This window comes from Pleuronectes platessa, chromosome 1, assembly GCF_947347685.1.
Source record: "Pleuronectes platessa chromosome 1, fPlePla1.1, whole genome shotgun sequence".
In the NCBI taxonomy this organism is placed as follows: domain Eukaryota; kingdom Metazoa; phylum Chordata; class Actinopteri; order Pleuronectiformes; family Pleuronectidae; genus Pleuronectes; species Pleuronectes platessa.
This window is the reverse complement of record NC_070626.1, coordinates 4,336,555-4,447,952: the sequence shown is the minus strand read 5'-3', so window position 1 is coordinate 4,447,952 and position 111,398 is coordinate 4,336,555. Positions and strand designations below refer to the sequence as shown.

Below are 111,398 nucleotides of genomic sequence, written 5' to 3'. Positions count from 1 at the left end.
AGTCTATATGATGTAAATCCATTAAATATCTATACCGTGTTACCTTTAACTATCTAGATTCTCCAATCAACCCAATTCCATTCAGAAAGTCTTCAGGATGTGTAATGTAGTTGGTGTAACCGGAGAAAACCCACACCAACACAAGGACAGAACTTAAACTCCACACAGAAAGACCCAAACCGGGAGTGGACCGCCACGGATACAGGTTAAATAGAAAACACAGATTAGCACAAGGCTATATTGCAAACAACTGACTTTACACTGTTCAAGTAAATGCTACAAACTGAGTGTTTGAGCCAAATGACCATTTCAGTCCGTGTCTTCTATGTCCTACAGCAGCGGCCTGCAACTGGGTCAAAGTGCCATTAAAGTCACTGACCATTTTGATCATTTGATCATTTGATTTCAACATCATGGCAACGACATTCAAAGAATCACTTCCTATTTGGCAATTTGTCTTCACAGGAAAAGTATGACATTTGCTCAATGTTGCTTCTAGTGTTATCATACGTTATAGTTTATATCGTACATTTTTTTTCTTGTTAACATTCTTACTGGACCTATGTTGTAATGACTATTTGTTTTCAAAAATCAATCAATCACACAAGTTATATTTGTATAGATCATGTGACGAAATCACATTTGTCTAATAGGGCTTAACAAGTTACGACATCCTCTGCCCCTTGATCCTCAGCAGAATATATCGAGCTGAATTACAGACCTTTATTTTGAAAAGTTGTGAACTTGTGTCGATTGTTTAAGAGACCTCTGACTAGCCAAAATGTAATGCATATAAAAATAACAGCAGTTCAGTAAATTATTCATACGTATATATATTATTTTACTGAAACACTTTGTCTGTCTTTATTGCTGATAAACCAGGTAGGATGAACACAAAGTTTCCAGCTTCCCTCGTCACAAGCTCTGCACACACAGTATATTGACCTGTGTCATTGGTGGTTCCAGCCTCAGAGTGTTATCTGTTAAATGAGCAGTGACGTGAAGTGATCAGACTGACAGACAGCTGCTGGCCTCTGGCTGCTCCTCAGTCCTGCAGGTCCCGCCTCCTGCCTCCTGTCTCCTGCCCCCTGCCTCAAGACTGCGGGGCTGCTGCCATTTCACAGCGGACACACACGAACACACACACACACACACATCAGAGCCTGTTGCTGGACGAACGTCTCCTGCTGCATGACCTTCTTTTCCCTTCTCTCCTGGGTACAGAAGTTGACTTGTGAGGATGAGTGTCGCGGTGGCGGAGGGCTGCTTTATGTCCGCCCTGCAGCCCAACTCCTCCTGCACCGCTTACATGATTCCCTCGGACGGTCCGTGTCCGGACCCGGTGGCTAAAGCTCGGAGGGTCCAGGAGCAGGTCCGGATGAGACTGGCCGAGAAGAGGTCCTCCTCCATGACCAGACTGGACGACTCCCTGGCCGCATCAACCGGTGAGAGTCACAGCACGGTTCTTATCTGACCCAGGAGCATTTGCATGGTTTAGTCCAAACTACAGCCAGGTGACTGACCTGTTGCTGTGTCACTGTTTATCTGTAAAATATTAATAACCTCTCTGCTCACATCTGAGTTTAACTGTGGTCATATATGTTTATGAACATATCAGGTACAAGAAAGCAGATAAGAGAGAAAGCAAAAGAGAGAATCAAAGACAAATGTGGTAGTCTATTGTCTAATCATATAAAATAATAAAAAATATATCTATATGAGTTATTGAGTTTAGATTGATGAGCAAAAACCTAAAAAAATAAGAATAAAATGCTGTGTGAAACTACTGTATATACAGTATATACTCAGTTACTTCATTAGATACATTGTTCTAAAACGAATGCCACTCTCATTCAATGAATCCCATAATAAGGTTTTAACGAGATTGTAATGTGCAGGTTTTATTGAGGTGCAGATGTTTAGAGGATGTAGGTCGTGGTTGTGTTTTCCAGTCTACACATACTGATTTGAATGGGGTGGGTGTTTGGGACGGGCCATGTGATGAATGTCTAAAGTTAGAAATTCCGTCTCCTGTAGCTCGTACCAACTGCTGAGGAGAGTCTCTTACCTCTCAGCTGATAGCGCTCCGCTCTGTTCACCAGCTTCTTGTAAACTTGACTGTTTTGTGCTGAACGGGCAGTTGTTGTGAAAACATTGAAATGTTGAATAGTTTTGTCGAATCATTATGGAGATATTTTTTTACATTTCACACAGTCGCTTGACTTGTTAAAAAATTGATTACTACAGCTTTAGAGGGACATTCATTTTTTCTAAGAGAAACAAAATACTTACCCAATGACCAAGGCACCAAGGACTCCTCATTAAATCTATGACATATCTTACAACTGCACAGAACTCCCATCAGATCTGTACATTCAAACACAAAATATGTCACTTTCAGCCAGTGGAGCTCAGGCAAAACCACCACGGACAGTTTAGTGACATGGTGAAGGAGTGTAGGATCATGGGAGTCGCTGTCTCCAACATCCCCCCATCTTTGCATTCAGCTTCTCCCAGTTAGGATTCCTAATTGCGAGTGGTTCAGGAGGTTTTCAATGGAAGCTGATTCATCCACATAAGTCTTCTCCTCCAAAACAAACAGGCCCACTGATTAAAACCCTGAAAAAGGCTGTTTCCTGTAAAAAATCTGTGTTTCTCTGACGCTGTGCAGATCTAATATTGCGTCCCTGAGGAGCTGCCAACCTTTGCTCAGTTTCTCTGATAACTCAAGACCCAGACATCAGACAACTGAAATCATCATCTGGTTAATATGTATTGTTAAAAACCACAAAGATCTTACAAGTGTATTGAATATTTAAAAGCTGGATTCAGGTAGTTGACCACAATAGGATATGACATTGACTGGCCAACAAATGAAACAGCTTGAATAATATTACAGATTTCTGTTGGTTCATTTTTAACAATTTACTGCAGAAAAGTTACATATTGTGGTGAGAGTGAAACTATCATCAGACTTCATACATTTTCTGTCAATCAAATAATAATTCAGTGCCCATGGTCCGTCTCTTTGTTAATGCTGGTGGCAGCTTTCTTTCTACAACTGTAGAAGTGAACTGCGGAAATATAATAATTGAATTATGTTTCTTTCCACAGATTTTATAGTAAATAAATTAAACTTAATTTTCTTTATTATTATTCGTGTCTGTGATTTATATATAAGTTTGAATGATTTATTGAGCTGGTGTAATGTTTTCCTACATCGTGTGTTGGCTATTTCTGAAGTTAGATAAGCAAGAGACACATTTCAGAAAGACGTTTGTGCAATTAGTGATAGATGTAGTTCTTCAGTGTCTTTGTGATCAATAATGGATTTACAGTGTTGTACATTCTAGTGTTATGATACTTTATAGCAGTGATTTTCAACCTTTTGTGAGCCGCGGCACATTTTTTACATTTACTAATGTAAAAAAGCACCTGATTAATCATTAAACTCAGATTAAGTCGTCCTGTTAATGCAACTCTAGTCCAAATATAATATGCAACAGGCAGATATCCTGTTCAGCTGTGTAGGCGTTTTTCTTAATCTGAAAACAATTATCTGAAGCAGATTCCTGTTTGATGCAGTCTTACTCCACTTTCCTCATGTGACTGAACGGCAGTTTGAACACAGGGAGGCAGAGGCAGAGCGCCTGAAAGCACATCTGAAACCCCTCAAGTTATTCCTGTCAACAAAATGTTGAGAAACTCCTAATGGTATTTATTGATGTTATCATGGGACACAAAGTCTGCATAAACATTTTTTTCTCATTTACTTGGATTTTTTTTTTTTTTTTCAGTTAAGGCTTCCGTGAAATGTTGTTGTTGGTCATTAAAGAGCGGGTTGAACAAACAAAAAATGATGTAACCAGGGGTTATCTCAGCCACACCTGGACAATTTTTAACAGACATCCTGTGTCCTAGACCAAAACAAAGTTTGACAGTGGTGGGCATTTAGGAGCCATGGAGGGTCTATTTTACACCAAAATTAGCAGGTATACACCGTCTTTTAAGGGTAAACCTGCTAAAGAGTTGATTGGATTCTTTCGCCTTGCCAGTAGAGGAGTTTCAGTTTTTTCCACTGGTGAATCATGTTCAACATCACATAGGTGCTGGAAACTGTGAAGCTGTCTCACCTCACTGTCTTGCCAGTGCGGCTGCATGTTGTCCCAAGACGTACAAAAACGAGCACACTAACGTGAATGGCTATTTACGCTTCAATGCCTGCAAGTTCAGTCCCCATCATATTGTGCGAAGAGAAGGTGCAGTGTCAGCGCCTAGACTGCCAAAATACATCTCCATACAATTCTAGCTCATTGCTACTTTTTTAAGAAAATCATGCTCAGTCATCAACCAACTTTATGGCTCTGATAAGAGCCATAAAGTTGGTTGATTGTGCTCCGTGATCAGAGGACTGATATAACAGGACTCCAGTGGCCACACCATTAAGTAATTTCTCATAAATGTTTGAAAGTCACTTCATTCCTACTTACATCAGCTGTCTTAGTTAAACCATTTATTATGACCATTTTACAGTTTTTGATGTCGGAGATGACAAATTTAGACGTGTGTGCTATGGGAACCTGCAAGTGTGGTATTTCCTGGTCACTTCCTGGGTTTTTCCCTCACTATGGAAAATGACATCACAGGTTCCAGTCGGGATGGTTTTGGGGAATAAATGTTCATATCTTGAACACAAACAGTTTTTCGATTCATTCAGTAGAAAGTGACAATCAAGGACACATAGAAAGCCTCATGGTCCATGTGTTGACACGTGCAGGCTTATGATTGTAGCTGGTCAACCTACAAAGTTCAGATAATACACATCTGTCTTTTTAAATGGATGGTTCACCCAAACAAATTTATTCCCTAATTGTCTACTCAGCACTATGCCGATGGAGAGGTGGGTGAACACTTCTGGAGTCTCAGGGGTAAAAAACATAGTCACAAAATATAATACAATGCCTCCAGACTGCTCCTGTGGTTTCAAGTGTTTGTAAGCACCGCTACGATCCACGCATGTATGTTAACAGTGGACATTTAGTCGAATTTGAATGTCGGGCTTATGGACACTAGAATGACACCACATTCTCAGTGGCGGTGAGAAGATAATGAGTGGATTTTCATTTTGGGGGAACTATCCCTTTAAGAGGAAAGTATGGGAGAGGAAGGATCAGTCCCTCCCCCTTACCACCGCTGCCCTCGCCTCTGCCTGATAAGACAATAGATCAGTGTGACCCAGAAGAGGTCGTCTGGATATTGAATAAACTCTGCACATAGGCTTGTGTGAAATCCTCTTACATTAGTTCGATCATTAACTGCACATATCCAAGTCGAAACAAATCACTTTTCATTAGACTTAATCTCCTATTTTTATTCACTGATCAAACAATTTCCATTACACCAAGGGAGGGAAGTCTTTTCCAGTCATTGTCTGTTTCATCCTTTAACTGCACATTCACATATCACACTTTCTAATGCGATGAGTGGAACTGCCTCACTTTGGTGTGAGGCATCTGCTGTCAGATGGTAGTGATGATGATGACAACACTACTCACCGCTGGTTTTTGCCAAAACAGCTTGCTCAAATAAATCCCCATCTTTAGTGGAGCCATGCATGGCTTGCAAAAACAGTAATTACTCCCTCATATCAAACTCAGCATCGGTTTTGAAGACTGCGACAAGACCATGGTCAGAAGCCCTCTAATACTGCCAAAAGCTTTGTCTAAATGTGTGTGTATGATGTACCTGTAGCAACCTGCCCAAACCCCATGAAGAGTATTAGATTTATCAAAGCGCACAAACTCTGCACAGTGATTTGTCTTTCACTTCCCTCTGGATGTGCCAGATTCTGCTTGTACTTTTCTTTTCTTGACAGTCAGCATGATGCGTCTCAGCAATGACACATAACACCATGTGCCTTCACCCTGGAGCAGCTGTGGTTCAGGAGGTAGAGTGGTTCGGATCACCTATGCAATATTTTTTTTTATTAATGTTATGGGACGAAGAGGGCCTTTAATAATATTTAAATGCTAGATAGTGTGTGTTCTCCAGTTAGTACCCCTCATGGAAGTTAACAGCACATATTACAGTGCAGCCAGCCCTCGGCCTTGAGTCAACAGCTACCAGTGAAAATCTGCAGACTGAGGTTCAAGGTTGTGATGCTGTTTCCTCAAATGTGTCTAAAAACTGCTAAGAAAAAGATGAAAAATATGCTACCTAACCTTTTCCTTATACTTCAATGTGATTTCAAATGCAACATAAACAGACATTAACTGTAAATCAGCCAATACATGGAAACTACTGATTTCACAAAGTTAGTTTAGGATTTCAGTTAAGCTTATGGTGGCGTGGCTTTTAACTCTTTTTAAGTAAGTAAGTAGTAGTAAGTAAGTAAGTAATTCAAATTTCGATTCTGACATCAAAGTCAGTTCATATTTAATTTTCATGAATCACAGTACTGGTCTAAATAATTCAATGATTGACGGCTGAATTCCATTTAGCTGCTTCGGTTCAAGGGTGTCTGTATTGTTGGCACACTGCCACATGCTTATGTGTTACTGGAACACTTGAACTAAACAGAGCCATCACGATTGTTGCCAGTATGACACTAGTGTGAGATGTCAAAGTGTCTGCTGTGAAAAGGGCGTATAACATTTAGTGAAATAATGCATAATTAATTTTGTGTGACATTTGACGTTGGGTGGAAAGGAATGATTGAATGAAGTTCACACATTGTTGTCTAAATCCAAACTAATCATGGTTCAGTGCAGCCACAATTTTAATGAGGCAAAGGAAACAGATGGAGAGGGTGAGTAAAGCGAAACAGTGCAAACTTTAACGGAAATGAGAACAGTCACAGGAGATGCGTGCGTGGATGGGCGTGAATGAACAGGGGTGTCCGCAGCAGTCTTTGAATAGTAATGTAAAAAACATGTGGGAAGAGGAATGAGAGTTAGCTGACGTGTGCTTAAAGACCCCTCCCCTGGGCGCAGTGGGCACCTTGTGTGTAGAACATTCCTTTCCAATCTCCTCTTCACAACATGCTGTCAGAGACTATTTTAGCCTACTGTGCTCTTCAGACAGTAGGGTAAGGCTGGCTCTGTCTGATGGTTTTCAATTGGTTTTAAGATTTGTGATAAATTGATCTGAATACATTACACAAACGATACAACCTTCAGCTACAGAATGTCTGACCCTCCACATTTGTACATGTTATTGTCCCATGACGTAAAATTTAGCTCAAAATTCCAAACCCTTGATTTTTTTTTGGAACCAAGTGACTATGGAAAAACATAAAAACACGTTTTATTCCACCACCTGAGGCAATACATCTGAAATGTTCAGATCCATTTGATCCATAACTGCTGTAGAAAAAAACAATGTTCAGTTTTCAGTTACCTGAGAGAAGAAGCAAAGGGCATAAGGACACAAGCAAGGAATGCAACCATCCCTACCAGGAATAACAAACTTCAATCCTACATAAAGGCAAGATTCTGTGCTTTGTTTCATGATCTCAACCAAGAAGATTACATTTCCACCCCTGTCCGTTTGTTTGTTGGCTGGTTTGTTTGTCGGCAAGTTTATGCAAGAACCACTGAACAGATTACCACAAATTTATGTGGTTATTGGAAAATACCATATAATTCAGGGAAGGACCCCATAGACCCAGATCACACGTTTGGTTGATTGTCAGGAGATGTACTGCACATTCAGGCTTCCCAGAGGATGGACTCTTTCAGTTCTGGACACTACATAATATTTCTTCAACAACGCAGGTCAGAAGACTAAAAGCAACAGTTTGACATTTTGGGATAAGTGGCTCCACTTGAAAGTAAAATAATCGGCCGACTGTCTGTGTACTGGAGTCTCCACTGATTTCATAGTATTGTCCCAGTAACGTAACAAGACACCAGCAGAAAGAAAAATGAGTCAGGTACATAATACCACGGATCTTCTGTTTGGATTTAACAAACATGAGATGTAGAGAAGCTGATTTTTGGGTTTTGCTCTTTTAAATTGTCATGTGACCCTTTTATGGAAATATTTAGACATTTAAACCTCAAGTGTTGAAATTATATTGTTTTTTCTATCCAACATGTTTGTATAGTGTGGTGTAATTAACATGCAGAGTCCCTTTAGACTTCTGGATATTGGGTATGAAATGGTAGTGTTGGAGCAGAGGTTGCTTTGTTGGACATAATGTGAGAAGGACTGCAGCTTCAGGAGAAGATTGGTTTATGACAACAATGCAAAGTCTTGAGAAAACATAGTGTTGAGAAGAGCTTGGCTGGATACCACAACCCAATAATGGAGCATGGTGAAAGAGAGGAGCTGCACGTATATCATGGTGAGGCTTCTTTTTCAGCCGAAGCCAAAGAGAAAAAAGTTGGAAGATGGGCTTAATGACATTCATAAAACTGTGACAGAGCGGTAACATACTTATTCTTCGCATAGCAACACTCCCATATTCTGGAATTCTGTGGTTTTTGTTGTGTAAGTCTACTACTTGGGTCCAAATGTCTCTTCAAGGTCAAACTGTTTTGGATAAGATTTAAATATTCTATCAGTGATCAGATCAGCTGTATTTCTTAAATCCTTATTCAACCAGGATAAAGATGATTCTGTTTCTCAGTTGTGTTTCTGTCATACACTGGATATGTGAGTCACAGACCCTCAGACAGCGAGGAGACATACACAATTTGTAAGGAGGGTACAATAGAGACTACATCCTGATAGAGAGGTCTGAATATTTGCAAAGACATAAGGAATACTAACAGATCCACCAGCAACCAGTTCAGAACATATACAGTAAAGAACATGTGATGCTTGATTGTGAAATGCTGTTCCTCTGATATCCTGTCAGAAATCAGAAGTCTTTATTATTTTTCCAAATGGCCACATTTGAAAGCAGGACTGAAAAACACAGACGATCATAGATAATGAAAGATTCAATATGTAAATGCTGACTGGTGCACAGTCTCTAATTACAGGCATATAATTTGGTTATATGCCTGTAATACATTAGTTGTGTGGAAAAAAGAACTAGAGAGAGAAGTTCAAACACCAGCTCTTCACTTAGCTCCACACAAAAATGATTGAATGTCAAACACCTGACCCAGAATCAGGGATCCCTACAAATTATAATCTCAAAATGTAGCTTTCCATTGCACAGTCATCAAAATGTTAAACTCCCTGATGGATGATTATTATCCCTTTGTTTCTTGTGAGATGTAGTGGTCTTCCACAGCTGATACCAGTTAACTATTTGTATCAACTGATTACTCAGCAATGTTTCATGTACATCCAGACTTCAGGTGCTCTAACAGAAAATCCTGTAACATTACCAACCTGCAGAATTTCGCATGACGGTAGCAGGCTAAATGGTTGTTGAATTCTGACAGAACAGAAGAGGCTTAGTATAGAAGTAGATATACACATTTATATAAATAGATGAACACGGACAGTAAATCCTAGTTTCTACCCCAAATGTCTGCATACGTGACCAAATTGTTTCATTAGTGTTCATAGTAATGTGTGATGGTTTTCAGTCCGTCCTCACACAGCCTGTAGCTGAGCCTGTTCCTGCTCTGACTTGAATGGGGTGTTAGATAAGAAGTGCTGCATCTTTATGTTCTGGGTTTGACCCCCAGCTCAGGTGGCAGTGGAATAAGAAGAGATGAGGTTTAAGATCAGTAGAGACCTCCTTTAAATACTAAAACTTTACCTGTGATTAAATACAAACCTCTCATGTAATGATCTCTTTGGTTCTGTTGTTGTGTGGTAAGAGACAGCTACGGTGGCCCTGAGAGCTCAACAAACAGCAACTTAAGAAAAGACATGCAAGTTGACAAAACACAAGCAAAGTAAGAAAACATCTTCATCAATTTCACAACACATTACAGAAACGCGCAGCAAATAGACAAACGCCCATTTTTTAAATCACAAACGTATTAGGGCCATCATGAAATACCAAGAGCGGGCGAGTGTGTGTGTGTGTGTGTGTGTGTGTGTGTGTGTGTGTGTGTGTGTGTGTGTGTGTATGCGCGTGTGTATGCGCGTGTGTGTCCGGGCGCTCCGACCCCGCCCACTCACTCGGAGAGACCCATCTGATCACGGAAGATGATCCGATCTTCTCCTGTTAAACTGAATAAACAGCGCTAACAAGCAAGCCCCTGTTTGTGAGGCAATATATTGTCCATAGTGTGCAGGGGTACGAAACCTTTACTATCAAAAGAGCGAGTAGGCGGGGTCGGAGCCCCGGGACCCGGGACCTATATACAGTGTATGCCCGGGACCGGAGCGCTCGCTACACACACACACACACACACACACACACACACACACACACACACACACACACACACACACACACACACACACACACACACACACACACACACACACACACACACACACACACACACACACACACACACACACACACACACACACACACACACACACACACACACACACACACACACACACACTCGCCCGCTCCTGGTATTTCATGATGGCCTGATACGATGATGATTACAAATTTTTACGTGACGTTCACTCACGTTCATCGCAACGTTCACGTTAATAATATGAAAACTGATTCGTTAAGTTCAGCGTTTGCGAAACATATGAACACCAACTTGTACGGTGTATTGGATGTTTTTGTGGCAGCAGTGTCCATCACTTTTAGCTGTCCTCTGGAAACACTTCCGTTGTGTTTTCTCCTCTACTTGCTGCGCGTTTGTCTGTTTGCCGCACGTTTGTCTATTTGCAGCGCGTTTGTCTATTTGCAGGGCGTTTGTCTATTTGCAGGGCGTTTGTCTATTTGCTGCGCGTTTCTGTAATGTGTTGTGCTGTGTTGTGAAATTGATGAAGATGTTTTCTTACTTTGCTTGTGTTTTGTCAACTTGCATGTGTTTTCTTAAGTTGCTGTTCGTTGAGCTCTCACTGCAGACAGCAGTTACCTTTAATATATTGTTGCTAATATACAGTTATATACGATGTGTTTTCCTTTTTGTGGTGGTGGTGTGGGAGCATACCTTCCCTGACCTCTGCTCTGACCTGGTGATTGTTCTGTTGAGGCATGCAGCGCAGCACAGCTCCCCTCCCTGCAGCATCTCCTCCCTCCTTCCTTCCGTGCGGCTGGACTGAGTGGGCTCCCCCTCACCCCCACTCCCACCCCATTCCTCTTTCTGTTCAACTGATAGCAGCTCACTTCCATTCATCATGTCAATCTGCAGGGTGAAGTGAATATGCACAACTGTTCTACCTGATGACTGTTTATACGTCCTCTTTCACATATATGACTCTAACATCACTCTTGCTGTTGTACTGTCGCTCAGGTCTGTGGCCCCTTCCTGCACGCCTGTTGCAGCAACACAGTAAACACACCCATTCTAGAGCCCTTCTCTCACTTGGGTGTCACCACTTGGCCTCAGTTACAAACCACTGCTGATTCGAATGCTTACAGCTGTGGACACTTCAGGCTTATATTGTTGGTATTATATTCTGAAGTCCATGCTGAGGACGCCTTCCATACATGTGCAGTAGATAGCACATGGATGTGGGCCACTTCACAATATGATGCAGCACTTCTGCCGTTCTTGTGGCCCGGACAAAATGGACGTGAGCCTAGAGTGGCCCACTTGTAAAATAGACAGACAAAGCAAACACAATTTTGGAGGAGGTTAATTAGAAATTAAGAATGAACCATCACTTGGTTTCACACAAAGGAGAAACTGCCTTAATGATAAGATAAAACAAACATCGGAGGAAGTAAAGTAAGTTCCAATACATCCGTTTATTATATATATATATATTTATTTCTAAAACATGAAGTTCTGATATGACAAGTGATACTGTTTCTAGAAGAGAGTCATACCTTTTCACAGCAGGGAGATCTCTATTAAATCTTAATGTTTCACCATAAAAAATGACATGCTGCCAATAAAATAGTTAATTTTCCTGTGAAGGGAGAACAGGGGCATGAGTCAGTGTCTGTCCTCCTTCCTCTGCTGCTGCTGTGATTCACTGTCTGCAGGTACCACTGATAAAGAGGTTTGTTGAACAGGTGCTTTGATAAACCACTTTATTGGCTTCTTAAACATCACTCCACCTAAATTAATGCTCACTCTCTCCGTTTGTATCAAACAATACTATCACAAGATGCATTTATGACATCTATGTCAAGCTATATACAGTCTCACGATAAGATAAGATGACATCATGGATCATGATGAGGGTAGCCGCTAATCATGGATTACAGTTAGATGGCTCTCTGAGGTTTTCTACATTATTTTCTCCTCTGTTTTTTGTTGTTTTTCCTTCCTTAATTGATTGATTGATTGATCAGTCGATTGATTAACTGGTTGATTGATGGATTGGTTGACTAGTTTATTTATTGATTGATTGGTTGGTTGACTAGTTGATTGATTGATTGATTTTGCATGAATTGAAAGAGGCTGATTTGTAAAGGATGGACTGTGTGGGGCTCAGACAATGGCTGAGAAATGACGAGGTGAGCGATGTAACTGTTTTTTCCACGGTGTGAAGAAATGGGATGCAATCACAGATCTGTTTGTTCCACAGTGAGTCCTGATGGCGGCCACGTGTGAAGGTTAGATCCAGGGTGTTTGATGGGTGAGGGTGAGATCAGAGTCCTACTGGGGGAAGAGGGTAATGAACATGCCCACAGTAATAACTTCCTCATGAAACTTTCACACCTTGTTTCAGAAACTCAATGACCTAAAACTGTAGATACAAGGCACCAGTACACACACTGCCCACAGCTGATGAATAAATCACAAAATTCATAAGAAAAGTGTAGATGTGTGAGAGAGCGAGTGATAGAGAATAAAGACTCATTGTAGTAACTCATTTATCGGGGTCAACAAGCTGATCCACCAGAACAGTTCCCAGTGCAGGACTCTGATATATGAATCTTTCTTAGACTGTGTCAGCTTAACACCAGCTGCTGACAGTTTTTTTCCCGTTGAAGTCAATGATGCTGCCACTGTCTTCTTTAAACCCTGTAATGATCAAAACACTAATATTTTACCTTTCTTCTCTTTTTGTCTAGATTACAGCTTTCCTGAGACAAAGAGCTTAGCGCAGACCCTTGGTTTCAGTTCCAGATCCATGATACACACACCCAGACGCATCATGGCCGTGAGTACCACCGCTAGGAGCCGTACAGGACACATATAATGTCACTCTCACATGTACATATACTTTACACCTTTAAGGTAGAAACATATGCGAGTGACAATTTATGTATGTGAAAGGAGATGTATGTTTGTGAGAAGCCCAAAACATAATATGTCCAATATGGACCCATATAGCCATTTTCAGACATGACCTACGGAGGAACTTTCGGTGGAGGTCGCCTGTCACATTAACAACACAATGGGAAATCCTCGCTCAGCCGCGTTCTCATCACAGCTGAAATTCCTAGAGTGTGATGTAAGGGGTGGAGCAGCATCTGAGACAGCGAATGTATGAATTCTGCTTAGAGGTTCTTGGGTTGCAGCACATCAACACGGGCGATGGTCCTAATCACCATCTTGAAATATTTGTGGGTGTCCTCTTTGTGTATGGCACAGCTTTTTCATTCTGGGATATTTACTTTGCTTTTGTTTTTTGCATTTTTTTGCATCTGTCGCGTGTTACAAACGCCATCAACATCCCATCACTTGCGGTGAATCCTGTGGAGGATCTCCTGCTATTTTCTCACATCGACTCCTCCTCTGCTGACTTTATACTAGCAAACTGGCCAGAGAAAGTCTGTAGTATGTCGGGAGGCCCTCAGTCAGACGTTTAAGTTCACACATACAGCCCCTCCAGAGAAAGTCTGGAGGATCTCCAGAGGTCAGTTCATGTCTGAAAGCAGCTTATGTTACACCATAATACAGACTGGAAAACCTTTTAAAGAGCAATGTGGTTCAGATCAGTGCAAATATTTTGTCGGTTTCGGACAAGTTTATTGAAGCTTAAGTCAAAGAGATGGAGGAGGGGGAGCACAACAACTTAAACATTATCCAAAGCAAAAGTTCTTTTTTTTTTTTTTTTTTTATATACTGAGTGTATTTAGCAGGGCTCTGTGTGGAGGAAAAGTACAAGTTTAATGTGATTATTTTAAGTTGAGTTTAATCTTGCATTCCAAAGATACAGTACCATAGATTATATAGAAACATGGACGACGTGACTACTCGCAAAAGTGAAGCCCAAATATTCTGATAATCCCCTGGTGGATGGCTATCTTGTTGTTCATAAGCCCTGCTTGCTCCATGTTAGTGGGAGGGACCAAATTAAGAAAGTCAAAGTGCACATCAAATAAAGACATTTTTTGTCATTTAAGGAAATTTTTATTGAACTGATGTTTTCGTATTTCTGATCAGTTTGGTTTTTAATAGTCATTTCATGCAATGAAAACAAGGTGAATACTGATTAGCGATTGGTCAAGCATGTGTATTGGTTCCGACCTCAATACCGTGGCTCCATCCCATAATCAGTACTGCTCAGACAAATTATGTCATCGATACAAGCTGACATTGCCCATATCCAGGATATTTTGGCTTTATTTTCGTTCAGTGACAGGACATGAAAACATTTCATCAATCTTAATATACAGTCTATAGTACACCGGCAATCCGGATTGGAGATGGTACCTATCCAAACAGTCGATGTTCGGCTGTGATGGACTGTGGCAGAAATATTGCATTATAAAGTAATCAATTTCATCATTGTACAATACTGAGATTAGGTTCCTCACCAGGATCTCGAGTTTGAGCTTAATTTATTGGATAATTAACTGAATTTCTTCTTTTTATTTAATTTAACTGTTAAGTAATAGTTTGTTTAAATTTATTATAAACTACACACACACACAAAGGAAGGAAAACAGAAGCTGACCAAATTCAGAACAATGTAGAGACAGAAGACAAATGTAAACAGGACATTTCCCTGCTCCTGCTGCGTTTAACTCTCCAGTCTAACAATACAAAGGCATCAGTGAGCTTCCTGCAGTTTACAGTAAAGAGGCTTGAATTAATGAGAGCAGGAAGAGCCGCTGATTTCGGAAAATCTTACGCCTACATATGCTGCCCCTCACCTCAAGCACTGTATCTTACAAAAAAACAAGACACTAGTGAATTTGTATCCTTGTCTGTACTGTTAGAGCTTCTGTATAACGATACAATTTTACTAAACTGAGAAATTTTAAAATGATCTTTTTAATTTCAGAAATTTTGACAAAATTATAGTTATCTTTTTCTGCTGCAGTGTGTCTGCTGACCTTTGAATATATCCCCACACCCCCACCCTGCAGGTTCCCACAGGTCCCCTTCCCTCCTCTGGTTTCTCTTCTCGCTCTGCTATGGAGACAAGTTCCAGGTTGAGCCACAGAGGAAGCAGCATGGTACAGAGCAACTTCCAGACTGTGCAGGCACACAACAGAAGCAGGCGGTCCAAGTCAATGTGTCAGGCTGACCAGGAGAGGTTACCTCTTACTGTGGTGGTTCCTCCAGAGACCGCCTATTTTCCAGTCTCCGTGGATCCCCCACACAGCCGAAGCCTCAGTGGGATATTAGCCCAAGAAAGACGCAACTGGCCTGAGGAGCCGCCGCATCAGTCCTCCTACAAAGGCCCCTCCCATCGCACCATCAGCCGCATCACTAACCGGCAGCAGCACAACCAGCAACAGGGCTATGCCTTTGAGAGAGAGGGCTGGTTGGGGACTGGCAGGGGAGTCCCCATGGCAGGGGACGGCTGGGGAACACAGTGGCAGCAGCATGTGTCCCGGACCAACCATGTGACGGGTGCAGGGCAGTACCAAGCCCCCCTGAAACGGACTGCCTCGGTCCGCAGTGTGAGGAGCGTTGGGAAAGGAGTGGATGTCTTGGATGGAGTATCAATACACAGCAACGACCCCCTGGCAGAGTGAGACATGTTGACCATTCATTAACACAGCTAAGACAAATGGCCTGGTTTAATTTGTAGCTCAGTCAGATGATTTACAAATGAATTAATGTGTGTCATTGTGTTGATAGAATGTGACGCCATTATTGTGTGTGTGTGTGTGTGTGTGTGTGTGTGTGTGTGTGTGTGTGTGTGTGTGTGTGTAGGATACAGAGTCTGGACATGGCAACAGCTGTCAGATATCTGTCTGAATCAGACACGGCCCTGCAAATTCTGGGAGCTGCATACATACAGCACCAGTGCTACCATAGCAGCGATGCAAAGGACCAGGTAACGTTCTTGTACATGGTTGTTGGTTGCTAATTGCTGATTGTCCATATGTCTGCATTGTTTTGGTGAAATATTTATACAAGGCAAACTGACACAGACGGTAACTGAAACAGACAATCAGACACTGTTAATTAAAGAATATTAAAATGTCACAGGTTGTTACCTTGTCCTCAGTCATGTCCTCTTGTGTGATGTAGGACACCAGAGAGTCCACCAGACCTCGCATGTCTCTCATCTTCTGTCTCGTCCTCTCATTCACTGAGCTCAAGTTCCCACGCACACACACACACACACACACACACACACACACACACACACACACACACACACACACACACACACACACACACACACACACACACACACACACAGGGTACATCACACTGCAGTATGTATAGCACAGTCCCCAGAGGAACATCAAGAATGGTTTGTTTTATAAAGAAGATTGAGAAGCTCAAAATAAGAAACATGCAAGATCGTACTAGCTGTGTTTCAGTAGTTAGTGTGAGTATAAATGACAAATAGCAGGTTTTTTACAGTTGCGCTGGAGAGCCCACCTTATCAGACAACACTTCCCCCACCTTGGCCTCCAGCAACACAGGAAACTCAGAGGGAAACAGGCAGGGTGGGTCAGCAACATCCACCTCCCTCTTTTTTGCTTGTAGCTTTCTCTGCAAGTTTTTTTTGGTCAGCACTGCTTTTGGATGCACACAATCCAAGAGGAGAGCAGGTATTGTGCTTTTTCCCAGACAGTGAGGAAGTGAGGTGTGTATGCACAGATTGCAGAGGAAAAATGACATTGAAATTATCAAAACTTATATGACTATAGGAGGAAGAATTAACCGGAGAGAGGTTGTAAGTGTTTTTCTATGATATCCCCCCCACTTTTCCTCTTTATTTCTACCTCTCTCTGTACTGCAGCGGGTACATTGTAACCAAGAGTCAGTGTTAAATATACATACTCTATGTTTTGAATATAGTTTTATATTTAATGGGTCATTACTAATGTGTTTTTTATCTGAATGAGAGTATTACCTTGGAGGGTGTATCCAGACGATTACAGTAAGCATTGGAGCTTATGATCAAGTGGGAGGTCATTATATTGATCAGAAAATCATATGATGTTTTATAATAAGTGACATCAATCAATAACACATCTATCTTTGCATCCTATGACCTAAACCTTATATATATTGAAAAATTATTCAGGATCATACAGGATATAATGTATAATACTGTCTCTTTGGGCTGCAAGATTAAACTCAATTAAGAAAAGAATTACACCAATTACATCAAACTTGTAGTTTTCCTCCACACAGAGCCCTGTTGAAAAGCTCTTAGTACTCAGTATAAAACATAAAAACAAACCGACAACTTCTGCATTGGACAATGTTTAAGTTGTTCTGCTCTCCCTGCTTTTAACTAATGAACTTACAAAACCAAACCTACAAAATATTTGCACTGATCTGAACCACACTGTTCTTTAAAATGTTTTCCAGTCTGTATTATGGTGTAACATAAGCTGTTTAAGACATGCACTGAACTCTGGAGATCCTCCAGAAATGACATCATCATGACATCAGAACATTACATCATATAGTGTTGTAATGCATTGACTTTTGCAACCAATAAGATTAAAGACACAATCTCCCGATTATTTATGTTAACCAATCACACGGTGTAAATTACAGCACTATGGCGTTATTATGAAATAGAATTATTACAATATTAAATAGTTTGCTGATTGTGCTGTACACAGTGTATGTGCAGGGCAATAGTCACCCCACCACTGCTCCATGTATTATTAAAGAAGGTTTGCTGATTCCAATCTGCTTTGATTTTGTTTTTTCTGTATAGGCAGAGTTTTCATTTGATGATTTGTTCCATTAGTGAGAGAGGGGGATTCAAGGAGGGTGTAACTGAGGTGAAGTGAGTCTAACACTGCTCGGGGGAAATGTCAGTTTCTCAGTGCCTGATGTTGCCAGTGCAGAGTTGGAGGTAGGAATTCATCATGTGTAGGAGTTCCACACATGGTCAGAGAGAAGAGTGAAAGTAGATATATTCCAGTTTATTATGTCATGTGTATTTGTTAGTAAAAGTTTATTTTGTGAGTTGATGGTCTGAATTCCTATAATACTGTTGTCTGGCTGTAGTGATCGGCTGAGCAGAGAGTTGGTATCCCTGTGTGTTTTCTCAGTGAAGTGTAAAACTCTGCTGTGATACCAGCGCTGCTGCTTCATTTCTTCTTTTATCCAGAGGATGAACGACTTTCCCAGAAGCACGTTTGTGTTTTGTGTTAAGTGTGTGGAACGTGTCTAATGATGTAGTTGTTCTAGTTCAAGGTGAATTTGCTTCTTATATCTCATGTCAGAGAAAGGATAATACAGTTAGGATGATAATACATGTACCAGAACTAACCTATTTTTTAGACAGTTTGGGTAAATCCAGGAAAATGATCCAAAGGCGTGATTTATTTCATGTTGGACAGTTTCTTCTCTGTTGCTGGAATTGTTATTTCTTTTTTACCTCTGACTTCAAATATGTGTCATAAGGGGACAGTTTACTTAGTGACACTCTAGTTTGTACATTCTGTTGTAGAAGAGAATTGTGTTTATTTGTATATGTTTTTGTCTTGTTTTTGTCTTGTGTTGGTTTAAACTTTAGATTGATTGCATTTGTAAAGTTCCTTTTTTCTGCTATTGATTTTTTACTATTTGGGAAGTATATAATTATGCAATGACTGTCTACCATTTGCTAATTTATGTTAATTTCAATGAAGTATGCTGTCCGTGTGAAAAGCAACAAAGCGGGTTGTTCTGATGTGTTGAAACGAGGAGGGGCTGTAAAGGGCTCAGTATTTACAGTCAGTGATACAGGTGGATGGTCACAGATTATGATTGGGTGTGTTGTGGTTTCCCATGTATCTGTCAAAGTGTTACTAGTTCAGAAGAAATTTATCTGAGACGAGGTTTGGTGAAGGGGAGGCAAATATGAAAACAGGTTTCGCCAAATACAACACAATATTTCTATATACTGGTTTTATGTGCCAGTTAAATTCTTCTTCTATCACCTGATATACGACTGCAGACAAGTGTTTTAGTAATTGAATTTTAGGTGAAGATGCTTAAAAAAATTATTCCACTTTTTACAAAGTGTCGTAAAAAGCTGGTGTGACAAGCTATTGCCATTACAACAGCACCAATTCTCCTATGTAAATATTGTACACAGCTTTGTACACTATACACAGTTTTTCAAGCTAGGTTGATCCAAGCCTCTTAGAGGTGTTGAGCTTTGATCTTGGGTCAGTCAGAGGCAGATTGGGTGCAGTCATTCTGCTGCAGGACTCCTCGTTCCTCTCATCACTGTCGACTGCTCTTCATGGCTCGTCGTGCTGCAGAATGAATATGGGATCAGTCAGCTCCATGAAGGTTTTATGTGATGGAAGAAAATCCAAACATCTAAACTACCTTTGCATAGTAGTGCACTGAGTTTCCCCCAGTAAGAAAGACTTGGAGTAATTTAAATAGACAGAGTACATCATGCTCTGCACGCAATCCTTTATGTTTCGGTGAAAAAGAAGTCAACGATGGACGTGGGTTTGTGTGATAAGATCGTTTCAAGTAGCACAACCACTTCATCACACATGCACTCAAAGTATTCAATGTACTCTTTGGTTATTTACAGTATGTGGTGTGTGTTCCTGATCTGCTCTCTTAAAGGTGCGTGCGCTTTATGGCATTCCAGCTCTGGTTCAGCTTTTCACCAGCGACAACCAGGAAGTGCAGCGTTACACCACGGGCGCCACGCGGAACCTCATCTACGAGAACTCTGACAACAAGGTGGCCCTGATAGATGCCGGGGGTTTGACCCATCTCGTCAGCATCCTTCGCCAACCTGACAAGGAGCTTCAAAAGATCATCACAGGTAATAATGGTCTCCTGGTTTCAAACTGGTTCGAATGATATGATATTTGTTAATCAGTAATGCATCATATAATCCAGGTATTTGGTGGTGATTTACCTTTATCTAAAGTTTACCGTATATTTGAGTTTGTGTATAAAATGTGTCGTTGCTGCAGGCGTCCTGTGGAATCTGTCCTCCAGAGACAACCTGAAGCAAAAGCTGTCCAAAGAAGCTTTATCAGAGCTGATAGATACAGTGCTGATTCCTCTGTGCAGCAGTCTTCCACTGAGTCCATCTGAGAGAGACATCTTCTACAACACCACCGGCTTCCTCAGGTGACTCCATACGAGCTCAAACTTGGACGTGACAATGGCACTAGAGGAATACTCAGAGAAATATGTTGTTTTGATGCTCTGCAGTCTTGCATCTGTAAATGCAGGGAACGGTTTTTCTCTGGATTTGTTGCCTGGTCATTTTCCCTATATACACTAGGAAACAGGACAGAGGTGCAGGCTTTCCTCTCCATAGATTTGCATTTGAAGATACTTATACACACTGTGGTGTTCTGGATCATTTGAGGAGACTCTGACGTTACGATAGATACAGTAAAGTAGCCATGACTCTTTTCTGCTATTGCTGTGGAGCCAAAGTATTGAACGAGAGTTAATATAAGGGACAGGACCTGGTTCTTGCTTTTGGAAACCATCACCTGCCTGTTTCATTGAACCAAGTAACCATTATAAGTCGAAACACATGACTCAGCAGACTTTAAATCGTGCATGTCAATGTAAAATTTGGTCATGATCATATCAGAAACCTAATTCTTTGTTTCTTATGGAACTGAATTGACCTTGTAAGGTATGTTTGAGTCCTGAGGAGTTTCTTACCACAGATAAAATTACAACAAAGTGCAGAAATCTCATAAAGGTCCAACTTAAGTGATTCAAGAGAGATCAGAGATGCATTTTTGTCAGACAGCTTTACTGCATTCTGATTCTAGTCTGGATTTAAATTCCTCCATGTGTGTGTGTGTGTGTGTGTGTGTGTGTGTGTGTGTGTGTGTGTGTGTGTGTGTGTGTAGGAACTTGAGCTCAGTGAATGAGAGGACAAGACAGAAGATGAGAGACATGCGAGGTCTGGTGGACTCTCTGGTGTCCTACATCACACAAGAGGACATGACTGAGGATAAGGTAACCTGTTCTGTGACATTTTTATAATCTTTAATTAACGGTGACTGATTTAAATTTGATTAAGTTTGACTACTACAATATATTTGATATTTCTTGTAAATTACAAACATTTGTAATATCAACAGCCTTTGTCTTTAATACAGTGCTGTTACAACAGTTTGCACACATTATTGTGTTGAACATTTCATTTTAAATAGATAAAATTGCCATTTTTGTCCATCGATGTACACTCACTAACCAATAATGACAGAGTCAAATTGAGTTTAAAAAAATCTGTGCTGAAATCTCATATTAACAAACTTACTCAGACCTGGTGCTGTGGGACGGCTTTAGAATGGGTCGAGCCTCATTCAGGAAAATGCAAGCCGTGCATTTAGCAGCTCAGAGGTTGTCTTTCGGTGGGTGAGACTAAGGGCTCTTAAGTTAATGATCTAAACTCAGTGAGCAAGTGCATTTCTCACTGCACCAGAAAGTTCAAAGAGTTTTTTTTATCATTAAATAGTCAATGGTAATATTACCTGCTAGACTGGAATTTCACCGGATGTTTAACTTGGATAAGCCTTTAACGAACTGGCACATGACTGATTAACATGCAGCTTCTGTTAAACATCAACATGAACACCTCCTGCACCTGATTGAGCAAACATGTTGGAGGAGGTTCTCAGTGCTAAGACTGAAAGTTAATGGTGGCTGTTCTCATATTGTATCTAAACTCAAGATACAATAAATTTGAGTGAAGCAAATCATAGTCATGCTGTTGTCAGCATTTAGCCCTTCCCCTCCGTGTTTTGCTGACAGGACCACTTTCAAATCCTTTTACTTCAATTCCCATCGATTCTTAGTTTACGTGAGCTAAATCTGTGTGAACTGTTAACTAGCAGAGGGATCGCTCTCATTTGCTTTATGTCAGACACAGTTGCATAGTTTATGATGATTAGAGTACAAGCTTCTACCCAGATTTGGAGTTAACATGGTTCATTATTAAGTCAGTATAGTTAGTTAGTTAACGTACACTACCGTTCAAAAGTTTGGGGTCACCCAGAAAATTTCGTGTTTTCCATGAAAAGTCACACTTTTATTTATCGAATGAGTTGGAAAATGAATAGAAAATATAGTCAAAACATTGACAAGGTTAGAAATAATGATTTTTATTTGAAATATTAATTCTGTTCTTCAAACTTCTCTTTCGTCAAAGAATGCTCCATTTGCAGCAAGTACAGCATTGCAGACCTTTGGCATTCTAGCTGTTAATTTGTTGAGGTAATCTGTAGAAATTCACCCCACGCTTCCTGAAGCACCTCCCACAAGTTGGTTCGGCTTGATGGGCACTTCTTGCGTACCATATGGTCAAGCTGCTCCCACAACAGCTCAATGGGTTGAGATCTGGTTACTGCGCTGGCCACTCCATTACAGACAGCATACCAGCTGCCTGCTTCTTCCCTAAATAGTTCTTGCATCATTTGGAGGTGTGCTTTGGGTCATTGTCCTGTTGTTGGAGGAAATTGGCTCCAATCAAGCGCTGTCCACAGGGTATGGCATGGTGTTCCAAATGGAGTGATAGCATTCCTTATTTAAAATCCCTTTTACCTTGTACAAATCTCCCACTTTACCAGCACCAAAGCAGCCACAGACCATCACATGACCTCCACCATGCTTGACAGATGGCGTCAGGCACTCTTCCAGAATCTTTTCACCTGTTCTGCGTCTCACAAATGTTCTTTTGTGTGATCCAAACACCTCAAACTTTGATTCTTCTGTCCATAACACTTTTTTCCAATCTTCCTCTGTCCAATGTCTGTGTTCTTTTGCCCATATCAATCTTTTTATTTTTATTGGCCAGTCTCAGATATGGCTTTTTCTTTGCCACTCTGCCTAGAAGGCCAGCATCCCAGAGTCGCCTCTTCACTGTAGACGTTGACACTGGCGTTTTGCGGGTACCATTTAAAGAAGCTGCCAGTTGAAGACCTTTGAGGAGTCTATTTCTCAAACTAGAGACTCTAATATACTTGTCTTCTTGCTGAGTTCTGCACCGGGGCCTCCCACTTCTCTTTCTACTCTGGTTAGAGACCGTTTGTGCTGTTCTCTGAAGGGAGTAGTACACACCGTTGCAGGAAATTATCAGTTTCTTCGCAATTTCTCGCATGGAATAGCCTTCATTTCTAAGAACAAGAATAGACTGGCGAGTTTCACATGAAAGTTCTCTTTTTCTTGCCATTTTGAGAGTATAATGGAACCCACAAATGTGATGTTCCAGATACTCAACTAGCTCAAAGGAACGCCAGTTTCATAGGTTCTCTCACCAGCTAAATAGTTTTCAGCTGTGCTTACATAATTGCACCAGGGTTTTCAAAGGTTTTCTAATCATCCAATAGTCTTCTAAGGTGATTAGCAAACACAATGTACCATTATAACACTGGAGTGGTAGTTGCTGGAAATGGGCTTCTATACACCTATGTAGACATTTCATTAAAAATCAGATGTTTCCACCTAGAATAGTCATTTACCACATTAACAATGTATAGAGTGCATTTCTGATTAATTTAATGTTATCTTCATTGAAAAAAACAGTGCTTTTCTTTGAAAAATAAGGAAATTTCTAAGTGACCCCAAACTTTTGAACGGTAGTGTACATTTGCCTCCACTCTTTTCTGTCCAGGGTTTGGAGAATTCCCTGTGTGTGATGAGGAATCTGTCCTACCAGCTCTACACGGAGCTTCCTTCATCAGTGCGACTCCGCCTGGAGGGCCAATCGAGAGCTTCTGCCTCCCGGGACATTGACACCATTGGTTGCTTTACTATGTACAACAAAAAAAACTCACAGGTAAAATTCATCACACTAATAAAATCACACTCCTGTCTCCAATTATCAAAACATCTGCCCCTTTACTGCAAAACAACAAATCTGTTTAGTTCTTCTTGGCTTTGGCCAGAGGATAAACAATAATAATGAGTGAGCTTGTCCAGTTCGTCTGCAATGGCTCCACCTGTCACATCCCTCTAGCTGATGCTGCTGTGCTCTTATTCACTCACTTTGCTGTGTGTTAGCCAGATAACCACTCTTGCATAGTCTCAATTTTTTTTCTATCCACTTATACATCTCAATGGAGGCCCTAGATACTGAAAACACAGTAAATTCAGCTATTTCTTCACCATAGTAATTTTTTCTGCTTATTCCACAACCACTATTGTGTTTGGGGATTTTTAAAGACAACATCAACACTATCCATCCAGTTTGTGTCCTGCTCTGGGTTGCATTCTCAGTTATACAATACAATCATTGTTTACATGTCAGGGGGCAAGTCAGTTTGCCACTGTGACCTGAATGTATCAGGTATACAACCACCGGTCTTAAATTATATAAGCCATGTACCTTAGCTGCACTGTCACAATAAAATATATTTATTCTTTTTCAACAGCAAGTGTACTGTGCTGGAGTCATTTCTGTGATATTAATAAAGTGATATTTCAAAATATGTCACCAAACGAGCCTGTAAAAGTTAAGCTTGAAGTCATGCTACTGACAGAGCAGCTCAGTCCCCTCTTAGGTATCTCAACATTAGTCAGATAATAAATGGCCCAGTAGATAGAAACCTTAGAAGTGGCCTCAGGTCCACGTGGAGTTTGCAATACAATTTACAGAAGCTGCAGATCAGATTACACATCTCAATAGCAAGCAATGGAGGCTAATGGAGAGTCAACATCAGGCTCCATGTTACACGTATGTTCTCATTATCACCCCTAGAGTGAAGAAAAGTACACACGTGTTTTTTATATGTGATAGACCATTGCTGAGAGGAGATTATTAGCCAGGTTACATGAAGGAGGGACAGGGAGGACAATCCTGCTTCACTGAGGCCTCAATGTGGTGCTGCTCTGTTCCTCTGTTTGTGCATCTGTTCAACACTAAAGTCTAGAGGGAAATTTATGTTTCTGATGAGTCCTGACTGGACTACATGAGAAACTCCTGTGGAAGGGTCTCCAAAGGATACCTAATGTTTCTGGTTGGAATTTGGTCCTTGACAAAAGGTCTTGAAAACAAATGGCCACATTGACTGTGCATTTAAACCCCTCCCCCTGAACAGTGATTGTCCTAACAGGGTTTTACGAGGGTAACTAGGCACCACAGGTCCCATACTTACAGCAATGTGAGCTTATGAGCAAAACGTGGTTGAATCCAATAGTCTCAACAGATTTATATTACCAGGACTATCTTTACACAGCGATATAATAACAACCCTGTTTGTTTATTCCCATTCCTACCATGGGATGCTGCCTTTTTGCCTCGTATGCGTAGCTTTAGCAATTAGTACAATCTGTTTAAAGTTTAAAGTTTCAAGAGTTAATTGTCATATGCACAACAATTACATTTAGCAGTCGCTGGCAATAAAGTGCTTGGGTCACAGGCTCACTTCAAGCACTGCAGGGAATATTAAAAGCAAAAAATATATAGAATAAAATAAAAATATAATAGAATATCAAAATAAATGTTCAATTAAAATAAATGAAATAGGGGGCGCCCTTAGCTCGGTTGGTAGGGCGTCCCCCCCATGGGCCTCGGCCAGCAGCGGACCCGGGTTCGATTCCAGCCCGCGGTCGTTCTCTGCATGTCACTCCCCTCTCTGCCCCATTTCAACTCTGTCTCTAAAACTATCAATAAAGCATAAAAATGCCAAAAAATAATCTTAAAAAAAAAAAAAAAAAAAAAAAATAAATGAAATATATATATATACAGTGCCTTGCATAAGTATTCACCCCCCTTGGACTTTTTCCCATTATGTACTGTTACTAACTGGAATTCAAATAGACTTAAATAAACTTTTTCCCGTTTGATCAACAAAACATGCATAGTACTTTGGAGGTGCAAAATAAATTTTATTGTGACACAAACAATAATGAGAACAAAAAAGTTGACATCTGTTGGGTGCATAAGTATTCACCCCCCTGTGTCAATACTTGGTAGAACCCCCTTTCGCTGCAATTACAGCTGCAAGTCTTTTGGGGTATGTCTCTACCAGCTTTGCACATCTAGAGATGGAAAGGTTTGTCCATTCTTCTTGGCAAAAAAGATGAAGCTCAGTCAGATTGGATGGAGACCGTCTGTGAACCGCAATCTTCAAGTCTTGCCATAGATTCTCTATTGGATTGAGGTCTGGGCTTTGACTGGGCCATTTTAAGACATTAACATTCTTTAATCCAAACCATTCCTTTGTAGCTCTGGCTGTATGTTTAGGGTCATTGTCCTGCTGGAAGATGAACCTCCGCCCCAGTCTCAAGTCTTTTGCAGACTGCATCAGATTTTCTTCAAGGATTTCCCTGTATTTGGCTCCATCCATCTTTCCCTCTATTCTGACCAGTTTCCCTGTACCTGCTGAAGAGAAGCATCCCCACAGCATGATGCTACCACCACCATGTTTCACTGTTGGGATGGTGTGCTCAGGGTGATGGGCAGTGTTGGGTTTTCGCCACACATAGCGTTTTTTGCATTGAGGCCAAAAAGTTCAATTTTGGTCTCATCTGACCAGAGCACCTTCTTCCACATGTTTGCTGTGTCTCCCACATGGCTTCTGGCAAACTCCAAACGGGATTTTTTATGGATCCCTTTCAACAATGGCTTTCTTCTTGCCACTCTTCCATAAAGGCCAGATTTGTGGAGTAGACGACTAATAGTTGTCCTGTGGACAGATTCTCCCACCTCAGCTGTGGATCTCTGCAACTCCTCCAGAGTAACCATGGGCCTCCTGGTTGCTTCTCTGATTAATTTTCTCCTTGTCCGACTCTTCAGTTTGGGTGGACGGCCTCCTCTTGGTAGGTTTGCGGTTGTGCCATATTCTTTCCATTTTCTTATGATGGATTTTATGGTGCTCAGAGAGATGTTCAAAGCTCTGGATATTTTTTTATAACCTAACCCTGCTTCATATTTCTCCACAACTTTATCCCTGACCTGTTTGGTGAGCTCCTTGGTCTTCATGATGCTGTTTGTTCAGTAATGATCTCCAACAAACTCTGAGTCCGTCACAGAACAGGTGTATTTATACTGAGATTAAATTGCAGACAGGTGGACCCTATTTACTAATTATGTGACTTGCAAATGTGACTTGTGAATGCAATTGGTCGCACCAGATCTTTGTTAGGGGTTTCACAGTAAAGGGGGTGAATACATATGCACTCAACACTTTTCAGATTTTTATTTGTAAATAATTGTGAAATCCATGTAATATTTCCCCCCACTTCCAAATGATGCACTATTTTGTGTTGGTCCATTACATAAACTCACGATGAAATAAATTTTAATCTGTGGTTATACCATGACAAAATGTAGAAAAGTCCAAAGGGGGTGAATACTTATGCAAGGCACTGTACACCTAAAGAAAAAAACAATAATGCAAATATGCCAAGGTGCAGAGTTAGTGGAATTATGGCAAATTGGTGGAGTTTAAAAGTCTTCTCGCCCGGATGCTCTGGTACCGTCGGCCAGACGGCAGCAGGCAAAACAGTTTATGGCTGGGCTGATAGGGGTCTTTAATTATCCGGTCGGTCCTCTTCCTACACCTCTGGGTGTAGAGGTCCTCCATGGATGGTAGCGCCGTCCTGGTGATGTGTTGAGCAGACTTCACCACCCTCTGTAGAGCCTTACGGCTCAGGGCGGTGCAGCGGCCATACCAGGCGGTGATGTAGCCTGTCAGGATGCTCTCTATGGTGCACCTTTAGAAATTGCAGAGAATCCTGTCATCCATGTGGGTCCAGGTCAGGTCATCACTGATGTGGACTCTTAGGACCCTGAAGCTGCTGACTCGCTCCACCGTAGTCCCGTTGATGAAGAGGGGTTCTACTCCTTTTCTCTTCCTGTAGTCCACGATCAGCTCCTTAGTTTCGCTGACGTTGAGATGGAGGTTGAGGTCAGGGCTCTGACCTCCTCTCTGTAGGCCTTCTCATCGTCGCCGGTGATCAGGCCTATGACAGTCGTGTCATCAGCAAACTTGACGATGGTGTTGGAGCTGTGGGTGGCTACGCAGCCATGCGTGAACAGGGAGTACAGGAGAGGACTGATCATGCAGCCCTGGGGGGCACCGGTGTTGATAGTCAGGGTGGAGGATGTGGTGCTGCTTATCCGCACCGCCTGTGGTCTGCCCGTCAGAAAGTTCAGTATCCTCTCACGGAGGGCGATGTTGAGCCCAAGGTCTCTGAGCTTGGTGACGAGCTTCAGGAGCACGATGGTGTTGAATGCTGAACTGTAGTCGATGAACAGCATTCTCACATGTACAGTGCCTTGCATAAGTATTCACCCCCCTTGGACTTTTTCCCATTATGTACTGTTACTAACTGGAATTCAAATAGACTTAAATAAACTTTTTCCCGTTTGATCAACAAAACATGCATAGTACTTTGGAGGTGCAAAATAAATTTTATTGTGACACAAACAATAATGAGAACAAAAAAGTTGACATCTGTTGGGTGCATAAGTATTCACCCCCCTGTGTCAATACTTGGTAGAACCCCCTTTCGCTGCAATTACAGCTGCAAGTCTTTTGGGGTATGTCTCTACCAGCTTTGCACATCTAGAGATGGAAAGGTTTGTCCATTCTTCTTGGCAAAAAAGATGAAGCTCAGTCAGATTGGATGGAGACCGTCTGTGAACCGCAATCTTCAAGTCTTGCCATAGATTCTCTATTGGATTGAGGTCTGGGCTTTGACTGGGCCATTTTAAGACATTAACATTCTTTAATCCAAACCATTTCTTTGTAGCTCTGGCTGTATGTTTAGGGTCATTGTCCTGCTGGAAGATGAACCTCCGCCCCAGTCTCAAGTCTTTTGCAGACTGCATCAGATTTTCTTCAAGGATTTCCCTGTATTTGGCTCCATCCATCTTTCCCTCTATTCTGACCAGTTTCCCTGTACCTGCTGAAGAGAAGCATCCCCACAGCATGATGCTACCACCACCATGTTTCACTGTTGGGATGGTGTGCTCAGGGTGATGGGCAGCGTTGGGTTTTCGCCACACATAGCGTTTTGCATTGAGGCCAAAAAGTTCAATTTTGGTCTCATCTGACCAGAGCACCTTCTTCCACATGTTTGCTGTGTCTCCCACATGGCTTCTGGCAAACTCCAAACGGGATTTTTTATGGATCCCTTTCAACAATGGCTTTCTTCTTGCCACTCTTCCATAAAGGCCAGATTGGTGGAGTAGACGACTAATAGTTGTCCTGTGGACAGATTCTCCCACCTCAGCTGTGGATCTCTGCAACTCCTCCAGAGTAACCATGGGCCTCCTGGTTGCTTCTCTGATTAATTTTCTCCTTGTCCGACTCTTCAGTTTGGGTGGACGGCCTCCTCTTGGTAGGTTTGCGGTTGTGCCATATTCTTTCCATTTTCTTATGATGGATTTTATGGTGCTCAGAGAGATATTCAAAGCTCTGGATATTTTTTTATAACCTAACCCTGCTTCATATTTCTCCACAACTTTATCCCTGACCTGTTTGGTGAGCTCCTTGGTCTTCATGATGCTGTTTATTCAGTAATGATCTCCAACAAACTCTGAGTCCGTCACAGAGCAGGTGTATTTATACTGAGATTAAATTGCAGACAGGTGGACCCTATTTACTAATTATGTGACTTGCAAATGTGACTTGTGAATGCAATTGGTCGCACCAGATCTTTGTTAGGGGTTTCACAGTAAAGGGGGTGAATACATATGCACTCAACACTTTTCAGATTTTTATTTGTAAATAATTGTGAAATCCATGTAATATTTCCCCCCACTTCCAAATGATGCACTATTTTGTGTTGGTCCATTACATAAACTCACGATGAAATAAATTTTAATCTGTGGTTATACCATGACAAAATGTAGAAAAGTCCAAAGGGGGTGAATACTTATGCAAGGCACTGTATGTCCCTCTGGTCCAGGTGGGAGAGAGCAGTGTGAAGGGTGAGGGAGATGGCTTCTGCAGTCAACATATCTGGCCTGTAGGCAAACTGAAGAGGGTCCAGAGAGTCAGGGAGGGAGGAGGTGATGAAGGGTTTGACTAACCGCTCAAAACATTTGATGGTAGAGGTGAGTGCTACTGGGTGGTAGTCTTTCAGGCAGAGGTTTTTTGTTTTCTTGGGAACAGGGACAATGATGGTCTCCTTGAAACATGCAGGGACTACAGACTGGCGCAGTGACAGGTTGAAGATGTCTGCCAACACATCTGCCAGCTGATCTGCATTCACCTTGAGAGCTCGGCCAGGGATGCCATCAGGTCCTGGTGGCTTGCGTGGGTTAATCCGGTTAAGAGATCTCCACACGTCTGCCCTAGATATGACGGGGGGGGGGGGTCCTCCTGGGCCTCTTCGATCTCCACAGCCGAGGAGCTACTCTCAAAGCGTGCATAAAAGGTGTTCAGATCTTCTGGGAGAGATGCAGACACTACATCAGCACTGCTGGTCTTTGCTTTGTAGTCTGAGATGGTTTTGAATCCAGCCCACATGTTCCTTGTGTTGGAGCCCTTGTAGTAGGACTCCACTTTGTCCCTGTGGAATATCTTGGCACTGCTAGTAGCACTCCTGAGCGCGTACTTGGACTTCCTGTACTCCTCGAGATCACCTTAGATGAAGGCATCAGTCCGTGCTTTGAGTGTGGCATGGACTTATGTACAGGTGGGACTTTAATAACATGCTCCATCCCCCAATTGTTCTGACCTCATCAGCGCAAGATACAGGGGTCATTTAAGGCTAGTGAGACAAGGAGACACATTATCTATCTTTAACGGTTGAACAAGCATTTATTGCCATTCAGAAGAGAAGGTGATGGTAAATATTTTAAGTCGTTTGGCGTTTCAGACCCCTCTGTGATGTAATCAGGACTAGAAAGGGGTGAAGCACGATGTTGAATAGGATCCCCCCCAGGTTCTAGAATCTAGACTCTGGTGATGGTTGAGGATCCTGATAGGGTGAGGATGACTCTGCTGAAGACTGGAGGAGATTTGGGTAGAGGCATGTTACAGCGGATCGATTAAATGACGGCTGACTGCCAAAGAGAGGAGAAGAGAGTCTATTGGTGTTGTTGTGCAATAGTAGTAGTAGATTTGACGTTGGCTAATTATTAATAATCATGAGAAATGATTATTAAAGTAGAAATTATTTGTTAAAAATAATTAAAAATTATAAAGCTAGTAATTAAGAATAGTAAAATAATTAATTAGAAATGATACGGTTATCAATTAATAATGGTTAAATAATTAATGAAAACAATAAAATTATCAATTAAGAATGAAACAATCTGTAATTAATGCTTATCGTAGCGGGGCACCACCCTGGTTACAGGGACCAACTAGTCAAACTATAGTTATCAGTCTCAAGTGATAAATGTTATATTAATAATCTCAATATTTAATATTAATGATTATATAATAAACAATGAAGGGTTTTAAGTTCGAGCACAGGCTATAGTAATCCAGCTGTATTCACATACACATGTACAAATAATCACAGAAATACAAATACTTTAATTACAAAAGTATTTATTCAAAAGGGGAAATAAAGTTAATGTTATTTCAATGATTCTTCATTTAACAAACCCCAATATTTCAAAGAAGGCAACAGCAGCAGCAGCACTTATCACAATGGTCACACATGTAATACTGAGTATCTACTGGTGTGTGTGTGTGGTCGTGTGTGTCTGCCTGTCTGTGTCTCTATGTGTGTGTGTGTGGGTGTGTGTGTCTAAAGAAAAAAGGGAGTGGCTATGGCGTAATGACGAGATCACGTAGTGACGTAGTCTGGCCAGGATCAAGATGTTACGTTCACGTACTTTCAAGATGGAGGTTTATGACCCCGGTGATGACATGAGGTCGAAGACAAGATGGCGGTCGGTCGCCTGTTACACAAAGGAACTTTAGACAAAGAGATTTCTTATCTCCTGGTTCTGGCGCCGAATGGCGTCGAGATGTATTAAGGCTCTTTAAATCTAGAATTTTCTATGCCACATGAAATATGTAAGTGTAGGTCGGGACGTGTGTAAAAAGGGATTTAGGAGAAAAGAGAGAGAGAGAAAGAGAGAGAGAGACATCAAAAACATCGTCTGAGACCAGCTACAGTGACGTCACCACTCAGTACACAAATTAGAGTTGTGCACCGATCTTTTAACAGGTTAAGTCTCTGCAAACTTAGTCGGACGATAACAGTGCTGCCGGAGGCTCTCTGTCACGGCGCGAGGCACTTTAAAACATTCGACAATGTAAACAAGGAACCGGAAGTGACGCATCGTTCCCTCATGTTACATGGCTTAAAAACAGATCAGCGATCTACAAACAAACATACAATCCAATAAATGACACGCTAAGTATTTAAACTAGTCTCTGCCCAGACAATAAAGCCTCTTACTGTGACCTCCGTGGCGCGGATTTTCCGGAAGTCCAGTGAATCTCGTGTTGTGTTCCTCGGGGTACATGCGGTCAGCGAATCCCCGGAATTAGGTGAAGAAGTCATGCCTTGAGCTGGATAGCTCTGGTTCATCTGTTGCAGGGGCTTCGTGCTGGGACCGGATATGGAGCGAATTCGTCTTGCTCGTGGAACGGAATTCGGCCTTGTCTCTTCTGCGACAGAATGATGCTTTGTCCTGCAGGGATTAACAGCTGTGTCGCAGCTGTGGGGATCGTGAAAAGAAAAGTCTGTGATGCTCGGCCGGCGAGCGAGTTCCTGTGCGCGGCCTCTTCAAGTTAAAATAACAAAAAGTCCTATCAAAATAAAACGTCGACTGAATAAAGAAATAAAAGAAAATGGAAATAAAACAAACGTCTGTAATTGCTCCCTAAAATTACCTCCGGATCAATTAACTGGAAAGGTCAGCTCTATCTTCAGGGAATCGGGAATGGGCAGCGATTATTGATGAGCAGCCCCTCTTATTAACCTGTGGAGGCCCAGCCTCCTTGAGGTGTGGTCATGGGATGATGCTGGCTTTAAGCCAATTGAGTTTCAGAGGTCAGATCAGAGTGGGAACGGCCAGGAGCAGAGCAGGGGTTTCTGGGAAAACCCCAGGGATGAAGTTACCACCAGAGGAGATGCTATCTCCATGCTTGATCTTAGCTGGAAACTTTAGAGCTGGTTTCATCTTGGCTCACAGGCCTTACTTTTACGACTCATTGTGTGGATCCCACCACATGGCCAGTTCAGCAGGGACTCTTGCCCAACAGTGTTTTGGTGGCTGTTGCTGGCTTATACTGAAACCCGAATTGCCCCTCATAGAAAAAAGTGCTGCCCATAGATGCACTGTATGAATGTGTGTTTGACTGGGTGGATGGCAAAAAACTGTGTCGTAAAGATAAAAAAAACTCTCTATAAATACAGACCATTTACCTTTCACAACTGGCTCTGCTAGTCAAAGTTTTTATTTTAGCTGACAGCCTCTATTTTCCCTTAGGCAGTAATGTCTGATAACTCCATGGTGTTGTTTGTTTCTGAGCTGCTATGCTTGTCCAGGCTGTGTGTGTCCATTCTGATGTGGGTGCCTTATAAATATTCTACCCTTCCTTTGCCTTTTCTTAAAAGCAGAGGTTGTACACATGCACAAGGCCCATAATATTACGCAAGAGAAAAACTTTCATCATAAAACCTGCTTGAGACTGTATTCTACTGTACATTAAATTAACAATATTATTTTCCTTTTTCTTCTCTCCACTGCAGCGTAACCAGAACCTGACCATACTGTCGGAGGTATCCCGACAACCTAAAGGGTCTGAGTGGCTGTGGCACCCAAAGGTGGTGGAGATGTACAAGGGTGTTCTACAAAACAGGGACATCAGCTCCACCAGCCGTGAGGCTGCCATAGGAGCCCTGCAAAATATCACCACAGGAGAGGCCTGGGTAGGCCCTTAACTATCACAGAAACTAAGCTTGTACTGTATATTCATGTAAAATGAAGTCATTTATTGTTGCTTTGAAATTGGATCCTTCAAGAGCAGATAGAGCACAAAATGATGAGAAGAGAATCTCACTCAGGCTGATGTTATGTGTGTCCCTCTCTGCCAGTGGTCATCAGTGCTGAGTGGTGTGGTGATGGAGCAGGAGAGGATGTTGCCCATCCTGCTGGATCTGTTAGACACCAACAGTGAGATGGAGCTGAGACCTTTGACTGGCCTGCTGAAAAATCTGGCCGGACACTCAGCGAACAAAGACCACATGGGTAAGACACTATCAAAATCATTCAAGGTCTTCCTCTTCCTGTCATGCATAAAATCTAAAACGTTAATCTTACAACAAAAAAGTCAGATCCCTAACCCAGTCATTTTTAGAAACTCCTTTGGCAGCAGTTACAGCTTTGTAAAGTAAACGTTTTCAGGGTTTTCAATTGTGAAAAAATGCTCGGACAACCACCATTTCCTCTTTGTCCTTGCAGCTAAGAACATGGTGAATGCTCTTGTGTCCAAGCTGCCATGTGATGGTCTACAGAAAACCCCGTCCAGCGAGGTGGTGTCCAATTTGTGTGCAGCACTCAATCACCTGGTCACCTGCAGTTCTATAGCAGCACGAGACATCTCCTACTTCAACGGCCTTCCCAAACTGGTGGGCATTAAGAGCTTCCATGATAACAGGTAGGACTCACTTCCACTACAATGTGAAAACTATCAGTATCGTACAGTGAGAAAAAAGTACTGGTGCTTCAGAAAAGTACCAAATATAAGCTCCCAAATAATATCATAAAACTGTTTAATTTAATAAACTTTTCCAGGCTCCGTATAATTGGTCAAGATTTTTTAGGTTCAACAATCCTTCTGATACACCAGAGCTTCGACCTCCCAGTTTCCTGTTTACTTTACATATTCTGGAGTTGTTATTCCCCATTGGCCAGTGGCCAGACCACAATATAACCTACAGCCAATTATCTGCTCCTTTTTAGTGTTTATCAGTGAGTCGTCGTCGCCCCCCCCCCCCCCCCCCCCCCCCCCGCCCCCGCCCCCGCTTATGCTCTGGAATTTCCTCCTTGTTAATCCTCCATGTTTTCCCTGTTTCTCACTGTGTCTTGGTTTAGCCCTGGGAGTATTAAAACTGCCAAAGCGGCCTCAACTGTGCTCTACAATATGTTCCAGTACAACAAGCTGCACAAAGACTACAAACAGGTGAGAACCACAGCTGCTGATAACAAAAAACATTCAAATGTTGAACACAAACTGTAGCTGCAACCATGGTTCCTTTTTTAAAGAGCTGGCTAAGCAGCAAAACCGAACAAATCTTGGTTCAGGACAAAAGAGTGCAGGTTCAACAAAGTGCTGCTCGCTCACCAAGACATCGGACAATAGAATTACATTATATGTAAACTTTTTTTCCCATTTGAATAAAGCATTAGATATATAAACATCAGCTAGGATGTGGAAGTAGGAGTCCGTGTCATAGCTCAGACGTTTGTAACATGAAGAGTTTTAAATCTTGAGAATCTGCCCGAGAATTTAAGCATATTCACTTGTTAACTTGGAAGCGTTGTACAACAGAGTAAGTTAAGTAAAAAGTACTCTGAGTGAAGGCTGTTTTCTCCCTCAGTGAGTCTGGTTCCTCACACCATTATGAAGAGTCACTATGAGGCCTTCAGATTTCAGAGTCAGCCAAAACCTCATGAAGTGTTTGCAGAGAACTGAACAACACTGGTACTGTCATGTGACCTGACAGTCAACTTACTGAGTGGTTCAGGGTTACTTAAGTTGAAACCAGTTGGAAGTCACATCACTAAAGTCTCCATTCAAATTGTTGCGCCCTTGGTTTTGTAAGACAGGCTTCCAAGACATTAACTTCCCCCATTATGTCCAGACAAGGGTCCTGTTTTCTTGCACAGCTGGTATTGTTTCTGACTCACTTTCAAGTCTCAGTTATTTATGTTCTCCTTCTGGTCCATGGCACTTTGGCAGCGACTCACTCACTGACAGAGACAATTCAGTGAATGTGTTAGATAACGTTTCTACATCGTGCTCATACAAAATAAAGTTAGATAAAAACATTTGAATTTTTTGAGACAAGCAAATGTTTTACTTCTGAGAGCATTTCCAAGTTTCGTATTCCATTACTTTTCCTGATGTTTTAGGTTTTGTGATCATATCGTTAAGCAGTGGCGGCTGGTGATAACATTTATTGGGTGGGGACACAGAGCATTGTGTGTGTGTGTGTGTGTGAACTGAAGCCAGACTCATTAAAAACAACCCAACTCACAATATGACAGTCCTGTAGCCTGCATCGAAAATGTAGCCTCATTGTGACTGTGGGAACTTTCATGGCATTTGCATTTCTCGGAGAGATGTTTTAGGTCACGCAAAACATCAAACCGCTGAAGCAGTAAAAGTCATTACTTACACCATCCAGTTAATCATCTGTGTTTCTCATAACAGGAGTGGCAGAAGGTGTAAGCTCGTCCTCATCACTTGCTGCTGAATCTGTAAATCAGGTCGGCCCAGACCAAGCTCCTTTATCCTCTTTGTTTCTTGTTGGGGTGTTTTTGTAAACAAATCACTGTATTTATTGCATTTCCATTTGAAGTAGCAACATGTTTGCCGGTCAGCACTGTTGTGGAATTCAAGTTATTTTGTGATATTGATTTAACGGAATATCAAATATTGAATTCTGTTAAGTTGTTAATTTTTATTTATTTAATTCTTACTCATTGACGCCCCTACTCATCCCCCAAAGATGTATTATTTTCTGTTTGTGCTCTGAGACAATAAAATCTCAGCCAAGTGTCATGAACAGATTTAAGAGGCAGAACTAAAAATAACATGTCCCTGTTAATATGGTGTTTTATGTTGCTACGTTTGAATGAAGGCATGAGCAGGACTTGAAAATTGCAAGCAGAATGTGTGGGTGTTGGCTGACATTGTGCTCTGAGCCTTTATCTCCACCAGATGTTTTTCTGGTTTATGTTTGCACACATCTGTTTTTTATCCCACTAGACCTCCATTTCTCTCTTGCAATTGGTACCATCCCTCCCTCCTTCACTTTACTCTTCTATCCATGCCTTATCCAGGGATACTTGGCTCTGCAAACACAAAATACCTTCTCTGTAGCAGACTGTCAATACATATAGAGTTACCAAAGTTCTGATGTGCTTTGGGGTTGCTCTCACTCTGCAAAGACACACATTAGATAATCAGTGGTGAAGAAGTTTTACTTTTGCTTCTTACTTTTTTCTTATTTACTCAACAGTACTATATCTATATAGTGAGTATAGTGACATTTTAATGCTGTAAGAGACAGGAGACAGAATACTTGAAGAAATTGAGATGTTGCTTCATGATGCATAAGTCAAAGTCAAAGGCATTACTGAATTTTTTTCCCCATATCACAAGGGGAGTATTTTTGGAATGAAGTAAAATATCTGCTGAAGAGTAAAACTTAGAACGGGTTTTCTCCAGGTTATGAAGTTGATAAAAATCCAAAGTGAATGGCTAACAGGATTACAGCCGCCTGGACAGGAACCAGCCAAGCAGCTCCTTTTATAGACAGCTATCTAATTTTAGTGGGAGAACTGGTCTATAGAAAGCAAACATTTTATGATTTGAGAGCTTTGTTTATTTTTGTCTTACAAAGTGACAATACTGCTCTATGTTCTGAATGCTGCTATCTCCTGAATATTCTCCTTCTGTCAGTCACTGCCTGTGTCTGGCTCTGGGTTTGTTAAGTTTGAGTTTTTGATTGACCGCTCTCAGCAGGAATGAGAATCTGGCTGAGACATTGTGGGTTTGTCTCGCTTGAGCCTTCTGGGATGAATAAAAGAGGACTTTGGTTAGGTGGACTTGAAAGCCCGCTGTTATGCTCCTTCTGTATACAGACAAAACAAAACACAACTGTCTCCACAGTCTGGGCTGTCTTCACAAGTCACAGAACAAACAACTGCCCCAAAGCATCTAGATAACCAGTGGACACACAGCCAAGAGCTTTGCGGTGGGGTCAGCTGTGGCCTAGAGGTAAGAGAAGCCACTTGTGACTAAAGGGTTTGAATACCTGAAATGACTGGGACTGTGGGCGGGGGACGGTGAATGGGCAAAGCCCCCAAAACCCACAACTGATCCCTGGGCACTGCAGGTGAAATTTACCCACTACTCCTTGTGTATGTGTGTGTGTGTGTGTGTGTGTGTGTGTGTGTGTGTGTGTGTGTGTGTGTGTGTGTGTGTGTGTGTGTGTGTCCACTGCTCTGGGAAAGGTTATATGAAGAGGTCACATTCCTTTGTCTGTAGAAAAAAAGGAAAGGCAAAATACAGGAATCTTCTGTTCATGGCTCCCAAAGGGCAACTCCTTCTCATTTGCTCTATGAGCCTTTTTTGTTTGAGCTTTCTTGACAAAATCAATTTGTCCTCATCTTAAAAGATAGACTGACAAGAAATGTCCTGAGTTCCCTGAGAGGAGCACTACAGTGATTTTGTGGGGGGTGTCTGCTCCTGACATTAGTCACCACTAGATGGCAGCACAAAGGGGATTCTTCAGGGGGATGTTTAAGTGTAGTTGCTCTCTAAACTGTCATTATCAAATTATCAATGGATCATATGACAATGTCTAACATGAAAGGTCATGCTCCGAGTGATAAACCCTCAGCTAACTATAAAGCATTTGGTCTCACTTTGTTTAAGAAGTCTTCAAACTCATTGTCTAGGTTTTGTGGGTTGCTACTTCAGTTTGGGTTTAGTCTGCTTTTTATCAAGCTGCTCTTGTCATTGAAAAGGCTTTGATAAACCCTCTATGACCTGCATCCAACATCCAACATCAAAACTGAAAGGTGGAGCATTTAGAAGATATGTTTTTCAAGAGCTGGTGGAGAAAAAACAGAGCAAACAACTTAGGTCACATGTTAAAATATACATTTAGCTATTAAGTAGGTGGGTGCGTTGAGTCAAACTGCTGCTTTCATATAAGTTGTTCTTTACTCTAACCCATTTTAGCCCTACCTGAATCATAGATCTCAGTGATGCCTAACTAAAACTAAAGACTTATCCCAAACCTAAAAATGCTGCACTTTGTGAAATGATCTGGGAAACACTATTCAAAGAGGCATGAGGCTTCGACACATGGGGGCAGTAAAGATTAGGTGTGGATGCTGATATAAGCCATAAAAAAAGAATTATATTCTGTATATGATAAGCTTCTGCAATGCCTCAACCGCAAAAGTCTGCTCCCTTTGGTGTGAAATAGCCAGCATGGAAATATGAACTATTTGTCTTAATGAAAAGTGCTCATGACAAGAACAACTGAAGATGAATTGCACGAAACCACTAGTGTGTAGAAGTTCCGAATAAAATTTTAAATGGATTATAATAACTGGAAGCCAGTGTAATGATTTAAAAATTAGAGTAATATAGCATCAGGGGTTTAAAGGTTCAGTGTTTGGAATTTAGTGATATCTAGTGGTGAGATTGCATGTTGCAGATGAATGCCCCTCACCTCATCCTCCCCTTCCAAACATGAAGGAGAACGAACAAATTCGTACATTTAGATGTTGTATTGGAAAATTTATATATATATATTCCATTTTTGCCATCAGATCACCTTCGCCCAAATTGTACCCACTGGAACTTTAAATAAGCTGCACATGATTAAAGAACCAAATACAGGGGTGAAAAGTGGAAAGGTCTCTCTTACTTGATATGCTGTGCTGCACAGTAACATGCAGTAAATGGTAGAAGGCAGCACAAATGTCTAACCTAATCACTGCATCAGTCTTTGGAAAGACCCTTATTGTTTGTCCACCATACCCAGTATTTGTATTGTTGCTTTGTGTTTTTCAGAAAGGATTTACCAGACAGGACTTCACAGAGGCCACCATCTAGCTTGCCACATGTAACATGCTTCTTTCTGAGCTTTTGACCTCTGGATCACAGCTGCTGAGAGGAAAAGAAGAGAAACAGCTTCAATGAGCTGTTCATAGAACTGTGACTGACTTACAGGAAAAAAAAAAAAAGAACAGCAGCCAACGGAAGAATGGACTTTAGGTTTGCCCTCATTTACGTGGTTCCCCCCCCCAAATATATCTGTGTGTGTGTTAGGGTTTGACTGGGTTTATACACTGACTCCATTGACTTTTGGATTAGTGGGGCTGATTGCTGACATGACAGTTTTAAAAACATTCATAATAAAATGTATTTTCACTCAGAGAAAATGCCAGGTGCAAAACAAACACCCCAAACCAGAAATTAAATATAAATAAGTTAGCATGCTAACCAGATAGCCTTGGCTCATCCGGTCACTGTCTCCCTAATACCACTTCATACCTCTAGAGGTGACAGTGATTCAGTCTTCCCTCAGTCCAACACGAGAAGAGGAAGAGGTTATAGCTGTGAGAAGGCTCTGTAGCAGTGTATCAGCCATTTACTCTCAGCACCCATTAAATAAAAAAACCATTCAGGATAGTAACAAGTTAGCAAGTGCCCTAAACTGAGGTTAGATTTCTTAATGCAGACATTAGATCTTATTGGCTTGTGAGCCAAAACAACAGCCCAGCAGGATTTGTCCCAATGTGTCTGATGGCGTGTCTGACCATCACAAAGAAGAATGCACCTAAGGGCTTTTTATTTTACTTTTACAGCATAATATACTGCCCCCTGCTTGTTTGGAGTAATCATTTTACTCAAGGACAAGACTGAGAGAAGGGATTTTCTTTTTAAATCAATTTATTTGTATGTGATTAATTAAGCACTGCATCACTAGCATAAACAGAAAACAGAAAATATATTTAGAGAACAGTAACAGTGTTGTCAACATGTGGATGTTAGATTCAAATAATTATCCTGGTCCTGCCCTGGTTATCATTTTACTTTGTCCAGAGGTTAATGACCAAACATCAGACTATAGCTACATTTCTATCAGACTAGAGCTATTTAGGATCAACTATATCAGTACATTTTCAAAGAGGGCTCAGCATGTCACTGAGTGAATCAGGAGCTTTTTACAGTGGAGCTCTCCTCATCGGTGTCCAAGAACATTTATCAGCTGGGCTGTGATTTAAATATACTTTCTTGTTAAAAATAACCTTAGAGATTAACAGAAACTATCATTATTCACAATGTGCAAATGTCCACAAAATGCAGATTGACAAGTGTCAGCCTTCAGTCACGAGACACGAAAATGAAAGAATTGTTAGATGCAATTTCGGAGACGGCGGCCTAAGAGGGTAGTATGTACAGAATGCTGCTCTGAGATGGAAGGCCTGCACTTCAGTGTCACTCTAATCGGTGTCTACCTTTAGCTTCAACCGCTTAAGCACTTGCCTTACTATTACCTTTAGCACATCAGATATCATGGCTGTTGGTCGTTATTATTATAACTATCTATTCTAGCCAGTAGGACAGACAGTGATGTGTGAACAAACTCACAGCAGGGAGGAGAGAGGGGCTGGTGGAGAATTCAAAGAGCAAACAAGGGTATTTCTGTGGAAGGAGTGTGGGAGGGTGTGGACGATACTGCAGACCTGAAAAAGCCTTACAACTAGCAGGGAGGAAGGGCGGGCCCAGGTTGACTGAGGGAGTGAAAAACCTGGATCTCCAGTGGGATAAAGGGAAGAGATGGACTTCAACACAAAGATCACCAAACACGAGTGAATGTTAGAGTGTCATTATACTGCTGATAGTTGTTCTCGTGAATTTCTTACATCCATTCTCTTCCCCGCCGACTTCGGGTGTAAAGAATGTCAGGCTAGTAGATGTGGATAGTAAAGTAGAATAGAGAGAACAGGGTTGTTTGGTGTGAATATGCAACATGTTTTGATTTCCTCTACTGTCGCTTTTTTAATTGTATCTATTGTCTGTCTGTAATTTTGTTATCTACATATGCCGCCTTGTTTACTGGTCATATGCTGTTATTAGTCTCTATGCTAATTTACCAGCTGTCTTATTGGAGAAAGTAACCTTTTAGAGTTTGAATATTCACTTCAGTTTTTCCAAACAATGACTTTTATGGAAATTTGCTCCAGTTTATTTGTAGATGTGAGGATCATCCCTTGCTTGTTGAGAGCAGAGGTTATCTCAACAAGCCCTTTGGGGTTTTACGGCTGGCTTTATTGTCTGTAGCGTTTCCTTTTGGATCATAAAATTTAGGCTCAGAGCTGAAATATTTTTGTTGCTGCCAATTTGTCTGAAGGAAAAGCTGAATGCATAATAAATAAATGTTTGATTAGACAGATTAAAAACAGTGTTGACACTCTGTATTGAGACCTTGGAGTTTTTATATTCACAGATATTAGCGCTGACCAGAGCTGATGCTAAGGATAAACATCAGACCACTAAAATAACAGATCAAAATCCTATCCTTTCATTACAATACACTCTGAAGGAAAGTTACAACTTCTCCGCAACTACAATATGCGAGCAAGCTAGCAGGCGGGTAACTTATTGCAGGACATACAAAAGCATGATGACAGGAAATGATGAGGCATTTGGGAATTTCAGCATTTTCCTCAGACATAAAATAACAGAAATTAAAAGAGGCTTATCCACAACATAATGGAAAATAAACTTCTGTGGCTTCAACAAGGTCAGAAAACTTTGCAAAAACATCACAACTTGTGGACTTGGCATTCAGAGAATTCAGAGGTCCGATCGAGGCTGAGGCAATCCTTACAAACAGATACAACCAGGGCAAATTTGACCTTTTTTTAAAATTGCTAAAAAAAGTCACTAAATATATATTTGGCCCACAGGGATCATGGGCTGAAGCTCTCGGAAAGTGACCACCACCACAAACTCCACACCCCCAACAAGAAACCATGGTCACAGTAGACTTACATATAGCACATTTAAGTTGTGTGTAAGAAGCTAGTAGCATCATAGTATTAAATCAATATTAGTATTGTTAATTAGGATTAGGTTATTAGAGCATGACAACTACTGAACTCACAGTGAATTTAATTTCTGTCTAGTTCTGTTGTATGTTACCTTATACCTTTAATCTACTACATTTTCTACATTAACAGCAAAGCAGAAAGCTATGCAATTCAAGAGGTAGTGAACCGAATCACACCATGAAGAGTTTACATGTTAACGTGCTCAGCTATTCCAGATTTAAATGTATGAGTTTTTCATTTCCACACCAAATGGATTGAAGGGCTGCTCAGGCTGATCTTGGCTGACCTCTTGTGGTAGTGCTTGACCAGGTAATGATGTTCCACATGGCAAGTTATTTCTATGCCACTCACGGACAGTCACTGAACTGATTAGGTTCCATGTCTAGACTGGAGTACATTCCAAAAAAACAAAGTAAAACATTTAGCCTTGCATAAAGGACTGGTTACATAAGTTATGTCATTTACTCGTAGCGGTAGCATTTTTTTTTTGATAGAAATCCCAACTTTCCTGTCAGTTATCAGTCTAATCCAGCCGGTTACTTCCTTTGAACACTCATTCAGTGCTATTTCAGGCATATTAGTGATAGAATTGTTTAAAACATGTCCTTCCTTCAACAGACCCTGGAACGGCGTCAGCGCTAAACGTACAGGTCGAAAGGTAAAGGAATCAGTCCGCCACTGCCTGTATGCCAAACCCTTGCTTTGTAAAGCAGTCCAACGTGATGGGACTGCCAGATGCAGAGGAATTGTTGGAAATGAGGGGGGGAGATTCTGTATATCATATCTCTGTACAGCTGCACAGCACTTTTTTCATCGTTGAACGTGTCTAACGTCATGGTAAAGGTAGACAGGGTCACTTTCTGAACATTGTCTGGTATCTCGTGAAAAGGCTTTGTCCTCGGTTTTATATGATTAAATGATGTGGCACCCACTTTAATACAAACCCCTATTTATTGCGGTCTGCCCACAAATTCTAACCTATCACGTGTCTCTGCTGTGAAGTGCTTTGGCAGTCTGCTGTAAAAAACACAGGTCTGCCCTGCCTCATTGTGTGATGTAAAGTACAGGGAACAGAACAGCAGGAGGAAGAAACACTGAGGAGCTGAACAGACAGGCAGAGAGAGACTGGGAGCACAGAGACTGAACAGATGGGATCACCAGATTCAGGTGGAACACACAGGGCCAACCATTCCCAAAACAGGAGGTAAAACAATGTAAGTGATATCAAAATAAAACAATAAAAAAATACAAATACAAATAATCACATAAGAGAAACAGATATTAACAGCCATGCTTCTATATTCTTTAACAATGGACCTGACAGAAAGAACACCTCTGTGAGGAAAGGAAGTATGAGAAATTTAATTACATATTTTATAGAGAATTCATTTCTAATTAAGCTATTTAATTTTACCGAAGACTAATAATGTTTTTAGCTCCATGGGAATTGTATTAAAAATATTTCTGTACATCCATAACACAGGCAAATGTGTAGCTTCTTATTGAAGAAGTTTGATCTTAGAACCAGAATTGTTGTTTTGCAGATTCTGTGTTATGTGTTTGTTTGATCAACGTCCAACAGTGGACGAGGCTTTCATTTAGCCTGCATATTATTATTAACATTACATATTCTTTGCTTCCAAACATTTACACTATGTAGTTGTAATATATATAACTATAATAACTGTAAAGCCTCAGACTGGTCCCATCTATTTAATGTTTATTAGTTTGAATGAGTGTATAATTTACTTATTTGTCTAAAGTTGTTTTTTTTCATTTTGCAGTCAAAACTATTTTTCTCATTCAATGGTTTAGCATGAAACATCTTACATAGTAAAATGTATCTATACATTGAGTGTTTCATCCTCCTTTCCACTTCATCATATATACTTGTTGATGTACTTTATTATGATCTGAAATATATCAAATAAAACATTTTTTGTAGTCTGCATGTTAGGCCTGACAGGACAAGAACATTGATGACTTTGTGTTATGAAAGGTGCTAAATACATCAAATATATTATTATGATGATGAATATGTATCCTGTAGGGAAGGGAAATAACAACAATGTTTAAATCCCTGGCCGACCAGTGTAACTTCATCTCAAACTCAAACCTGACAGATGGATCAACCACTCACTCACTGATTTTGGGGATGTGGCACAACGTTGAGTTAGCAGAAGTAGCCATAGTCACTACAGTAACCTGCTTCCTGTCTTAGTGTCCAGCCTATAAGAATGGGCTGTACCACACCTATAGTAGTTTGTCTTCATTCAGACCGAACAACCTCCATTTTCTTTAAAGAAAACTTTATTGACCACAGTACCTCCAAGTGAGAGTATATTCACCATATTACTGAAGTGTTCAACAAAAGAAAGTGACAGTTGGGGTTTACATGTTACCTCTTTAACAAAAACCATGACAAAAATATTAAATAATGAACTGTGATACATTAAGGGATTAAATGTGAAAATACTTTCTGCTGTAGAGGCTTAATACTATTGACAAGAATTTAGGTTTTAACATTTTTGAGATGATGAAATTGTGGGACATGTAGTTTTTTTCTTTAATCGTTCCCTGAATTGCTTACTAAGTGGTGTGTTATATTTGGTCTAAATGGATAATCTCAGCTCTTTTAAAATTCAACAAACTATTAGTTGAGTTATTCTCACAGCCCTGTGTAGATAACTAGACTGCTTATAAAGTGGTGGGTAGCCTGGGTAACATTGTGCCATTCCCCAAAATAATATCATTCTTTTCTGAGTCATATCAGGCGCCTTCTTTAAGATATTTTAGATTCAAATTTACATCCAGAGGTCGGCTTGATTGTAGATAGAGTTGTTGGATCACTTTTTCTTTTATTCACAGTTCTCCACATCCCCAGCTGGATTTGACCCACAGAACCAGAGAGTATGTTCTGTTTATTTTACCTTACCTTTCCCTGAGATGAAACTAAACCTGAAAGCAAGCCAGACTAAAAAGTAGATTTAAAACTGCTGTGGGTAATTAAAGAATTTTCTAAAACTAGGCTAAAAAGCCACAACTGTGTGGTTATGTCTCTTGCGAAATACAAAGCATCTCTTGACCACTGAACAATTTTTAAGCTACAAACCTGTCAAATCCCTTTCAATAAACTTTATCAATAGGTTTGAGATGAGCCATACTCGTAGAGAATCAAACAAATCAGCAGTTATAACCACACAAAACATGGCAGATAGAATTCTTGCGGTTTTTGCTTAATGTATATATATATATATATATATAATATCCCACTCTTGGTCTCTGGTCAACCGTTCATTCTATTAACAAATAAAGGTTTGGTTGTTCAGGATGAGTCCATATAATAATTAAATAATAATTAATTAATTAATAAAAAACACTAGGATGAGACGATTTAAAAACTATTCGTAAGGAATGATGTTTGAGCCCAGACAGCCTGCCCTATTCAGGTTGTATGTTGTGTTTATAATACATACAGTATATTGTGATAGCATCACATTATATATGGCATTCTGCTGTGGTCATCAACACATTCACTACATAGGCAGAACCTCACAGTCTCAGAAAAAGAATTTCTGTATCACTGAAGGAAATATGGACACTGCCATGAGTTGACTGCAGCGTTCTCTGACTTTAAACATCAGCACTCACAATGAAGAAAAATGTATATAAAATAAAGTGACCTGACAGAGTCTATACGTATTTATATTAAACACATGCTGTGTACTGCACATAGCAGGAATCGATGACAGTATCTTTTGAATCTTGTAAAAAAAAAAACATCGTCTTCATCATTATCCATGTGAAGCAAGTCCAGGTTAAAGTTTAGCTCCATCCAGTTCTGTCCTCTTTGGTCGTCCTCATTAAAAGATTTCCTACAGTAGGTCCTGTGTGCTGGGTTTCTCAAGTTTTTCCATTGTTTCATCTATAAGATGAGTTTCTGACCCAGGATCTTGCGGTTGATCTCCGCCAAGGCCACAGAAAACACAAAGGCCTTTTCATCAGAGAGACCAGCGTAAATATCCACCTCCTTCTCTTGTTTCTCTGTGGACGAAACAAATCACAATCAGCACAGAAATAGTTTTTTATATAACATATTTTTAACCACTATCAAACGGATAAAAAAATCTATTTGAGTTTGACAAAATTGACCTACTTCTGCAAATTTGAAACAGAACAGCACTGTAAAAAAAAAAAAAATTACAGGGGAATGAAGGACTTTGAGGCTAAGACACAATGAGAAGTGAAAGGGACAGGGGGAGGCCAGTGTTATGGCCTGGTTACCAACATGACCAGCAGTTGTGGCAGCAGCAGCTGTTTCTGAAGAAGCAAAATAAACTGATGTTTGATACAACGAGCATCACAAGATTAAACTGCAGGAACTAGACCAGAATGAAAAAAATATTAGCAGCTGGGCTGTGCTTGTTCTGGCTCAGAAGAGTAACAGTGGGTGATCTGTAAAGAAATACTAACTACAATCATTTCTGACATTTGGTATTTGCTGTACCCCACAGCACTGAAGCATGAAGGGTATTTACTTGAAGGCAACACAAACACACATGGTGGAGAGTGAATGTGACACAGAATGTGGTCATTCTGAACAGGAAGAGCTTTGACGAGTCACAACAAAACAAGAGGTCTGGTACAAAAAGAGGAGCTACTTCTGTCACATGGATGTGGTTTGGGTATAAAAAGTCTGACAGAAAAGAAAAATGAATAACGCCTCACACTAGTCCTATGAGATGAATTTTAATTTGTGAATATGGGCTATACAAATAAAATTTGATTGATTGATTGATGACTAGTCCCAAAACAGAATGAAAACACAACGTACCTGTTTTACCACCCACACAAGAATCGTGTCAAACACTAATGAAAGATTCTCTGGACGAGAGACACTAAACAAACCCTAGACTCTGCAGGAGGCTTTTGCCAATGAAACAATATGTGACAGTAAATTGAAGGACCCAATTTTACACGGTGGACTACATGTTGGTTATCTGAGCTGCATCTACTTGAACTACATTAACAGTTCATACAGAACACAGAAGCTACTAGGAGTTTGATAATGGAGATACAGAAGAACTGTTTCCACCCAAAAAAAAAAACTTCCAACTTTTTATTTCAGTAAATCTCTGCAACAGCTTGTGAAATATGTTTCCTCACTGTAAGTCCACCATTTCAGGTGTTTTAAGTACACTTTATTTCTCATGATCGTCTCTTTACCAGCATTAACTCAATTATCTCATTTTCAAAGAGCTCCAGCATGCCCAACAGATCTCCTCCATATTTTCTGCATTACCGCCACCTAGTGGATTGGAGTGGAACAACTTGTTATAGCCGTCAGTTGTTTCCACGTAAGCAGGTGAATTTTTTCTGACATCTAACATTGTAGATCTGCATGAACCTGAACTTGGTGTGTGGTGTCTTTACTGACTAGTGCACAAAGTTTAGTACAGGGAGCAGTTTGACCACAAAGAAATCTTCTGATATCATGAAACAATTACAGAGTAAGTTATTCAAAGTGAAGGCAAAGAAGAACATGTAAAATGTTCAAGACTGCAGGGGCTGGGACACAATCCCAACTTGTCCTCTGCACTAACTCCCAGCACAACCTCAAAGTAAAAAACGAATTTCTGTTTTACAAGCATAAAAAAAGACTTTCACAGAAGAAGAATGTTCAGGAAGAGAACTTCACAAAGAGGAAAAATATAAAAAGACAACAACAAGCAGTACAAGCAAGTGGACTGTCCGGAGTGGAGAGGACCAGGGGTCAGATGTGTGAACAATGCATACACACAAAAACCAGATTAACAGTTTAAGCTTTAACCCGTTTTAATGTAGGGAGAATGTGCAAACTTCATGCATGCTTGAGACCAGGCGTTCACATGGTCTATAAGAGCAAGGGGATATGAGAAGGTTGAAAGTAAGAGACGTAAATATATAGTAAGACTTTGATCATGTCTTTTGATCAATTTCATTGCTTATGTTTGAGATCTAGCAATCTGTAAGATTTCAATCAAAGCAACATTTTCAATCAATTAAAAAAAAAAAGAGGCAGGAGTGATGTACTGTATGTTTTTCTCACATATTATTTTCATTTCAGCCACAATTTCCCATCAAATATTATCCTCAACTGCTTATTAATACTTTATCATCTTGTATATCTCTGACATTCAGTAATGATGAGGTATTACTGTGATGGTATGAGAGATATGGAAAAGCAGTCAGACCACTCCTGGTTCCAGACTACTACTTATCTTACCAGCCTGAACTAAATAAGTAACTTTTATATTTTCAATACACAGCTAAGCAGAGGGGGTTTAAGCTTAACATGGTCAGTAGCATGACGTGATCAATATAATAAGTTCCAGAACTAGTTTCAGAAACATTTGCTTTCCCAGACAGAAAATCAAACTTTGAAGCAGTTGTTTCTCAAACATTTTTGCACAATAACAAAATTATTTGCATGGTGCACATTTTCAGACAATATCTACTTGAAGGCCTGTAATATCCAACTGTATATAAATATTCAGTTATTTCACCTTTCTCCTCGTCCGGTTTCTTCAGCCCCACTGTTTTTGGTCTGCCCCGGCCCCTGCGGATTGGATCTGACTGGCTGTTGGCTCGGGACCTTCTCCTGTTCTCCATGTCACTGGTTAGAGGAGAGTCGATCCGCTCACGGCGAATGCGCTCTGTCCTCCTACGTTTCAAGTCCAGCTTCTCTAAAGAGGAAAATATGGACAATGAAAAACTGAGAGTGTGTACCAGCCACCCTGAAATATATGTTAACATATATGAAACATATTAGCACAAATGACAGCACTGAAAAAAGTAATACACTTCTTTATTCAACTAATGTTTCTTACAGCCAAAAACACTTAGAATGATGAAGCAAGTGTTTTCACACAAGGTCAAACTATATTTGTCGACATAATAAAGAGCTTTATTCCAGCTGAGTCTTACCTGCTATGGCTGGAGAGCGCTCCGTTAACTTGGCATTTAGCAGTTTTCTGCTAATAAACACATACCCACACGGGCAGGATTTGCACGCAACTGGAATCTAGAGAGAAACAAACAGGAAACACTAAGATTTAATCTCTGTGACATTTTCCTTCGACCCATGAATGCCACAGCAGTGCAACTCATAGAATCGGCACATACAGAGGACAGGGATTTTCAACCACTTCAATAAAACATGCGGATACATGCAGAGCGGTATCACCTAGGGGATTTTCACATCATGTTCCATGGGCAGGATTTTACTTGCATACTGTAGCATTGTTGAAAGGCTCGACATAGTTATTTATTAACAATTCGATAAAATCAATAAGCTTTAGAAAAAAATGTATTAAAAATGTTTTGGCTATCAGAGAGAGAATGTACACAAATTTGTCAAGTGTTTAATTCTGATCTTAGTGATTGGCAATTTACAGATTGAATTTCTTTCTAGACCCTGTGCTGCTACATGTTTGTGATAAACATTTTAACATCTTAGCCATAGGAATACTTTACACTTAAGAAAACAACTAAAATACTAGAAAAAAAAAACCTTTTTTGCAAAGTAACTGAAGGGGAAAATAGAAATCCTGGATCCACACTAATTCAATTTTCCCTGACCCAAACTACATCCTTTCAACAAGCTAATCCTTTCAGTTGTTCATTTTGTATGACATAGATACATCCTGTCGTCATCACCTATGTGGGCTATGCCGAACTATTTGAATTGAGAATATATTTCCCTAATATCCTTGCCACTGTAATATCATTATGGTTTTAGAACCAGTATCACCAACTTCAGACATAGTACAGAACATTAGTTTGAATATGAATTTTCTCGTCATTCAAACACTATATCGTGAGAAGATCCAGACCAAACTAAATAGATGCAAAAGCATCCCTTGTGTCTGATTAACCTCAAACAGATCACATCAATAACCCACATGTGTTTACACCTGTTCTGAAGAGCCACATTGAAGGCAAAATGATGGATACACCACATCATGTAAAGTCTGTGCATATTCTCAGAACGTCTCCTCCGAGAGGCCTTCATAGTGCTGCAATCGGCTTGTTCATGACAGTTGTCAGAAATAGTTGTGTCAAGAATGAAAGCGAGGGGAGGGTTCAAAGCTGGATTCCCTTTTCACAACTAAGAAAACATGAAGTGGATGTGAAAGTCCCATTGGTGGTTTCAGTGTAGGGACAGGTGATGAAAAACAGGTGATGCAACACAAAGAGTTTGCTTCCTCAGAACTCTGCCAGACCCAACCTTTGCAGCCAGTGTGTAGTTGTATACTGCCATGTGAGTCAGAGATCTGCCAATAGAGGAGCATTCTGATCTTGCACAAATGCTTTTTTAGTGATAATAAGGTGATAACAAGTTTGTTGTTTTGTAAGCAAGATTAAGCCCAAACCACATGAAGGATTACTACACAACTTGGTGGAAGAATACTGTGATGATTGAGGAATTGTCTTTATTATATTCTTTGACATTGCAAAAGTCTGGCATATTTAAGTAGCTGATGCCATGATTCAATAAAATGCTACTCTAAACTGTCCATGTGTAGAAAGAGCAAGGGGAGAGACACACAGCATGTTAGGTCTACGGGACACAACAACAACAACAACAACAACAACCTCTGATTGTGTTATTATCAGCCCAGACAGGCTTTGACTCAAGAGATTCAAATGTCAGATTAAGACACTCAACACTTACTCACATATACCTGCCCGGATCTTTAAATTGCAGTTTAAAGTGGTGTAATACCCCTTAAAAATACTACAATAACAACAGAGCTAATAATAATCATCCTCATCAGAACTATTTACCGCTGACACATTTAGTAGTCACAGAAATAAAATATAGATTTGTTCAGTTCTGGTTCCAAGTTCCTTCTCCCAGAAGGACATTATGTATCGACTTGTCATGGACAATGGCACATATGACTTTCTGGTTAATAAATAGGAAGTATCTGAAAAGCTAATGTACTGTAATACACCTTAGGTAACTTATTTAAGCTATTGATAGTAAATTACAACCAGACCTTTTTTAATCTAGTGATTAATTCAGATGAACACAATATGAAATATGAAATGACATGTGCTGGACAGCAGACTGTCACAACAGGACATGTGAGTGTGTGTTCCAGGAGAGACAGAGGCAGAACAGAGCAGCAGTAAGTTGCTGAGCCTCAGGTCTCTGCTGTGTTTGTGTGCTTTGGACGAACCACTGACACTGAACCCTCCATTTCCGTCTGTGCAGTCATGACCACCTTCAATAAGAAACTCCACATCACTCACACTCACAGGGACGAGGCGTCCGCTCGGTCTCTCACCTGTTGGTCGCACTCAGGACAAGATTTAGTAGCCATTTTGACTTTCTTTGTTTTATTAGCCGACATAGTCCGTTCCCTGCAGCGCCGCGCCGACTCTTCTACACGAGCTGGAAGTTGTGTCTGCGGCTCATGGACGGTGCTCCCCGGCTCGTCCCGACGTACACGGCCGACAGGACGCACACACAGGCGGACACACAGCGAGGCGAAACGTACTGACGGCTAACCTGTAAATAAGCTCATATCTAAGCTACACTACACTATTATATTTACTCAGGCTGCGAGCATGCGCACTCCCTCCTCCAGAGCAGCGTTCACGTTCCGCGCGGAAAAAGAAATCACTGCAGAGTTTTCGCACTCAGGTTGAGTCCTCGTGTACAATCACAAGAAAAAGACACGCAAGTCGTGTGAATCATAATAATATGAGATTATAATAACAATGTTCAAACTGCTCCGCACTGACATGTGACTACAGCGGGGTTTGAGACGATATGTTGTCCTACGTCCAGACCTGTATACACACCCAGCCATATTTCAAGGAATTAATATCGTATTATTACAATTAATATAGAACAATTTAACACAAGTCTGCTCATAGGACTCGAGGTGTATAATACCCACTCCAATCCTCCATATCCGCGTTGTTCTCTAGAGCTGAATCGTTTTGTTTTAGGTTTGTTTGTTCTGTTTAAATCTGATTACTGTCCTCACCTTTTGGAAATATGTAAGCAGCACATTTTGGATTAGTCTGATGTGTCTCTGGAGCCTTGCTGTTCATATTAATCTTACAGATTTTATTTTGGTTACGACTGCCTAGGAAACAATTATCGATTCGCCTATGTTCGTGAACGCACCCTATGCTAATTCAGTAAGGACTTCCTAATGCTGCTGCAGCTTCTTTAAAGGTTTGAACACTGAAGTAAGCTTTAGGGAACCATCGGGGAATGTTAGGGGATCTGTTTGCTGGGTTCCCCATACTGTGCCCATATTTTATTATTATTATTATTTGCATTATTATTATTGCTATTGCTGTTGTTATTGTTATTTACTTTGCTTACTAACCATGAGACAATTAGGAAGCAATACATTAACTTTTAGTAAATGTTCCCCCAGATGTTGTCTATGAGAAAACAGACTGTACAGGAGTGTTTAAAAATCAGAAAGCTTTAGGAACCATCATGGGACGTTGGCCTATTTGCTGGTTTCCTTCTTTGATGGCATCATTTAAGAAAACTGTATTTATTCATATTATTTAATAATTGTTAATTTACAGCCTAATTTCTCAAGTCTCAGCACAGGTCATGTAAACAATATATATATGCCTTGTAAAATCCTGTCTGAGTATTAGAATCCATAGTTCAGTGTTTTGACATTTAATAAACAATTTAATGTATTAATGCTTCACACTCAATGTTAAAATATTATGGTAGACCCCTGCAATGTTTTCAGTCTAAATTCCCACTTAATACAGAAATAATAATAATAAAATCAACTTTATTTGTACAGTTTGAGAATCTGTTGACCCCCACCCCTCTCTTTTTATAGCTGCAAGATCACCATTGCTTCAGTCAAATAATCAGGTGGATTAGAAAACTGACAGCCAGTCAGAAGGACATGACTTCAGTTGCCCTGTTAGGCTACTTTGTTGCTCAATATGTTCAAATATATTTTAACAAAAACTAATATGATGTCAACAATCTTTCTAACCTTATCTAATGACAGAGCCACAGAAGGCCTAACATCCCTTCACCACCAGCCAGGTTGAAATGGGAAAGAATTGTACAATTAATATGGAAACAAAATATATTAACAATGCTGAACATCGATTTCCCCCCCCCCCCCCCCCCCCAAAATGCACTTGAATAACTGTCAAATGTGGCAACATAACAGTTGAGTTTTTACAACGAAAGAGTTGAATTTTTTTTTTTTTTTTACATGTATTTTTATTGGTTGTTAGACAAGATGTACACTGTCACACATGTTGCAATTTTTCAATTAAATTTCTTTTTGTGTCAATGTACAATGAAACAGTAGCATTTTAACAATTTACATTTTTATATTTTTATAAACCCCATCCCACCCTAACATTCCTTGTGCCACAAACAAAAAAAAAAAAAAAAAAAAAAAAAAAAAAAGGGGGGGGGGGGGAGTTCACCTAAGATGAAAGTGTTTGCGCTTTACGTTAACGCCATATACTAATGAGAGGGGAGAGTGACAAGTTTGTCAAAATAAACTAGTAAAGGGTCCCAGACTTTGTTGAATTTTCCGGTTGATCCTCTAAGAAAGTATTTAACTTTTTCAATTTTTAAAAACATCATCATATCAGAAAGCCACACAGATGCCTTCGGTGGTAATTGGGATTTCCATTCCAAGAGAATTCTCCTTCGAGCAATTAGAGTGGCAAAGGCAATAACATTTTTCTTGTTAGTGGCTGTCGCAGTGTCGTTACCCCTTACCCCAAATATAGCCATTAAAGGGCTAGGTTGTAGATGTAGGCCAAAAGCAACATTCAAAATCCCAAATATTGATTTCCAAAACTCTTCCAACTTGGAGCACGTCCAGAACATATGAGCTAGGTCTGCGTTAGTGGCTTTACAGCGATCACACGTATCATCTAGTTCAGGGTATATTTTTGCAAGCCTGGCCTTACTATAGTGAGTACGGTGGAGAACTTTAAATTGAATCAGATTGAGGCGTACACAAGAAGAGGTTCCATTTACACAGCTAAGAGCTCTAACCCATGTCTCGTCTGAAATGGCTGTTCCTAATTCTTCCTCCCATTTTGTCTTGATGTCTTCGGTTGATACACTACTAAACGACATAATTGAATTATATAAATTAGAGATTTGGCCCTTCAAAGTTAAGGGAATCTTTGAAAGAGTTGAAGTTTAACACAATTCTTTCTGTTTGTGAGGAGAAGTGACTTATTTTTCATCCTTCACAATTTTTCCCCATCCATTCTTCAAATTAATTAAATTGAAAAGGCATCAATTGTTGTCATTCATCTAACACAGTGGTTATCAAAGTGGGGGGCGCAAACACTCTCCACGGGGGGCGCGATGTCACAGACGGAGAAAAAAAACAAAAAACTGGTTAGTGAAAGCTCCCTCAGTGGCGAAATGCAAGGGGCTGGACTGACGGAAACAAATCAAATACTGTTTCGTTCCTGATCCACCAATCAAAAGAGGAGTGTTATCATTTGAACGCGAGTTGCATGTACGCTTCCGAGTATAAAAGTAACCGCAGGCATGGTCATTGTTTCATCTATCATTCAGATATTCATTGCTTTATAAACAGTATTTTTAAAGACTCACTCCTTCCTTAGTAATACCTTCGTATTCGTAACCATTGCCTAGCACAGACTTATTCATTATTCGTGTGCAAGTCGCTCACAGCCACACATACAAACACACTCACAAGAGGGGAGGCAATCTTTAATTTCCTTGACTCGTTGATCCAAGACAGTGGTTTGAGCTGGGGAAAGTGTATGGGCCTAACAATAACAATAGCCTAACCTTGACATGTCAGGCCTATCAATAACAATATGCTATCTATATCTATCTATATATGGTGGTGTAGTTGAGACTAATATTCTAGCCGAACTAATGTGTTGACGTCCGCATGTCTTTAACAGCGGAGCAGTAAACAAATCGCTCTTTCGCCGTAGACAGGAGTCGGCAACCCGCGGCTCTTCAGCCGCTCTGCAGTGGCTCCCTGTGCATTGTTCTGCATGTTCTTTCACCACGTTCCACACGAGAGATGTGGACTCTGCATCGATGAAGAGACTGATTTCAATGACTCATGACTCATGTTTTCCAGTGACAGTGAAGATACATTGACACTTAAATCCCTCTCTGTAAGACAGGGCAGGCTCAGCGGTGGCTTTGCGCATGCGTGACTCATTTGCAGTCTGGAGGACGCGGAGTGTGGGTCTCCTCTCTGCTCTGACTGCAGGACTCCTGCGTAATAGCTACTGGGAGACTGACCGCCTGTGAGTGCGTTGGGACGGCGGAGGGGCTCACGGCAGCACCCGCTGCTCGTTGAGGACAGTAACTGCAGAACGATACGTGCTTTCACGTCAGTCTCCAAAACACCAGAAAGTCTCCAATATTACCAGAAAAAGTCGCTAGATTTGTCGCTAGTAGCTTTTGACAAAAAAAGTCGCCATGAGGGTTTGGAAAGTCGCCAGATTTAGCGACAAAGTCGCTAAGTTGGCAACACTGAAACCGGTTGTCATTTTTATGTTGAGGCGGCGGGGGCGTTGTCGGAAGATGCTGAATGTAACTAATAAAGTAACTTGTAATCTAACTTAGTTACTTTTCAAATCAAGTAACTTGTAAAGTAACTAAGTTACTTTTAAAATCAAGTAATCTGTAAAGTAACTAAGTTACTTTTTCAAAGTAACTGTGGCAACACTGGCCATGAGTCAGTCTGATTGACTGTTTACATGTTTTGTGCAAGTCATCAGACAAACAGGCCAAAGGAGACAGATTTTGTTAGTTGACAAACTTTTGGAATCTCACCTTCATGGTAAAAAATTTGATGTTTTCATAATTCAAGAAAAAACATAAGCCCAAAATATTTGACAGCAGTCAATATATTAATAATGATACGACTTTATTATATTCATAAGCTGTGTGTAAAATTAACAAAATGCACATATTTATTGTTAATTTCAATTTTATTTCAGTAAATGACAATGATATTTGCTATTTAATCTTCTTTATCTGATTTACAAGTGGGTTTACACACAAATTCAAAAAGGGAGAGAAATTGGTGAAGAGTGTCCTCAACAAATCAACAATAGCTAAAAATAAAAAGAAGAGAAATCAGCAGACACAGTCAGATGCTGCAGCAAATAATTCAAAAATTTTACACACAAACAGTACATGGTTACGTACTCCGTATGGCAAGTTGTCAAGCATCTACAATCCTGAGGAATTGCTGCAGCTCCCCCAGGATTTCACAGATCTAGAATTTGTTTTGACAAAGTCAGACATTATAGTTGATCAATGTAGAGAAAATCAGGCCTTATGGTACAAGCATACTAGAGCATGCAAATACATGCTGCAGTTCTGAGAGTGTCAATTCATTGATGAGAAGTCCAGATATAAACTAATACACATGATATGGAGAGACAATTATGATGGAATCAAAAAGAAATACTAAGAAGTGAGAGGATATAGGATCTTTTGAAAAAATATGAAATATTTCCCACATACAAATGATTAGACTTTAGGTTGTTTACTTGCAGCCCAGCTGGGATGCCGTAAGAACTAATGTTCATGCAATGCTGGCACAATCATAAACTGAACTGACACAAGTTCCCACAGACAAAGCATGATGTGATGAAAAGGTGCTCCACTCCGAAACATTTGTCAGAATTTCTTTAGTGGGAATAAAAGTATCTGTGTCATTCCTGCAGGGCCAAAGTTTTCATGTGGTTCAATTTGTTTAGACTTGGTCGGTGCCATCCTGTTTACAATGTGCCACACAGCCTTCCTAAAGAACAGCAGAGTTATTCATTATTCAGATTTGGAAACTAGCTCACGTGTTTCACAGCTGTAACACAACTACAATGTTGTGTAGCCTTTATAGGCTCAGCTAGTAAATCCACTTTTCAGTATGGAAAGGTGTGGACAAGTGAGGGGTTGATGACTCAGTGTATACACCTATCAAAGCTAGAAAGTCTACTATCAACAATAACGTGATGCAGGTTAAAGATAAATTGGTCAAGTATGAATTCATAAAGGAATGATGCCTGAGACTCGCCACATTTGCAAATCGAAGCTAAGTACAATGTTGCTGACACACATTTCTTAAAATGTAACATCTCCAACCAGTTGCAGATAATAGTTCTGCTCCTAAGGGAAAGTGAGGAGGAAATGATGCCAAAAATGAATAATAATAATAAAATAAAAAAAATAAAGGGCTGAGTTCTTTTAGCATTTCTTGATGTTTATTATTTATCCCTCACCTTTGTGTGTCCTTGTGAGTGTGTGTAGTTTTATACTCATAATATAGTGAGACATCTATGGATGGGCTTCTCATCCTTCCAACCTGCCTAGTTTTAAAGGACCAGGCCCTCATAAGCAGGGCCCTCGGACTCAGGGGATTCCCTCTGCAGGCGAAGATGCTCCAGTGTGTTGTGGAAGTGTTTGTTGATCTGCTCCGTTTCCTCGCTCGCCTCCAGATTGGGAAGATCTTCCCTTATCTTTTGGATCAGCTGATTTAATACCTGGACAGTCACCTGGATGGTTGGAGGATGGAGGACATTATATGTGTGAAGTGATGTTTACAGACTGCATTAACATTATATAGAAGGAAATGTCTATGTGTTTTGAGGTTTAAACAGTTAACAACAGATTTATAATTTTTTGTGAGGAAATTTGACATTTGTTGTGTCCTACCGCGTCGTTTTCTCTCTCATAGAAGCAGACGTATCTGTTGAGGATTTCAATGAAAAGCTGGACTTGCAGCGATGGGTCCATGCACTGGTTGGCAATCTTCAGGGCTTTCTTTAGACACTCCATCACCCGCTTACCATCACGTATCTAAAAGGTGCAACAGTACTTGTTAGCCACAACAGCACTTGTTAGCCACAACAGCTGTTGAAACAGATTAAAGTGTCCATACCATGATCTTTCAAACTTCCGAGTATCATGTATATTATTGAGACATAGTAGTTTGAAAATCTAAAATCCTTTACTCATCTGCATTTTTGTTCCCATCATGGATTTATAGGGGACATATTATGAAAATTCAACTTTTGTAGTGCTTCTACATGTTAATTTGGGTATCTGGCATGTCTACCGATAACAATACGCTAGATGGCGTTGAATGGGATTACGACCGAAAAATACTTAATGTTCCAACCATACCAATGTAGGGAGTCTCGCTACATGGCCTTGGACCACCCCCCACCATCATCTCACTGGCTCCGGGGAGAGAAGGCCCGGCTCCGGGGAGAGATGGCCCGGCTCCGTCGGTCCGGCGCAGCATCCTTCCACACTGTTGAGTCAACGTTAAGAGGTGTTTTGAGCTAACGCTAGCCGGCAGCTCGCCGGGGGAGCCGGCTAGCGTTAGCTCGCTGCTGCTGCTACCAGTCAGACATCTAAGTGGCCGCATAAACATGCCGTTCGTCGAGGGGGAGACCCCCGGGACACCTCTAAACGTTGACTCAACAGTTTGGAAGTATGCTGCTGCTGCGCCAGCTCCAGCTTCCACTGCGGGGCTGCGCTGGGGCGCTGGTGCTCTCGCAGCCAGGCTTCGGCCCACCTGACTCTGGTTCAAAACGATATGGTTGCAAGATTGTATCTTTTTCTCCAGTAGCCATATTTCTACAGAGGTAATGGACAGCTAAAAATCTGGGCGCTTGTATCTCGTGAAGGAGGGAGGAGGGGGAGAGGGGGGGTGAGAGGGGGGCGGGGCACTCAAAACCGATCAATCTGAGGAGGGCTGTTTTAGACAGGGTAAAAAGGGGTCTGTTTTAAATGAGCCTTGTGGTATTTTGACCAAAATATGTTACAGACATTTCATTAAGACCCCAAGGAACCATATCAACTGTGGTAAAATGGGCATACGATGGGTCCTTTAAAGCTTTATTGTTTGGACGCCATTGAAACAACAACCTACCCCACACAGAATGTGCTGGGGCACATACTCGGAGCACAAGACATTTAGTTCCCTTTGCCATACAAATATATATACATTCAGTCAGTCTGAGCCTGGTCTATGACTTTACATAAGAATGGACAAAGTGTCTCAATTTTCTCCCACTATACAAAATGGAAGCAAAAACATGTCAGGTCTTAGGGCCGCCATCTTTCACTGTTGATGACATTTGTAGCCACAGTCTGCACCGTGGTTATCATCGTGTGGAGCAGTGGGCTTAAGTTTCAGTTAATTAAATCCCCAAACCAAATGAGTCAATCATGACATATGACACTGTTTTTATAGCAACAAATAACTGGTCAATATGAGCAAATCAAGAGTACACACCTCTTCACCGTTTTTTTCAGTGCTGCGACCTGACCAGAAGAGATGGGCGCAGATGCTGACGGCTCGGCACTGGTCAGGCTTCTTCAGGAGCTTGGAGGCAGCTAGCGCACACTGAGTCCTCAGTGGCTCGTGGTTTTCCTCACTGAAACAACGCATTCGCTCAAAGGTACCGATGATTAGTGTGATGGCTGCCAACTGGGCCTTGGAGTCACTTATCTCATCCTCATACAGGGAGAAGGCCTGGTGACGAGGGGGAAGGGTTGAGCAATAAGAGAAATAAGGGGAAAGGTGGGGTCAGTGAGGAAAGAGAGAGAGAGAGAAGAATACAAATAAGACAAAGGATGGTCAAAGGAGAGAACTACAGAATAAGTCTTTTAGATGAACACAGAGACAAAACAAAAAATATAAATAAATATAAGATATATTTAGATAGAAATTGCTTTTCAGCCTTGGCCTAGTCAACCTCCTTTGAATGAAACTGCTCACAGATGCGTATCTACACCCCACCCCAAACAATGCTTAAATTCATATTTAAATTTGTTAAACATTTCACTCATCCCAACAACATCAAATCGTCTGCCTTATTGGTCAAAACCTCTCCTCCTGTAATGTGACACTGCTGCGGCACTGAGCCAACACCTTGAATTTATGAATGTAGGCATCATGGCTGATATACAAAAATGAACCAAGTGGATTTAAGGTCTATAAAACAATGGCATGAACAATGGAGCCAGTTGGAAGTTATGTAATCAGTGTGTGCCTGACATCTGTGTATCTACTGTATGAAAAGTGCAACTGTAGCTTTCACCCTAATCCATTGTACTTGAATATAAGGCCAAAAGGAGACACGGTTTGTTGTTTTATATAGAAATGCATCATGGAATAAACCCTTTATAATTATCGTCTCGTTTACAAGAGGATCCTAACACTTGGTTTAATCTTTGTTCACTCTCACACCTATACTTTGGCTGCTTTCACTGTGTGGACATGATGTAAGGCTGAACTCTTAAGAGAGTCAAAGAACTGACAGTCCTTTCCTACCTGGGACATGAACTCATATGCTACAGTCTCATGGTTCTCAAAGCCGATCTCGCCTGCAGCCAGCGCCCCCTGCAAGAAGAGTCGAAGAGGCAGCTCAGCAAGCTCAGCCTTGATAAGTGCACTGATGGTCTGGTGGGCGAAGGAAAAGATCTTCTGACACTTCTTTTCCCACTTGTCATCCTGAGGACAGACACATTTGGGATAATTTAATAACAGTACAGACAAAACCACAAAGCATGCAAGGTGTAGTGAACAGTGTGGTTTGCTCACCAGGGAGGAGGTTTCCTTGTATCTGAAGGCCAGCTGGTAGGCAGCGAACACCAGAGGAGGGAGTGTGTAGCGAATCCTTTGGTTTCCACCGGCCCCAAAGTGTTTTCGGGCTGTGTTCAGAATCTGACCAAAAAAATCTGAAAGTTACCTTCAATCAACAAAACAGACCTATTGTTTGCCAGCCATGTTTGGGATTATTCAGTTAAAGAACTATGACAAAGATGAAAAATTTCCTGTAGAGTTTCAAAGTTTTAAATACAGTTTAATACTTTTAGGGCAGCTACTGTTAGCATTCATTTTCATTCAGTAAATTAATTTATAAATTCCTCAATCAATTAATTTCCTTACAGTTCAATACTCTTAATTGACCAAGGAGGGAAAATACTATCAAAAGAGGAAACACTTTGGTATAACTTCCAAAGTATTCAGCAGTAATATAAAGGCCAGTACAGTAGAATGTGGTAAAATCTACTACATGAGATAAAAACAAAAAAATTGAATGGTGAGGACTAACAAGGTACTGTTGATCTGGATCTTCAGAGTGTAGAAGGTGGATGAAACGACCAACAAGGCTTTGCTCCTCAGCAAAGTCCTCAGGGTCAGGATCATCAGCTGGCTGGTCTGGCTGGTCCTGGATCAGCGTGGATGCCAAAGTCAAAATGGAATCCACCTAAAGACATCGGAGAAGGAGAATGATTTAATTTTCAACATTTTTTCCACTGCTTTTGGCTGAGAGAGTGAATCACTCTGAGGTCATGTATCAGAGCATCAAGCAGCTCAAGTGAGTCAGAGTAGCATGAGAGGACCACAGTCAGGCATTAACCCGAATAAACATGAGGTAATGATGCCCTGTTCTCGCCAATTAATCTGATTCTACATCTAATCATAGTTTTCTAAAGTTGGGTATATGTCTAGTCTCCTGTTTACCTTTTCCATCAAGTATAAACCTGGCTTCAGGTCTTGCCAATGCAAGACTAGTTAATTTTGAGTAGTTGTGTAAAAAACAAATAGACAAAACCTAGAACTTGAGATCTGATAATAAAAACATAAAATAAAATGCGAGAGGAACAGAAACTAGATAAATCCTTCCACTCAAAGTAAGTGAGACTGATTTAAAATAAGGACCTGAGTTTGAGTATAATGTTCCGTCATGAATGTAGGATTAATTTCAGGACCAGTATGTAAGACTGTATTACTCTTAGCCGAGTGTACATAATAAACTACAAACAAGTAGAATGACATCCTTGTGCTGTAGCTTGGAATCTGACCTGTTCCTGGGCCACAATGGTGGTGTTGTATTCCAGCGTGTTGCTCAGCACGTAGCAACTCATGCTCTTGCGTGACTCGTAGTCAAAGTACTCGAAGAGTGGTGGAAAGTGCTTGAGCTGCAACACGGTCAGGATGTTGTTGTAGGTGTCCACTGGGATCTTCAACAGTCTGGTGAGCTCCTTTGACACTGCACTGCTGGTCGCTATGCTGCAAATGGGATAAAGAGTATGCACGGTAGTATCCAGCTTCCTGATAATTTTCCACTCATGCCAACTAATATTACTTCCAGTTTTTTGTTATTTGACAAAAGACTGCATTTGCTGCATCATCTACTTGAGACGTTTATGTTTTAATAATACTACCCTCCAACCCTGCTATTTGACAAATATTATGCCTTGCAGCTTAGAAGAATGACTGTATAGCATTAATAAATGGAAAAATCTTGAACCCACCAATAATACCTTGTAATATGGTGGTACCCCATGACGATTCAGAACAGCCCAAATACATAGCATTTCTTATACCCCTGTGTTTCAAGTGTATGGATACTTACTGTTCCAAGTTGAGCTTGTTGAATATCTCCACAGTGCTCTCCAGGACCTTATCTACATAGTCAACACGGTCAGGGTAACATTTCATGGCCAAATTGATGAGGGACACTTGGAGAGAGACCACGTCCTCTGATGGCATGTCCTGGCGAGACTGAAGGAGGTAGAACATACAATACAAGCATCAGCGTTGTCAGTCTAGCATTTGTTTGACACTTTAACTTGAAGTCAGTAGAGGTTGAGAGGGACAGTGTAGTAAGAACATTCTGCTGGTTTATCATACTGCAGGGAGCTGACATGACTGAACGTTCAAAACCCATGTAGATCAGTAATGGGATGATTAGATTTACTCATGTGGCTATTAATCATGTTAAATAAAAATCACCTTTTCTGAAATAAATCCTGCCTGAATGTGACTTAAACCAGCATTTTTATATTCTTACATACTAATTAAATTGTCTTACACAGCAGGTTAAACTAATATATCCTACCTGAATAACAGTGGCCACCTGTTGAGAGAAGATGTCAAACAGTTTGATCTCAGCTGGAATGCCGGGGCCGTCTTCTCGATGAGCAAACAGAGCGAGTCTGAAAAAAAAAAAAGATTAGAGCCGAGTAGATTTATGCTGTTAAGGTCACAAACGGGGAGCAAATAGGTCGTCCTGTTTATTCTTCTTGATAGAGTAATAATAAATCCACTTTTTTCTTTAGTAAACCAACATGTACAGTCCCCTTATTTACCATTTGGTGATCCAGGACACTATAATATAACATTAACTACAGGAGAGGTTATTTCTCTTTTACAGAAAAATACAACTTTTATATACATATAATGTTTGAGACATAATGGAAAGGGTCTGTAGTTAGATTAAACTGAAATATTATACAATATTTTACACTGTGTGTTTCTCTTCATTGTGTCTTTTGCTCAGCTATTATATTGAATGTATTTTTCAGTCACTACAAGGACACAGACAATCCATCGCAGTTAATTTAGAATTAGTTCATTTCGCTAAAACAAAAAAGGTATTTAGAGAGTTTCTAATTCTTTTGACTTAGTTGGTTTACACTATATCCGACTGTACCTGTCAATGAGGGCGATGATGATGTTCTTGACGTTGACGTGTTGATGAAGCTCAGCACAGGAGCGCAGGAAAGGGTTCAGGGTCTGAAGGTGGAACTCATCGGGAAAAACCTGACAAGACAAGAGTTTTTTAAACCTGAACTTTGGAACTGGGCTTTTATATTATCTATTTATCTATGAAACTAATATGAAGGTTGGAGTGTCAAACAAGAAACTGACAATGTTATAATTCTAGTTGTATTTAGGATTCAAGGGCTGGTTGAATATCATTTTATAGCCATCGATAATTTGTGTTGAAATTAACATAATATTTTCACTGACGTATAATCAAAATGGACCTTTCATACATGCTTTAGTTAAGAATTTAGATTAATTTATTGTGAAACACCATCAGGGAGGGGCATATCTGCAGTGTCTTTAGTAACCTCTAACCTACAGACACAGACCCTGATCAGACCGTATTATTAAACACTCACATACATTTTACAACTACAGGGGCTGGGGTTCAGACAGGATGAAAATAAATTGATCCATTAATATGAGACGTCTGGCCCTGTGGTTGTATCGAGTCCAATCCAGATCCAATAACTACCAAATTAAATTCTGATTTCCCCTCCACCTTCTGCTCACATATGTACACTCTTTCTATTTTTCTCTATTTTGTTTTGTCATTTCCTCACCTTGTATAGGGATTGTAAAGTAAAATGTCAATCGATACATTTCCATAACTAATAGAAAAAAGGTTCACTGAACCCAGTCAGCCCAGAGCTTGTATCGGACCAGTCAACTTCAAGACTGCCTATCAAATGTGTTGTATCCACTGGGATAATTTCTAAATAAAGTAACATGAGGCCAGTGTTTGAAGAAGTCAGCAGGCTGCTGGGATCACTCGCGTTCATGTGATAGTGAGTGTAACAAAGAAACTGTATTGAATGTGGATTGTTCAAGTCCACATCATGGCCAGAAACAGATCAGTTCAATAAGGTCAATGGTGGCATCAACACAGAGGGTTAGTACCTGAATGATGCACTCCATTAGATACTCCTGAGCCAACGGGTCTCTGCAGTTCACAACCTGCTCCAGCACTCCAGCAAGAACAATCTGTGCAGAGGGAAAACAGAGAGATATCAATTTACCCACATAGTTTAGTAATTGAACATTACGTAACAAGATACAAGAAACATAAATCACATTGGCTTATTCGTGAAATTAAGTGCTAATATACAATTCACACGTACCTTCCCTATCAAATCACATACATATGTGCTGTAAATTTTCCCTTTCTGTCACTAAAGCAAAATTTCAGAGTGGCGTGGCTGTAGAACAAACTGTCAACGTATTTTGATGAAGAACTCATCTAGGAACACAAAATGAACCTATTTAACCTTCCAATGTAGTAAATCTGAAGCAGGATCTATATCATGCCCAACTGGGAAGCAGCTTGTTGTGTCAGTCTACAAACTTAACACTAACTCAGGCTGCTGTGATGCAGAGCTCGCCGCAGAGCTGGGACTTCCACAATTTGATTTGGATCCCCCATCACATTTCAGTCATTTCCACCATCCACATTCAAACTGAAAGCTCCTGATTAGTTAAGTGTTACAGCCAAACACATACCTGTTTGTACTTGTCCACATTGACACCCTCCAGCTGGCTAAGGCGAACTAGATTGGTGCCAACCAGAATCCTAAGTTCTTGTCGTTCCTTTTCTCTCTTTTCTCTGTCTCGGCTGTGACCCTGATGCTGCATTCGGACCCACAACTTGTTCATTTCCGCAAAGTTCAGCAGGACAAAGTCAATGGAGTCATTGATGTCACCAGTCATCTCCTCTGATCCCCTGTGGAGTAAAGACAGTTCATTAGAAGGAAGCTTGTAAAATGAAAAGCATAATCTGAGTGCTTAACTATTATGTGTATGTACACTATATTTGTCTCACATCAGTTTCATTAATGATATTTTTACCACATAACAGATCTCTAATGTAGTGTTTTTACTCTGATGCTACACCGTAGACCTGTGTGTAGGTCAGGTCTATATCTCCTTGGTACTGCTCCATCTCCGACACCTACTGTCCCCCACAGAGGTGAGATTTCACAACATATGAACCAGTATCCCCTGCCAGGGATCGGTACAACCAGGTCCCTGGTACCCAATTCTTATCCCTCAGGTGGAGGGCCCACAGGGTGGGGACCCTGTGTAAGTTGAGCTGTGCCTGTCTGGACCTGTCTACTAGACAGTTGGCAGTGAATTCCCCTCCCAGGTCTGACATTACGAGGGGAGCACAGTTTCCATGTATAAACTGGACAAAATGAAACATTCACAATAATCACCATTCTTTAGGATTGTTGTTCTCAAATCTATCGACACCTTTTCTTGTTTATTAGAATCATAAGAGTTTTTTTTATTTGTTTAATTCATACTGTGAAAACAGGAGACACAGAGTTCAAGAGGTGTCCTTGTGGCTCAAATATAAATCTCCTAGTTTGAGACTTGTTTTGTTGAGTATTATCTTCCTGTTAGTAAGTTATTTTTTATTATTAAATTTTTCTGATAACAAAACTGTTACAATTATGAACGCATGAATGTCAAGCAATGAGCTTCAAACCAGTTATTATCTCCAGCTTTAATTAACATGATGGATTAGTTTAAACTGAGCTTCACCAAAAACGTAAAATCTGACAATTTGATTTAAGGCGGAATTAGTGGGGGGCGTTTCCAACATACAGGACATTCTTGCTGTGAGAAAAAAATGCTGACCACTCTTACACCATCAACCATGTGCTGCATTCAGGGTGTTAGAAAAGAGATGGCATGTGAGTAAAGCATCTTGCTTCTCTTCTCATCTCTGGTATTAATGCCTTTCTTCATCATTTATCTGTGAGTGAAAACATCAGATTCCATCACAGTTCAGAGGAAGTTCATGTGTCCTGCTCATACAGTTCAGTTATAAAATCGTGCACAGCGTCCCTCCTGCCACTGCTGATAGTTCAGGTGAAGCATGTGTTAAAGAGACAGTCTGATACAGGAGTTTAATGTGGTGCTGAATTGAAAAAACTAAATGGAACAATTTGACAGTAATAATGGACATTTACTGACAAAATTGTGAGTAGGATTCAGCTCCGTAGTGTATATTTGCATATAGAGTGGGCTAGATAAAGCTATTGTATGTGGTGAATTGGATCACCCAAGACGCATGTTAATCAGGCGTAACCAGGGCCATAGACCCTGTGATCGTATCGGCCGATAATTCTCCAAACAATCACTGATTAGCGATCGGCCCCCAAAGTCCTAATTGAAACAACCTTAACTTAAATACAAACTAAAAGTTACCAAAGGGGTGGTCAGACCAGGACAACATACTCTGAGAAGTGATAGGAGATACAAAGAGAAAAGGCTTGACTGGCTTACTCTGGCTGCTCTCCATCATCCGGCAAGATATTGCGGGTGCACTGCAACAGGTAGTTTCTGAGGAAGAGACCTCTGAGGGGGTGCTGGACACCACGACACATCTCGACCAGGTCCTTCAAGATGTCCTTACGAGACTGGGGGAAGGAACGAACGTATACCACACCCACCGTGATTAACAGGTACCTGGGGAGAGAAGAGCAAAGAGTCTTTATCTGAGAAAATGTAAATTTTTCTGTAGAACTAAACCCGGATCATACACCATTTGAACCAAGTGAAGACATGGAGGTATAGACTCGTGCTCTGCACCGATGGTTTGGGCCCCAGGTAAATTTTTCCGCTCTTCGCAGTGTATCGCACCACAAAACATACTGTAAATTTATATAAATGACATTCCATATGATTATAATAAAATATAGATTCCATACTTTGGATTTCCATGCTGTTCCCCTGGAGTTTTAATTTCCCAGATTTTTTCCCCCACATGATGAAATTTCCCCATCTGCCCATCCACTACAAGCAGACAGACAGATAGAGAAAGAGAGGGGTGGTGGAGACACGTCTTCATGTCTATGAAGACATCGCCAATTACCCCGAACACCTACATTGAACGGAGCATACAACAACCAGCGGAGAAAGCAGAATCACGGGCTGACCGGCGCGGAGAAATTAGTGTATGGTGTGAACAGACAGGCGGCTGCGCGTGCGAGAATGGCCGCTGTTCAGCGCTTTAGCGTCCGGTGTGAACTTGGCGCTAGTCTTTCTAATATTCATTAATTATCTGAATGTGGCTAACTTACTTATAATGACCTATTCAAAATGACATTTATTTTATTTGGACTAGTTTTTCTATTTGATTTGTTTAGGATATTTGAATTAAGTTGAGTAGTATTTCATTAATTGTTTTTAGTTTTTAAACACCAAGTGTTAGATAGTGGATTCCTTTCCTCTAAACCACAACATAGTGCATCAGTCAGATTAATCTTTATTCCTGACTGGGTGATGCAGTTTTTTCAAAGGCTGAGGATTTCTAAATCTAACTATTAACTTTCCTTTTTTTGAGTGATCATTTATATTATTTAATTTCTACTCAATTAGTTCTGTACTACTGTGTTTAGACAGCATTACTGGGGCCCCTCCTGACAAAGAACATGCATCCTAAAACAGGTACTCAACAAATACAGAAATAAACATGATCGAAAATAGTGAGAATTCAATATAGCAAGTTCTTTAGGAAGCTACAGGTAGTGACATAGGCTCAACCTGGAATTGACTCGCAGTTTGCAATCCAACTCCTCAGATGGCCGGCTAGTCGATTTGAAACATTATCCAGGCGAAAACAATAGAATCAAAGCAAGAGCTTCATGCAATTTACTACTGGCTGAGCTACATACCTAACAATTATATGTTTTACTATATTACAAATATTTATTACATAACTAGTTCAAATATATAAAATTCCATTATAAATAAATACATACAAATCAAATGAACAGAGGTAGTGTGGTTAATAATAATTTTATTACCATATTCATTGACCATTATGGAACCATCCCTCCCAACAACCAAGAAAATTTTATATTATTATTTATTTATTACATTTAAATTTAATGTAAATTATTTAGGATAATCCTTTGCTGACTAGTAAATCATTTTTTGCTTGGTGACAAAAGAGACACATAACAAAAGTCACCAATCTGAACTGTTAATGTTTAACTATGCGTTTTTTTTTCTGCTTTAAATATTTTTATTTCAATTTGTCTGACTTTAATTTGTTCATCATGCAATGGCCTTCAATAGTCAAAGAGTAAGGCAAGCTTCATGCTAACATTGCTAGTGTGTCAATAGAAGCTGATCGTGACAGTAACCCCATCCAGGTAAATAATCACAGGTCACCAAAGTACATAACAATACAAACTCAATGCTAAACCCTGATAACCCTTGTTTCACATCAGTGTCTGAGTAGAGGCTCAGAGAGTCACAGTCAGAACACAGACTGCAAGGCCTGTCTATATTTAAATATCTGAAGCTACTTCCTGATTGATGGTAGGACAGTTCAGGTGATACTCACAGTCTGGGGATGATGTTCCCTGCATACTGGACCAGCTCATACAGATCTGCTACCTTGCGTCCCTTGGCGAACTCATCAGTCAAATAAACCTCCAGGTAGTGGAGTTCGTCAGAGATGGCCATATCTGAAAAGACTGTTAGGGACTAGTAACAATACATTTTAACAGGCATTACTGCCCTAATATGCTACTCACATTACTCTTACTGCATGGACAAAGTGCAAGAGTGATTCACTTTGTGTTGTATCTGGGAGTCTTTGGCTGCTTTGGGTGTGTTAGTTTTGTGCTGAGCACGTCATTTACATACAGACATAATTTACAGACGTTCTGACGTCAATATGGTCCGAAACATGAGAAAGTTGTTCATTTCTAAATGTTAAGTCCCATTTCTCACAATTGAGAAATCTAGTGGTTGTTCCTGCAGGGCTCAGTCTGAAAGATACGAGCAGATGTTGAGAACATATCTTCAGTTGTGTACCATGGCGTCATCAGCGGTTTCTGCCTTTTAATCACAAGATACCCTCTTCTAAGGCCGGCCCACCAGAGGCCTATAAGACCTGGCGGTACAGTGCCTTGCATAAGTATTCACCCCCTTTGGACTTTTCTACATTTTGTCATGGTATAACCACAGATTAAAATGTATTTCATCGTGAGTTTATGTAATGGACCAACACAAAATAGTGCATCATTTGGAAGTGGGGGGAAATATTACATGGATTTCACAATTATTTACAAATAAAAATCTGAAAAGTGTTGAGTGCATATGTATTCACCCCCTTTACTGTGAAACCCCTAACAAAGATCTGGTGCGACCAATTGCATTCACAAGTCACATTTGCAAGTCACATAATTAGTAAATAGGGTCCACCTGTCTGCAATTTAATCTCAGTATAAATACACCTGTTCTGTGACGGACTCAGGGTTTGTTGGAGATCATTACTGAACAAACAGCATCATGAAGACCAAGGAGCTCACCAAACAGGTCAGGGATAAAGTTGTGGAGAAATATGAAGCAGGGTTAGGTTATAAAAAAATATCCAGAGCTTTGAACATCTCTCTGAGCACCATCAAATCCATCATAAGAAAATGGAATGAATATGGCACAACCGCAAACCTACCAAGAGGAGGCTGTCCACCCAAACTGAAGAGTCGGACAAGGAGAAAATTAATCAGAGAAGCAACCAGGAGGCCCATGGTTACTCTGGAGGAGTTGCAGAGATCCACAGCTGAGGTGGGAGAATCTGTCCACAGGACAACTATTAGTCGTCTACTCCACCAATCTGGCCTTTATGGAAGAGTGGCAAGAAGAAAGCCATAGTTGAAAGGGATCCATAAAAAATCCCGTTTGGAGTTTGCCAGAAGCCATGTGGGAGACACAGCAAACATGTGGAAGAAGGTGCTCTGGTCAGATGAGACCAAAATTGAACTTTTTGGCCTCAATGCAAAACGCTATGTGTGGCGAAAACCCAACACTGCCCATCACTCTGAGCACACCATCCCAACAGTGAAACATGGTGGTGGTAGCATCATGCTGTGGGGATGCTTCTTTTCAGCAGGTACAGGGAAACTGGTCAGAATAGAGGGAAAGATGGATGGAGCCAAATACAGGGAAATCCTTGAAGAAAATCTGATGTAGTCTGCAAAAGACTTGAGACTGGGGCGGAGGTTCATCTTCCAGCAGGACAATGACCCTAAACATACAGCCAGAGCTACAAAGGAATGGTTTGGATTAAAGAATGTTAATGTCTTAAAATGGCCCAGTCAAAGCCCAGACCTCAATCCAATAGAGAATCTATGGCAAGACTTGACGATTGCGGTTCACAGACGGTCTCCATCCAATCTGACTGAGCTTCATCTTTTTTGCCAAGAAGAATGGACAAACCTTTCCATCTCTAGATGTGCAAAGCTGGTAGAGACATACCCCAAAATACTTGCAGCTGTAATTGCAGCGAAAGGGGGTTCTACCAAGTATTGACACAGGGGGGTGAATACTTATGCACCAAACAGATGTCAACTTTTTTGTTCTCATTATTGTTTGTGTCACAATAAAATTTATTTTGCACCTCCAAAGTACTATGCATGTTTTGTTGATCAAACAGGAAAAAGTTTATTTAAGTCTATTTGAATTCCAGTTAGTAACAGTACATAATGGGAAAAAGTCCAAGGGGGGTGAATACTTATGCAAGGCACTGTATGTCCCTCATATCTTGGGGCCCAGATGGGGTCATCCTCCTGATCCAGAGCCACTGCCTGCAGTGTTCTGCAGTGTGTGATGTTTCTTTTATGTTGTGGCACAGGGCTTGATGTAGGATTTTGCAATAATACCCCTGCAGCCAGCATCCACTGGGTGCAATATTGCTTTCCAGCCAAGTTGTCCTGCCTCTCATGCCATCTCTACAGAATAATTTTTTTACATCGGTGACATAAGGGACATTTTCTGAAAAGTTGGGCAAGAATGTCCACATATCAGGTGTAGTCAAAAGAGGAGCTGTCAATCACCCTGTGTGCTGAAGATCCTGATGGAGTTACTTATGTTATTTGAATTTTCACCTAGAGTTTATATTTTTCAGAAAGAATAAAACCAATCAAGATAATTGAATGATTGATGCTAATGGTTTTCCTGGTGTTAAGGTTATACAATCTTGGTTGTCGAGAGAAAGGTCTGCACTATCAAGACAGTCATACATGTTTAGAGAAGATTTAACATTAATTATGCTGTAAAAAAGAAACTTTCTAAAGTTAACAAAAAAAACATCATTACAAAGTGTAGCATCTGTCTTCATCCACAACTGCAAAGGATACAGAGCTCATAGTAGCTCTTTGGAGAGAGCATGGAGGTCCTCAGCTCCCCCAGCATGTTAGAGGCATGCTTCAGAGCATCCATAAGCTTGTTCTTGTCCTGCAAACAAAGAGTCAAGCTATGAACAAATAGATATATAGCATAATATAATATAAGTGTATGATAAGTATTAACTGTAACCTCTCTTTACTCCCTTGGTATGAATGTCATTAGAAATTGTGGACAGTGTCCATTTACGAAGTGAATCTTATTTTAGCTACCCACCCAGGAATATCTTAATAAGGTCATCCGCAGTAGTCTCAATACTCTTTGAAATAGATATCCAACAGAATGAACAAAGGTCATCTCTAAAATGTATCTTAGTGTTCAGACAATATAAATTTTGTTTAAAATTAGGAATTGGAAATTTCTATTTGATCAATAATCATAACTGGGCAGTAATTCATTGATCTAGAACCCAGCTCACAAAAATGGACAAAACCCTAACCCAATCCTTAACCTAACTCCTCAGCAGACTGAATGACTCATATATAGACTTGCAGGTTGACGACAATATGTCCTCTTTCACATTAGGGCTGCACGATTATGGCCAAAATCATAATCACGATTATTTTGATCAATATTGAGATCACGATTAATTATTCATTTTAGGGACAACATCGTTTTATTGCACTTTCACGTTTGAACAAGAACACTACTTCCACTTCCATTGTTGTGCTAAATTCCAGCTAATGTACACGTCTTGGCATCAAAATAAAACTTATACCGTTCTTATTCACCTAAAGCAAAATATAAATAAAAAATTTCCCCAAAATAAAGGGCTAACAAAAAACAAATATGCTATCACAAAAGCAAACAAATTAAAACAATTCAGGCCTATGCAGACAAAGCATACAGGGGTTCTAAAGGTTGATCAGCTCATCACAAATTATCACCACCATGACAATGATTGTAACAGACTGAAGTGGCCCCTACCAGACATCGCTTCATCTGGAAAGACTGGACCTTGACAGCCTGCACAGCTTCATCCAGAAGCTTCTCCTGCTCATCCTGGGGAGACTGCGTGGTCGGCTGGAAGAGAGAAACACAACTTCTTTAAATCTTGGATGATCTACATATTAAATTTAGAGCTGGGAAAAATAACTCACAAGACACATTGTGCAAAAGAAGCAGTCAGCTTTACTGTCAGAGAATGTGAACAAGCTAGTTTGCCTCCCCAACTGGTTAAAGAATGATTAGATTAGATTGTGCCATGGTGTGGTTAATGGTTGTTTGACCAAAAATAGAACAAAAATTCAACCATCCTATAAAAAGAATGGCTAAGAAATATATTTTGTTCTGTGGCATTGATCAGGAAAACAGCCCTTCATCTTATGTTATTTCTTCATAAACATTATGACTGGAAAAAAAAATATTATGAACATCGATATCACATTATCTGGTTCTTATTCTGGAGACATTATAATAAAATCCACACAAACTTAAAGTGAAACTTCAACCTTTTTGCTGAAGTTTTTCTTCCTGGAAAAAAAAAAGGCCTTAATAATGCACTGCAAGGAGGCAGGGAGGCGGGGCTAGGACACTGCTAGGACACGCCCACATATCCTCAGCTCTTGCTCTGCCACACACTGACATTCAATATACCATAGCTTGCTAAAGCTAAGTCATCTAGGTTGTCTAAGCCTCCAGTAGCAGCACAGACACTTTTGTGACAGAAGGTGTATGAGGTAAAGGCTTTTCGCCTCCAAAGTTTGCTGATGGCCAAGATCACAGTCTTTATGAAACAACCGGGGCTAATCCATGTCTGAGGGGCGTGGTGGTCCTGAGCCAGTGGTTCAAACGGTGTGTGAGAGAGACAGTCAAGGGGCAGGAGAGGATGGGGAAGTCTTTAAATGGTAGACGATGTGGTGTTTTAAAGCTTTAGTGTCAACATAGATGTGAAAATGTGGGCAGTTCTCCATATTCTGGCGGTCAGGGGAACACCCACAGGCGTGGTGTCATATTTTTAAAATATAGGTAAGAAAATATCATGAATTAGAGACGTCCCAAATGGTTGAATCGACGTAAAGTCCAATTATTGCTTCTGTGTCAAAGCTATGCCAAGTAGCCTACGCACAGGGCCGAGCATTCATCGTCCACTGTTACCCTCCTCTGGATCTGTGTTCATGCTTGGATCACAGCAGATATTCAGGCTGAAAACAAGGTGTAAATTACATCCTGTCGAGTTGAATATGAATGTTGGGGCTTACCAACACTTGGATGACATCACAGGAGCAGTATGGAGGCCTTTTATGTTATTTACTGTCGTTTTTTACGATTGAAGAAGTGGTCACCATTTACTTCAATTGTATTGGATTTGGCAGCAACACTGTTTACCCCTGAAACTCCAAAAGAGATCTGTGGACTCAAACACTCCACCCAACACTGCATCGGCATAGTGGTGAGTAGATAGAGTTAATTAAAAATTTTGAGTTAACTATCCCTTTAATGAGATATTAATACAGGCATTTATGTTTTTCATTGTCATCAAAATTAGCTACAGCTCAAAAAGCACATTCAAATACGGTATCTCTTTAATGACTTTAAAACTGATGACAAGACATACACCAGTTTACTGAGGCTTTATATGGTGTAGCCTACTACCAGTGTTAAGTGTAAGTGAACATGTCCTGTGTTACAACATAAATAAAACCCAGACTGCACCGAACTCAGCTTGTCCACTAACTTCCACATGACAACGTGACACATTTAAAAACTAACTACATTGTTTGAGTGTCGCTCGGGCGAGTCTGCGCTAATTCCAGTCGTGCATGTGTCGGTACGTAAACACGTCTGAAATATAAAAGGTGTTGTGCTCCCGCGGGGTGGCGGACATGGCGCCGCAGTTAACCATCAGGCACCGTTTCCACTTTGTTTTTGTTGAGTTAAGGCCACAACATATAGCGACTGTAACATATGACACAGCAAAGCGGAAGAACATGAACATGCTAAACAACAGCTAGCTGTCACCTGCTCGGTCCGGGAAATATCCGACGCTGGAAATAGAGGCTCGTCTGACCCGACACGTTAAATGGAGATGACACGATAGCATTTTTCGTATATATAACGATGATTAAATGAACATTAGTGAGAGAGGACTAGCTACAGCCAGTTGGTAGCTTGTTAGCCTCGCTAGCCGCTGTCTGACGTTAGGCCACAGCAGCGCTCACTTTCTTCTCCAATTTGAGTTCCGGCTCACACAGCGGAGTGTAGTTGTTCCACTGACCCACACTGAACACGGACCTGACCCAGGAGCAAACATGAGAACAGAAGGAAACAGTGTTAGGAAGGTGCTCACCATGATTATTAGCCGTGTATCAGATCAGTCGGAGAGGCTGGCCTGTCATGTGACCAACATTCACGGTGCCTTCACGGTCCGCTCTCAGCGAGCAGCACATCACAGACCAGGCGTGGCCTCAGCTCCACTGTGGCCAGGATGTACAGTGCCTTGCATAAGTATTCACCCCCTTTGGACTTTTCTACATTTTGTCATGGTATAACCACAGATTAAAATTTATTTCATCGTGAGTTTATGTAATGGACCAACACAAAATAGTGCATCATTTGGAAGTGGGGGGAAATATTACATGGATTTCACAATTATTTACAAATAAAAATCTGAAAAGTGTTGAGTGCATATGTATTCACCCCCTTTACTGTGAAACCCCTAACAAAGATCTGGTGCGACCAATTGCATTCACAAGTCACATTTGCAAGTCACATAATTAGTAAATAGGGTCCACCTGTCTGCAATTTAATCTCAGTATAAATACACCTGTTCTGTGACGGACTCAGAGTTTGTTGGAGATCATTACTGAACAAACAGCATCATGAAGACCAAGGAGCTCACCAAACAGGTCAGGGATAAAGTTGTGGAGAAATATGAAGCAGGGTTAGGTTATACAAAAATATCCAGAGCTTTGAACATCTCTCTGAGCACCATAAAATCCATCATAAGAAAATGGAAAGAATATGGCACAACCGCAAACCTACCAAGAGGAGGCCGTCCACCCAAACTGCAGAGTCGGACAAGGAGAAAATTAATCAGAGAAGCAACCAGGAGGCCCATGGTTACTCTGGAGGAGTTGCAGAGATCCACAGCTGAGGTGGGAGAATCTGTCCACAGGACAACTATTAGTCGTCTACTCCACAAATCTGGCCTTTATGGAAGAGTGGCAAGAAGAAAGCCATTGTAGAAAGGGATCCATAAAAAATCCCGTTTGGAGTTTGCCAGAAGCCATGTGGGAGACACAGCAAACATGTGGAAGAAGGTGCTCTGGTCAGATGAGACCAAAATTGAACTTTTTGGCCTCAATGCAAAACGCTATGTGTGGCGAAAACCCAACACTGCCCATCACCCTGAGCACACCATCCCAACAGTGAAACATGGTGGTGGTAGCATCATGCTGTGGGGATGCTTCTCTTCAGCAGGTACAGGGAAACTGGTCAGAATAGAGGGAAAGATGGATGGAGCCAAATACAGGGAAATCCTTGAAGAAAATCTGATGCAGTCTGCAAAAGACTTGAGACTGGGGCGGAGGTTCATCTTCCAGCAGGACAATGACCCTAAACATACAGCCAGAGCTACAAAGGAATGGTTTGGATTAAAGAATGTTAATGTCTTAAAATGGCCCAGTCAAAGCCCAGACCTCAATCCAATAGAGAATCTATGGCAAGACTTGAAGATTGCGGTTCACAGACGGTCTCCATCCAATCTGACTGAGCTTCATCTTTTTTACCAAGAAGAATGGACAAACCTTTCCATCTCTAGATGTGCAAAGCTGGTAGAGACATACCCCAAAAGACTTGCAGCTGTAATTGCAGCGAAAGGGGGTTCTACCAAGTATTGACACAGGGGGGTGAATACTTATGCACCAAACAGATGTCAACTTTTTTGTTCTCATTATTGTTTGTGTCACAATAAAATTTATTTTGCACCTCCAAAGTACTATGCATGTTTTGTTGATCAAATGGGAAAAAGTTTATTTAAGTCTATTTGAATTCCAGTTAGTAACAGTACATAATGGGAAAAAGTCCAAGGGGGGTGAATACTTATGCAAGGCACTGTATATGCATGAAGTGAGCTGAACATCTGTACACATGTTGACTAACACTTATGAAGCACAAAAGCCCAGGTGGTCACAGTTAATGTAAAAAGTTATGTAACATAGACATATATTTTTTTGGGGGATTGCCTTACAAGCAACCTGACGCCAGCACGCCATTCTTATAAGTCAGGAACTTCCCCCTTTTTAATTTTTGAACATTTTTCAAACGTCCCAACAATATGACACACAGATCAAGATACTACATATTAAAAAAGGAACAGGTGCAGCTGTGTAAATAGATACATCGTCTGCATATACCTGCCTGTTAGCACTGTTTGTTTACTGGCCTCTGGAAAATCTGCAATAGCTATATACGCATATCTTTATACAGTATACACTTGTCACTTGGGTATTCTTCTAATAATTCCTCTAATATTTATAGGATTGCATTTTTTTTATTTTTTTCACATTGACCTTTTTTACTTCCGTGATTTAAAGTTTCTTCTCTCGGTTGCATCTTATTGTGCTGTTGAGCTGACCTGTCTTTCTCGTCCAACACTTGTCGTTGTAACTGTGACAAATAATGAAATTGGGACAAGAAAAAAAACACGAAGCATGGTAAGTAGGAGACAAATAAACACGAAACCAAAATACTGTAAGGCAAGAAAGTAAGATATCAATCATAAAATAAGGTAATAATATTAAAGTTCAAATAAAAAGGACGAGGGCTTGTTTTCTACACTATATTCTTCTCCTCCAATTATCATTGTTAAAATAATTCTAATGATGATGACTATGTTGTTTTCAGTAGCTTACATAAACGTGAGAGGTTAAATAGGTTAAACCAGCAGATTTACTGATATAACCATGAGTTAACATTCAGAATACACAAAGAAAGTAAGTTTACCCCAAACTGTGTCTAAATTAAACTAAAAAAAGCTAATATTGTCACAGATTATCAATTAAACTGTGATGTAAATGTTTATGGTGAAATTTCTACTATCTCCCCCCATCTTTAATCAGAGAGAAACTGTTAATTTCATATTATTAGTATTTTAGCCTAAAATAGCACTTATTCATAAATACCAGTTCAGCGTTCAGTTTATCCAGATGGTGGCAGTAATACTGTTTGTCTACCACCAGGGATTGCTCAGCACGAAGAAGACGGAGGCGGAAGTGTTAGTGGAAAACATGGCAGCGCCCGTTATGGTCACACTTAGGGCAAATCCAGTTCTTCTACAAAAACGTCCTCGGTGTCATCATTGACTTTTTGGACTCATGGTGTTTTATGAACGGAAGCAGCAGCTGGTGTGAGCATGTGGCCGAACAGCAGAAGAACAGGAGCGGCCCTGAAAATCCTCCATCTCTGCTGTGCACCCACCGGGTCGAGAAGAGGAGTTGAGGGGAGGCAGCGGAGGGTCTACAGATGTATGTCAACATCAGGACCACCGTGGAAACTCCTGTTCTTCGGCTCTGATCATTTTGCTTTGGAGTCTCTGAAACTCCTCACAGCCAGCAGGTGAGAATCACATCTCACACAGGAGGCCTTCAACACAACCTGCAGTGGCAGATCCGACAGACAAAGTAACAGTGCATTAGGCTTTATTGTTTACCATGTCTGTTTAAACAAGGGTACAAAAGAACACTGGAGTTATATATATTTATTATTTAGAGTAGCTTTATTGCTTTTTCTGATTAAAACTTATTATTATACAATTATGTCGATTGTGTAATTACCTGTTTGATGAAGGATTTTAGGCTGATACTGTTGGATAAAACTATTGTACACTTGCTTGTGTTCAGACACTATTTCATTTTTAAAGTTTGGTTATTTGAGTAATCCTTAAAGCCCATTTTCCTTTGTATTATCCAAATAGTTGGAATTATGTTCTAATCTTTCTCCCAATCTCACCAAAGTTTTGGTTAAAGTTGTTAATATATTTTTTATGTTATTTAATGTTAATTTCATCAGTCAGTGAGGTTAAGATGGAGATCTCTTTTTCAAGAGAGATCTGAGCACGAAGAAATATTCACAACAACAAAACAGCACTACAAACAAACATTAATCGAAACAGCACTACAAACAAAGAAATATCAAAACAGCACTACAAACGAATTAAATAATTAATTAGAAACAATTAAACAATCTTGGAAGACATTCGATAAAGGAGCTTTAAAAAGTCCAGGAGGAATGAGGGACTGCTTATTCATCATGTTGGACTAAAGTGAATGTATAATAATTAACCTACATGTTCTGTTTGTAGGAGCTCAAGTGAAAATATAGTGGAGTCCCTTGAGGTTGTCACTCTGTCTGCTGATGTCCCAGTGACAAGGTTTGCCCAACAGAACAACCTCCCGGTCCACAGGTGGCCCCCGGAGAATGTGGACGGACGGTTTGATGTTGGGGTGGTGGTGTCTTTCGGCTGTTTACTCCACGAGAAGCTCATCAACAAGTTTCCACAGTGAGTACTTGTTTGTTATCCCTCAGTGGATTGTTTGGACTGTTTCTCTGCTGTTGAGTTCACATATTCAAGCTTTAAAAAAACAGTGGTTTTACATTTGTATTTCCTACCATTGATGTAATTATGATAACACTACTCAATAATTACATAGATCTGAAACTACATGTCCACACTGAGCCATCTAAATTTCAGAACACAGTTTTTGTGTGAAAAAAATGATCTGCAATCACAGTTTGTTTTTTGTAGAGACCTCTCTGCACAGTAAAGCATAAGAACAAAATGAAATTGAGTAAATATTTTTAAGATAACAGCTCTGCTGTATCATCAGTAATACCGGTTATATATTGTTATATTATGTGTATATTGATTACACTAAAAGTTACAGATGAAAGAAAGTTGTTTTCCCAATTCTGATGTTCCTAACTAGACTACACACACACACACACACACACACACACACACACACACAACCAGATCACAACAACACACCAGATCCAGACAATACCCACCATTTAACCATTCGGTAGTAATTTAGCTAGTCATTCTGAATATTTTACTTTGTGGGTAGAAAATCCTTATTTTATAATGTGACGTCATCTGATAAAAGTACCATCAATCCAGCTCAATGTGCTTTTTAACCATCCAATATCTGCATTAGCAAACAAAATACTGGTTGTAATATTGTAAGATTATGTACAAATTATTAGGTTTAGTACATATTCTAACTTTAATCAAGGATATGTTTGAAATTCTTTCTCACTGTGAAAATGCTTTTTCTTTGTAGTGGGATTCTGAACGTTCACCCCAGCCTATTGCCGAGGTGGCGAGGTCCAGCACCCGTCTTCCACACCATTTTGCATGGCGACACTGTGACTGGAGTCACCGTCATGCAGATCCGCCCTCACAGGTAAACAAGAGGGAAAAGCTCTCAGCCTTACCTCCTGATCCTTAATTCCCCTTAAATGGCATAAAAACATCTTCACATCCCAGGTTTGATGTGGGACCCATTCTCAACCAGGAGCTCCATCAGGTCCCTGAAAACTGCACTGCTGAAGAGCTTGGAGCTGCCCTAGCTGAAAAGGGAGCCCATCTGGTGAGTAGTTGGAAAATAATTCGTACAGGACTTTTTCCTCTTACTAACAGGATGTTTATAGAGTTGCTTAATTTGTATTTTTGATTGCAGCTCATCGATACGTTGATGACACTCTCTGAGAGAATGGCACATAAAACGGAGCAAAGCAAGACAGGTTCAACTTTTGGTATGTAGACCTGAACTACTTAGATACAGTTTTACCAAACATCTTTAAGGATAATTTATCCCAATTCCATCTTTATTTCCTCCAACAGCCCCAAAAGTCAGTGGCTCTATGAGCTGGATGGTGTGGGAGGAACAGACATGTGACCAAATTGACCGTCTGTATCGATCAATCGGATCACGAGTAAGGAGAACCTTTATGGGACTGTATTCACTAAACAACCTAAAGGCCGAATTATAGTAGTGCGACTGCAACTGCGTGCCGCAGTTGCATCGACGGACTCGTTTTGGTTTATGGTTCCCCAAGGGTTGCGCGTGTTGCAAAGCAATTCATCGTCATAACACTAGGCGGAGTAACGTGTTTTGTCGAAGACGACCTTAGAGAAGCCTTCTTTGTGTGTGGCAGTCGTCGTCGACTGTTTATTTACATCGCCACTGCGGCTCCTCATAGCCTTTTTCAGTCAGTGACGGGTTATACAAGTGGTCATACTTTCGGATCTCTTCTGCCAAACGCTCTTCTATTTGATCCATATTCGTTCTTCTAAATCATCCGTGGTTTCTGCCGGTATTATGGGGCATGAAACCGGAAATGCGACTCCCGAAAGGATGTAGTTAGCAGACCAATCACAGCCTTGCGGGCTGCGTGAGGCTTGCGTAGCTTTGTCGTATACAGTTAGGTCCATAAATATTTGGACATTGACACAATTTTCATCCTTTTGGCTCTGTACACCAACATAATGGATTTTAAATGAAACACTCAAGATGTGCTTTAAGTGCAGACATTTAATTTGAGGGTATTTGCATCCAAATCAGGTGAACGGTGTAGGAATTACAACACATTTCATATGTGGCACCCCCCTTTTTAAGGGACCAAAAGTAATTGGACAGTTGGCTGCTCAGCTGTTCCATGGCCAGGTGTGTGTTATTCCCTCGTTATTTCATTGACAAGGAGCAGATAAAAGGTCTAGAGTTCATTTCAAGTGAAGTATTTGTGTTTGGAATCTGTTGCTGTCAACTCTCAATATGAAGTCCAAAGAGCTGTCACTATCCGTGAAGCAAGCCATCATTAGGCTGAAAAATCAAAACAAACTTATCAGAGAGATAGCAAAAACCTTAGGTGTGGCCAAAATCAACTGTTTGGTACATTCTTAAAAAGAAAGAACGCACTGGTGAGCTCAGCAACACCAGAAGACCACGGAAAACATCTGTGGTGGATGACAGAATAATTATTTCCCTGGTGAAGAAACACCCCTTCACAACAGTTGGCCAGATCAAGAACACTCTCCAGGAGGTATGCGTTTCTGTGTCAAAGTCAACAATCAAGAGAAGACTTCACCAGAGTAAATACAGAGGGTTCACCACAAGATGTAAACCATTGGTGAGCCTCAAAAACAGGAAGACCAGATTAGAGTTTGCCAAACGACATTTAAAAGAGCCTGTACAATTCTGGAACAACATCCTATGGACAGATGAGACAAACATCAACTTGTACCAGAATAATGGGAAGAGAAGATTATGGAAAAGGGAAGTAACTGCTCATGATCCAAAGCATACCATCTCATCAGTGAAGCATGGTAGAGGTAGTGTTATGGCGTGGGAATGTATGGCTGCCAATGGGACTGGTTACCTTGTATTTATTGATGATGTGACTGCTGACAAAAGCAGTAGGATGAATTCTGAAATGTTTCGGGAAACATTATCTGCTCATATTCAGCCAAATGCTTCAGAACTCATTGGACTGCGCTTCACAGTGCAGATGGACAATGACCCGAAGCATACTGCGAAAGCAACCAAAGAGTTTTTAAGGCAAAGAAGTGGAATGTTCTGCCATACCCAAGTCAATCTCCTGACCTGAATCCAATTGAGCATGCATTTCACTTGCTGAAGACAAAACTGAAGGGAAAATGCCCCAAGAACAAGCAGGAACTGAAGACAGTTGCATTAGAGGCCTGGTAGAGCATCACCAGGGACGAAAACCATTGTCTGGTGATGTCTATGGGTTCCAGACTTCAGGCTGTCATTGACTGCAAAGGATTTGCAACCAAATATTAAAAGTGACAATTACATTTATGATTATGTTAGTTTGTCCAATTACTTTTGGTCTCTTAAAAAGGGAGGGCCACATATAAAATGTGTAGTAATTCCTACACCGTTCACCTGATTCGGATATAAATATCCTCAAATTAAAGCTGAAAGTATTCACTTAACGCACATCTTGATTGTTTCATTTCAAATACAATGTGGTGGTGTACAGAGCCAAATTGGCGGACGGACGCAAGTCGCAAGAGGGGGTACGCAAGCACGCAAGGGGCTCTTGCGTGTCTTGCGTGCTTGCCTGCCTGCGTAAAATCCGACTATAAAACGGCCTTTAGGGCTAAAGACAAAGAATTAGGACCATCCATCCATTTTATATTTTCTCAGTTCCTTAGTAAATGATTCAGCAGCTCTGTGAAGAGCTCTAATGTATCACTCTTACTCCTGGTGGTAATATAGAGCAAGGAGTTCATTTTTGACTTTGTCTGTGTAACAATTCTCTCCTCTCTGCCATCAGATTCCATTGAGGACCATGTGGATGGGCAGGGCAATAAAACTTCTTGAATTTGTAGGAAAATGTCACATTTCATTATCAGGTAGGTTTGATAAAACCATTTTTATTCCTTTTTTCCTTTATTTTCAAAAGCATTACATTAAAAGGAAGGATAAGAAAAGGATAACATTATGCATAAGCTTTCTGTACGAATGTGTGTGAGTTGGCTAATGCAACTCGTGCAGCGAGTTGGGACCTTAATTTGTTCATAAGACTCTTATCAGAGAGAGACATTTTCTCTCCCATATTTTTTCACATTTACCTTCTGTTCCCTACATAGTACTTGAAAATGATCATAACCCATTTAAGACTGAAAATTAGTTATCTACTGTGTGTTGTGGATCACAAGTGTCTGCGTCAGTATAATCAGCACTGTAGGTGCATTAGAGGATGTTCCCGAAATAGAATTGAGTAGCACAGTTTGTAGAGGTGGGGGTTCTTTAAGTATTGGATATATTTTTCTTCCTGTGTGCTGTATCAAGTTACTGAATGGTGAAACATTTCCAACAAATATCTCCAGTACAAAGAAGAAGCAACTTCGTTGAGCTAATAATAACAATACAATTTCTAAAATCTTTAGGACAGCAATTAGCTGGAATTCTATAGACCACCAGTAAGAAACATGCAATCAAGAAGCTTGGAATATAGAATGTAGTTGAATTTGATTCCCCAGCCTGTGTGTGTGATGTGGAACATGGACAGTGGAAGGCCGGGAGGCATTGACATTCACATGCAAGTGTGTGTATTTGCTGTTGGCCTGTACCATAACATGTGACCCTGAGCTGTCGTATATCACTCCCATGTTTGCAGATCAAAAAAGGAAACCTGTTCCAGGCTCAGTGACGTATCAGAGGGAGTCCAATACTTTAGCTGTCTGCTGTAAGGTCTGTTCAACTCTGTCCAGCTCTGTCCACATTCCTCAGTACTCATAATGACACAACTCTGTCCCTCTCTACTGCACTAGCACATCAAGTTTTACTGCATGTCATCCTGATATTAGTCATTGGTGTTGACATGTGTTCCCTGTTCCAGGACGGCTGGGTGGGTTTCAAGGCAGTGCTCCTGAAAAAAAGACTGACAGCAGCTGACTTCTACAATGGCTACCTGCATCAGACTGTGCAGCAGAAGACACTGTGTCCGACAGCTCAAGGACTGTTTCTTAGTAGAAAAGGTGGAACTGCAGCACAGCGGATGAGAGAAAACTCAGTGTTGTGATGTTCTTGCCATAGAACACTGCAGACAGGACATCACCCAATGGAATCTACTGTCGTGAAGTTGTTACTCTTGTCTGTTTTAAGACATCTGCATCTACAGTATGTTTACTGTATTAATGAACTCTATACTTGCAATAAATGAATATGCTGTTGACTGACAGATGCAAGGAAAAATCGTGAAAACTGATTTTTTGTTTTTTTCTCCATTAATTGAAGTACACTTTTTCTATAGGTTGCAGGATCTGATTATTGAGTTACGTTTGATTCACTAGTCTTGATTTTAATGTTAATGTAAGCATTGTTAGTAAGAGTTAAACATGGTAACATACTGTATTTACAATGACATGGCTCCTGTACCAGTGACAAAGGAGCACTGCTGTACACATGACTCTGCAAGACTCTACACAAACTACTGCTCACAGTTGATTCACTGACACTGCTCCGATGGTGGCTGGGTCTTTGTCAGCTGTCCTTGGTGGTGCAGAACAGAGAGTTAGTGGAGTTGGTTTGCAGGAGTTTGGTGTCATACCATATTATAAACCCCTGGAAAATACAGCATCCTCCTTTGGTGTGGGGGTAACGGCACGTGGATTTTTTGATATTCTAGTCTTTCAACAAGAGTTTCGACAAGAGCCAAAATCCTTCTATCTATATAAAGATGTACACATGAAAGGTTAATATTTTAGGCACAATAACAGGGTGGCTCCAGACTCAAATCACTCAACAACTACTGCCTTTATGTTCAGTGTTGTAGAGGTTGGTTTCATGATGCTGTAGGGAGCAACAGGAGGGTTTGTTTTTGAGTTTATGTCCAACTGTATGTCCACAACTCCAGATCCCATTTTGTGGAGTTCTGGTCATGTCTGAAAACGGCTGTTGTATTCTTCTGCTGTATAATATGGTGCTTCTTAGAGGACACATTAAATTGTACTTAATTTGATACGTACTGAAACATCGGCTTTTTAAGATTGTCATTGTGAGCATGTTACCACGGTGACCAAGCCCCGGTGAAAGGGTGATTTTGTCATAGTGGTCAAACTGCCTTCCCATATTCATATGAATGCCATATGGGGTAGTTATTTAGTTTAAAATTACCTTCAGCTAGTGCTTAAAGAATGATGTAATGAAAGCATATATTTCTTATGCTTTTGAAATGAATGGCATCTACTAGCACTCTTTTAACAAATAAAGTTTGCTTCCATATTTTACTGCACCTGCACAACACAGGCATCAACACCAGGCTATGGATAACAAAAAAATTATTTTTTTGTAGCATTTTAAGTCTGTGCAACTTCTAAGTGAAAAGCCAATTTTTTTTAACATCAAACATTTGAGAGCCAAATTTGGCATTATTTATCTTTTCTATTCTATTCTTCTTCCCTTCTCTTCAGAGACTTAATAAAGCCTTTTGAAGAATTCTAACAATCAAATGGGTCAACCATTCTGAGTGCACCATTCCGGCACCTATAGTGCACTATGTGTTGCTATATTTGCCATACATGCACTCAAAATAACAAACGTGTAAAGGAAAGTATGCTGAGTGAACCACAGAGTAGAGGCCTGGCTTATGCATGTTTCTAATTTTAGAATTAGCATTTGGACTAATAAAATAAAATAAAAAATAATAAAATGACTAACATCAGGAAACTTTGAAAAAATAAATAAACAATTTGATTTGCACAGCATGGGCCTTATTGGAAACATTATAACATTAGATTAGTGAACTTAAAAGCACAGAAAATAGATAATAACAGGTTTAGAGACTATTCTGAATTTGTGGTAAAATGAGCATCTCAGAGATACAGAGGTTGATGACTGTGATGTCAGGGAAGAAAAAAATCTATTTTATTTCTCCGACATCATTAGATGTGAGGTCATTAATTCTCCTATTTATTTCCCTGTAAAGTTTGCTGGTGTGATTGAATGACAATATTATCATTTCAACTGCAAACTTTTCCTCCCCGTGTATTTTGTATTGGTGCAATTTTGGTCAAAGACATATTGTAATTATCACATTGCACTGACTGTTTTAGATTTGATTGAGTTAGGTAAGATAAGATAAAAAAAAATAAGATAATTTATTTATTTAAAGTATGTTCCTGTGCCAGCTTCCTCCAAGATTACAGTATCACAATATACAATAGAGAACAGTAGAAAAAAAGAGAGAATTAAGTCTGATTAACATAAGGAGTAGATACAGAAACAGTGGCTGATCAAAATAACAATATAAATTAAAATTAAAAGTTAAGAAAGTAGTAATGATAATAGGAGTAAGTAATGTGGAATATTCCACGTGCTATTGAACATAATACGATGAAAAACGTAGTAATATTAGTTGTATAATGAACAGTGTTGCCACAGTTACTTTGAAAAAGTAACTTAGTTGTGGCGCACATCATGGTGCGGCGCACATCATCCTGCCACGCACATCATCGTGCCGCTTACATCATCCTGCCCTGCACATCATCACCACACATCATCGTGCGGCGCACATCATCCTGCAGTGCATATCATCATCACCGCGACATCATCTTGTGGCGCACATCCTGCGGCGCACATCATCCTGTGGCACACATCAACTTGCGGAGCACTTCATCCTGCGGCGCACCTCATCATACAGTGCACATCATCCTGGGGCGCACATCGTCCTGCGGCTCACATCATCCTGCAGCGCACATTATCCTGCAGCGCACATCATCACCACACATCATCTTGTGGTGCACATCATCCTGCAGCGCACATCATCGTCGGCGCACTTCGTCCTGTGGCGCACATCGCCCTGCGGTTCACATCGTTGTGCGGCTCACATCATCCTGCGGCGCACTTCATCCTGGGGCGCACATCGGCGCACATCATCCTGCGGGGCACGTGGCGCACATCCTCCTGGGGTGCACATCGGCGCACATTGTCCTGCGGCGTCCTGCGGCGCACATCATCGTGCCGCGCACATGGTCCTGTGGCGCACATCATCGTGCAGCGCACTTCATCCTGCTGCGCACATCATCGTGCGTGCACATCATCCTGGGGCCCACATCGCTGCGGCGCACATCGTCCTGCAGCGCACATCATTGTGCGGCGCACCTCATCCTGCGGCTCACCTCATCGTGCAGCGCACATCGAAGGAGGAGGGTTGGAACTAGAGCTAGAAGTGCCACCCCACATAACAGCCTTTTGATTAAATTTGTTATTCTAACATTTAACAATACAGGACAAAATCGATTTATGGGTCTAGATACAGCATTAAAGTCATGAAGTTATTTTGAGAAGTGATGGCCTATTTCAATGGCAAGATAAAAAAAAAAGAATCAACAGAAGAATACGGAAGCGTATTGCATTCACTTTTATTTTTAATTTTTTGGGCATTTGTGTCGGAATTTCCGAGATAATTATCCCAGAAAAACTGAATATTTTTTTGTGTAAAGTGAATGTAATGCACTTCTGTAGAAGAAAGCTTATTTTAAGTTCTAAACATATTTAGGGTGTTTTTTTCTCACTTTTTGTACGTCCTATAGCGACCATTACATTATGCAAATTAGGCGATGACGTCATTTAGCGACATCTAGCGAATACCAAAATAGTAAAGCAGAGTGACTTGGACAAGTAACTTTAATCTGATTACTGGTTTGGAAATAGTAACGCTAGATTACTCGTTACTGAAAGAAGTGGTCAGATTAGAGTAACGCGTTACTAAGTAACGCATTACTGGCATCACTGATAATGAACAAATAATAGTAAAAGGAAACCATAAAGGTATTGAATAAAATGATAGATTTATATATTGTACTGTGTATGTCAGGGCATCACTTGTTGTTTACTGCAGAATGAATTTGAAGACATGCAGCGCACCGTAAAATTAGGAAATGATTGTCCATGCTGGGCTTCCTCTCTATGGACCGTTCCATGTTAAATATTAGACGAGGGAGCTGTCACGTGGACTTTCAGTGACGTCTCAAAACGTTCGCAAATACAAAATATCGCACCTGAATAAAAGTTGTTCCTTTAAAACTGTAATTCCAAACACGGCTAGTTTAAATCTGCCAATGAGTTAACAACCCACACAGTGCTGCCTCGGCGCGGCCAACCCCCCCTGCAGCTGTTGATTGGTAGCTGTCCAGCAGGAGAGAGGCTGACTGCCATTTTACACTGGAGCTGCTACATGTCCTAAGTGATACCACACAACTTACTCATCTTTACACAAGTCAACGTGTTTGTTTTAAGCAGACGTGCTGCGTGGACAGCGGCACACTGTGGCCACGCATCCACTGCGACCTCTTGTTTTCACCACACCAGCCAATTTAACAGTGGCGTGAAATAACCACGGGTAAGTTGCTGGTCATACCAAGTTGTCAAACGCGATCCTAGCATGAAGCTAACGTCACCATAACAGACCCACAGCGCTGTAGCTCAGTAAGCACTTGTTGTGTTGGTCAGTTAGCTTGTCAAGGCTTCACGTAGACACCAGTCCAATGTCCTGCACGTCAGTTGGAAACGTGACAGTAATACGTTGTGCTAAATGCGCCATGACAGAGTTTCTCTGGCTTGAACAAGTCAGCTATGATTTGTGATCCTGGTGCTTTTAACCTGTAGTGTCACCTCTTCTGGGTTTTGCTCCAAAGCCTTGGGAAGGATTGGAATTGCCTCATCACGTGGGTTTAATAAACCTATGTACACATATATGAGTTCGTCCTATAGAGTAGGGTTTGCCCGTGATGTCATCTAACGCAAAAGTCTCCGCTGTCACTCCTCCCACAGTCAGGATCTGTCATCTGGGCTCACATGAACAATCCGTGCTACAGCACAGTGCTAAAAATGCTGCAGTTCACTAACCTTTGAAAACACTCATGGCAGGTTTTATGTCCTACTGCCACAGTCTTAAGAGAAATCTATTTATATAGGGTCTTTGTATCTGATGTTTGCCAGGCACTGGCATCGGTATGGAGCATGTCATTAAAAAATAAGTCTAGTCATGATGGTTAAAGTTAGGCTATGGAATGCATTACAAAGGTTTGTGTGCGTGTGTGCGCTTGTTTTGTTACATCTTTAGGACCCTTTCCAGTATAAACACTGACCTTGTCAGGACCAGTAGACTTCATCTGGACTAAGGCCTGGTCCTAATGATGACCTGGCCAGGCTTGAGATGTGAATTGTGGATAAGCTAAGGTTAGGGTTTCAGTGGTTCATCCACTAACCAGATGGTCAGTGGTTTGATCCCTAGCTCCTTCATTCCGCATGCCGCTGTCTCTTTGGGCAAGACACTGAACCCTAAATTGCAGTGTATGTGTGATTTGTGATAGAGAAAGTTCTGCACATAGATCCACTGTATGAATGTGTGAGTGAATGGCTAAACGCCAGTCCAGTGGTCATCAAGACTAGAAAGGCATGATATAAACACATCATTCACCAATTAACTGTTCATTGTTAAGACTAGGGATGGGTTTAGGGTTGGGAATGTTAACGAGATTGTAAATCCCTTTGAGCTAACAATAATGCTTTTAGGATATATTAAAGCAATAAACTCTGAGGGACAAAGATGATGAGACTACAGCTAAGGGACCTTTTATACATCGTTATCATAAAAATGTTCATGTATGTCACATGTTTGTTTGACTCTGGAGAGATGTGTTTAATGGTCCAGCATCTTCTGTCATTGATGTTGGGTCAAGATTGATAGCAGTGATGTTTTACATTCATGCATTATCATTGTGATTATTTCACACTGTCAACTACCTATACATCATTGGTGTTGTGTTCTTTTTGTTTATCATATAAGCAACTTCTTATTCTTCTTGGAAAATGCTGTTTCTATACTTTTACAGACATCTGCAACTTACATATGATAATTATTCCAGTTTCAGATTTCTACAATTTAAATCTGACTAGTCATAATCCAAATTCAAGAATTCTTAAATTCACCTACGTTTAAGATACCTTAAATTAATTTTAAACTGGTCAGCATGGTCTTGATATCATGAACATCCAACATTGTTATTGTTTATCCTGGTTGGATGTCACTGTATGTTCCGGTTTTTGAAGAACACATGACCACCCTGTCTGTTTCACTTTAGCTTGGGCTACTGATTCATGAATTCAGTGTTAAATGTGTCAACTCAGCTTATTATTTGTTGTGTGTATTTTTGTTGTGTATTTATTTGTTTTTTGTTTTTGTGTGTGTGTGTGTGTGTGTGTGTGTGTGTGTGTGTGTGTGTGTGTGTGTGTGTGTGTGTGTGTGTGTGTGTGTCTGGATCTGGTGTGTTGTTGTGATCTGTGTGTGTGTGTGTGTGTGTGTGTGTGTGTGTGTGTGTGTGTGTGTGTGTGTGTGTGTGTGTGTGTGTGTGTGTGTGTGTGTGTGTGTGTGTGTGTGTGTGTGTGTGTGTGTGTGTGTGTGTGTGTGTGGAAGTAGTAGCACAAGGCCCTGGATGGATAGTCTGGACCCTGAAACCCTCTATGTGTCCCCAGAGCAGGCTGGACATCCCCCACTCCCCCTCCCGACCTTGGAAATCTCTGACGTGGCACTGGTGGGGTAAGGAGATTCTGTCCACTCTACAATGACAACAGAGGGATGTAGAACATTCGCCAGTTACCCTCTGCCACACCATACACTATCTTTCTCACACTGTCAGGTCATACGAACATAGCTAGAGTACAAGAAAGAGGTTGCGGGAGCTCTACTGGTGTCCCTCGATCCAATGCTGCTCATGGAAGGGAATACCAGTAAAAAAAAATTAGGAAAATGTATGTCTAAAATAATGGCATGAAGAAACCAGGTCCGGGAACTCAAAGTGGTTTGAAAAATGTAAAAGGCCTTTATTTCAATAGGGTTAGGGTTAGGCTTGAAGCTTTAAAATACACCAACACGTATTGGCTTATGCCTTCATCAGGGTGTAATAAGCCTTGTTTTAACTGAATATGTTAAGTACATAGATTAAATATGTAGTTATTGTGGGAGTAGCCAAATTTAATTGAGTATAACAAAACAATGTGTGTGTTCTTCATGTAGTGGGTTTGAATTCTGCCGCATTATCTCCCATATGTTCTAAAACACAGAACAACCTTGCATCTCTTTTCTCACCACCTTGAGTGAGAGCCTCAGGATCATCTGCAGAATTTCTCCGCCTTGCTTCCTAATATAAATCCGTAGAAAGTCAGGAGGATTCGATGTGTGAACACTAGAGATGCGTGGATTGACACTGACGACATCTGAATCGGCACATATGCTCTGGATGCTGCATCCGGCTTCTCCACCTTTCGCCTGAGTAACGCAGAGGATTTGTTGCTGTTGTGAACGTGTCTGTGCAGAGAAACTGCCTTGTGCATGTGTGAAAGGCAAACCTCTGGATAAACTCTGTAGCCAATTCTCTGGATTTTACCCTCAGGTCATGTCTGAAAACGGGTACAATACTATGATGATACAGCTTTGGTCAACAAGGGTCCACCCATTAGTTGTATATTGCAGTATATATTAAGCTGTTTTAAACAATTCATGAAATCTAATATTTTTGTCAGACACCATAAAATGTTAAACAGCAGTAACAGATTATGTTCAGGAAACAACAGCCTCAGATACTGTAGGCAGTTACTGTAGTCCAGTGTTATATTACATAAATTCCTGGAGTTTATCACACTTTATAAGTGTGTATGTGCGTGTTGGTTTGTGTGTGCAGTGTGTGGTGCACAAAGACCAAAGCCAGTGTCATTTGACATTGTTTTTACACACACAAATCACACACCAACCAGTGCAGCCTGTAGGACAACAGGGCAAACACAGCCCCCCTCAGGCCGGAACCTAATTGTTGGCCACTGTTGTGCCTAGTCCGGGGATTAGCTTCTGGCTGGGGAGTACTATTCACTCCCTCTTTCATTCCCTCTGCCCACTGGGCCTTATCACCATCAATCTGACACCCTGTTTATCTGATGCTGCAGCCAGATCTGCTGGGCTTGGAGAAATGTTCACAAAGGCCATGGATCATCAGCACTTTGATTGTGGGACCCCAAATGGCCATTACTCTCTCTGGCCCCAGTGATCCCACCGGTGCTCAGTCTCCATGATCCCCATGCTGTGGTTAGTCCCAGTCACAGAACCTGGAAAGCCAACCTGAAGTTCTGTCACTTTGTGTGTGTTTTGTCATTTATACTCTTCGTTCATCTCACACAAAAGTGCTTCTTCAGCTGGTGGACAGGTTCTCCATGTGGATTGGTTTGTTGCGGCACACTGTTTCTCTCTGCCTTTTTTTGCTCTGTTGGCTGCCTTACAATACCAGTAACAAGGGAGTTACCAGCCAGTGTAGGATCTGGAGTTTACCACCACCATCTGATTACTGCATCAAGTTAGCTTCATTGTGTTAAAGAAGAAGAAAGAAGAGCAAACAGACTTTACCATCATGGCTTCTTTTAAGCTGGATTTTCTCCCCGAGATGATGGTGGACCATTGCTCTTTGAATTCTAGTCCTGTGTAAGTAACTCCCACTGCCAAGATTTGTATGTCCTATCTGTGTAGTAGGCTTGTCTTATGTTTCTGGGAATCATCTGGAAAGGACCGGTCTTTATTTTGATTTGATGTATAATCAGTGATAAAGTAGATTTGTTGCAGCGTGTCTATGAGATAATAGCCATGAGAACGAGAAAACCCCTTTTTAGCAATTTTTTTTCTCTTTGCAGTTTTGTCATACTCAAATTTTCCTGATGTGAATCTAGACTTACTACATTTAATATTTATTTTATTCTCTTTGTTTCTGTCTTTTCCAAGTGGTTCTTACATTCTGTTTAATGCTTAAAGTCTTTAAAACGAATGGACATTCTCTGCATTCAAAGATTTGCAAACATGTTGATATCAACAGTTTTCTGTGCATCAGCTGCTAACAGTTAAGGTTCTTTGTGTGTTAGTTAGCAGAAATCAATCAAAATTTTAGTCCAATGCTGTATGGAAATTTTGTATCTACATTGCTGCTAGAAGGTGATGTGGTGTATTGATAGACACCTTGTTTTGAGGTCAGATATTGCTTTTGACTGATTTTGATTCCAGTTCAGAATCTGGTGATATATATCTGCATATTATTTGTGCAAGAAACAACCTGTAGCTGTTGACATGTATTTATGAGCTTAATATGTTTCTGTAGGTCTCAGCCTTTCCCAGTTAATTCATCATTATCCCAATTTCCAGAATTTTTGAGAAAAATTTGATGTATCATCTGTACATTTTGAAAGGAAAATTACCCCTCAAATGCGTGAACTCTGATGTGCCATCACATTGAAACGAGAGTCGAACTACTGTAATACCAATGTATTTTTAACAGATACCCTTTCACCAATAACTGTTTGATATATCTTATTTAATTATCCATTTAATGTTATTCTAATGTTAACTATGAAATCATTCACAAAATGCCCTCTTAGATGATGTCGCAAACTGATTATGACTCAAGATAAACAAGGCAAAGTTGTGTGTGTCATGAAAAGCAAGGGCTTTTAAATCTGTTTGCATTTTTCCATATGCAAACATGTGCACACACACTCTCGACTTTTTCTTATGAAGCTTGACTAAAATGGGACTTGCATCATGTGATTTTTTTAAAACAGATTTATTATATTAATTTAATACTTAAATTAATATCCAGAATTTAGATATGATAAATGTTTACTCTGACTATACATTTTCTTGTTACATAATGCCATGTCAAAGATATCACGTCATCATGATGTAAATTATGATGAATGCCCTATACCATATGATGATGAATGATTGGATCATTTGAATAAGCTGTGGAGGATGTTATTCTCTCACTTTATAGTGACATCATGATTGTGTCAGTCTTACCCTTTAATCATCAACTATTTTGTCAATTTATACAGGCTTTAGGTCGTGTCTAAAGCCCTATAACAGGCGGAGCTCCTGGAAAAGTAGTTTTTCATATTTTTTTGACTTATTGTGTTTGCTTTATGACATCACAGGATTGTTTTACATTTCTTACTTCAGCTCTGGTGGTGGGCCCACTATAATCTCCGACTCTTGCTCGCTCTCTCTTTCTCTGTCCCACACAGCCCACATTGAATTGTCAGACTGACCATCCGTAGCACTGAAATCCACAGAAATCCCACTTCTGCTGTTGGCGCATTAAAACATCCATAGTTTTTAATGTTCAATGCAGGAATTTGGAAACTTGGTAGATAAAAGCTTTTGCTGTGCAGGTTCGCTAGAGTTGTCAACCTAACACCTAGAGATTTGTTTTATGTGTGAGTCCACCGACATGTCCTGAACAAGAATGTCTTTAAAGTTGCCTTCAGTAAACTGAGGAACAAGAAAGTGAAAACTGAGTAGAGGCTGACTTTTACAGTAGAGCAGTGATCTAATCTCACCTCAAACCCCTTGAAATAATCCAAGTAATGTAAGCTTTTTTGGAACAACCATAAAAGTTCCCTGATTTAAACATAATAAAGTAATTATCTGCAAGGAACACAATATGTAAATGAAAACCAGTGATTGGTTACAAAGTGTTCGCAAACTCTGATATCTGCCAAAGGTTCTTTCCAACATTTAACAAAACAATACAGAATAACAGTAACATTTGAAGCAATCTGCTATCCCTTAAAAAATATATAAAACAATTAATTTCCCTTGGGTGTTCAAGCTATCCACCCATTTATTAGCTATAGGGCTTATTCTTTGATGGTCTGGTCGGGTCAGCTAGAGCCAATGCCAGCAGACATTGTGTGAGAGGTGGAGTAAACTTGTGACTGGTGACTTGTGATCAGCCAATATACCACTTCTCTCTCACAGTCTTCTAGACCATAATACAATTTTTTGACTCAGTTTTGCCCATCATGTTGGAGTTGGGTTGTTAAATATTTTGATCAGCAATACATATTTTACAGATTATTTTCTGGCATTTTTGATGGACATAATAGGGAGTAAGGGGACAACATGCAGAATAGAACATGGTTGGTCTTGATTCAAACCCAGGTCACTGCAGTTAGGACTAAGACTTTCACACAAAACTAGGTGTTGCTTCCCTAGTCATTCTAATATATATATTTTTTTTGTCAAAGATGAGATAGATAGGTCTGGGGTGGGTAGGTAAACACTGGCGTAACAAGGGCTTTATAAATGCCCTAAGCAGTGGGTCTCTGGTTCAACACCCAGCAATACTTTTGACTTCATCTCATTCCCCGACATCTCTCCTTCCTGTCTCTCTCTAATAAAGTCACGACGAGTATATTTAAAAAGACATTGGTGTTATAATAGAAAAATCTACTTATCAATCTAAAAATAGCCTTTACTGTTCTCTTTTCTCTAAAAGTTATATAACCATTTGTCTCAGCTTGCTAATGTCACCTTTCATTCAAGACAGTTGTTTGGTGCTATATTAGAGAGTGACCTTGTTTGTCTGAAAAACACACTCACACCTGACCGACCAGTTGGAACTTTATTAAATACAAGTAGGTAATAATAATGCAATCTAATACAACAGCCTGAAATGTATCTTACCTTCATGAACATTATGTTCCGTCATTATGAATATTGTTTATGATCATTTCTGATTGTGTCGTTTTTTCCTGCTGTTGAAATGTACTGCCAAGTACAGACAGGTCTTTCTGCTGTTCATTCTACCATCACTAATGGTAGGAATGCTCCTTCAATTAAAGGAATGATCATTTCAAAACTACAGTTTGTCTTTCCTCATGTTGTATTTAGCGTTCAGTAAAATAGGTTGGTGATGTGAAACATTTAAATGTGAAAAATAGGCAAAAATAGAAAAAAATATAAAATACATAAATAATACAAATAAAAAGTGTTTCACACCACTGTATATGATTTGAGACAACGCACAAATCCACTTCTCGTTCACATTTGTGTCACAAAAAAACATCCACTTGACAAATGTATTTGGTGCCCTGTTATAAATGTGGAAAATCAACATGTTTGTGTTAAGGCTCCATGTAATGCACTAATATTTGGTCTTTACAGTGGAAAGAAGATGAATGGGTCTCTGGACCACCCTGACCAACCAGATGTTGATGCGATTAAGATGTTCGTGGGACAGATTCCACGGTCCTGGTCCGAGGAGCAGCTTCGTGAGCTGTTTGAGCCTTATGGAGCTGTCTATGAGATTAATGTTCTTCGAGACCGTAGCCAGAACCCGCCACAGAGCAAAGGTCAGCCTGAAGACACACACACAGACATACACACACAGACACACACAGAAGATAAAAGTGCAGTGTAGTCCTACATACCTTCCTTAATGGAGTCAGGTGTGTGACACTGGTGTAATCTATATTGCTCTGCAGGCTGCTGTTTTATAACGTACTATACTCGCAAATCAGCCTTGGAAGCACAGAATGCTCTGCACAACATGAAGATTCTCCCAGGGGTAAGTGACAACCTCGGCATCCTCTTATCTTTCCACTAATGTTATTAATATTTATAATGTTTTTGTTTTAGAGTGGCAGGGTGGCGCAGTTGCTGTCTTCATGCGTTTGCGTCGATAGGTTAAAGTGCTACGGCCAACTGTGTGAACTATAATAATAACTGTCTTTGCGTCTTAACTCTGCCTCCCAGCGCTGCATTCTAAAGGCATTTTCTGGATTTACAGAGAGAGACACTTTAATTGTAGACTCGTATGAATACAGAGAATTCTACGAGGTTTATTTTGGCCCATGTGAAGGAACTAAATTCAATATGAATGTTCCCATGGTCTTTGATGATAAAAGCTCAGGAACATTCAAGGTTTTTAGGGAGCGCAATGCATCCCCAACCAAGAGATAGGAAAAAAAATTAGGATAAGCATCAAACCTTTTTCACAAAATTAGCGAGAATATGAAGGTTTTTCAAAATGAGGGAAAATCCCCCTGTGCATAATGTTCAACGTCACAATGCACCCTAAAAAAACAAAAAAAAACCATCTTATGTATAGCATCACATCTAGGGATCATCATACGACAGCTCTCCTTACTACACCCCAACCATTTTCTATATTTTTTTACACTTCTGGACCTAGTAAAATGGAAGGTAACATGGAATGTTATTAGGTGCATTGCACAGTTGTGCATATTTCGGCACTGTGAGAACTAATCTGTTATTTTCGTGCCTTGTTCAGATGCACCACCCAATCCAAATGAAGCCTGCTGACAGTGAGAAGAACAACGGTAAGTTTTTTTTTTTTTACTATCCACTACACCCTTTCTGTCTTTGATGTTTTATATGAACTCTGTTCATTCCTTTGCTAATAATATCCTATTAAAGCCTGTTTATTCACAAAGTCATACTATTTGTCAGTATAATTTGTCAAATGAAACGGCTGAATTACTTAATTGCTGAAATGCTAGTTGTGTGAGTTGTGCTGGTTACCAGCCTGTGACTTAATGACTATAGATCTGGGGAGTAGTTGTGACCACAGCTTTTCTGCATTGGTCAGTTTATCATTGTGCAGAGTTTAACTCATGACTAAGTCACCCATGAAGTATGTGCTGGTCTGAAATGGTAGGAAGCTGCTGCTAAATGGAACAATGGACTCCTGTGCTTTCAGATGGGCTGGTAGCTGAGTTGAATGCAGTTCACTGACATCTTTGACCACAACTGACAATAACATGTTATTTGGTTATAGCACAATTTTCTTTCATGCTTGTGCTGTTCTCCATAAATATCAACTGATTTGCACCGATAGAGTGTAACACAGATAAACAGGCAACCAAACTCTTTTTACAAGTCACAGTGTGAGCAAACATACTCCTTTGTCAGTTTTCTGTGTGTCACATGAGATGGTGCTTCTCACTCCCCTGCATTCACTTTATTCGTTAACAATAAACACCAACACTAATCAGAAATTATTACGACCAAAACATTACTGAAGTTTACTATGTGTTTGTTTGATTAGCTCGAGAATTTATGAGACACGTATTGAAGTCCAACATCTTGAGCGCACATTATTCTAGTGCTTTACACAACACCAGACGTGACGTGCACAGCCAGGACTTCAGGGTTAACCGCTGCTGCAAAACTGCTCTGTATTTTCAGATCGATCAGACATTGTCTTAGTTTTTTCCACAACTTTGTTTGAAGCTAATGTGAAGCTTAAGTAGTCTGTGAACTTCGGATTTTGTCCCCATCACTTAACACTAGCATCATATCACTGTCTTATTCTTAATCATAATGACCAGTATGAACAGGAGGAGTCGTTATAGCAAGGAAATAACTGTTGGGATATTATCCTAAACTTAACTTGTGTCTCTTTGATTACAAAAGTTGAACAAAAGCCATAATTGAACAGACTGTGTATGTGTGTTTGTAATGTGTTTGATGCTGTGTGTGGGTTGAATACAGCGGTGGAGGACAGGAAGCTGTTTATTGGAATGATCTCTAAGAAGTGTAATGAGAACGACATCCGACTGATGTTCTCACCATACGGACAGATAGAGGAGTGCCGAATACTGCGAGGCCCTGATGGACTCAGTCGTGGTAAGACATAGTCTGCTGACAATGTGACATCAGTTAAAAGCATAAGAATTTACAACAGTCACTCATATTGATGTTCCTATAGATAATATCAGTCAAATCAACAACTCCTCACCGCTTTACAGAGCTTCATTAGCTGCTTTCAGACATGCACTGGACTCCATAGTTCCTCCGTATTTTCTCCAGAGGAGGTGCATGTGAGAACGTGTCAGAGTGAGACGCTCCATAGTTTCTGTGGACTTTATCTGCCTGGCCTCCTGGTATAGAGTCCGTAGAAATCCAGGTCGAAGTCAATGCGTGAAAACAGCAGGGGTTCCCCAGCTTGATTCATTGCCAGCGAGTGGGGGGTTTATAATGCCTCTAAAATGCGAGATAAAAATGAAAGAAACAACAAAAAGAAAACATATATGTCCCGGTGAAAAAGCAGCGTCACACTGTTAGAAGACATCGAAGATGTTGGAGAGTTTGTGGTGATAAGAGCCAAAAACAGTGTCAGGCTGTATGATCACCTGATCTTGGCAGCGGAGGTAATATGTCACTTCCTGTCTCTGTCTGCTGCACCCGGTTGCTCCACCGCTCGCCTGAATTATGTGAAGGATTTGATGCTGTTCTCTACCAGTATGTGTAGAAAACATCCCACTGTGCTGTGCATGTGTGAAAGGCAGACTACTAAACTCTGTTATTCTCCTGATTTACCTGAAGGTCATGTCTGAAAGCGGCTTTAGATAGCTACAGCTCATTGTTTATCTGCTTTGGTTTCAAAAGTGTTTTTTATTTCCAGCCCTCTGGTCCTAATACACTGCTGGTTAAAAACACTGAGAAGTTGAATTCATTGAATTTTCCTAAGAAATGAGCATGAATCATGATCCACTGTTTTTCTGTCTTTCAGGTTGTGCGTTTGTGACATTCACAGCAAGACAAATGGCACAGTCAGCCATCAAATCCATGCACCAGTCTCAGACCATGGAGGTAAACTTCAACCTCACACTTTGTGTACGTGCATTTGCGTGCATTTTGAAAAAGTTGTGCCGTATATGTATAAGACAATAATGAAGATGTCAAGAGAACCCTACCTCTGCCTATTGGACCACCGCTCACCTGAACACTCCAGTGATTTCTGTATCGTTGTGAACTTGTCTGAGTTGAGAATCTCCTGCTGTGTTATGCATGTGTGATAAACAGACTCCGCAGAAAGTCCTGACCCTCTGGACATGCTCCAGAGGTTATATCTGAAAATGGCTCAATTGCTTTCAGAGTTATGAGAGTCGCCCATGTGAATACATTAGGACTGCCTGTAGGGAATTTCATTAAATTTGGTTCAATTCCCTGATTCACTGATTAGATTTCAGGGGTCAAGATGATATTGGCCTAAAAAACATTTTGGGCCTCTTGATTGTGATATCTCAATATTGCTTGAGGGAATTCTTCAAGTTTTGATCAGTTGTCCCTTGGACTCTAAGATAAAGTGGTAATGTTTCAAAGGTCACAGTGACCTAATATGAATCTGGGGGAAAAAGTACTGTATGTCGAATTATGTACTGGACTGGTAGGCGGAGGCTTACAGCTGCAGTGCGGTAATTCTAGTTACAGCATTTGATGGTTGAATCAGTATCAATTCATCAAACTGTCATAATTAAAAAGATTTCCTCTGTCTGTGTGTAGGGCTGCTCATCACCCATCGTGGTGAAGTTTGCAGACACTCAGAAGGACAAGGAGCAGAAGCGCATGGCCCAACAGCTGCAGCAACAGATGCAGCAACTCAGTGCTGCCTCCATGTGGGGGAACCTCACTGGGCTCAACAGCCTGGGGCCACAGTACCTAGCAGTGAGTGTATTTTAATCAGGCCTGATTCTTCAAATGACCAAAATAATTTCATCGGTTAAAATATTGCTGGAACTAACATTGTTTCTCATATCTCCTCCTGGCATTAGATCTACTTACAGTTGCTGCAGCAGTCAGCCTCCACAGGGAATGCACTCAACAACCTGCACCCTGTTTCAGGTATACACAGTCGCAAAAACCCTCTATTACGGTGTGTGAAAATTAGGGCTGCACGATATATGGAAAATCTATCGTCATCCCGATGGACGTTGTATTGTGCAGCCCTAGTGAAAATGTTTTGTTAGCTGATTGATCAGCTCAGCTGTGGCCTATGGATATAGAAGAGGTTTATGTCAAAGTGTCATAATAATCCCTTTAGATGCTGAGGGAAGTTATCAATATGCAGTCTGATGCTTCAGAGCTCAACACGTCTGTATTAACAGTTTAAAAGTGGGCAGAGATACGGGGTGGAGTCGAGAACTTAACTGTGTGTGTGTGTGTGTCTGATTGTCAGGTCTTAATGCCATACAGAACCTGGCTGCTTTAGCAGCAGCAGCAACTGCCACACAGGCCACGCCCACAGGCTCCAGCGCCATGACAACATCTAGTAGCCCACTAAGTGCACTAACAAGCTCAGGTAACGAAAATTACAGTTATAGTACTGTTTCATTGTCAAGGCACATCCAGTAGGGCGTAGTGGTACCAATGCCAGTTTCCATAAAACTCTTACAAATACAGTGGCAAAAACACAACAACCTGCATTTGTCTACAAATGAGACTTTTTATAAAATGTAATCTAGAAGATCCACTGTAAAATATCTGTACATTAAACATCTGTGAAGCTAGTTTATGACTAAACCATATCAAAAGTATCCAGGAGAAAAACAGTTGCTTATCAAACATTAACTCTCAAAACTTTAAGGTTTTTCAGTTGGGTATTCTATTTTGCAGGATTTGCGACATTTGTAAAATTGTGTGTAATTCTCAGGTGTGTAATGCTTTCCTAATTTGTTTGTAAAAGCATTAATAGTAAATGTTTCCCCAAGCAGGCTCCTCTCCTACCTCCAGCAGCAACTCCTCAGTGAACCCTATGTCTTCTTTGGGTGCTCTGCAGTCTCTCGCTGCTGGTGCTGGAGCTGGCCTCAACATGGGCTCCCTGGCAGGTACTTTACAACAATCTGGACCTGTGCATGTTGTCTGGATGAGATTAAAGAGACTTCCACTTGCTAATTTGAATAGTATGAAAAGTAAATCATGTCACATTACAACTTCCTCCAAGTGCTTGTAATTTTGTTACAGCAAGATGACAGTTAGTTCTAAGATTTACATATATGAGGCTAACGCTCAGATGTAGGGTGAACATCATTGCCTGGACTTAATTTTATTTGATTCCCCACTGTGTGCAACTATATACTATACTATATGCGGTTAGACTACCTGATGTACTGAAACTAAATCCCAGTTATTGTGTATGTGCATGCTTTGACCATTGTGTGCAGACATTTTATTTTGGCCTGTTCTGTTTATTCGTTTTTTCGGTTGTGTTATTAAATTTGTTATGTTAAACATTATTCAGCATCTTGAAAAGTTTAGAATGTATGCTTTAACTTTAAGCAGAAAGGGTAATAAGATCTGATCTTTTCACTCATGTCAGTTCTCTTACTTTGTAACTCTGGCACAGGCATGGCGGCACTAAATGGCAGCCTTGGCTCCGGAGGCCTGTCTAATGGCTCAGGAAGCACCATGGAGGCCCTGAGCCAGGCCTACTCCGGCATCCAGCAGTATGCTGCTGCCGCTGCCCTCCCCAGTTTGTACAACCAGAGTCTGCTGCCCCAGCAAAGTGTGTCAGCTGCAGGCAGCCAGAAAGAAGGTGAGCTTTGTGGGCTGGAAGTAGGAAAGTGTTGATGTGGAGGTGGTAATAAATACAGATAAAGTTAGCAGAGATATTTTAAGCAAAGCAGGGGATGATAGGGGGCATTTATCTTAACCTTTTTTTAGAAGCACAAGCTCTTGTTTGCAGAATTTCTGTGGGAGCATGTTCGAAAGTTTTTTTTATTGAGAAAAAGTCACTCCAGTTATCATTCAGACTGACCAAACAAAAGCAATAAAAGAGTCTTAGTTTTTCTCAATATCCTAATTTACTTGTTTTCTTTATGACTGGACTGCTCAATTACCAGCCACTTCCTGGTTATAGAATGAAAGCTAACAGTATCAACAGGGTACAAGCATATAGTGTGATCTCTAACTCTTTTGAACGGTGTGAAATTCCACACTATTTTTTGCTACTTGGTTTAAAGAAATCTTGCAGTCAGCTTTGTTGAGGTGTGTGTGCTGTGTGTTGATCTCACCTTCTGCTAAGGATTGTGTCTTGTTTTAAATCTGCTGCGTCAGCTAGCAACAGTCACAGCACTGGTAAGACGTCCCCACCTTCTCTCTGACATGACCTCAGATCATGAAGTCAAGATCTTTAAAACAAGTTCAAGTCCGTAACAGACGGCTTGTCCTTGTTTGTATGTTCATTTTAGTCCTACTTCTCAGATACTCTCACTCCAGCTTTTTGATTTAATGTTTTCTCATATTCTGTTTGGGGTCATGTGGTAGAAAAAAATTAATAATTAATGTGGAAATCTGTAAGCATATTTATGAGAGAGAGAGGAAGAGAGCAGTGGGGTAGAACAAAAAAGAAAGAGAAGGAGGGAAGGTGTCAACTCTCTTATTGTGTTTTGGGGTTGTCTTCAACTTTCCACCTGTCCCTTTCTAATGAAGGGGATATCTCTTGGGGGAATTTCAGTACCTCTGAATGAGCCCATTAGATTCTAGTTCAGTGGTCAAATCATTGATTCTTTAATAATGACAAAATACACCTAATACTTTGATTTAATATGCTTCAAAGTCTTCACTTCTTATTTTATGAGTCTGAAAGACATGGATGGAAACTGCAGTCTTCCTGCGTACAAACCGTGAGGCGGTATTCTAGTTATAAATAATCTGTCTCTGATTTCAGATAATGAAACGAGAATGAAATGTGATCGTAGCACATAAATATCATGTTGACCAGTAGTTATTACCAGGCTGGTTAGCTGCAGATAAAATAATTGAATGTGTTGGAGTGATCAGAGGAAGTTTGGGGCAACTATATGTTATCTGTAAGTACAGCAAACCTTTATTAAACCCTTCACATGGATTTCCACATCAATATTTGTTTCTGTTACATCTGCCTTCAGGAGCTCCATATCATACAGCTGTTACGGCCTTTTTTTGTTTATCATGACAATTATTTAAAGAGTTAGTTGAATTTATTGAGAAATAAACTGTTAGAATATCACTGTTTATTGTGTGTATGACTGGTAAAACGCTCTCATTGATCGTCAGGACCAGAAGGCGCCAACCTCTTCATTTACCACCTGCCCCAGGAGTTTGGAGACCAGGATTTGCTCCAGATGTTTATGCCCTTTGGAAACGTCATCTCTGCTAAAGTCTTCATTGACAAACAGACAAACCTCAGCAAGTGCTTTGGTGAGTTCACATTTACATCTTTATATAAGCCCTCCTTTAAGCAAAACATTTACTGAACCAGAATCTGATTGAAAAAGAGCTTTCCTGAACAATATAGTAATTTTTTGCACTTTCCAACCAGTAGATGTGTTGAGAGTTGAATCTGTAGGAACAAAGGTGCATTTATCTACAAAAGAAAATTGGTAATTCTTTCAGTGCCTGTTGTCCACAGCTCCCTTATACTGTATGAAAATCATGCCTCTTACATTGTGCCACTCTGTATCATCCAGATAGCAATATGATTTCCTTAAGATGGGTCTTTCAAATTGTTGAGCCTTTATTTTCATGCTTCAGTGTGATTGGCTAAGCTTGAGAGCTATGAAGTCAGTTATGTGACTGGAAGGTATTTATTTATCACCACACACTCGGATTTATATTTAATAATTTCACCCTGCCCCTCATCCCTTTGTGCTGCTGCACATACATGAAAATAGAATCCTTATTGAATGTTGTCGTTGAATTGATATCTTTATATACAACAAACTTCCAGTCCCACATGTTTAAACATTTATCAGCCTAAGACTGTTCATTTCAGTGCAAGTGAGGAGTGGCAAACTCCACAGTCCTCGTTCAGTTTGTCTGAAGCTAATATGTGACTTGGTGTTATTTGAATGGATATCAGCCTCGTCCCTTATTAGCTCAAGCTTGAATTTAGAATGTATTATGCACAGAATAAGGACAATTGAAACCTCATAATTAACAGTAAAATTGCTTTAAGACAGGATCTCTTTAGTGTATGTGTGGACTGGTTGAATGAGTGCAGCAATCAAAACATGTTTCAGATTAAAGACTGACTTAAATGCAGGAGGGAGTGGGGTTTTTCATTGTAGCTAGGACAAAGGAAAAGAGGTTTCAAGCTCTTGTGAATAAAAGGGCATTGGTTTCAATGTCTTAAAGTCTTGTTATTGTTTGTGTTTCTCCTTCAGGCTTTGTGAGCTATGACAACCCGGTGTCATCACAGGCAGCCATCCAGTCAATGAATGGTTTCCAGATCGGTATGAAGAGGTTGAAGGTGCAGCTGAAGCGCTCAAAGAATGACAGCAAGCCCTACTAATGGTGCTGAGGCACTGCAGAGTTAGTTAGGCAGGGTGGTGTTATGGTAAGTGGAGTATGAATAACCAAGACTGGTCCACAGAAACTTGTCTGTGCATTACAGTGTGGTGTCTGCTGCGCTGCCTCTCCTGGTCATTGTACCGTGTCCAGGCAAAGACACACATGAAGCTACATGCAAGAGAGTTTGGGCTAGACTGGATTCTTCCTGTGTTCTGTTGTGGTTTATGCACTTTGTTTTCATTTTAACAAATGAGAGAAACAGGTGTATTTTAATTTAAGTTGAAATGTTATCAGTTTGCTGTGGTATATAATAAATATATGAGTTATTTGTTAGGATATGTTGCACTTTGACAGTCAGGTGCCAAACCCATGTGCTTTTTTACTTCCTGTTCCCCCTGCACTCCACCACCACCCAGGCTCAGCTTAAAGCTCCTTCACACAGGAGCTACATCAGATTAGAAAACAGAAGTCCTCACATTTCTTTTACAAACCAAATGTGTGGTTTCCCTTCTGTATTAGGCATCTGTATTATCTCTTAACATTGAAACCGTGTATGTGATCTACATCTAAATTCGTAGTGAGGTACAGAGGCTCAGATTGTTCTTAAGGAGGAGCTCCACTAACACATGCAGACATATGGACGCATTTGTCCTCAAGCAGTGTGTGCGTCTTTGGTAGTGACAACATATCCTTCATCAGTGACTGCTGTGACAGTTGGGCTGTAAGCAGCCCGTTCTTTTTCTCTGGTGTTTCAACTGAGCTAAAATGATTGAGGTCAGGCTTACATCCTCCTGTAACCTCCCTGATAGAAGGAGAGAAGCTTGATGGCCTCTGTTAACAGTCAAATCTTAAAATGACACATTAATGCTAGTCTATATCTGAAGTGTCTGGCAGCTGTTGCATGGCTTACACTAATCAAGTAGCCTCAGGTAGATGAGCACACGTCTGCGTTTAGGTTTTGTTGTCTATAAACATTGGCTGGAATTGACAGAAATATTATACTTCTGTTCCCCAGTGTGTTTTCTTTTAGTTTACAACTTTTCTAATGCAGCTGATATAGCATGTGTGAGTAATCTAACCCCAGCATGTTTTGGTGGTGCTCCTTCTGTGCTGCTGCACTCTGAGTGACTCAGATAAATATGAGTCTGTCTAATGGAGATTCAAAGCCTCAACGAAATACATTTTCTGGTTATAGTTTGTTTCCACTTTGAAATCAGGGGATTTTTTAAAGATTCATCGCACCCCTACCTACTGTCCTGCTAGTTAGCGGCCAGCTAATCTACAGAGGGCTACTTCACTATGTCGCTCACTGGATCTCTTCTTTGATTGGAGAACTCATATAAATGTAAAATTACTCAAGACAAACATGTTAGACGCTTAGACTTCCATTAAATCATGTGTAAGTGCTTGTGTGTGTGTGTGTGTGCGTGCGTGCGTGTGTGAGTTTTTTTTAAATAGAACTAGTTGGCAAGACAATTGTTGAGATGTATATTTAAACTATTTTGCCTTTTCTATTTTTATATAGGTTTTATACTTCCCCTGTGTGTTGGGGAACTATTTATTGCCTAAATTATTTATCTGAATAGAAATTATTTTGAAAGACAAATGTGAAGTCCAACAAACTCCACTTGATCTCCTGGTGTGTGTCCTCTCTTTGCCTGTTCAGCGTTGTTTTCTTTTTGGTGATGTTTACTATGTGTCAGTGTGGCATGGACTGTGTGTGTAGGATCCATCAGTGCTGCTACAGACTTCATAGAACCCCTTCTCTGTCATACATGCCTCCATCTGAATAAATATTTGCCAAAAAATAACACAGGGAGCATAGTTTATTATATAAGTCCATTTTAATATGTGCCTGTTGGTCCTGTCTTTCTATATACATATATAGCCATCCAATATGTGACATCAACAAATGTGCACCAATACATGGCTGTTTTTCTAATGTAAGAACTAGTTTTAATCCAAGTCTGAGTCTTCTGCAGTGAGACATTCAGAGAACATGTGATTGAGGTCTGACCAGGGCACTCAGTCACAAGGTCATTCATGTAAAAGCAGCTGCAGGTCACCATATTGTGTGTAATGTTGTCCCGTTCACTTAATGTTGTGTTATTTTTGGGAATTTCTTAGTATATTGTAAAATGTATAAACAGGATTCTTACTATTGCACAAAAATCATGATGTGTCAGGGTGGTCATATCTAATCTATCGCTGTGTTGTGCTTTACGACTTGTTTGATTCTATGTGTATTTTTGAATATTAAGCCAAAAAAATGCTTTATTTATGCACCGTGAAGTATTAAACCAGTCCATAGTGGTCAATGATGGGGTCATGGCATCATGACCCACTAGTCCATCACGTGAACTGGACCACTGAAATTTTTTTTTGCGGGGTTGAAATAATGAAAGCTCGACAAGACCCCCATGATTTGTCAGGAAATGCTGCTTACATCATGATGAGTGCTGCAGATAAATGGATGTTACACTAATTGCACTGGTGGTGTGAATTGTAAGTTACCAATAACCTTAGTTCACCTTCTGTCTCTACTGTATATGGTTAGAGCATCTCATCTTTAGAAGATGCTGCCTCTCCAGCAAGGATACAGCCCCTTACCTGAGACATTACTGCCTTAAAATGTTATGCACATGAGAGGTGCAGGAAAAATATACTTTTTAAATTTTTAAACCAAAGTCAAAAAGATTCAATTAAAAACCAAAACTCACAATGTGTCAGTCCGTCTCTCAATACTGTACAATTCTCAGCCTCCAAGTCCTCCAAGTGTTGAAATGAAGTTGTAATCAAACAGGAGGAAAAAGGGTTTTTGATTGAAACTATTTTCCACATTAGGAGGATTAGTGACTATATGAGGTGTGTGTGTGTGTGTGTGTGTGTGTGTGTGTGTGTGTGTGTGTGTGTGTGTGTGTGTGTGTGTGTGTGTGTGTGTGTGTGTGTGTGTGTGTGTGTGTGTGTGTGTGTGTGTGTGTGTGTGTGTGTGTGTGTGTGTGAGAAGCAGGAGTCCAATATATCAGCAAATGGATTATGACAAACATCCCTGTGTAAACGGAAAGATGAAACTAACTTCATATCATGTATGCCATGCACAACAGATCTGTTTTGGCTTCAGCCATTGCCATTAGTTTCCATTCATTTCTGTTTGGCATAAACATGTTATTTCGGACTAGAAACTTGCCCATAGGACTGTTACAAAGAAACAGTAATGGAACTTTGGCGTAGAGTCCTAGATTTTCATATCTTACAGAAATGTATGCAAACAAGTAACTGCTGCTGTGTTAGCAGAAAAAGAACATGCATAAATCTATCTATGAAAAGAAGCAATATAATTTGCACATATTTGTGAGGTTGAGTATTATGTCTGCTAAAATGAACCAAACATGGATATTTTATGATAGGCTACTTTAATTTCCATTTTGAAAATAGTTTATCAAAACCATTTACAAATGTAGTCAGTTATAAACAGATGGAGTAGCATGTTGTACGTAACATATTTCTTTTTTTAAACAATTCACTGAGCAGTAATACAAATGTCATTATTCCAATGGTACTCTCGAAGCAACCATATTAGATGAGCTCTCTTAGATTACGTGTGCTCGACTGGAGCTGCTGATCCAGACCTCTGGATTCCTGCTGTGACCTGCATGTCGTCACAGTTTCTGTGCTGTCATTTTATATAGGCTGTCATATGTGTGTGTTTTGTGTTTTTGTTGTCATTCCCTCAGTCTCTGGTAACACATGGTCCGTCTTGACTCTGTCCCTGACACTGACTGTTGAGTGTTTAGACTGTAATCAACCCTACACAAAGATAAATCATTCTTGGTTTCTTTGTTTCTCTCTCTCCTGTCTGTGTTCCATTGCTGTTTAACCTAGGTTTGTCTCCCTGTTGTGTTTTTCTTTTTGTTTTTTCTAGATCTCTTCCTGTTTGCCCTAGCATGTTGATGTGGCCTCACAGTTCATCGTCCAGTCCTTGTGTTTCCTGCTCTTCTCTGATGCTTCAAATTTCACCTTTGACATGTTTGACATTGATTTCCAGGAGGTTTAGTTTTTTTGGTTTCCTATGTCCTCTGTGTTGTCAACAGGGGCACTAGAAAGACTGCCACTGAATATGTTTCAAAGTTACATTAGTTATTAAAAGCAAATAAGAGAATCTATTTTTCTAGAAGTGACTGATATACCACTAGACTTTTTTTCAAAATCTGTTTGACATGAGTCTGAGCTTTAACTTTGTTTTAATATTTGTTGTTATTGAGCAGTCCTCCCAGTGCCCCCTCCTGTGTGTGTGTGTGTGTGTGTGTGTGTGTGTGTGTGTGTGTGTGTGTGTGTGTGTGTGTGTGTGTGTGTGTGTGTGTGTGTGTGTGTGTGTGTGTGTGTGTGTGTGTGTGTGTGTGTGTGTGTGTGTGTGTGTGTGTGTGACAGCAGCTTCTTTTTCCAGACGATTTGCGTGAGTTCGTCTTTGGGAGTTCCCATTTGAGAAATGCTTTGAGGAGGTAACATTAATGTGAGTGTAAAAACAATAAAATAAAGTTTTTAAGTTTGAGCTTGTCCACTCACCACTGCAAGCACATGATGCATTTCTGCTCTTTCTTTTGTGGAGAATCAGACATCAAATCCACAGCGGAGACACTTTTGTCACGATACATTTAGTATTCATGTTTTTTATATATATATATAATAATCTGCAATGAAATTCTTGGTAAAATGTGATCTAGTTTGTGTTAACTTCAAAATTATGAATAAACTGGTGCCAAATGTTTCGCACAATCACTATTTTCACACTTTTCTTTGACTTCATTGATAAGACAGAGCAGCAGTGCAGCTGCTTGGTGTGGCAGGAGAATCGTGTACAGCAGGTTTTACATGAGATTGACTCTGGCTGGAGGTCAAGTATTTTTCCTGCAACATTATTTTTTTACAGACATGCAATGCTCACACACCAATATGAAACACAGGCTTGTAATCTATGCTTGTGTG

General features: G+C 40.4%; 5 protein-coding genes across 13 annotated transcripts; 3 read left to right on the top strand and 2 right to left on the bottom strand.

Annotated features, from left to right (window-relative positions):
- Window positions 1-1,035: 1,035 nt before the first annotated feature.
- LOC128442514 (plakophilin-3) lies at window positions 1,036-42,481 on the top strand. The gene is made up of 13 exons (XM_053424998.1): window positions 1,036-1,445; window positions 13,079-13,167; window positions 15,326-15,936; window positions 16,122-16,245; window positions 19,965-20,169; window positions 20,324-20,483; window positions 21,230-21,338; window positions 23,995-24,159; window positions 33,999-34,178; window positions 34,344-34,497; window positions 34,711-34,906; window positions 35,344-35,431; window positions 40,070-42,481. Exons 1-13 carry the CDS (start codon window positions 1,241-1,243, stop codon window positions 40,109-40,111), a joined length of 2,328 nt encoding a protein of 775 aa, XP_053280973.1. The 5' UTR covers window positions 1,036-1,240; the 3' UTR covers window positions 40,112-42,481.
- Window positions 40,282-52,728, bottom strand: c1h16orf87 (chromosome 1 C16orf87 homolog). The gene is made up of 4 exons (XM_053425012.1): window positions 52,455-52,728; window positions 50,086-50,182; window positions 49,665-49,844; window positions 40,282-47,163 (listed from the first exon to the last, which is right to left on the bottom strand). Exons 1-4 carry the CDS (start codon window positions 52,518-52,520, stop codon window positions 47,045-47,047), a joined length of 462 nt encoding a protein of 153 aa, XP_053280987.1. The 5' UTR covers window positions 52,521-52,728; the 3' UTR covers window positions 40,282-47,044.
- A 4,385-nt stretch (window positions 52,729-57,113) lies between these two features.
- Window positions 57,114-76,403, bottom strand: vps35 (VPS35 retromer complex component). Of its 2 annotated transcripts, XM_053428834.1 has the most exons (18): window positions 76,276-76,393; window positions 75,188-75,362; window positions 73,914-74,009; window positions 72,941-73,037; window positions 70,141-70,264; window positions 68,073-68,255; window positions 66,282-66,501; window positions 65,682-65,765; window positions 64,666-64,775; window positions 64,072-64,168; window positions 63,586-63,734; window positions 63,032-63,239; window positions 62,278-62,433; window positions 61,764-61,886; window positions 61,494-61,673; window positions 60,453-60,692; window positions 58,862-59,005; window positions 57,114-58,701 (listed from the first exon to the last, which is right to left on the bottom strand). In XM_053428834.1, the coding sequence occupies exons 3-18, from the start codon at window positions 73,926-73,928 to the stop codon at window positions 58,522-58,524; spliced, it is 2,310 nt and encodes a 769-aa protein (XP_053284809.1). In that variant the 5' UTR covers window positions 73,929-74,009; window positions 75,188-75,362; window positions 76,276-76,393; the 3' UTR covers window positions 57,114-58,521. The 2 variants fall into 2 exon arrangements, with proteins under 2 accessions (XP_053284809.1, XP_053284732.1); XM_053428757.1 differs by lacking the exon at window positions 75,188-75,362 and having other exon boundaries at window positions 76,276-76,403.
- On the top strand, window positions 75,252-86,489 carry mtfmt (mitochondrial methionyl-tRNA formyltransferase). 2 transcript variants are annotated; one of them, XM_053429020.1, is made up of 10 exons: window positions 75,252-75,378; window positions 79,169-79,544; window positions 80,290-80,487; window positions 81,272-81,394; window positions 81,478-81,580; window positions 81,671-81,746; window positions 81,835-81,926; window positions 84,294-84,372; window positions 85,140-85,208; window positions 85,362-85,498. In XM_053429020.1, coding segments are annotated over exons 2-10 (945 nt in total). In that variant the 5' UTR covers window positions 75,252-75,378; window positions 79,169-79,341; the 3' UTR covers window positions 85,364-85,498. The 2 variants fall into 2 exon arrangements, with proteins under 2 accessions (XP_053284995.1, XP_053284924.1); XM_053428949.1 differs by having other exon boundaries at window positions 75,254-75,378; window positions 85,140-85,213; window positions 85,362-86,489.
- A 3,174-nt stretch (window positions 86,490-89,663) lies between these two features.
- celf1 (cugbp, Elav-like family member 1) lies at window positions 89,664-111,194 on the top strand. Of its 7 annotated transcripts, XM_053415895.1 has the most exons (15): window positions 89,664-89,864; window positions 91,941-92,063; window positions 97,503-97,690; window positions 97,823-97,905; window positions 98,632-98,680; window positions 99,855-99,989; window positions 100,876-100,979; window positions 101,649-101,810; window positions 101,918-101,987; window positions 102,322-102,444; window positions 102,857-102,970; window positions 103,489-103,677; window positions 105,180-105,323; window positions 106,289-106,461; window positions 110,338-111,194. In XM_053415895.1, the coding sequence occupies exons 2-14, from the start codon at window positions 91,960-91,962 to the stop codon at window positions 106,414-106,416; spliced, it is 1,593 nt and encodes a 530-aa protein (XP_053271870.1). In that variant the 5' UTR covers window positions 89,664-89,864; window positions 91,941-91,959; the 3' UTR covers window positions 106,417-106,461; window positions 110,338-111,194. The 7 variants fall into 7 exon arrangements, with proteins under 7 accessions (XP_053271870.1, XP_053272177.1, XP_053272026.1 ...); XM_053416202.1 differs by having other exon boundaries at window positions 92,000-92,063; window positions 106,289-111,194; XM_053416051.1 differs by having other exon boundaries at window positions 91,953-92,063; window positions 106,289-111,194.
- The last annotated feature ends 204 nt before the right edge of the window (window positions 111,195-111,398 follow it).

Coding starts and splice junctions, on each gene's coding strand:
- LOC128442514 (XM_053424998.1), top strand. CDS start 1,241: ATGAGTGTCGCGGTGGCGGAGGGCTGCTTTATGTCCGCCCTGCAGCCC. Junction 1,446..13,078: donor CTCCCTGGCCGCATCAACCG/GTGAGAGTCACA, acceptor CTTTTTGTCTAG/ATTACAGCTTTCCTGAGACA. Junction 20,484..21,229: donor AACACCACCGGCTTCCTCAG/GTGACTCCATAC, acceptor GTGTGTGTGTAG/GAACTTGAGCTCAGTGAATG.
- c1h16orf87 (XM_053425012.1), bottom strand. CDS start 52,520: ATGTCGGCTAATAAAACAAAGAAAGTCAAAATGGCTACTAAATCTTGT. Junction 50,183..52,454: donor GTCCTGAGTGCGACCAACAG/GTGAGAGACCGA, acceptor GTTTCTCTCTAG/ATTCCAGTTGCGTGCAAATC. Junction 47,164..49,664: donor GAAACCGGACGAGGAGAAAG/GTGAAATAACTG, acceptor TTTCGTCCACAG/AGAAACAAGAGAAGGAGGTG.
- vps35 (XM_053428757.1), bottom strand. Junction 61,674..61,763: donor ACAAGGAAACCTCCTCCCTG/GTGAGCAAACCA, acceptor GTCTGTCCTCAG/GATGACAAGTGGGAAAAGAA. Junction 58,702..58,861: donor ATGAGAGAGAAAACGACGCG/GTAGGACACAAC, acceptor CCAACCATCCAG/GTGACTGTCCAGGTATTAAA.
- mtfmt (XM_053428949.1), top strand. CDS start 79,342: ATGTGGCCGAACAGCAGAAGAACAGGAGCGGCCCTGAAAATCCTCCAT. Junction 79,545..80,289: donor AAACTCCTCACAGCCAGCAG/GTGAGAATCACA, acceptor TTCTGTTTGTAG/GAGCTCAAGTGAAAATATAG. Junction 81,395..81,477: donor ATGCAGATCCGCCCTCACAG/GTAAACAAGAGG, acceptor TTCACATCCCAG/GTTTGATGTGGGACCCATTC.
- celf1 (XM_053416051.1), top strand. CDS start 91,960: ATGGATAGTCTGGACCCTGAAACCCTCTATGTGTCCCCAGAGCAGGCT. Junction 97,906..98,631: donor ACATGAAGATTCTCCCAGGG/GTAAGTGACAAC, acceptor TGCCTTGTTCAG/ATGCACCACCCAATCCAAAT. Junction 105,324..106,288: donor AAACCTCAGCAAGTGCTTTG/GTGAGTTCACAT, acceptor TTTCTCCTTCAG/GCTTTGTGAGCTATGACAAC.